The sequence below is a fragment of the Rhinopithecus roxellana genome, chromosome 15 (genome assembly GCF_007565055.1).
Source record: "Rhinopithecus roxellana isolate Shanxi Qingling chromosome 15, ASM756505v1, whole genome shotgun sequence".
Classification (NCBI taxonomy): Eukaryota; Metazoa; Chordata; class Mammalia; order Primates; family Cercopithecidae; genus Rhinopithecus; species Rhinopithecus roxellana.
The window spans coordinates 118,630,039-118,774,217 of NC_044563.1; the positions used below are offsets into that span (position 1 = coordinate 118,630,039).

At 41.0% G+C, this 144,179-nt stretch overlaps 2 protein-coding genes and 1 long non-coding RNA gene across 3 annotated transcripts in view; 1 reads left to right on the plus strand and 2 right to left on the minus strand.

Annotated features, from left to right (window-relative positions):
- Positions 1-4,733: 4,733 nt before the first annotated feature.
- On the minus strand, positions 4,734-63,229 carry TMEM123 (transmembrane protein 123). The gene is made up of 5 exons (XM_010379057.2): positions 62,738-63,229; positions 59,034-59,090; positions 11,106-11,396; positions 10,729-10,882; positions 4,734-7,318 (listed from the first exon to the last, which is right to left on the minus strand). Exons 1-5 carry the CDS (start codon positions 62,835-62,837, stop codon positions 7,294-7,296), a joined length of 627 nt encoding a protein of 208 aa, XP_010377359.1. The 5' UTR covers positions 62,838-63,229; the 3' UTR covers positions 4,734-7,293.
- Positions 63,230-78,193: 14,964 nt separating this feature from the next.
- Positions 78,194-111,264, plus strand: LOC115893527. The gene is made up of 3 exons (XR_004053556.1): positions 78,194-78,305; positions 106,419-106,503; positions 110,973-111,264. It is a non-coding gene; the product is annotated as an uncharacterized LOC115893527 (long non-coding RNA).
- A 27,167-nt stretch (positions 111,265-138,431) lies between these two features.
- Positions 138,432-144,179, minus strand: part of MMP7 (matrix metallopeptidase 7) — a 10,646-nt gene continuing 4,898 nt past the window's right edge. The window contains exons 4-6 of the mRNA XM_010379058.1: positions 143,170-143,298; positions 141,466-141,627; positions 138,432-138,723 (exon numbers count right to left, since the gene is read on the minus strand). Of these exons, the coding sequence (XP_010377360.1) occupies positions 138,695-138,723; positions 141,466-141,627; positions 143,170-143,298 (320 nt within the window). The 3' untranslated portion in view covers positions 138,432-138,694. The remainder of the gene's footprint in view (positions 138,724-141,465; positions 141,628-143,169; positions 143,299-144,179) is intronic.

The window sequence follows — 144,179 nt, forward strand, 5'->3', positions numbered from 1 at the left end:
TACTGCAATTTTGTTAATTGTTTTGTGGTTGTTTGGCAGATGCTTTGTTTCTTCCTCTCTTGCTGTCTTCCTTTGTGATTAGATGATTTTCTGTAGTGGCATGCTTTCATTCCTTACTGTTTACTTTTTGTGCATCTACTCTTGGCTTTTAGTTTGTGGTTACCGTAAGGCTTATATAAAACATCTTATAACCAGATATTTCAGACTAATAATTTTCATTGCATTAAGAAAACTATACTTTTACTCCGTGCTCCACATTTTGTTTTTGATGTCACAATTTATATTTTTTATATCACATATCCATTAACAAATTATTATCGCTATTATTATTTTTTCAAATTGTGTTTGTTCGTTTGTTTTCTTGAGATGGAGTCTCCCTCTTTCACCCAGGCTGGAGTTCAGTGGCACAATCTCAGCTCATTGCAACCTTCACCTCCTGGGTTCAAGCGATTCTCCCTGACTCAGCCTCCTGAGTAGCTGGGATTACAGGCACCCGCCACCACACCCAGCTAATTTTTGTATTTTTAGTAGAGATGGGGTTTCACCATGTTGGCCAGGCTGGTCTCGAACTCTTGACCTCAGGTGATCTGCCTGCCTTGGCCTCCCAAAGTGCTGGGATTACAGGTGTGAGCCACCACACCCAGCTTAAAGTTGTGTCTTTTAACATTCATACTAATGATATAAGTTGATTTATAAACCACCATTATGGTATTAGAGTATTCTAGGGTTGACTATGTCCTTACTTTTTAACCAGTGAGTTTTATATTCATGTTTTCCTGTTAATAATTAGCATCCTTTTCTTTCAGTTTGAAGAATTCCCTTAACATTTCTTACATGGCAGGTTTAACGGGGATGAACCCCCACAGCTTTTGTCTGAGAGTCTTTCTCTCTCCTTCATTTCTGAAGTAGGGCATTGCAAGGTAAGTGCATAGTCTGCTTCTCTTTGTTTTTAGGGGGCCAAAGCTGTGTATTAATAATAGCCTTAATGTAGTGGTTTTCTCAAATGCTGGTTGTTTTTAGGTTGTAGTAATGGTGTACTGTGTGTGTGAGGAGGCTCACTGTCTCCTACAGAGATGGGAAGGTAGAGGTGTTGGGAGGCTTATCTCATTCTCCAGAGCTGTGTACTTCTGTCAGCAGGAATTACATTGGGTTGTGCAGTGCACTCTATGGGCCAGTAGGTGGAGCTTGCGGGCAAAAGACGGCCAAGCACTGTCCAATGGTGTCAGTAGAAGTGATGGGCCCTGGAGGTTGACCTCCCGGCCAGTAGCTGGCGCTTGCAGGCGCCAGGTAGTTGCGATGGTGTAAAACTTTTACTTGGCCTTTGTTAATGAGGAGAGGTATCAGAGTTCCTGGGCAATGAGTGGGCCCATGGGGTTCCCAGTGGTCCCCATCCCAGCTCTGCTGCCAAGGTGGCTGGCAAGGATCTAGGGTCAGCTTCCAGGCCACTGGGGCAATCTTCCAGAGAGACTGGGAGGTGCCTCTCCTGTGCTACAGAGCCCATTCAGGGGAATTGGGACAGCCCCGGGTTTTCACTGTACCACGTTGCAGTGGGACCCACCCAGCTCCCACACCCCTGAGCTGGAAGGTCTCCAGTATCTAGCTGTCAGCAGCAGAACAGAATGGTTACGCTAGTCCCAAGCCAACTGCATTCAAATTGCCTAGCCACAGGCCATGTGACTCCTTAGGGACAGAAACCATGGTTATTAGGCCATACCCTTTCTGGTTTAGTCTTATGGAGGGCCACCATGCTTCTCTGCCACTGCATGAACCCACACCATGCACTCTGTGGTTCTGACAGTGGGAGCTCCTACCCTGCTTGAGATCAGATCATAAATCTCCATGCTCCTGGATGGTGTGCTTAAGTCCTGGGGAGCCCGTACCAAGTCAGCAGACTTGTCCACTGGCCCCTTGGGCTCGAGTACTGAAAGAGCACAAACACATTCCTCCATATATCTCAACTTCCTGGGCCCAGCACAAACACATTCCTCCATATATCTCAACTTCCTGAGCCCAGCACACACACACATTCCTCCATATATCTCAACTTCCTGAGCCCAGCACACACACATTCCTCCATATATCTCAACTTCCTGAGCCCAACACAAACACATTCACACATTCCTCAGCCCTGGGCCCAGCACAAACACATTCCTCCATATATCTCAACTTTGGAAAAACACCACCTGGAGAGTCCCCCGATAAGGTCACAACCGTTTGTGGTTTTACTGAAAGAGCAGGAACCAATAGAAAACTACTAAATGTATAACTTAAAATGACAACCAATTGTAATGCTGTAACCAAAAGAATACCCTTGTTCCTCTGTAACTTAGCATATCCTGTTTACATCGGGCTATAAAAAGCGAGCACATGTATTGTTCGGGGCCCTCTTGTACGTTGTGGAATGGAGGGACCAAGTTCGAACTTGCAGTAAAGATCCTTGCCGCTTGGCTTTGACTCTGGACTCTGGTGGTCTTCTTCGGGGATAAACGGTCTGGGCATAACAGTACCAGCTGTCATAGGGAGGAGCAAATTGTCCCCAGGCTGCCAACAAAACACTCAGATGGGGCAATGGTGGCTACACTATGGGGTCAGGTTCCCCCTGTCCCATCCCTCCCCAACAAGCCATGGGAATGGCCAGGCAGGCAGTCTTGGGAGGGATGAGCAGGCATGGGGCATGCTCAGATGTAGCCTTTGTGGCATATAAGAGTGAGAGTGCCTGGGCCCTGCTCATTCCCTGGTCTGGCAGACAGCAGCAGCTGCAACAGCTTATGACAGGACATAGAGTCTTGGAGGTTGGTGCCCAGAGTCACGCTTTGTTTAAATTGTCCAGTACATGGAAGCCTTTGAGGTTCTATGTGAGTTCAAGTGACCTCTGTGTGTGTGGTCACCAGGTAATTCCCTAGCTCCCTCTGCCAGTCTAAAGGTCTGTGGGGTCATGGAGCTCTTCTGTAGCTAAGATCTCAGAGGCCTATGGCAGGAATGTGGTGCCCCAGGGTTCCTTCACTCACCCTTTCCTGGTCTGGGGCCAGTCTTGGCACTTGGTGATATCAAGCATGCAGTCCTATTCCCTCTTCCACCAGTGTCTCCCATCTTCTCTTGAATTTCAGTGGTTTTTTTTTTTTTTTTTTTGAGATGGAGTTTCACTCTTGTTGCCCAGGCTGGAGTGCAATGGCGTGATCTCGGCTCACCACAACCTCCGCCTTGTGGGTTCAAATGAGTCTCCTCCCTCAGCCTCCCAAGTAGCTGGGATTACAGGCATGTGCCACCATGCCTGGCTAATTTTTGTGTTTTTAGTACAGACAGGGTTTCTCCATGTTGGTCAGGCTGGTCTCGAACTCCTGACCTCAGGTGATCCACCTGCCTCAGCCTCCCAGTGTTGGGATTACAGGTGTGAGCCACCGTACCCAACCTGTTCTCTCTCAAAAGATCTGTTCATGTGATTTACTCAGTATTTTGGTTCCTCTTTGTGGAAGAGGCACATCGTAGCTGCACTCTAGTCAGCCATGTTGAACCTGGTTATCTTTATTGCATTTTTCATTTGTTGTACTCTGCAGCTATGTAACTTTTTTTTTATTTCGATCTATTAAATTTCTCATTTTGTGTTCCTGATTTCATTGACTTGTTCCTCTGTATTTCCTTAGTGTGCTGAGCTTCCTTAAAACGATTACTTTGAATTCTTTGTTATGTAGTTTGTTGCTCTCCATTTCTCTGGCATTAGCTACTGGAAAATTATTGTGTTCTTTTGATCTTGATGTTTCCTTGGCTTTTCATGTTTCTTTTTACCTTATGTTGATGTTTGTGCATTTGGTGCAGCAGTCACCTCTTCCAGACTTTTCAGGCTGGTTAAGGAAAGACTTCCCTGTTGGGGGGGATGTGAGGGCACTGGCTGGGTGAGGTGCAGTGATTCTGGTAGCTGTGAGGGTGCAGCAGTGTGGTCTCCTTGTACCTGTTTTAGCTGAGAACACTGTTGAAAACTGCAGGGATCCTCAGCAACCACCACTGTCAGTGTTTGCAGCAGTGGTAAGGGCTGTTGGGGTGCTCAGTGATTGATGACTGTAGGGTCCTCTTGATCTCTCTTTCCCCGACCAGGGAAGTTGTGGCTAAAGGGATCCTTCTTGACACTGGGTCTGGCATGCAAGCCCACTTGAGGTGGCAATGGAACTGGTGCCTGATGAGTGATGCCCAGAGAGCAGCATGTGTAAAGGGACTGTAGCTCTGGGGTGGTAATGGCACTGGTGCCCAGGGCACAGACACCCTGCTGACAGTTGATAATGGTATGTGAAGTATGGGAGCTTATGAAACAGGCAGGGACAAAAGCACAAGTGTGCACACAGCTACAGTGGCTTTAGGGTTGGGGCAAGTCCTGGCCCTCTATGATGACTAAGCTGGTCTCCAGGGTGTAAATAGATAGAGAAACCTTGGCACTGGGGCCCAGGGTGCAAACTCTCTTACTATGGCAGTGGCTTTACTATTTGCAGTATAGGTGTGCACAGCCCAGCCTTGGAGTCAGGGCCTGGAGTGTGGGCTTTCAATGGCAGCTGAGTTGATGTTCAGAGTGTGGACATGCAGAGAGATCTTGGCTCTGGAGTGCAAACTAGCTTGCTATGGCCATGGCTGTTGGTTACCTTTGTGGCAAAAGAAGGTGGTATCCTCTGCAGAGCCCTTCTTCTGCGTTTGAGTGTTTTCTGTTTATCTTGAGTTTAATGAAATAAAGCAAAATCACACACCTAAAATTTTAGAAGGAGAACAATTTTATTCTAAAAATAGATCTTGGTAACAATGAAATACCAAAAGCTGGTCATTACAATAAAAAGAAAAGAAGAGTTTAACTTTTTTCCTGAAAATACAAAATTATCACTATAATATACTGCCAACTGTTTATCTGTATTTGAATTATTCCTTTCATGGATTATTCAAGAAAATTTTAAAATTGGCTTCTGCCTAGTACTTATACATCTGGATTGTTCTGATCTTCAAATAAATACATTCTTAAGGAATGCAAGCAAAAATTGAGCATTTTCCTAAGTAAACGTAATTAGGAAGGTAAATTTATGCTTAGGAAATGTGATCCAAAGCAAAATTTTTTTTTTGCATAACCATTTCCCTCAATTTTTATAGATAACAACAACAAAAAAAACCCTGCATTGAAAGTACTGGTATTTGCAAGTAACAAATTATACTACTTATATACAGAGAAAAGACATAACTAAACTACTTCAAATCCAATGCAGAGGAAACTTTCAAGGCAAATGACTTAGTACTTAAAAAGTGGTTTTTCTCTCTTCAAAGGGCTAAAGAAACAAGTATTCAAAAAGAAACTTCAGGTCGGTCCACAAAGTTCTGACTGACTTGAAGTAGTGAAATACCAAGAATGCAGAAGACAAATTTAAAAGGCCTTCATTAGAATAAAGTATATCTTAACTACATTTTGCAAAGAAATGAAGCAATGGTTGCATAACCAGTCAGGGCCAAGTTAGTAACATACAACTCAGCCATCAGCCCACATCTCTTTCAACTAATCTAAATGTATTTTTTAGACAATTTCCTCCATATTCTATGTTACATACATCCTATCATATCCATATTTTGGATGATTTTTTTCTATGTTCATCAGATTATTGGTTATAATGCACAGCAAGCAGAAATGATCCATTTCAAAATTCTTAATATCTAGCATTCTCTGCAAAACAAAAGCTGACCACAATAGTTTTATTGTATTCCTGTTAAATGTAGGCGCATGTTCATCAGGACATCTGAGCTATTTTTAGGACCTTCAGAAACTGGTGTGATTTACTTTGGCCCTCTGAGATAGAAATGCGATCTTAGTATTTACTGTGACTACATACCTCTTTTGTTAAAGCCTGACCCTGAGTTTTGAGTGCTGGAATATAAACTGTGAAACGGAAAACACTCCAAAATACATTGTGGCTAATACCGGTGTCTCTACAAATACTGTGCTTTTTCTGTCCATTAACATAATGCATCTGAAAGTACTTCTCCTTCAGCATGGAGTAAGAGGAATCTGAGGGAATATCCAAATCAGGAAGGAGGAAATGTCCTGCTAAAAATTCCTCTCAAAACTTTCTAAGAATTTATTCTAAAATATGTTGGTGTTTTAGTATAAAAAATGTCATTTCCCCAAATCTCTGAGTAATATCAACAGTGCATGAAAGAAAATACAGCATTTTCATCCTGCAGGTTTAGTAGCCTGGGGGAGGTCCCACAATCCCTGGGTTAATAAACACAGCATTAGGCTACAGTTTTGACTCTATAGAATTCTAAATGTTCTTTTGAAAATCATACAAGGGGTTCTTTTTCTTAAAGTTAGGTGTGTTTACACTCAATTAAAAATTTCTAGATATTGAAAGCAGCTCTACAGTTCTTAAAATATTCATGAAATATAAGATTAAAATTAAATGAACTAAAGTAATTTCCAGTGGTGACAATATTCTCACAGTAGCAAATAATCTAACTTCTAGGTGGTTTTTTTTCCTATATTGCCAGGATTATTTAATACTGACAACTAAGTCTTTAAAACATTATGTTAAACACTGCAGTTTACCTAAATTACACAGAGAACAAAAATTACATCAACATTGAAAGCTCAAAAGAAGTTAATAAAAATATATGCTCTTTAATGCTCCAATGGATCCCTAACAGGGTTAAGCACAGATATTATTTGGGGTTTTATCTGAAAATTTTCTTTTTCTTGGAGTATTTTGTTTCTAGACCAACGACTACAGTTTAAAGCACAAAAAATGTTGATGTTTTTCTTAAATTATGCTTCAGATCTGGTTTACTTGATTGTATAATTTCTGTGTGGCATCAGTAATCAGGATATATCCAGCTCTGAAAAGCACTGAAGTTCTTTGTGTGAGCTCCAAAAGATACCCAAAATCCTGAGTGCTGTGACAAACTCCTTATTTGTATGCCCAGATGGCACTTACAGATGACACCTTTCAATTACTGGTTATATGTGACCAATGCCTCCCACCCCTGGCCATTTAAAAAAAAAAAAAAAAAGAGAGATAGGACTTGTTTGTCTTACTATGAGCTTGCTAAAAGTGAATATAAACCATTGTATTCACTGTCTGTAAGCTCCAGTTTATTACAAAACCCAAACCCTTGTTACCTTGAGGAATCTTTACATATTTACGTAATACACTGTACATTATATGCATGGCCTGTTTATACTATTTTCAAAACATGAATATTGTTTTAAACTATTAATAAACCAAAATTAATTGATAGGGCGGCATCAATCTGTCTTCCTTCCTTGGTCCATGGATTTCCTTAAATGATGGCATCATGTTCATCTCTGTAATATATTAAAAGTTACAATTACTTTGTTTTGTATTTCTGTCAAAACTAGTTATGTTCCTATTTGTTAGTAAAGTAACATTAGAACAATTTCAAGCTGCACAATCAAAATTGTCATTGTTCTGTGTAAAGTTCCTTAAGTATCCAGTATACTGTAGTGGTTAAAGATATGGGGGTTATGGCATGGGGATCCACCCATCTTGTCTTGCTGCGATCACAGACACAGACATAGCTTCTGTTTGTAAGTCTCTATTAAATATTTCTTTCTACCTGGGCACAGTGGCTCATGCTTATAATCCCAGCACTCTAGGAGGTCAGAACAGAGGATCACTTGAGCCCAGGAGTTTGAGACCAGCTTGGGCAAAACAGTGAGACCACCATCTCTACAAAAAATTTAAAAATTAGCCTGGTGTGGCACTGCATGCCTGTAGTAGCCCAGGAGGCTGAGGTTGCAGTGACCCGTGATCGCACCACTGCCCTCAACCTGGGTGAAAGAGCCAGACCATGTCCCCCTCCCCAAAAAAAGTTTCTGAGAAACTGGGTATGTCAGCCTCTTTTCCTTTGGCCTCTTAGCTTCCTCAGACTTTTAAGGGTAGGTTTGCCCAAACCTGCCCACTGCAAAGCACTCTGTTTAGTCATAGTTTCCTTTATGTATTCTTTCATGTATTGACCTTAAAAAAGAACATTTCTGAATATGCCTTTAATCTGACAAAATATCACCTTGATATTCTTTTAAAATGAGTTTGAACCTACAGCCACACCACTGTGAATGTGTCTGATCTCATTTGATCCTGGAAGCTAAAGTGAGTTTGATAGGATAAATACATGCAATGCAACTTTATTTAAATATAACTTTTAAAAATATGTTCTTAAGGCCAGGCATGGTGGCTCACGCGTGTAATCCCAGCACTTTAGGAGACCAAGGTGGGAGGATCACCTAAGGTCAGGAGTTCAAGACCAGCCTGGCCAACATGGTGAAACCCCCATCTCTACAAAAAACACAAAAATTAGCTGGGCATGGTGGCAGGCACCTATAATCCCAGCTACTGGGGAGGCTGAGGCAGGAGAATAGCTCGAACCCAGGAGGTGGAGGCTGCAGTGAGATGAGATCATGCCATTGTACTCCACAGCCTGGGTGACAAGAGGGAAACTACATCTCAAAAAAAAAAAAAAAAATCTGTTCTTAAATTATCATTTTTGTTTAAGTATTAGTAATGTAACTGTTAGATCCAATTTTCATTTACGATGAGATTTTTTTTATTTTTTATTTTTTTTTTTTTGAGACGGAGTCTCACTCTGTCGCCCAGGCTGGAGTGCAGTGGCCGGATCTCAGCTCACTGCAAGCTCCGCCTCCCGGGTTCACGCCATTCTCCTGCCTCAGCCTCCAGGGTAGCTGGGACTACAGGCGCCCGCCAACTCGCCCGGCTAGTTTTTTGTATTTTTTAGTAGAGACGGGGTTTCGCCGTGTTAGCTAGGTTGGTCTCGATCTCCTGACCTCGCAATCCACCCGTCTCGGCCTCCCAAAGTGCTGGGATTACAGGCTTGAGCCACCACGCCCGGCCTATGATGAGATGTTTAAGAGCTTATAGCAATAAATAAAAATTTAGGAAACTTCCATGTTCTTATTTAGTACTTCTTACAAATGTATCAAGAAGTTTGATTTGCTTTTATGTGTACTGAATCATATGTAGTGTCAAAACTGGAAGATTCCCTCCAATGGCCTAGTCCAACATTTCCCAAAATATATTCCACACAATACTAGTTCCAAGAGATAGACAGTATTAGCTCCCCTTGGAAAGGGGCAGGGGGAGGGATTTAATCATTTAACAAGTATTTTGGTTAAAAACTTGGGAAGCAGTTCATACTGTATTCCATCCTGGAAAATCATAATGTATATCAACATTTTAAAGGCTTAGGGAAGTCTTTTTTTTTTTTTTTTTTTTTTTTTTTGAGACGGAGTCTCGCTCTGTCGCCCAGGCTGGAGTGCAGTGGCCGGATCTCAGCTCACTGCAAGCTCCGCCTCCCGGGTTTACGCCATTCTCCTGCCTCAGCCTCCCGAGTAGCTGGGACTACAAGCGCCCGCCACCTCGCCCGGCTAGTTTTTTATATTTTTTAGTAGAGACGGGGTTTCACCGTGTTAGCCAGGATGGTCTCGATCTCCTGACCTTGTGATCCGCCCATCTCGGCCTCCCAAAGTGCTGGGATTACAGGCTTGAGCCACCGCGCCCGGCCAGGGAAGTCTTATAGTAAACTGTTTTAGTTTACTTTAGTCAACTGAACATTTCCCAAACTTTTTGATATAGGAACTGTGTGTGTGGGACACATGTATGTCAAATGTTAACCCACAAGGCAAATTTTGGAAAACAGTCTGTTCTATGGTATTTATATACATTAACAATCAAAAGTGAATTAGCTCTTGCATATGTGCAATGGAATGAATATTTGTGTCACCCAGTATGAATATGTTGAAACCCTAATCCCAGTGTGATGATATTTTGAAGTGGGGCCTTGGGGAGGTAGTTAGGTCATGAGGGTGGAGCCCTCATGAACAGAATTAATACCCTTACAATTAGAGGTCAGAGAACTAGCTAGCCGCCTTTCTGCCATGTGAAGAAGGCCCTTACTAGAACTCAACCATGGTGGTACCCTAATCTTGGACTTCCAAGCATCCAGAAGTGTGAGACATAAACGTCTGTTGTTTAAGGCACCCAGCTGTATGATACTTTGTTGTATCAGCGTGAACTAAGACAACATGTAAGATTCAAAAAACAAACAAAAAGGACTATTGGAGCAACAAAATTTTAGGCTATGTCCTCAAACCATAAGACCTATAGAGCTACGTGTAGGGTAAACATGGTTTGTTGATTAGGTCTTGTTGATAATGCACATCTATAAAGAGAGTTTTGCTATAGATAAAATGATAAATTATATTATTTATACTAACTACTCATTTAAATTATCAGGGATAATGAGGGTGTCAGAGGAATTTCTTTTGTTTGTCTTTGTCATGGAAAGCAAAAGCCATGGTTTTACCAAGGATGCTATTTAGTACCACAACAGACACAAACATACTAAGTCAACCGCCTGCTGAGAACTGGTATTTCTTATGATTAGTGGTATGAGTAAGTGAAAATTTCAGGGTGGGTTAACTCTGGTCTCTTGTAAAGTATGTTTGACACTAGGAAAATACATTTTTGTAAGTACATACATCCATTTTCATTTGCAAATAGTTATAATCACAAGCTTGTACATAAATAATTTACTTTGGGCGAAGAGGGTTAATGGGAATGTAACTCATAAATCTATCAATTATTCATCCCTGAGATGAACACTGGCTTGATATTTTATCATAATTAAAGATGTGCAACAACAATTTTTTTTAAAAAGTCCTGGCCATTCAAAACTTACATGGTTCTATACCGAATGCCTCTTCTTGAGTAATACATTTTGCATCCAATGTAAAGAATAGATAAAACTCCCAGCGTTAATACAATACCACCAACAAAGCTCCCAGTATCAAATTTTGATCCTTTCTTTGCTTCAGAATGCATAGTTGTTGTGACTAGAAAAAAACAAAACAAAATAAAAAAGGGCTTTAGATGCTTTTTTTTTTTTTTAACATTATAATTAAAGCTCTCTGATTTTCTGTGTGAAGAACATTTAATTAGGAATTAAGGAAAATCTAGGCATATAAAGTTTCTATATTATTTTTGAAAGACAGAATAATGACTTAAATGTGGCATTTACTTGCAGCATAGGAAAAACAGGTCAGCTTTAATACATACTTGTTACTGATGAAGCAGCAGATGTCACTGAACTATTGTGGGTTACGGTCATTGTGGATGTTGTTATCTGAGATGTGTTCTGTGAAGCACTTGTTGTTTTGGGTGTAGACTTTAAGGTGGTAGAAGTCATATTTGTTGAGACCATCGCTGGTGTTGTTGTATTAGATGCTGCTGTGGGTTTCATGGTGGTGACTGTCACATTGCTGGAGTCTGAGGCAACTGAAGTTGGTGGTTTCACAGTACTGTTGGAAGTTTCGTTTGTATGGTTGGAAGGCACATGTTGAAGAATCTCTGCAATAATACCAAGAAACATTAAAACCAGAGCTATGCTTTAGGGAATAAGATCCCATTTCTCTGAGACTTTCATGGTCACAGACAAAGCAAGAGATCTTACAAATACAGCAGCATTTAACATACTTAGCCGACTTAATACTTTGTACTATACTGCAATAAAATGTTTCAGACTAGTTAAAGACTCAACAGAAACCAAGTCTAAATTTATATAAAGTTAGAAATTTGGGGGAAGATATGAAGGAAAAAAACCCCAGAAGACTGAGTTCCCTCAGTGCAGGGACATGTCTTAATCATCTCTGTCTGAACATCTCAACATACTTCATATCACATAGCAGGCTTTCAACAAATACCTGTTGAATGGATGGATAAACTAATGAATATAAAAATGGTTTTTAAATTTCCAGTTCTCTGCTATACCTTCTAAGGGGCTTTGAGGACAATAAATTCAGTAGCTGCATGTTTCTAACCCTCCTGGTAGAATGAGAAGTGCAAGTGAATTATTCTTTGTAAGAGTAAAGCCAACTTCCCACTATGCATTAGGAAGTGAAATACCATCACAGAATGTGGCTAGCTGTCATACTGGTAATAATGATTTCCCATAGCTGAAAGGACAGTTCTAAAACTATCTGTGAAAGTTTTAAAAATCCAAAAGGCAATTTGATATGAAAAGAAAAATTAGTGATTTAAAATACACAACTCAGTACCTTCGCTCATACCTGAAACTGAGTTTTTCTTTTTTGGGGGGTATGATGTAAACAAAAACAAATAGGTACTGATGTTGTTAATGCTTTTTTTTTTTTTGAGATAGAGTTTCACTGTCACTCAGGCTGAAGTGCAGTGGCAAGATCTCGGCTCACTGCAACCTCTGCTTCCCGGGTCCAAGTGATTCTCCTGCCTTGGCCTCCTGAGCAGCTAGGATTATGGGCGTCTGCCACCATGCCTGGCTAATTTTTGTCTTTTTAGTAGAGACGAGGTTTCACCATGTTGGCCAGGCTGGTCCTGAATGCCTGACCTCAAGTGATCTGCCTGCCTCGGCTTCCCCAAGTGCTGGGATCACAGGCGTGAGCCACGGCACCCGGCCAATACTCCTTAAAATAAACTTCGATTACTTTTGTTTCCATCCAGTAAAGGTTTCCTTCTTTTTGTATACAATGTGGCATATAACCAGAAGCAAACCTTTCTGTATTAATTTTATTTCATACTGCATCTTCTTTTTAATGCCACAATTTCACTAACGTTTACAACTGTAGGTACCTATTAGGATACAATGTCTAGGGAATGAAAGCTTTTCATATGTCTTTGTCCGTTTAATATGATGTAATATATCTCTGTATTCATTTCCTGTCTCATAGTTTATTTTCAGGTTTATTGGTTTCCTATGTTGCCTACTGCTATGGTTTGGATTTGGTTCATTTGTCCCTCTCAAAATTCATATTGAAATTTGATCTCCAATGTGGCAGTCTTGGCAGGTGGGGCCTAGTGGGAGGTGTCTGGATCATGGGGGCAGATCCCTCATAAATGGCTTGATGCCCTTCACATGGTAGTAAGTGAGTTCTCGTTCTGGCAAAATTGGATCAGTTCCTGTGGAAAGGATGAGCTCCCATGAAAGGGGGTTGTTACAAAGCCAGGATGCTCCTGGGGTTTTCTATCTTTGCAGTTATCCACTTCCCCTTTGACCTTCTCTGCTATGTTGTGGCACAGCTTTATAAAAGACCTCCCCAGAAACCAGGGCTTGCAGAACTTTCCCAGCCTGCAGAACCTCGAACTAAATGAACATTTTCTGTATCAATTACCTAGTCTCAGGTATTCCTTTATAGCAACACAAAATGTACTAAGACACCTATACACTCCCATTTTATTCTTTATGTCCAAATACTTAAGGTACAAAGAATTAATCACTGGGCCTGCCTTCTCCTTTCCCTCGGTGAGAGCAGTAACAATGTCTTAGGGTTCCTTGCCCCACCACTGCTGCCAAGTACCAAAAGTGGTACTTCATATATTATCCTATCTGCCACAACTATTTTGGCCTTATTCTTGAAAGACCATTTATTTATTTACTTAGAGATGAAGTCTCACTGTGTCACCCCGGCTGGGGTGCAGTGGCATGATCTCGGCTCACTGCAATCTCCGCCTCCCGGGTTCAAGCGATTCTTGTGCCTCAGCCTACTGAGTAGCTGGGATTACAGGCATGTGCCACCATGCCTGGCTAATTTTTGTATTTTTAGTAGAGGGCTTCACCATGTGATCCGCCCACCTGAGCCTCTCAAAGTGCTGGTACTACAGGCATGAGCCACTGCGCCTGGCCCCGTATGTATTATGATTATTACTATTTTTGAGACAGAGTCTTGCTCTGTTGCCTGGGCTGGAGTGTGGTGCCTGCGATCTCTGCTCACTGTAACCTCTGCCTCCCAGGTTCAAGCAATTCTCCTGCCTCAGCCTCCCTAGTAGCTGGGGTCACAGACATGCACCACCACGCCCAGCTAATTTCTGTATTTTTAGTAGAGACGGGGTTTTGCCATGTTGGTCAGGCTGGTCTTGAACTTCTGACCTCAGGTGATCTGCCTACCTTGGCCTCCCAAAGTGCTGGGATTACAGTTTAAGCCACTATGCCCGGCCCCCACTATTATTTATTTTTGACTTAACTGTCAAAACAAGTTGGTTTTAATAGTGCTGCTTACCTGTGTATCAGGTTTTACTACTGACATTTCTACTACTTTCTTCAACTTTGGGTCTCTGTGATCTCTTCTACTGAGTATGATTTATTTTCTTAATAAGGCCAAAGGAATTAATGCTTTTTATACTGCATAGGCAAATAAATAAAAATTATCTAAGTAGGTAATACAAATGCACTAAGTTCAAATGAACTTGAACTAATCTTTTCTTATTCAAGTCTGAATGTTCTATAAAGATACAAGTAATAGAATTTAACATTAAAATAATCGCCTTTTATTTTAAAATGCTGAATGGATTCTATTGCAATGAAATTAAATACAGCAAAGAACCAACGTTTATATCATACCTTTAGAACAGAATGATCCCGTGGAATAAAACAATGAACATGATACTGCTTTTGGATTCAACACATACACACATACACAATCCCTTCCCCCGGCCTCTGGTATAATAAAACATTCTTCAGAGATACTGCACAAAGTTACATGGGCAAAAACGGGAAGCTATAATAGGTTAGTTCTCCGCTAAGTCAATCCAAATGTGCTAAAGACACAAAAATTTTGTCAATTTCTATGAATTGACAAAACAGGCAAAGGAAATTTTGCATTAAACTGTGTTTCCTGATGCTTAAAAGTGTAAATGAAATGCAAGGATGCTCTCGGAATTCACATCAGATGACCCAGTCGTCTGTAGTAAGTAAACAGTCACTTGTTTTCCTCTGCAAATGATACCATCCCAACTCTGGTCTTCTTCCCTCTCCCTTAACTGTTGAAATGCTGACTGGCACCTCTAGGAGTGGCACAGTTAACACTTGCACAGAGATGTAGAACGGACCATCCATGCGGGACTTGCAAGGGGTGAAGCTTTATCTAACTCTGCCCATCTTAGCCACTCAGTCTCCTCCAGCCTCTGATAAGCTAAGGTTGAAGAACCTGAGGCGCATATGTTGCTGGAGGGTGTCGCTGTGCAGGGTGTCCACTCCCTCCTGTGTCTATGGTGGGGGAAAAGAGGACAATGCCATCCTCCACCTCACACCAGCCTGGGAAGGCTTCCAGGGCACTATCTGAAGAGCTGGACAAGCATCTACTGGACTCAGATAGACAGTAGGATTTGATTCAAGCCTGAACAAAGGTAAGACACTATGATTGAGCTCCATCTACCCATCAGCTAAGTTTAAAAGGCTGCACTAGGAGTAGACTACACCTCCACTAATAGCAAAGGTTCTTGTTTCCCAAATCAAACTCCATGGAAGATAAATGACATGGGATTGCCTGAAAAAAGACAGCTTCCTGGGGCTGGGCGCGGTGGCTCACGCCTGTAATCCCAGCACTTTGGGAGGCCGAGGCGGGTGGATCACAAGGTCAGGAGATCGAGACCATCCTGGCTAACACTGTGAAACCCCGTCTCTACTAAAAATACAAAAAATTAGCCGGAGGTGGTGGTGGGCGCCTGTAGTCCCAGCTACTCGGGAGGCTGAGGCAGGAGAATGGCATGAACCTGGGAGGCGGAGCTTGCAGTGAGCTGAGATTGTGCCACTGCATTCCAGCCTGGGCCACAGAATGAGACTCCGTCTCAAAAAAAAAAAATAAATAAAAAATAAAGATAGCTTCCCAAGAGAGTACAGCCTAGAGAGGGGGAGGTCACCAGTAGTGGGTGGAGCACCAAAAGCATGGGCCAACTGGAGGAGAGGCCCACTGCATCAAGAGAGCTGAAGGGGGAGGCTTAGCAGGAGGATCTCCCAGGAACCTACCAATGAGAACCACACATCTGCCATCCAGAGGGCACCTGTGCCAAATGAAAACAGCCCAGCCATCAACCAAATAGCTTTTGTCCCTTAAGCCTCTCTAGGCCTGATTCCGTAAGGGTGGCAAACAGCAGAAGTGAGGAGAAGAGGAGGAACAAGGAAGGAAGCCAACAACATTAACCTTCCCACTGTAGGCTTCTAAGCCTGAAGCAGGCCTGGGCTGGCAGAAGGGACAAGTTTCAATTTTGAATCACTGTAGAGTTTTATTATTTTGGTATTATTCTGGACAGGAGCTGCACCCTACTAAATAGAACTTATTCAGTGAATTGGACGTTCTATCTATAACACCTCAGCTAGTGCAGTTGGGAGGGGAGAGCCACCAGGGAAAGGGTGTGTGTGACATACAGTTGCCCATGCCCAGTGTTAAGGGTTGAACTGTTCCCCTCTCCACCCTGCCCAAATTCATAGGTTGAAGTCCTAACCCCCTAGTACTTCAGAATGTGACCTTACTTAGAGAGAGAATCTTTACAAAGGTCATTAAGTCGTCAGGTTAGGCTTACTTACCCATTATGCTTAGTGTCCTTATTAAAAGGGAAAATTTGGAGACAGACACACAAACACACAGAAAGAACACCCTGTGAAGACGAAGACAGAGATCATGGTGATGTTTCCATAAGCCAGGGAATGCCATGGATTGCCACAAACCAACAGAAGCCAGAGGAGAGGCATGGAACAGATTCAAAGCCCCCAGAGGGAAGCAACTCTGCAAACACCTTCACCTCGGACTCCAGCCTCCCGACCTGTGAGACGATCCATTTCTGTTGTTTAAGCCACCCAGTTTCCGGTCCTTTGTTTCTGCAGCCCATGCAAATTAATACACTCAGCCTCAAAGTTTTTTTCATTTATAAAAAATATGTTTCCGTGCAATGGTACAACTGGCACTAGTGATTATATTGAGCCGATTCCTTTTGCAGATCTTTGAAACTAGTCACCATGATATGAAGTCAGTCCGTAAATACTCGTCAAACCACCCACAAAACTTGTTTTAATGAAAGCTGAGATCATGTATGGATGTCAATCAGAGATATAAGAATTTCTCTATTTAACTCCTGGTTTCAACTAACATAATTACAGGAAAAATTAAGTGAAGACTGTAATAACAGCATCCATGCACCTTCCTTCCCAGCAGCTGCAGTGTTCAGCCCACAGTGAAAGACGACAAAGAATGCACACATGGCTATGAGCGACGTCTGGCACTGCTGTAAAAAATATATTCCAACAGCCCAATCAGTTCTCCATTCCTGTTTGGTGGTAAAACTATTACTCCTAATTTTTCTGTGATTGGAATTAGAGCTTCCATTTGCTGAGCTCTTCTTTTCACCAAGCCCGGTAATGTTACCTAGGCATGGTGAGTACAAGCTCAAGCTCTGGATGAGCTCAGCAATTTACTTGCTTGGGTGCCTTAGATTCACTATCCTTTCTTGTCTACAAATCAGGGCTATCACAAGAGTTTGGGAGAATTCACTGATATAATCTGTGTTGAGCACTTCGCACAGTGCCTGAGAAGTGCTCAACTAATTGTTTTTAACCATTAGTTTCATTAAATGTAACTCCCCTACAGAGCTGCACTGTACAATTCCCGATGGGAGGCTGAGGAATAGGCACTGTGAGATCTCCGAGCTCCCATGGTTACCATAACTACCATCTGAATAACATCTTACGGAAGAAGACACTATTGGGGTATTTTTGATTTATCAATGCAAACACCCAAAAAGAAAAAAGTGAGGCCCAGACCTTTTTCTGTTAATAGCAGACAGCCACTATATTGCAACAAGGCCAAGGACACTATGAAGCAGTCCATTTTTCTAGTTTCAAGTAAAAGTACTTATCAAAGTTTGGATTCATTCCGACTATCTCTGCTGTGTTGAAATAACTTAATCTTATTCCTACAACCTTGAGTCCAAAAATATCTAAGTGCCATTGTTCTTCTTTAACCTAAATATCTCAAAGTTAAGGATAACAATTTGTTTTCATCAGGGCATCAGATATACACTTAAACCGGAGTTGAAAATACACATCCAATTTTTTAAAATCTCATAGTTATTTTTAAATGGGACAGTAGCAGCTTTTCATTTCCTATTATAGTTGTCAAAAATACTGAGCTATTCAAGACATAAACCATAAATTCCTGGTGCCATAGTTATTTTGGGGGGTCTGTGATTCTAGGAATGGTCTGCAGCTTGAGTAAATTTAAGAAAAACTACTCTTATGTGGGGTTCTGGGAATTTTTTAAAACATGAAAACCTTGAGAATCTCTTTCCTATAGAATTTACAACCTTACCCCATCAACTAAATATCAGTGTAATTCCAGAACATTCATTGTTTAGAAAGCAAAGAGGCCTTTCCTCATTGCAGAGTCAACAGATTCATTCTAAACATTCTTCTGAATTCAAATTACCTGGGGATCAAAAATCCATACAACTGAAAATCTAGATTAAAAAAAAAAAAAAGATCTTTAAAAAAACCTAGACAGGCCGGGTATGGTGCCTCATACCTGTAATCCAAGCACTTTGGGAGGCCCAGGCAGGCAGATCACCTGAGGTCAGGAATTCGAGACCAGTCTGGCCAACATGGTGAGACCTTGTCTCTACTAAAAATATAAAAATTAGCTGGGCGTGGTGGCAGGCACCTGTAATCCCAGCTACTGGGGAGGCTGAGGCAGGAGAATTGCTTGAACCTGGGAGGCAGAGGTTGCAGTGAGCCGAGATCGCAGGCACCATACTCCAGCCTGGGTGACAAAGCAAGACTCCATCACAAAAAAACAAACAAACAAATGAAAACATACTAGATCAATCTAGATTCAAAAAAAAAAAAAAAAAAAAAAATCTAAAACAGCTTTAAAATAAATCATGATAAATAACTATATTTTCTGAAAATGTTTTATAATTCCTAAATTTTTATTTATTTATTTATTTATTTATTTTTTTTTTTGAGACGGAGTCTTGCTCTGTCGCCCGGGCTGGAGTGCAGTGGCCGGATCTCAGCTCACTGCAAGCTCCGCCTCCCGGGTTTACGCCATTCTCCTGCCTCAGCCTCCTGAGTAGCTGGGACTACAGGCGCCGCCACCTCGCCCGGCTAGTTTTTTGTATTTTTTAGTAGAGACGGGGTTTCACTGGGTTAGCCAGGATGGTCTCGATCTCCTGACCTCGTGATCCGCCCATCTCAGCCTCCCAAAGTGCTAGGATTACAGGCTTGAGCCACCGAGCCCGGCCTAATTCCTAAATTTTTAAACTCAAAAACTAAAAAAGTTTCAACAGGGAAAAACAATGGTATATATATAATCACAGAAAAATAACAACTAGGGATTCCAATAAGTTACAGTATATCTGCAGTAAATTTACTACCACATTTTAGTCAAACTATCATTCATTCCACTAAAATCTATGAACATAAATAGGATGTTTGTTTCCTGTGGCAATAAATGAAAGAGGCACTTCCAGTTAAAGTGATAATGACCTGTATTAAGGACAATGAGAGCTAACAACGGAGACATAGTTCAGGTCTGTGTAAGGAAACATGCTTGAAAGGTGATCCTGTTCATTCCCAGAACTGGAATTGAACTGCAAAGAAGCTGAGCAGAGAGGGTGAGAAAAGCAGCCTGGCTTCCTAGGGCATGAGACTAACAGATGGGCAAAGTTGACAGGGCACTGTAGACAGTGTCCAGGCTTCCTTATGCTTTTCCCACAGGTCTTGCCCATTCCATTCCATTTCCACATACTCAATCCACAATTAATAACCCCTGTTAGTTACAAAAAAAGAGGCATGAATCACAGCCACAAGGGCATCAGGCTAGACTGATATTTTCCCCCTGTTGCTGCTCAAAACTCCCCAAGCCTCATCCTGGCATCCTCACTCTCCAGGGAGCAGAATTCACTCTGCTATTCCTCCCTATCATGTTCCTGTTAGGCTGGCAGCTGGCTCCTCCCTCATGCCTTTCCATACGCTTGTTTAGTACCTTCTATGTACCAAGAACTATACTAGGAGGCTCTGCAGACACAGAAGAGACGTGATCCTTACCAGCATGGAGGGTGGTCTAGTAAGGACGAGAAGAAAACAACACAGTTACAATATGTATGCCAGGGGCCAGTTCGATTTTCACCTCCTCCTCAGGCATCTTCCTTTTTATTGAACACCTATTGTTCATTTTTCTGAACTTTTATTATTACTTTAAAAATTAATGTATCTTGTGTGTTATAATACAAAATATATTTGGTCTTTGTCCCTGGTTCCTGGCACAGAGTTCCTAAAACCCCTTGGGATTTCCTGAATGATGGGAGCATCTTTGGTTACTCATGAGGACCCCTCTTTTGCTCAAACCTGAGTTTTTGGCCAATGAAGTGCCATAGGGTAGGGCCCAATAGATAGCCTCAGGATGGGCTCCTCACCAGAAATACCAGGTGATTAGAGGGTGGGAACTTTCAGCCCCATCCATCAACCTTTGGGAAAGCTAGAAATTAAGCTCTATAAAAACTCCTGGACTGAGATTTGAGAGGCTTCTGAGCTGGTGAACACATGGAGGTACTGAGAAGGCGGTGTTCCCAGAGAGCGTATCAAAGCTCTGTGCACCATTCCTCCACGCCCATACCTTACCCTAACTATCTCTTCCATTTGGCTGCTCCTGAGTTACATCCTCTATAATAAACCAATAAATGCAAATAAAGTGTTTCCTTGAGTTCTGGGAGCCATTCTAGCAAATTATCTAAGGAGGGGGTTATGGGAAACCCTGATTTATAGTTAATTAGGAGTACAAGAGCTGAACTTGCAATTAGCATCTGAACTGAGGGCAGTCTTATGGGCTGAGACCTTAACTGGTGGGATCTGACACTAAATCCAGATAGGTAGTAGATAGAGTCAGAATTGAATTGGATTGTAGGACACTCAGCTGAAGTCTGAGAACTGGCTGATGTGGGAAAAAAACACACATCTGGTGTCGGAAGTGCTGTACGATTATAGAGAAACGGTATTTTCCCAGGTCTTGTTTATCTTTTCAATTGAATTAATTGTAAGAACTATGTCTTATATTTTCATTTCATTCTATCAAAGTGTCAGACACAGTTCTGGGAAAACATGATAATTTCTAGTGTATGCTCCAACCTGTGCAAGTGCCTAGCACAGTCTGTAGCATATACAGTTGGGGGCCACCCAAGATGCGTCTGAACTCTTCACCGTTACAGACAAGGCCCCAGTTGCCCTCTGCTGCTTATACCCTTCTGCCCCAGGGGGAAGATCTATCTACCTACCTATCCCCTAGCATGCAGTTCATTTTTATTTCTGTTGCTTTGTTATGTTACTTCAGGTGCCTGGGCTGCTTCCCACCCATTCTCAGCTCTGTGAAATTTTACTCATGTTCAAGAACCAGTCTACACATCGTATTAAAGATATATTAAAAGCAAACAGAGGCCGGGCACGGTGGCTCATGCCTGTAATCCCAGCACTTTGGGAGGCCAAGGCGGGCGAATCATCTGAGGTCAGGAGTTTAAGACCAGCCTGACCAACATGGTGAAACCTCGTCTCCACTAAAAATACAAAATTAGCCGGGTGTGGTGGTGCATGCCTGTAATCCCACCTACTCAGGAAGCTGAGGCAGGAGAATCGCTTGAACCCAGGAGGCGGGGGTTACAGTGAGCCGAGATCGCACCAGTGCACTCCAGCCTGGGCAGCAGTGCAAAACTCCGTTTCAAAAAAAAAAAACACCAAATAGCATCAATAGGCCATTTAAAAGACAGAGATTATGAGGCTGGATTTAACTGTTTATAAGTAATATAACTTAAATATAAGATATAGAAATGCTGAAAAGTATTGAAAGTAAAAGTAAAGAAATTTTACAATATAACTACTGGCCAGAAAAAAAAAGACAACAAAACTCTATTAATATCATATGCAAGTCTTTAAGGTGAAAAGCATCCCTAGAAATTTTTTTAAAAGACATCTCATAAATGAATTAATCTAACAGGAAAATATATTTCATATACAAAATGAGAAATACATAAAACAAAATATGATAGACCTGATGGAGAAAAGTAGACACTTTTTATAGAGTTGGACTTTTGTCAACATCTCTAAGCAGAAGAACAGACCCCAAGAAATTCATAAGGAAATTACAGGTTCTCAACAATGTTAACAAATCTGACTTCTTCACATATAGAACAGTGTACCTAAAAACTACAGAATTCTTCACACACTAACTCCCAAAGGATGAGAAAATAAATATTTCCCAATTATTGATAAAGTAAAAAAAAAAAATTTAAAAATATTTTGATAAGGAACCTACAACCTAAAAACTTGTGGGATGCAACTCAAACTATGCTTAGAGAGAGAAACTTACAGCAAAAATGCATGTATTGGAAAGAAAGGTAAAATGAACTTTTGATGTGAGAATAAGCTTAAAAAATGCACACCATCTTCCAGCAACTCATACAAATGTTTCCATTTCAGAGAAATTTAAAAACTTTTGAAGGCTGCATTCCTCTTAAACGTGAGACTTACACTTCAGAAGTTTCTGTTAAGGTACGTGTTAGTCCATACCACGAGAAACAACTTGGAAAAACTTGCTCTTTCAAAACTTTGTTGGAAACCATCTCGAGATGGTTCCTCTAGCTAGATAAGTTTAATTAAAAGTGCATGCACCACTGGTGTACATGTGGACAGACCCCACCACCCCATCACTACTGGCACATGCACGTGGACCCTGCTGCCACCGTCCTGACGAAGCGCTTTTGCTGGCACCTCCACATTGGAATGTTATTGCCAGTGGACCAGGAACACCTAAGTTCCTCCAGCATGGAAGGTGCTTAATTTCGAGGGGCCAGAAAACAAAGCTGTAGGCCTGGTCCCAGACCTCCAGGGTTAGAGCACACGGCCCCAGAGTGCTGAGCTAAGCCTTGGCCCCCTGAAAGCATTCTGAAATGAAGCCAGTCAAATGAACCCAACTTATGCCACAGTCAAATCAAGAGCATCAAAGAATATAAAAGCAAAAGCCTCAAAGGACAGCAACTTCAAAGCCTACACAGCTGAGAAGGAACCAGCGCAAAAACTCTGGCAACTCAAAAAGCTGCAGTGTCTTCTTACCTCCAAACAACCATACTGGCTCTCCAGCAATGGTTCTTAATGAGACTGAAATGGCTAAAACATCAGACACAGAATTAAGAATCTGGAGGGCAAGAAAGATCAAGATTCAGGACAAAGTTGACACCCAATCCATGGAACCTAAGGAATCCAGTAAAATGATACAAGGGCTGAAACACAAAATAGCAGTTTTAAGAAAGAACCAAACTGATCTAATAGAGTTGAAAAATTCACGACAAGAATTTCATAATATAATCGCAAGTATTAACAACAGAAGAGACCAATCTGAGGAAAGCCTCTCAGAGCTCGGAGACGAGTTCTTTCAATCAACTCAGTCAGACAAAAGAAACAAAAAAGAAGGAAAAGAAATGGAGATAACTTCCTGGAAATATGGGATTCCTGGGATTATGTAAAGAGATCAAAACCTACAACTCACTGGCATCCCAGAGAGGGAGAGAAAACAAGCAACCTGGAAAACATACTTGAGGATACTGTCCTTGAAAATTTCCCAAAACTCACTAGATAGGTCAACTTTCAAATTCAGGAAACTCAGAAAACTCGTGCAAGATACCATACAAGATAACCATCCCCAAGACATACAGCCATCAGATTCTCCAAGGTCAACACAAAAGAAAAAATACTAAAGACAGAGAGAAGGGGCAGGTAACTTACAGAGGGAACTCCATCAAGCTAACAGCAGACCTTTCTGCAGAAACCCTACAAGCCAGAAGAGATTGGGCGCCTATATTCAGCATCCTTAAAGAAGAGAAATTTCAACCAAGAATGTCATATCTAGCCAAGCTAAGCTTCATAAGCAAAGGAGAAATAAAATTCATTTCAGACACACAAGTGCTAAGGGAATCCACTACCACCAGACTTGCCTTACAAGAGGTCCTTAACAGAGGGCTAAACATGGAAATAAAGGGCTATTACCAGCCACCACAAAAACACACTTAAGTACACAGACCAATGACACTAAAAGCAACTACACAACCAAGTTTACACAGTAACCAGTTAACAACACAGTAACAGGGTCAAATCCACACATATCAATGTTAACCTTGAATGTAAACAAACTACATGCCCCACTTAAAAGGTACAGAATGGCAAATTGGATAAAGAAGCAAAACCCAATTGTATGCTGTCTTCAAGAGACCAGTCTCACCTGCAATGACACCCATAGGCTCAAAATAAAGGGATAAAGAAATATCAGGCAAATGGAAATCACAAAAGAACAGAGGTTGCTATTCTTATTTCTGACAAAACAAACTTTAAACCAACAACAATCAAAAAGGACCAAGAAGGGCATTACATAAGATATAGGGTTACCTCAACAAGACAACTTAACTATCCTAAATAAATATACACCCAACACTGGAGAACCCAGATTCATACAACAAGTTCTTAGAGACCTATGGACTCTTATGATGACCACACAATAATAGTGGCAGACTTCAAAACCCCACTGACAGTATTAGATCACTGAAGCAGAAAACTAACAAAGATATTTGGGACCTGAACTTAACACTTGACCAAATGGACCTAACAGATATCTACAGAGCACTCCACCTAACAACAGAATATACATTCTCCTCATCTGCACAAGGCACATACTCTAAAATTGCACATGGCACATACCACATGCTCAGCCATAAAGCAATTCTCAACAAATTATGATTCTCAAAATCATACCAACTGCACTCTCAGACCACAGCATAAAAATGGAAATCAATACCAGGCAGATCTCTTAAAACTCATACAATGAAAAGGAAATTAAACAATCTGCTCATTACTAACGTCAGGGTAAACAATGAAATTAAGACAGAAATAAAAAATTCTTTGAAGCTACAACATATCAGAATCTGCGAGACATGGCTAAACCAGTGGTCAGAGGAAAGTTTACAGCTCTAAATGCCCACATGAAAATGTTAGAAAGACCTCAAATTAACAACCTAACATTACACCTAGGGGAACTAGAAAAACAAAAGCAAACCAACCCCAGTGCTAGCAGAAGAAAATAAATAATCAAAATCAGAGCTGAATTCAATGAAATTGAGATGTGAAAAACCATACAAAAGATCAATGAAACCAAAAGTTGGTGGTGGTGGTTGTTGTTGTTGTTGTTGTTGTTATTATTATTATTGAGATAGAGTCTCGCTCTGTTGCCCAGGCTGGAGTGCAATGGTGCAATCTCAGCTCACTGCAACCTCCACCGTCTGGGTTCCAGTGATTCTCCTGCCTCAGCCTCCCAAGTACCTGGGACTACAGGTATGCACCACCACACACAGCTAAGTTTCGTATTTTTAGTAGAGACAGTTTTACCATGTTGGCCAGGCTGGTGTTGAACTCCTGACCTCAGGTGATCCACTCACCTTGGCCTCCCAAAGTGTTGGGATTACAGGTATGAGGTACCACACCCACCCCAAAAGTTGGTTACTTGAAAGAATAAGTAAGATTGACAGACTCTGGCTAAACTAAGAAAAAAAGAGAGAAGAGCCAAATAAACACAATCAGAAATGATAAAGGAAACATTACCCCCAACCCTACAGAAATACCTCAGCGTATTTCTATAAAAAATACCCTCAGAGACTATTATGAACACCACTATGTACATAAACTGGAAAACCTGGAAGAAGAAATGGATAAATTCCTCTGAGAAATACTTCAGAGTATTTCTGTAAAAAAACAAAACAAAACCCTCAGAGACTATTATGAACACAACTATGTACACAAACTGGAAAGCCTGGAAGAAATGGATAAATTCCCAGAAACATACAACCTCCAAGACTGAACCAAGAAGTGAAACCCTGAACAGATCAATAATGAGTTCTGACATTGAATCAGTAATAAAAGACCTACCAATCAGGAAAAGCCTTGCACCAGACAGATTCACAGTTAAGTTCTACCAGACATATATTAATAAAATATAAAATTATTCCAAAAAATTAAGAAGAGATTCTACCCTAGCTCATTCTATAAGGCTAGCATCATTCTGATACCAAAACCTGGCAGAGACACAACAAAAAAAGAAAACTTCAGGCCAATATCCTTGATGAACACAGACACAAAAATCCTCAAGAAAATACTGGCAAACTAATCCAGCAGCACATCAAAAAGCTAATCTACCATGATCAAGCAGGTTTTATTCTTGGGATGCAAGGTTGGTTCAACATACGCAAATCAATAAATGTGATTTATTACATAATCTGAACTTAAAAAACCACATGATCATCTCGGTAAACAAAGAGAAGGCTTTCGATAAAATTCAAAATCCCTTTATGTTAAAAACCCTCAACAATCTAGGTATTAAAGAAACATACCTCAAAATAATAAGATCCATCTATGACAAATCTACACCTAACATCATATTGAGTGGGCAAAAGCTAGAAGCACTCCCTTTGAGAACCAGAACAACACAAAAATGCCCACTCTCACCACTCCTATTCAAGATAGTAGTGGAAATCCTAGCCAGGGCAGTCAGGCGAGAGAAAGAAATAACAGGTAACCAAGAGAAAGTCAAACTGTCTCTTTGCACATGATATGATTCTCCAACTAGAAAACCCCACAGTCTCTGCCCAAGGGCTCCTAGATCTGATTAACAACTTCAGCAAAGTTTTGGGATGCAAAATCAATGTACAAAAATCAGTACCATTTCTATACACCAACAATGCCCAACCTGAGAGCCCAAAAATCCACTCACAGCACATCCTTCCCCCACCACCACATACAATACTAGGATCAGCTAGAGAGATAAAGGTCTCTACCAGATATAAACCCCTCCAAGAAATCAGAATGACACAAATAGAAAACATCCTGCCGGCGCGGTGGTCAAGCATCCCAGCATGGGACCGAGACGGCGAATCACGAGGTCAGAGATCGAGACCATCCTGAAACGGTGACCCGTCTCTACAAAAATACAAAACTATGGCGAGGTGGCGGCCCTGGTCAGATATCGGGGCTGGGCAGGAATAAAACCGGAGCGCTGCAAGATTGGCCACCGCATCCAGTCGGCGCAGAGCGAACTGCCTCAAAAAAAAAAAAAAAAAAAAAAAAAAAAAAACAAAAGAAAACCATTCCTTGCTCATGGAGAGAATCAATATTATTAAGATGGCCATACTGCCCAAAGCAATTTACAGATTTAGTGCTATTGACATCAAACCGCCAATGACATTCTTCACATACATAAGTGGAAAAAGCTCTTCTAAAATTCGTATGGAACTATAAAAGAGCCCAACTAGCAAAAGCAACCCTAAGCAAAAAGAACAAAGCTAGAGTAATCATGCTACCTGACTTCAAACTATACTACAAGACTACAGTAACCAAAACAGCATGGTATCAGTACAAAATCTGATACACGGAACAATTGGAAGACGTTAGATAACCCAGAAATAAAACCTCACAACTACAGCCATTTGATCTTTGACAAAAGTTAACAAAAATGTACAATGGGGAAGGGACTCCCTATTCAATAAATGGTACTAGGATAACTGGCTAGCCATAAGCAGAAGATTAAAACTGGACCCCTTCCTTTCACCATATATGAAAATCAACTCAAGATGGATTAAAGGCTTAAATGTAAAACCTAAAACTATAAAAACCCTCGAAGAGAGGAAGGGAGGGAGGCAGAAAAAAAAAAATAAAACGCTAGAAGAAAACCTAGGAAACACCATTCTGGCCATTGGCCCTGTCAAAGCTTTCATGAAAGAGACACCAAAGGCAATTGCAACAAAAACAAAAGTTGAGAAGTGCGACCTAATTAAAGAGCTTCTGTACTGCAAAAGAAATGATCAATGAAGTAAACAGAAAACCTACAGAATGGGAGAAAATATTTGCAAACTATGCATCTGACAAAGGTCTAATATCTAGAATCTATAAGAAACTTTAATGAACACGCAAAAAACAACCCTTATTAAAAGGATATGAGCACACTTCCCAAAAGACATACACATGCAGCCAACAAACATATATAAAAAAAGCTCAACATCACTATTAGAGAAATGCAAATCAAACCACAGTAAGATAGCATCTCACACCAGTCAGAATGGTAAAAAAGTAAAAAAATAACAGATACTGGCAAGTCCGTGGAGAAAAAGGAATGCTTATACACCAATGGTGGGAATGTAAATTAGATCAGCCACTGTGGAAAGCAGTTTGAAGATTTCACAAAGAGCTTACAATAGAACTACCATTTGACCTATCAATCCCATTACTGGGTATATACCCAAAATATAAATCATTCTATTATAAAGACACATGCACATATATGTTAATTGCAGCACTATTCACAATAGCAAAGACACGGAATCAACTTAGAAGTCCAACAGTGGTGGACTGGATAAAGAAAATGTGGTATTAATAATATACACCATGGAATACTACCCAGCCATAAAAAGGAATGAAATCACATTCTTTGCAGCAACATGGATGCAGCTGGAAGCCATTATCCTAAGCAAATTAACACAGAAACAGAAAATCAAATAGTGCATGTTCTCAATTATAAGTGGGAGCTAAACAATGAGTACACAATGGACACTTAGAAGGGAAGAATAAGACACCAAGACCTGCCTGAGGGTAGGAGTAGGGAGGAGGGTGAGGATCGAAAAACTACCTATTGAATACTAGGCTCATTACCTGCGTGATGAAATAATCTGTACATCAAACCCCCATCACACATGATTTACCCATGTAACAAATCTGCACATGTACCCCTGAACCTAAAAGAAAAGTTAGAAAAACAAAAAGTACATGCATTCAAGTGTATGGCTTTTCAGCTTTCATGTTCACTATTCTAAAAATTAAAGTACATGTTGTACAAAAAAGTTCATTCATTCATCCATCCATATTTAATTTCAATCCTTGTTCATGTTTCCTCATATCCTGAATAAGTACTTTTAGCTACCAACATCAATTGTCAAACTAGGGTTAATCATGTACCTTGTACACCTACCTGTACATGAAATTAATCTAATGGTGTGAAGCAAGAAAGGCTCCTTCACAAACCTCCAGAAGGAGCTTTAAATGGTGCTCTAGCAAGAAATCACCAAGAGAATTAGACAGTCTCCTCCTCCATCAGCTCTCAGCTACCTAAACTCCCCAGGGCAACTGTGTGTCCAGTCTGTTAGACAATGCCTTTTTTTTTTTTTTTTTTTTTGAGACAGAGTCTCGCTCTGTCGCCCAGGCTGGAGTGCAGTGGCGCGATCTCGGCTCACTGCAAGCTCCGCCTCCTGGGTTTATGCCATTCTCCGGCCTCAGCCTCCCGAGTAGCTGGGACTACAGGCGCCCGCCACCTCGCCCGGCTAGTTTTTTGTATTTTTTTAGTAGAGATGGGGTTTCACCGTGTTAGCCAGGATGGTCTCGATCTCCTGACCTCGTGATCCGCCCGTCTCGGCCTCCCAAAGTGCTGGGATTACAGGCTTGAGCCACCACGTCCCGGCTGACAATGGCTTTTTAAAAGCATTTTTTAAACTACTTTTAAAATTCAGTATATTCCACACTAGCATTATACCCTTGAAGATGTAAATAGTAAAGTGAGCTCAATAGGTCTCTATTAGAAGAATGAGATGGCTGAATAAGGAATAGATTTATTAATCTAAAAGAATTCAATTTTTCTATTTATGAACACAAGTTATTAGTGTGGATTAGAAGTATTAAGATGCGGTGGGTAGTTTCGGCTGCATTTCTAGCTGGGAGGCAGCATTATCAATTCTATCCATCAGCTCTTCAACACTTCCCCCATGCTTGGAATGGCTTTTATGGATTAGGTAGAAAATGAACTGTTTCTTCCTTGTTTTAAGCCTTGAAATATCAATCCAGGATATACACTGTAAGCCACTCAGAATTTTTATATTCCCTTCCGTTACATGCTGAGGCCAAATTTCTTTCTGTAGAAACTTATAAGGTATATTGGAAGGCAATGGGGAAGAATGGTTTTTATATAAAAATATGCACAAACATATGAATTATATAGGAATTAAGACACTCTGTCTTAGAAACTATTTGTATCTCCAGATCCCCTCCCCACCCTCATCCAGCCTGCTCTCTGCCCTGAGAGGTGACACTTACAGACTGCACCAACAGGCTCCCTTGCCCCCCAAGGCTTCTGGTTAGATCTGGCCAAAGGGAAAGCATCACTGTTAATGTTTTATATTCCTCACTATTCTTACCAGTTTGTATTACTTACGTGACTCAGAGAACAGTAAATGTCTTTTACTGTCTAGGCATAGATCTGACCTGGAATGAGCTCACAAAAGCTGAGCCCTGTGTGCTCTATAAGTATCTGTCTGTCCCAGCAGTATTCAATGAATACCTCAACAGTGCTCATTCTGCATCGAATGCTGTTCTAAATATTTTATAAACATTTGTAATTTTCATAACCCTAGGAGGCAGATGTTATTGTCATCCCCATTTTACAGATGAAACTAAGGCACAAAGAGGTTGAGCAACTTGCCTAGGGTCACAAACTAGTAACGGGAGGAGCCAAGATTTAGACTTCCTCAGGTTGGCTAAGGAGTCCCTGCACTTGATCACTATTAGGCTGCCAGTCACAAGGAGCAGTATCACAAACTCAAGAAGCTTTGGTTAGGACAGGTGAGTGAATGTGTCAATGTTCCAATGTTAACCTTTAACATACTGCTGGCTAAGAATGATAAAACCAGGGGGCCGGGCCTGGTGGCTCACTTTGGGAGGCCAAGGCGGGTGGGTCACTTGAGGTCGGGAGTTCAAAACCAGCCTGGCCAACATGGTGAAACCCTGTCTCTGCAAAAATACAAAAAAAATTACCCAGGCAGGGTGGCGCGTGCCTGTAATCCCAGCTACTCTGGAGGTTGAGGCACAAGAATTGCTTGAACCCGGGAGACGGAGGCTGCAGTGAGTCAAGATGGATGGCGTCACTGCACTCTGGCCTGGGTGACAGAGTGAGACTCCATCTTGAAAGAAAACAACAACAACAAAAACTAGGGGATAAATAGATTTTAGGTAGAAAAATAACAACATAAACAAGCTCAGAATTACTCCAAGTATTTTATAAACCTCCACTGGGTATGTGCCAAATACTCCTGATATCCCATGTTCTATAAACCTGCATACAAGACATACTATCAGTCTGTCTCAATTATAAAATCCACATGAAATAACAACAACAACAACTTCTCATACTCTAAAATATCATTTTATTGTCACAGCGGGACTAAAATGTGTGAAAAAACATGTCTGAAATATTTTGAAATAACATTATTAGAGCTGTATTTGCAACCCTGAAAGGCCGTGCAGGTGGTGCTGTCACTCAGTTACAGAAGATTTATGGTCTAAACACGGGGAATAAGCATGTGTAATGTGCAGCTGCCACATAAGAATTTGGTCATTAACAAGCTCAACGCACCACAACAAAGAGATATTCAGTCAGCAAAGAAAAACCGTCTGCTCAAATGTCAGCACAAAAGAAATCCCTAGAGATGACAACTGTACAGTTTAGTATCTACTAGTAAATAATTTTAATTCATTGTGTAAAGGCACTAGAAAATTTAATATTTAATACTAAATATGTTTTCTTGCAAGACAAAGGAAAAATGGAAACTTCGCCAGTTACTAAAAACACATGCTTGTTTAATGTTAGCAATGGTACCAAACTGAAGATGGCAGTAATCTGGGGAAGCAGGAAGAAAATATTGAACATTTGCTGTGTGCAGTCACCATGCTAGGTGCTTTTTCATATTTTTAATTTTTAAAAAATTTCACACGATCTGTAGAACGGTAATGGGAGATGGGTTTGCTCCTCCCAATTTGCAGATGAGAAAACTGACCCAGAAGGTTCAATAAATGCTGCTTTTGGAGGTGGTAGTGAAGACACTTTAACTTAGGTCTTTGAACTGCTCTGAGCCTGGTGCTCCTGTCATTAGTTTATTGTTTCTCTACAAAAATCCACCTGTATTCTAGAGTCTGGCATATTTGATATTAACTGCACATATTGATTAGGCATTCATTTTACCACTATATTCACTGCAATGGAATCATCATCAATCAATACAACATACATACTTCATCACTAATGTTAATGGTAAAGGTGAAAAGAATGGCCGAGTGTGGTGGCTCTCGCCTGTAATCCCAACACTGTGGGAGGCCGAGGTGGGTGGATCACTTGAGGTCAGGAGTTTGAGACCAGCCTGGCCAACATGGCAAAACGTTGTCTCTACTAAAAAATATAAAAATAGCCAACTGTGGTGGCACACACCTGTAATCCCAGTTACCTGGGAGGCTGAGACAGGAGAATCGCTTGAACCTGACAGGGGGAGATTGCAGTGAGCCAAGATTGTGCCGCTGCACTCCAGCCTGGGTGACAGAACAACACTCCAACTCCAAATAAAAGAAAAAAAAAAGTGAAGAGAATAATATAAACATCTGTGTTCTCATCATTCTGCCAATTAAGAAATCCCCCAAAAGTGTGCCCCTCCTCAACTGCATCCCTTTCAGGATAACCACTATCCTGAATTCTGGGTTTATCATTCTCACACATTTCTCTTTATTTTTACTTCACACCAATCTATTTCTAAGCAACATAATACCGTGCTTTTCATATATTTAAATTTTATACAAAAAGCATCATGCAAAATGTATTTTATTTGCTTTTTGCACTCAATATTATGTTTATGAATTTCATTCATGTTGACATCTTTAGATCTATTTCATTCATTTCTCACAGTATTTAAATTTTTTATCCTAAGAGCTATGTTTTAAGATGTTTTATGTTTCCACGAGTCTGGCCTCATGCAATGATTAACTCCAAAAGCTTTCTGAACAATCTACCCAGAACAGAGCTGAAAGATAAAACATGTTAGTACACAGTCAGGTTTTTTAGTTACAGGAGAGCTACCCCTCTGGCCCTTAGAACCCAACACCTACTGACTCAACAATCCCACTTCTAAGAATCTCGCTAAATCCTAGCTCAAGCTGCTGAAGGTGTGTATGTATGTTCACTGCAGCACTGTTTAGAAGAGTAAAAAAAATATCCATAAATGGGGGCATGGCTAAGGAAAAATTATGGTATATCCCTACTATGCAACAGTGCAAATATGCAAATGAATGAGATACAGCTATACATACTGTGGTGGTTTTAAAATATGTCCATAAATTCTTTGATAAGCCTCCCTTCAAAAAGTGAAGCCTCATTCCAATTCTCTTGTGGGTGGACCTAACCAGACTCTCTTCTGAGCACAGGGCAGAATGAAATGATGCTATATGACTTCTGAGGCTAGGTCCTAATAAGGATGGCTCCCTCCCAGCTCCCTTTCAAGTCCACTCCCTTTTGCGGAAGCCTGGCATGATGCTGTGAAGACACTCAGGCAGCCCTATGGGGAACCTCATATGGAGAACTGACTGTCTGCCAATAGCCATCCATGTGAGCAAGTCACACTGGAAGAAAATTCTCTATCCCCAATTAAGCCTTCATGACTGCAACCTCAGATCTGACCCCAGCTAAGCTACCTCTAAACTCCTGACACATAGGAACCATGAGATAATAAGCACAGTTTTAAACCACTTAGTTCTGGGGTTCTGCTATGTATCGATAGATAACCAATAATGTACTAACACAAAAAAATCAATAATTCATAGCTCAGTCAAAAAAGCAAGTTGCACAATATTATGTGTATGCCTCTTTTGTACAGTCACACCAGCTACCAGTGATTATTTCTAGGGAGGTATTGGGAAGACGGAGGGAGGAAGAGGATACTTATTGCATTACTTAAAACATTAAGTGCATGCATTATTAACTCCTACAATTTTTAGAAGGCTATCAAGATTTTTTAAAAAATAGAAGTTTCAAACGAATTCAGATTTTTTGTTTTAAATCACCTCCTGTAAAAGAACAAAACGACTTTTTCATTTTAGACACATTGCTAACAAGTTCTATTATGTGGTTTCCTAGATGACTGCTGATTAAAAGCAGCAAATTGAGAGAGGAGGGGGCTATTAGAGGGAGGCATAATGCCAATACAAAGACACAACAGTTGAGTCTGTCACCAAAAAGGAGACAAAAGCTAATATAAGCCATCTGAAGCCACTCAAGTGTAGGAACAAAGACCTCTACGTATTTATAAAGAAACCTCTAAGGATGCAACTGTCTCACAAGACTATGATTACAAAAACAGTATTTATAATAAAGCAGTGAATACTTTATCATGTATTTATAAAGCAGTGAATACTTTATCAACTATTCCATATACTTTATAGAAGTAGACTTACTGCCATTTTACAGATTTGAAAATAAACTCAGGGCCAGGCACAGTGCCACATGCCTGTAACCCCAACACTTGGGGAGGCTGAGGCAGGTGGATCACTTGAGGCCAGGAGGTTCAAGACCAGCCTGGCCAACATGGCAAAACCTCATCTCTACTAGAAAAAATAAAAATTAGCCAGGTGTGGTGACGCACACCTGTAGCCCCAGCTAACTGGGATGCTCAGGCAGGAGAATTGCTTGAACCCAAGAGGCAGAGGCTGCAATGAGCAAAGATCGCACCACTGCACTCCAGCCTGGGCAACAGAGTAAGACCCTGTCTCAAAAAAAAAAAAAAAAAAAAAAAAGAAGCTCGGGAAGTGAGGGAGTCAGGGAATAGAAGACCCTGAGTTCCGTTCCAAGAGTTCAAATTTGATTTATATAGATAAGCCTATTTATCTGACACTGAAAAGGGAGATAGTCAAAGCTTGTAGATAAGGGTCCTCAAGCCACTACAGTCAGAATGAATGTTCCCTCCAGACCACCCAATGCTGTACTGATTGCATGCTCACCGAGCAAGTTTTTCAGAAGCACATTCTTGGTCAAAGACAAAAATGTGTTTTTATTTGGTGTTTCCAGGAAACACTAGAGGCAGAAAATCTGCTTATTGAAAATACAGAAGTGAGAATGAAGAATATCCTAATTTGTATCCATTGCTATTCTCAAAATGATAGCATATGTGTCTACTATCTGTCAGTCAAATACTTGTGATCTCCAAGCAGCACCCAGGCATATCAGACAGAAACAGAGGCTTTTGCATCAACCAGTCTGAGATTAAATTGTGGCATAGTCATCTTCTGTGTAGCTCTTTCTTCATCTCTAAAATACCTAAAATAACACTTAACTCACATGGTTATTGTATGGAATGTAATAACAAGGATGAAACACCCTGAACAACAATGCTTGGCAACAGCATTATGCTCAACAGATGGTTACCACTGTTAAGACCACCAGCAATATCACTGTACAACCGGTTGTGTGCAAATAATAAAGGTGGTTGGCTTGCACTTTCTCTTGAGCAAGACCCATTTCCTTCCCCCTCACCACTGTTCATGTTGTGTCCTCCAATGATATTGATAAAAAGCACTGTCTGTTTTTCATTTGTCCATCTGTCAATGCCACATCCACTCAGACCTAGTTCAAGCACTATTTCCTCCAAGATTTTTTTTTTTTTTTTTTTTTTTGAGGCAAGGTCTCACTCTCTTGCCCAGGCTAGAAGTGCAGTGGCATGGCTGCAGCTCACTGTAGACTCAACCTCCCAGGCTCAGGTGATCCTCCCACTTCACCCAACTAAGAAACTGAGGCTACAGTCATGTGCCCCCACACCTAGCTAATTTTTGTATTTTTTGAGGAGACGGGGGTTCCCCATGTTGCGCAGGCTAGTCTTAACTCCTGGGGTCAAGCAATCTGCTTCCCACAGTGCTGGAATCACAGGCACAAGCCATTGTGCCTGGCCCTCAAGATTTTCCTAATTGAAAGTAAGCTCTCCCTCTTCTGAGTGCTCACTTATGTTATCTGCACCTTTATTACGGTAGTTAGCATACTGGTCTTTTATTATAGCTATTTTTGTTCTTATTAACTTTCCAATTAAATTATAAGCACCTAATGGTGATATTTATGTCATGTCTCTGTAGCTCCCTCAGTACCTTGCACACTGCCCAACACATAGAAGGTACCAAATGAACATTTGTTGAGTGGCTAAAATGAAATATCAGAGGCTTAGGTAACAGGATTTTCTCTAAATATCACAAGGAAGGTCAGCTGGAGTTTTGCAGCTCTGCTTTTGAGTCTAAATAACCATAGTATCCTATCAGAACTCTTGACTTTGCCTTTCCTGACCATTGTGTTTAAATCATTCTTAACAATAATAACAGTTAACACATCCATAGCACTCATGTGCCAGGCACTGTTCTGAATGCTTTACCTACATTAACTCATTTAATCCTCACAACAACTTTAGGAAGCAGTAATAGAAGGGAGCTGCTTCCATATCACAATTCATTTCCCTCTCTATTATCTTTTTTTTTTTTTTTTTTTTTTAAGAGATGGGATCTCGCTCTGTCTCCCAGCCTGGAGTAGATGCGGGGCCTCAAGGAAAACTGCTTTGAGCTAACTAGTAGACTTACAAAGTGTTCATCATAAAAGATTTTTAAAACAAAACAAAAAGCTTAAAACCGTTGAGTGGAAAGTAATCTAAGAGCAATTTCTTTACAATAATGTTCCCTGCTTAAAGAGGCTGTTATGTAAGTTTTAGCTATTGCAAAGAAGTCAGAAAAATTACCTTTGACTTCAAAAAGTTTACAACCAAATAAGGTATGCAAACATCTTTGGTGTCCCTTTGTTGCTGCTGTTTAACAATGAAAGCAAATTTACTGATTAGAATACAAAGATACAGATTGAATAAACTGATGGCTTAAAGTTTTAAAAATTGTCCCCCCCCCCCCCCCATTTATTGATCAAAATCCACAACTGTCTATTCAGTTGATAAAAAGTTTTGTGTCTGGGTATATATATTAGTTATTTGATGTTCTATAGTTGGGATGTTGCCAAACCAAATTGAACTTTTCTAACTATAAATGTATTACTGTCTATTGCAGGAGCGAACTCTGAGATTAAGTTAGAGGGTTTTTTGTTTTACGGGTTTTTTTTTTTTTTTGCTGGGTCTCTTTTTCACAATCTAGTCTGTGGCTGGAACGCACTATACATATCTTTATCCTCCCTATCTAGCTAGTTCACTGACAAACACTGTTGTTCAAATACAGTTGGCTTTTGTTTAGTTTCTTAAACAATACATGCCTTTTAATATCAAATGGCACCATGCAATCCTACCACACTTAAATGAACTCAATCAGTCTTAGTCTTGACTTGTTCCTTGAGCTTTTTGTTGACTGAATTTCACAAAAGAGGACCCAGGTCTCTGCTGAAGTAGTACATGCCCAAGAACTATGAGGAACCGGGGGAGAAGGCAGAAGTGGAAGAGAAGGCAGAAGTGGGAGAGAAGAACAGGGAGGGTATAAATCGTTTTTTTGTTTTGTTTTGTTTTTTGGAGACGGAGTCTTGCTGTCGCCCAGGCTGTAGTGCAATGGCACAATCTCGGCTCACTGCAACAGTGAGGGTATAAATTCTACGGAAATAGCTGGGTGCGGTGGCTCACGTCTGTAATCCCAGCACTTTGGGAGGCTGAGGCGGGTGGATCACGAGGTCAGGAGTTCGAGACCAGCCTGGCCAATATGGTGAAATCCCGTCTCTACGAAAAAGTACAAAAATTAGCCAGGCGTGGTGATGTGTACCTGTCGTCCCAGCTACTTGGGAGACTGAGGCAGGAGAATCGCTAGAACCCGAGAGGCAGAGGTTGCAGTGAGCCGAGATTGTGCCACTGCACTCCAGCCTCGGGAACACAGTGAGACTCTGTTTCAATAAAAAAATTAAAAAATATTCTACAGAAATAGAATTCAAATGTAAACATTCTGCCAGTTCATTTAGGAAGACAAAAAATATTTACTCTGAGATTCAGAAAAGAATACACATATCTTATAAAAATTATCACAATACTTTTCTGGCAAGACACACTTTCTCAACAAGGATATAAACCTGGTGGGAGAAAAAAATGAGATGCTGATAAAAAAAAAAAATGTGATTTAACCAGGCCATGCATGGAGTCTAGAGAGGTCTGAATTGTCCCTTCCTCACCCTTTCTGGGAGTGTGAGTCTATCATTACTTACTATTAGCTAAGAAAAAAAAAAAAAAAGTACATTAATGTAAAAGGTTTTTCGTAGTTTAGGATGTTGATATTTCAGATCTAACTTCAATTTTTTATCCTGAATACATTATTACATGTTACTACTGTAATATAATCTTAACCTATATTCTTCACAATTCAAAAAAAGTCATTTTATTTTATTTTTTTGAGATTGAGTCTCACTGTCACCCAGGCTGGAGTGCAGTGGCGCAATCTCAGCTCACTGCAACCTCCACCTCCCTGGTTCAAGAAATTCTCCCTGCCTCAGCCTCCCAAGCAGCTGGGATTACAGTTGCCTACTACCACACCCAGCTAAGTTTTTTGTATTTTTTTAGTAAAGACAGGGTTTTGCCATGTTGGCCAGGCTGGTCTCGAACTTCTGACCCCAGGTGATCCACCCAGCTTGGCCTCCCAAAGTGCTGGGATTACAGATGTAAGCCAGTGTGCCCAGCCAAAAAAAAAAAAAAGTCATTTTAAAGAAGTGTTTTTTCCCCTAGATTACTTTATCCCATATCAGAAATTAAATGGCCATCTGGACAATTACTTTATAAAGCTAACTGAAAAAGATATTCTGAGATCCTTGGGAAATGAGCCATCTCCAATTTAATAGTGGTACAACATTTTTGCTGCAGCTCATCAAGAATAGGCTACAACTCTGACAAGAGCAGATGTTTCTGAAGAGAAAGGAGACTAGTAACTACTGGCCACTGTCTCTGGCCAGGCAAAAATCATTACCACTGACAGTGGCTATGTGGCCAGTAGAATGAACATCTGCTCTTTTTTCCCTGCTTAGCTCCTGTTCCACTCGTCCTTCAGGCAACCACCCTTCTCTCATCCCCTGGGGTCTGGAGGGTCTAGGAGTGGGTAGGCATGAGATTCAAACCAGGTCAATCAGCCTCTTGTAGGAGTCTGAAATGTGAGTAGCATACACCAGGATGGACAACAGTTAACAGAGTCTTTTGATGGCAACCTCCTTAGGAGATTTGTTAATTCCTGTCCCTGAAGTCCCTAGCCACGCTAGATCTAGTTCAGTTTTCTTCTTTAGGTTTTGTGAATGTTGGACAGCAGGTGTCCAACAAGTCCTTGCTTATCTAAGTTAGCTTTAGATAATTCCTACTGCTCACAACCAAATGATTTTAACAATATGAAATTTAAATCTGGGATGATGTCTACTTTCTTCCTGTTCTTTTCTCTTCTTCTAATCATGCTTATGGTTTCTCTTCGGTTTTTTTTTTTTCTCCTTTACAACAGAATGCATTTTTTAACTCATGTCAGCAGAAACATTACACGAAACTAATGAAAGGCAAGTTTTGGCATACAAAATGAAGTTGCTAAAATTAGACTTTCCTCTTTGAGAAGGTCTTTGGCACTCTGTGAACCTTTGACTCTTGCCTTGAGAAAACATTTCCTTACAATTAGCGAACATAAAAGCATGAATGCCTGTGTGTGTACTGCAATGTGACTCTACTTACACCAAACCAAGACTATTTTCAGTGCAAAAGTAAACTCCTGACAATCATAACATTCTACCAAGCAAATGTTTGACATCTTATACACAGCATCTTTCACTGCAAACTATTATAGGCTTCAGATGCAGCCAGACTCACTGCAATCAAATCCAGACTCCCTGAGGGACTTCAGCAACACTGCTCCACCATCACTAAAGCCTCACAACACCCCTTTCCTGTGTTACTTTTATTACCCTCTTTTATGTGAGGAGGAGCACAGATGCTCCCACCTTGCCAAAAAGCCACAGGGCCTGAACAACCTGAGCATCTCCAGAAGCAGCCTGTGAGATGGCAGTATCACACAGCAGGACAAGCATGGCCCTGAGCAGGGGCAGAGGCCTCTCTGATCTGAATTGCTCTGTCCATCCCCTTCCCCATGCCACCTCCCCCAGCCAGCATGAGTGCCTTTTCTAGATGGGCTTTATCTTTATGGAAACAAAGAGGCAAAGAACAGAGTTGCCCAGGACCACAGAAGACAATTGTGGCAACTCTCCCCTGTTTTCTTAAGTAAGAAGACCAGAGTGCAGGTGGTGATCTGTTTTGACCAAGGGGCTCCATCTCACAACTAAGGCTGGGATAGCAAGCAAAAAACTCAAAAACTGGTTTACTCCTCCCATAGCATTCACATATCCTTCATTGTTTCAACAAAAACAGCACTGGGTGCTAGGGAGGTAGTGGTGAGTAAAATCAGTCTTCCCCTTGAAGAGGCTGACTTTCTAGTTGGAGAGGCAGAATGAGATGAAGCATCACGTTATATTACTGTAAACCAGTAAACCACAAAGTCCTCTGAAGGCAGGTACCCCAGTTATAAGCCTAGAGGTTTAGGACTGTACCTGAGGAAACAAGCTTAAGCAATCTAAAGGCTGAAAGGGTAACTGGTAGCCAGAAAAAAGGAAAGATGAAAGGAAGAGCTCTTCAGGTAGTGCGAACAGAACATGCAAAGGTCTCGTGGCACAGAGGTCAGAGAAAGGAGGAACCAAAAAGGTAAGTGTGGCCACAAAGCGAGGAAAAATACATTTATTTAGGTCCTGTTTTTGTGCCAGGTGCTTTACATGTTACCTCATTTAACCCATGAGATGGCTATACTCTCTTAGCCCCATGAGACAGCCATCTTTCTATAATCAGCTCTATTTCATAGCAGGAAGTGAGAAGCAGAGATTAAGTAGCTTGCCCCAATTCAATTAACAGCAAAGCAGTTTTTCTTTTTGTATCTTCCCCAAAATACAACATAATACACACACCGGGTGGGGATGACTTGGGGGAGGGGCCACTAAACTAGTGAACCAAATTTAGTGTGAGGTGAAAAAAGTAGTCAAACCAATTCTTACTGAACACTCAGGTAATAGACTTAAAAAAAAAAAATCATCACTTTTCAACCAGTTGTTTTCATGTCATAAAGATAAAACCATAATGAAATGTTTTGTAGGAGAGGGTCAGTTCCCATTTTAGGAAACTGTGCTTATGTCGTTGGGTTAAAAGAAAACTAAAAATAGTTGGTAGAATACTTTTAAAAAAAAACTGTTATGTATTTATGATGTTCAACATGATGTTTTATGTATACAATGTAGAATCGCTAAATTAATATATGCATTACCTCACATACTTATCTTTGTAAACTGACAAATTACAGCTCTATAAATTTACAGGTACAAAGTGATGTTATGATTTATGAATACATGTAGAATAATTAAATCATGCTAATTAACATATCCATCACCTCAAATACTTATCATTTTTGTGGTGAGAACACTGAAATTTTACTCAGCAATTTTGGAAGGTACCATACACTATTAACTATATTCACTATGCTGTGCAATAGAACAACAACAACAAACAAAGTATTCCTCTTCTCTGAGGCTCTGTACCCTTTAACCATCATCTCCCCTTTTTCCCCACCCTGCAGCCTCTGGGAACCACCATTCTACTCTCTGCCATTCCATCCATGTTGTCGCAAATGATGGAATTTGCACATTTACGTTTTTAAAGCTGAATAGTATTCCATTGTGTGTATATGTATCATGTGTACTTTATACATTCATCTGCTGATTAACAGTTAGGTTAATTCTATAACTTGGTGATATGGGCTGGCTATGTCCCCACCCAAATCTCATCTTGAATTGTTATCCCCATGTGTTCATGGCAGTGACCTGGTAGTAGGTAATTGTGTTGGCAGGAGGCCCCCCCAAAAATCTGGCCATAAACTGGCCCCAAAACTGGCCATAAACAAAATCTCTGCAGCACTGTGACATGTTCATGATGGCCATAACACCCATGCTGGAAGGTTGTGGTTTTACGGGAATAAGGGCAAGAACACCTGACCCACCCAGGGCAGAAAACCACTTAAAGGCACAACAATAGCCACAAACAATAGCATGAGCAATCTGTACCTTAAGGACATGCTCCTGCTGCAGTTACCCAGCCCAACCTATTCCCCTTTAATTCATCGCATCCCATCGTTTCCCATAAGGGATACTTTCAGTTAATTTAATATCTATAGAAACAATGCTAATGACTGGTTTGCTGTTAATAAACACATGGGCAAATCTCTGTTTGGAGCTCTCAGCTCTGAAGGCTGTGAGACCCGATTTCCCACTTCACACCTCTATATTTCTGTGTGTGTGTGTCTTTAAATTCCTCTAGCACCGCTGGGTTAGGGACTCCCCAACCGAGCTAGTCTCAGCAAATTCAATCATGGGGGCAGTTTCCCCCATGCTGTTCCCATGACAGTGAGTGAGTTCTCAGGAGATCTGATGGTTTTATAAGCATCTGGCATTTCCCTGCTGGCACTCATTCTCTCTCCTGCCACCCTGTGAAGAGGTGCCTTCTGCCATGATTGTGAGTTTCCTGAAGCCTTCCTAGCCATGTGGAACTGAGTCAATTAAACCTCTTTTCTTTATAAATTACCCAGTCTTGGGTCATTTCTTCATAGCAGTATAAGAACGGATTAATACAGTAAATTGGTACTGGGAGTGGGGTGCCACTATAAGGATACCTGAAAATGTGGAAGCGATTTTGGAACTGGGTAACAGGCAGAGGTTTAAACAGTTTGGAGAACTTAGAAGACAGGGAAATGTGGGAAAGTTTGGAACTTCCTAGAGACTTGGAGGGCTCAGAAGACAAAAAGATGTGGGAAAGTTTGGAACTTCCTAGAGACTTACTGAATGGCTTTGACCAAAATGCTGAGAGTGATATGGACAATGAAGTCCAGGCTGAGGTGGTCTCAGATGGAGATTTGAGGAACTTGTTGAGAACTGGAGTAAAGGCCACTCTTGCTATGCTTTAGCGAAGAGACTGGTGGCCTTTTGCCCCTGCCCTAAATATCTGTGGAATTGGAAGTTGAGAGACATGATTCAGGGTATCTGGCAGAAATTTCTAGCAGCAAAGCATTCAAGAGGTAGCAGAGCATAAAAGTTTGGAAAATTCACAGCCTGATGATGTGACAGAAAAGAAAAACCCATTCTCTGAGGAGAAATTCAAGCTGGCTGCAGGAATTTGCAAAGTAACAAGGAGCCAAATGTTAACCACCAAGACAATGGGGAAAATGTCTCCAGGGCATGTCAGATACCTTCACAGCAGCCCCTCCCATCACAGGCCTGGAGGCCTAGGGACAAATGGTTTCCGGGGCCAGGCCCAGAGGCCCCCTGCTCTATGCAGCCTGGAGACATGGTGCCCTGCGTTCCAGCTGCTTTAGCTCCAGCCATGGCTAAAACAGGCCAAGGTACAGCTCAGGCCATTGCTTCAGAGGGTGCAAGCCCCAAGCCTTGGTGGTTTCCATGCAGTGTTGACCCTGTGGGCGCACAGAAGTCAAGAACTGAGGTTTGGGAACCTCTGACTGGATTTCAGAGAATGTATGGAAATGCCTGGATGTCCAGGCAGAAGTTTGCTACAGGGGTGAAGTCTTCACGGAGAAACTCTGCTAGGGCAGTGCAGAAGGGAAATGTGGGGCTGGAGCCCTCATACAGGGTCCCCACTGGGGCACTACCTAGTGGAGCTGTGAGAAGAGGGCCACTGTCCTCCAACCCCCAGAATGGTAGATCCATCAACAGCTGCACTGCGTGTCTGGAGGAGCTACAGACACTCAACGCCAGCTAGTGACAGCACTGGGAAGGGGGCTGTACCCTGCAAAACCACAAGGGTGGAGCTGCCCAAAGCCATGGGAGCCCACCTCTTGCATCAGCATGATCTGGGTATGAGACACAGAGTTAAAGGAGATCATTTTGGAACTTTAAGGTTTAATGACTGTCCTACTGGATTTCAGACTTGCATGGGGCCTGCAGCTCCTTTGTTTTGGCCAATTTATCCCATTTGCAACAGGTGTATTTACCCAATGCCTGTACTCCCATTGTATCTAGGAAGTAACTAACTTGCTTTTGATTTTACAGGCTCATAGGTGGAAGGGACTTGCCTCATCTCAGTTGAGATTTTGGACTTTTGGGTTAATGCTGGAATGAGTTACGACTTTGGAAGACTGTTGGGAAGGCATGAAGTGTGAGGGCATGAGATTTGAGAGGGGCCAGTGGTGAAATGATATGGTTTGGCTGTGTCCCCACTCAGATTTCATCTTAAATTGTAATCCCCATAATCCCCAAGTGTCATGGCAGCAAGCTGGTGGGAGGTAACTGAATCATGGAGGTGGTTTCCCCCATGCTGTTCTCGTGATAGTTTTTCATGAGATCTGATGGTTTTATAAGTGTTTGGCATTTCCCCTGCTGGCACTCATTCTCTCTCCTGCCACCCTGTGAAGAGGTGCCTTCCGGCATGATTACAAGTTTCCTGAGGCCTCCCCAGCCATGTGGAACTATGAGTCAATTAAACCTCTTTTCTTTATAAATTATCCAGTCACCAGTATTTCTTTATAGCAGCAAGAACAGATGAATACACTTGGCTATTGTGAATAGTGCTGTAATGAATATGGGAGTGCAGGCATCTTTTTGACATACTGATTTCATCTTTTGTGTAAATACCCAGAAGTGGGATTGCTGGATCATATGGTAATTCTATTTTTAATTTTTTGAGGAACTTCCATATTGTTTTCCATAATGGCTGTACTAGTTTACATTCTCACCAACAGTGTACAAGAGTCCCCCTTTGTCCACATCATCAGCAACATTTGTTATCTTCTGTCTTTTTGAGAACAGCCATTCTCATAGGTGTGAGATGACACCTCATTGTGGTTTTAATTTGCATTTCCCTAATGATTCTTGACATTCAGCAATTTCTCATATAACTGTTGGCTATCTGTATGTCTTCTTTTGAAAAATGTCTGTCTATTCAGATTCCTTGCCCATTTTAAAATTGGATTACTTATTTTCTTTCTATAGAGTTGAATTCTTTATATATTTTAATGCTAACCCCTTAACAAACACATGGCTTGCAAATATTTTCTCCAAATCTGTATGATGTCTCTTCATTCTGTTGTTTCCTTTTTAAGAAGCTTTTCAGTTTGATGTAATCTTGTCTATTTTTGTTTTTGTTGCCTGTGCTTTTGGGGCCAAATCTAAAATATCATCACCCAGAGCAATGTTGTGTAGTTTTTCCTATTTTTTTCTAGTAGTTTTACAACCTCAGGATTCATGTTAAATCTTTAACTCATTTTGAGTTGATTTTTCCATATAGAAATCATGTGGTCTGAGATAAGGGTGCTATTTCATTCTTCTGCATGTGGATAACCAGTTTTCCCAACATAATTCATTAAATAGACTGTCCTTTTCCATTGTGTATTCTTGCACCTTTGTCTGAAATCAACTGGCCATCTATATGTGATGGGAACTCTTAAAATCTACTCTCTTAACAATTTTCAAGTACACAACATATTGTGAACTATAGTCACCACAATATACAATAGCTTTGTGGTGGGAGTACTTTGAATAATTTTTTAAAAATATATACTTTGCTGTATTTCCAGAATTTCTACAATGGGCTGGGCAGAGTGGCTCACACCTGTAATCCCAGCACATTGGAAGGCCAAGGCAGAAGGACTGCTTGAGCCCAGGAGTTTCAGACCAGCTTGGGCAACAAAGCGAGATTCCATCTTTATAAAAATAAATAAATAATAACTTTCCACAAGAACCTGTATTATCTTCATAATCAGAAAAAAATAAAAAGACACAGACAAGCTAACAAAAAGACAACCCAATTTTAAAAAATGGCAAAGGACTTGGATAAACGTTTCTTCACAGAAAATATACAAATGACCAATAATCACATGAAAAAATGTTCAACATCATTAGTTACCAAGGAATTGCAAATCAAAAACACATCATGCCCATTAGGACAGATACAACCAGAAAACCGTACCATAACAAGGACTGGTGAGGATATGAAGAAAATAAAACCCTTATACACTGCTGGTGTGTATGTAAAATGGTGTGGCTACTTTGGAAAACAGTTTGGCAGTTCATTAAACAAAGTTACCATATGACCTAGCAATTCTGCTCCTAGGTATATTCACAATAAAAATGAAAATATATGTCCACACAAAAGGGTTTACACAAACATTCATAGAAGCATTATTCATAATACCAAAAGGTGGAACCAACTCCAATGTCCATCAACAGATGAATGGATAAACCATATGTGACATACTCATTCTGTGAATTGTGTGGCCATAAAAGAGAACGAAGTATGGAAATAAGACAGTCACGAAAGACTACATACTACATGACTCCGTATTACAGGACTCCATTCATATGAAAGTCCAGAATAGGAAAATGAAAGTAGATTTGTGGTTGCTTAGGACTGGTGGGGGCAAAAGCAGGGAGGATAAGGGGGTGATAAATAAAAAGCACGGGGTTTCTTTTTGAGGTGATGAAAATGTTCTAAAATTGACTGTGGTGATGGTTAACCATACCTGTGAATATACTAAAAATCACTGGACTGTACACTTGAAATGGGATGTGTGATTATATAAATTTAATTATATTGTACGTGAATTACATCTCAGTGAAGATTTTTTTTAAAACATGCATGAAGTTTCCTTAACAAAAAGACAAAACAAAGAAACCAAAAGCCATTATGAAAATATTCTTGGTTTAACTCCTTATTTTTTATTTTATTTTGTTTTATATTTTTGAGATGGAGTTTCCCTCTACCGCCCAGGCTGGAGTGCAGTGGCATGCTCTCAGCTCACTGCAGCTTCCACCTCCCAGGTTCAAGTGATTCTCCTGCCTCAGCCGTCCGAGTAGCTGGGACTACAGGCATGCATCATCACACCTGGCTAATTTTTGCATTTTTAGTAGAGACAGGCTTTTGCCATGTTGGTCAGGCTGGTATCAAACTCCTGACCTCAAATGATCTGCCTGCCACGGCCTCCCAAAGTGCTGGGATTACAGGCATGAGCCACCGCGCCCAGCCTCAATTTAACTCCTTATAAAGACGTGTAATTCAAAGCCAGGAAGACGGGTGCATGCATTACTTTACTAACAGATTTTAAACAAAATTATGTATTTAAAAAATACAGACACGCAAAGAGATGAAGAGCCATGCAGTTAATGTTCAGTACCAATTATTGTTTAACTCTACTTACTGCTTAACTCAAAGTTTATTCCTAAGAACTTGATATATACATCTGGGAAAAATTATTCATGAGAAATCTTAGTGTTACTCAACATGATGGAGTAAGTCATCAATTTTAGTCTGAAAGAAGGAAGTCATGGGAATCCAAAGCAAGCCTGCCTGCTCTCTGCGAAAAAGGAGTATTTAATGCAAAAGAAAGACAATAAGAAAGAATGCCAAGTCTTCAATGCCAATTGAGTTCATTCTGCTATTCACACTAGAATTCAGACTGAACCCACTGTTAGCCAGACAACTTCATTATGGAAAGACAACAGGAACCCAGAGTTTGGTAGTTGATTTTTCTGATCTAGGTCTACTTTTTTTGGCCTATGTTTTATCTTCTACACCATCTTTTATTTTTCCAGCTTTTGAAAAGGAAAAAAAAAAAAAGTATTAAAAAATGCCTCCAAGTTTTGTTTTCCTGTTAGTTTTGTTGCTGTTGTGCACTTCGTTTTTGGGATTTTTGCGTGCTTTTTCAGTTTGTGTACTTTTCCCCACTGTTTATCTCTTCTAATCCCCATTCATGACTTCCTCCACCTACTCACACCATCCCACAGGCAAATTCAGTATTTCCTGGGTTTTCCCAGAATTTACATGATAGGCTGGTTACTCAACCCAGCCCCATCTCTGTAACCCTCAAAATACAAAAATTAGCTGGGTGTGGTGGCACACACCAGTAATCCCAGCTACTTGGGAGGCGGAGGCAGGAGAATTGCTTGAACCCAGGAGGCAGAGGTTGCAGTGAGTTGAGATCGAGCCACTGTACTCCAACCTGGGTGACAGAATGAGACTCTTATCTCAAAAAAAAAAAAAAAAAATTTTTTTTTACGTTTAAAATGTTAAATGTTCCCTTTTATAGTTCACATAGCAATAAAGTACAGCAGTAGTCCTTAATCTGAACTGCAAGCATTTAATGTGGGTCCTAATTACAACTTTAAGAATGGAGATATACTTCAGGAAAGAAAGCACTAGTGCAGTTCCAATTGATTACTGTATCTGCTATCTTTAGAGTACAGGGTGTATGAGAGTGCATAGTGGTTTAGAATCACTCTAGAATTGAAAAAGACCCAGAGACACTAACAAGAAATTAACAAGAATCTACATTCTAAGTTGTCAGAATCTACATTTCTGGCCTCACATGCTGGGCCTGCTGTTTTTGATGTCTCAAAATTTAATTCTTTTACTGAAATATATGTTCCTCAGTCCTGTTTCAGGGCTTCTACCTGGAATGTTCCTCCCCCTAGTATCTGTAGGGCTGGCTCCTTCCTGTCATGGAGGTCTCAGCTCAGATGATCCCACCTTAGAGAGGGCTTCCCTGACCAACCAATCTGCAGCCCTTCCTAGTCACTTTTTTCCACATTGCCCTCTTTATGCCTGGAGGTAGATAAGTGTTTTACCATGTTTATTTATTTATTTATTATTATTTTTTGAGACAAAGTCTTGCTCTGTCACCCAGGCTGGAGTACAGTGGCACAATCTCGGCTCACTGCAACCTCTGCCTCACAGGATCAAGCAATTCTCCTGCCTCAGCCTTCTGAGTAGCTGGGATTACAGGCACACACCACCACACCCAGCTAACTTTTGTTATCTTCGGTAGAGACGGGGTTTCACCATGTTGGCCAGGCTGGTCTCACATTCCTGACCTCAAGTGATCTGCCCACCTCAGCCTCCCAGAGTGCTGGGATTACAGCCATGAGCCACCATGCCCAGTCTATTTATTTTTAATCACAATCCAAAATCATCATCTTTAGTTGTTTACTTCCTTTTAGTCTATGTCTCTCCACCTGGATATTATCTTCATGAGAGCAGGAACTTATCCATCTTATTTACCACTGTATGCCTTGTGCCTAAAACAGTGACTAGCAGAGTGGGCAGTCCAAACTAATAGCTGTTCACCGAGTAAGTTAGCTTAATATTGCATGATTTTCCTACATTTCCTAACATCCTGAATGACGTTAAAAATTACCAGCAATGGGTTCCAACATGGCCAAATAGGAACAGCTCCAGTCTACAGCTCCCAGCATGAGCGATGAAGAAGATGGGTAGATTCCTGCATTTCCAACTGAGGTACCTGGTTCATCTCACTAGGGCTTGTCGGACAGTGGGTGCAGCCCACGGAGCGTGAGCCAAAGCAGGGCGGGGCATCACCTCACCAGGGAAGCACAAGGGGTTGGGGAATTCCCCCATCCTAGCAAAGGGAAGCTGTGACAGACAGTACCTGGAAAATCGGGACACTCCCACCCTAACATTGCGCTTTTTCAATGGTCTTAGCAAACGGCACACCAGGAGATTATATCCCATGCCTGGCTCGGAGGGTCCCATGCCCACAGAGCCTCGCTCACTGCTAGCACAGCAGTCTGAGATTGAACTACAAGGTGACAGGGAGGCTGGGTGAGGGGCATTCGCCAGTGCTGAGGCTTGAGTAGGTAAACAAAGTGGCCAGGAAGCTCGAACTGGGTGGAGCCCACCACAGCTAAAGGAGGCCTGCCTGCCTCTGTAGATTCCACCTCCCCGGGCAGGGCATAGCTGAACAAAAGGCAGCAGAAACTTCTGCAGACTTAAACGTCCCTGTCTGACAGCTTTAAAGAGAGTAGTGGTTCTCCCAGCATGCAGTTTGAGATGTGAGAACGGACAGACTGCTTCCTCAAGTGGGTCCCTGACCCCCAAGAAGCCTAACTGGGAGTCACCTACCAGCTGGGGCCGACTGACACTTCATACAGCCAGGTGCCCCTCTGAGACGAAGCTTCCAGAGGAAGGATCAGGCAGCAATATTTGCTGTTCTGCAATATTTGCTGTTCTGCAGCCTCCGCTGGTGACACCCAGGCAAACAGGGTCTGGAGTAGACCTCCAGCAAACTCCAATAGACCAATAGCTGAGGGTCCTGACTGTTAGAAGGAAAACTAAAAAACAGAAAGGACACCCACACCAAAACCCCATCTGTATGTCACCATCATCAAAGACAAAAGGTAGATAAAACCACAAAGATGGTGAGAAACCAGAGCAGAAAAGCTGAAAATTCTGAAAATTAGAGCGCCTCTTCTCCTCCAAAGGAACGCAGCTCCTCTCCAGCAACAGAACAAAGCTGGATGGAGAATGACTTTGACGAGTTGAGAGAAGGCGGCTTCAGATGATCAGCAATAATGAACTTCTCCAAGCTAAAGAAAGATGTTCGAATCCATCGCGAAGAAGCTAAAAACCGTGAAAAAAGATTAGACGAATGGCTAACTAGAATAAACAGCACAGAGAAGACCTTAAATGACCTGATGGAGCTGAAACCATGGCACAAGAACTACATGACGCATGCACAAGCTTCAGTAGCTGATTCATTAAGTGGGAGAAAGGGTATCAGTGACTGAAGATCCAATGAATGAAATGAAGCAAGATGAGAAGTTTAGAGAAAAAAGAGTAAAAAGAAAAATGAACAAAGCCTCCATGAAATACGACACTATGTGAAAAGACCAAATCTACGTCTTGTGTACCTGAAAGTGACGGTGAGCATGGAACCAAATTGGAAAACACTCTTCAGGATATTATCCAGGAGAACTTCCCCAACCTAGCAAGGCAGGCCAACATTCAAATTCAGGAAATACAGAGAACGCCACAAAGACACTCCTCGAGAAGAACAACTGCAAGGCACATAATTGTCAGATTCACCAAAGTTGAAATGAAAGAAAAAATATTAAAGGCAGCCAGAGAGAAAGGTTGGGTTACCCACAAAGCAAAGCCCATCAGACTAACACCAGATCTCTTAGCAGAAACTCTACAAGCCAGAAGAAAGTGGGGACAAATATTCAACATTCTTTTTTTTTTTTTTTTTGAGACGGAGTCTCGCTCTGTCACCCAGGCTGGAGTGCTGTGGCCGGATCTCAGCTCACTGCAAGCTCCGCCTCCCGGGTTTATGCCATTCTCCTGCCTCAGCCTCCCGAGTAGCTGGGACTACAGGCGCCGCCACGTTGCCCGGCTAGTTTTTTGTAGTTTTTAGTAGAGACGGGGTTTCACCGTGTTAGCCAGGATGGTCTCGATCTCCTGACCTCGTGATCCACCCGTCTCGGCCTCCCAAAGTGCTGGGATTACAGGCTTGAGCCACCGCACCCGGCATATTCAACATTCTTAAAGAAAAGACTTTTCCACCCAGAATTTCATATCCAGCCAAACTAAGCTTCATAAGCGAAGGAGAAATAAAATCCTGTACAGACAAGCAAATGCTGAGAGATGTTGTCACCACCAGGCCTGCCTTACAAGAGCTCCTGAAGGAAGCACTAAACACATAGAAAGGAACAACCAGTACTAGCGACTGCAAAAACATGCCAAATTGTAAAGATCACCATTGACAGGAAGAAACTGCATCAACTAATGGGCAAAATAACCAGCTAACATTATAATGACAGGATCAAATTCACATATAACAATACTACCCTTAAATGTAAAGGGGCTAAATGCTCCAATTAAAAGACACAGTCAGCAAATTGGATAGAGTCTAGACCCATCAGTGTGCTGTATTCAGGAGACCCATCTCATGGGCAGAGACACATATATGCTCAAAATAAACGGATGGAGGAAGATCTACCAAGCAAATGGAAAACAAAAAAAAAAAAGCAGGGGTTGCAATCCTAGTCTCTGATACAACAGACTTTAAACCAACAAAGATCAAAACAGACAAAGGCCATTACATAATAGTAAAGGGATCAATTCAACAAAAGCTAACTATCCTGAATATATATGCATCCAATACAGGAGCACCCAGATTCATAAAGCAAGTCCTTAGAGACCTACAAAGAGACTTAGACTCCCACACAATAATAATAGGAGACTTCAACACTCCACTGTCAACATTAGACAGATCAACGAGACAGAAAGTTAACAAGGATATCCAGGACTTGAACTCAGCTCTGTACAAAGCAGACCTAATAGACATCTACAGAACTCTTCACCCCAAATAAACAAAATATACGTTCTGCTCAGCACCACATCACACTTATTCCAAAATTGACCACATAGTTGGAAGTAAAGCACTCCTCAGCAAATGTAAAAGAACAGAAATTATAACAAACTGTCTCTCGGACCACAGTGCAATCAAACTAGAACTCAGGATTAAGAAACTCACTCAAAACTGCTCAACTACATGGAAACTGAACAACCTGCTCCTGAATGACTACTGGGTACATAACGAACTAAAGGCAGAAATAAAGATGTTCTTTGAAACCAATGAGAACAAAGACACAACATACCAGAATCTCTGGGACACATTTAAAGCAGTGTGTAGAGGGAAATTTATACCACTAAATACCCACAAGAGAAAGCAGAAAATATCTAAAATTGACACCCTAATATCACAATTAAAATAACTAGAGAAACAAGAGCACATTCAAAAGCTAGCAGAAGGCAAGAAGTAACAAAGATGAGAGCAGAAATGAAGGAGATAGAGACACAAAAAAACCCTTAAAAAAAAAAAATCAATGAATTCAGGAGCTGGTTTTTTGAAAAGATAACAAAACTGACAGACCACTAGCAAGACTAAGAAAGAGGAAAAGAGAAGAATCAAATAAACAGATGCAATAAAAAATGATAAAGGGGATATCACCACTGATCCCACAGAAATACAAACTACCATCAGTGAATACTATAAACACCTCTACACAAATAACTAACTAGAAAATCTAGAAGAAATGGGTAAATTTCTGGACACATACACCCTCCCAAGACTACACCACGAAGAAGCTGAATCCCCGAATAGACTAATATCAGCCTCTGAAACTGAGGCAATAATTAACAGCCTACCAACCAAAAAAAGTCCAGGACCAGATGGATTCACAGCCGAATTCTACCAGAGGTACAAGGAGGAGCTGGTACCATTCCATCCGAAACTATTCCAATCAATAGAAAAAGAGGGAATCCTCCCTAACTGATTTTATGAGGCCAGCATCATCCTGATACCAAAGCCTGGCAAAGACACAACAAAAAAAGAGAATTTTAGACCAATATCCCTGATGAACATCGATGCAAAAATCCTCAATAAAATACTGGCAAACCAAATCCAGCAGCCCATCAAAAAGCATATCCACCATGATCAAGTGGGCTTCATCCCTGGGATACAAGGCTGGTTAAACATATGCAAATCAATAAACATAATACATCATATAAACAGAACCAACAGCAAAAAACCACATGATTATCTGAACAGATGCAGAAAAGGCCTTTGACAAAATTCAACAGCGCTTCATGCTAAAAACTATTAATAAACTAGGTATTGATGGGACATATCTCAAAATAATAAGAGCTATTTATGACAAACCCACAGCCAATATCTTACTGAATGGGCAAAAACTGGAAGCATTCCCTTTGAAAACTGGCACAAGACAGGGATCCCCTCTCTCACCACTCCTATTCAACATGGTGTTGGAAGTTCTCGTCAGGGCAATCAGGCAGGAGAAAGAAATAAAAGGTATTCAATTAGGAATAAAGAGGAAGTCAAATTGTCCCTGTTTGCAGATGACATGATTGTAATATTTAGAAAACCCCATCGTCTCAGCCCAAAATCTCCTTAAGCTGATAAGCAACTTCAGCAAAGTCTCAGGATACAACATCAATGTTCAAAAATCACAAGCATTCCTATACACCAATGACAGACAGAGAGCCAAATCATGACTGAACTCCCATTCACAATTGCTTCAAAGAGAATAAGATACCTAGGAATCCAACTTACAAGGGATGTGAAGGACCTCTTCAAGGAGAACTACAAACCAGTGCTCAACGAAATAAAAAATGACACAAACAAATGGAAGAACATTCCATGCTCATGGACAGGAAGGATCAATATCATGAAAATGGCCATACTGCCCAAGGTAATTTATAGATTCAATGCCATCCCCATCAAGCTGCCAATGACTTTCTTCACAGAATTGGAAAAAACTACTTTCAAGTTCATATGGAAACTAAAAAGAACCCACATTGCCAAGTCAATCCTAAGCCAAAAGAACAAAGCTGGAGGCATCATGGTACCCGAATTCAAACTATACTACAAGGCTATAGTAACCAAAACAGCATGGTACTGGTACCAAAACAGAGATATAGACCAACAGAACAGAACAGAGCCCTCAGAAGTAATACCACACATCTACAACCATCTGATCTTTGACAAACCTGACAAAAACAAGAAATGGGGAAAGGAGTCCCTATTTAATAAATGGTGCTGGGAAAACTGGCTAGCCATATGTAGAAAGCTGAAACTGGATCCCTTCCTTACACCTTATACAAAAAGTAATTCAAGATGGATTAAAGACTTAAATGTTAGACCTAAAACCGTAAAAACCCTAGAAGAAAACCTAGGCAATACCATTCAGGACATAGGCATGGGCAAGGACTTCATGACTAAAACACCAAAAGCAATGGCAACAAAAGCCAAAATTGACAAATGGGATCTAATTAAACTAAAGAGCTTCTGCACAGCAAAAGAAACTACCATCAGAGTGAACAGTCAACCTACAGAATGGGAGAAAATTTTTACAATCTACCCATCTGACAAAGGGCTAATATCCAGAATCTACAAAGAACTTAAATTTACAAGAAAAAACTCAAACAACCCCATCAAAAAGTGGGCAAAGGATATGAACAGACACTTCTCAAAAGACATTTATGCAGCCAACAGACACATGAAAAAATGCTCATCATCACTGGCCATCAGAGAAATGCAAATCAAATCCACAATGAGATACCACCTCACACCAGTTAGAACGGCGATCATTAAAAAGTCAGGAAACAACAGGTGCTGGAGAGGATGTGGAGAAATAGGAACACTTTTACATTGTTGGTGGGACTATAAACTAGTTCAACCATTGTGGAAGACAGTGTGCGATTCCTCAAGGATCTACAACTAGAAATACCATTTGACCCAGCCATCCCATTACTAGGCATATACCCAAAAGATTATAAATCATGCTGCTACAAAGACACATGCACATGTATGTTTATTGCGGCAGTGTTCACAATAGCAAAGACTTGGAACCAACCCAAATGTCCATCAGTGATAGACTGGATTAAGAAAATGTGGCCCATATACACCATGGAATACTACATAGCTACAAAAAAGGATGAGTTCATATCTTTTGCAGGGACATGGCTGAAGCCGGAAACCTCATTCTAAACAAATTATCCCAAGGACAGAAAACCAAATACCACATGTTCTCACTCATAGGTGGAAATTGAAAAGTAAGAAACTTGGACACAGGGCGGGGAACATCACACACCGGGGCCTGTCATGGGGTGGGGGGAAGGGGGGAGGGATAGCATTAGGAGATATACCTAATGCAAATGATGCGTTAAAGGGTGCAGCACACCAACATGGCACATGTATGCGTATGTAACAAATCTGCATGTTGTGCACATGTACCCTAGAACTTAAAGCATAAAAAAAATTACCAGTAATTTTCAGATGCAATCTCAAAAACATAAGTTGAAAACAATTAACTTTCTGAGGAGTTGAAGCAGTTATTTTAAATGTACTATGAATTCTTTAGTTAGAAAAAGTATTTCCTACATCAAATCTCTAGAGAAAAACCAGTATTGATATCTCTATGTCTCTCTGTGTATCTATCACTATTTGTATCTATCACCATTTTTATCTATCAATCAATCAATCAATCAATCATCTGTATCACCATTTGTAACTAAAGCAACCTGTCAGGCCAACTGGTTCCTGTCTTTGATTGACTTACAAACTCACGAAGTTTCCATTTAATATTCTTTTCATACATAAAACATTTTATCTAAAATAAATAGAAGAAGGTAGTGTGACATATGGGATTATATACCTGATAAATTCTTTCCACTTCAGTGGGACTTTCATTGTTGCAATTGGGGGTAAAAATTGGAATACAGAATAAGCTGTTCCCAAATTTCTACTGCTTTCTTCTGTAGAAATCTAAATGCAAGACAGGTCCAAATGCTCAAAATTGTGGTTAAAAGTTCAGTAGTGCAGAATTAGATTCAACAAAGGATAAAAGGAAAAGGTACCTAATAGTGTAATAAAATATTTGTAAAATAAGACCCTCTCACAACTACCCATCCCTGCCATGTCTATGGAAAAAACTAACTCCACTGGAGTGGCCCAAATGACTATGCCAAGGATGAGTAACCAAACCAATAGCAATCATAATAGATGTAACATACATGATTAAGAGATAAACAGCTTTGGAAAGGAGTTGGTGCAAGTTATGTCCAAGAAAAGAGCTTCAGACTGGATGATGGTAACCCAATCCTCTGAGATCCCTCTTCGTTGGGAAGCATCAATGCTAGGTGATCAAGGAGACAGCTGTATCCTGAATGATACTGAGCTGCTGTTCTAGTTACTGATGATATCTGCACTCCCATCTAGACCATGTCACATTTCCTTACATCCTTGCCCAAACCCACTATGAAAAATAATCTGGGCATGTGTCTTCCTTGCACTATAAAGTGTAAATTCATCCATCCACAGAATCTAAAATATAAATACTCTGACTACAAATGAAATAAGCGGAAATTATTTTCTCTGTAAGATGAAAGTGTGTCAAACAAGTCCCTGCAGACAAGAATGTCAAAAGTATAGCTGTCTTCAAATAATGATTAGGGGACATAAAAAAGAACTGTTATATGTAACTCCGTGGTACACTGGAAAGCAACCTCCATTCCTGTTGTCTGACTTTAAGTACCTATGTTACTGTATAAGCAGTGAACAGCTGTAATAATGGATAGGATTGGAGCACAAACCAGTACATATCTGCAAAATGTATATAATAGTGTTTTGACAAGGCAAATCAGCAATTACAAAATATGTATTTCGTTCCACAATTGAGTTCAACCAACCAAAAATACACATATTCTGCATACCTACTATGCACCAGGCATAGAGTGAGATGTCAGAATGAATAAATCATAGATTTCACTCTCAAGGAACTTAGATGGAGACCAAAACAAGAGAAAAAAAGATTCTCTGAAACTCCAACATGGTGAGTCCTATAAATGTGATACACACCCAACATTCTAAGTAGTACTGCAGGCAGTCTCCGCTTTTTCCGATAGTACATTCCTGGAATACACATCATAATGGAATTTGCCAAACATGCTATTTTCCTAGTGAGAGGAAATATGGTGCCACAGAAAGTGCACTAAATAAATAGCACCAAATAAATTGGTAAACAGTATGTTCAAAGAAACAAAGCTTCAACAATGGTATGTGTAACTAAACACAGTTAAGCATCCATCCTGTAAAAATACACAAACTTAACATGTTTCAAAAGTGTTTTCAAGATACAAAGAGGAATGCAACAGTTAGGAGAAGTATAACACATTGTGCAAAAACATTTTTAATAGTTGTATTACCTGTTCTCCTTCTAGAAAAATTTGAGGCAATGCTTTTCTTCTCAAAAAATTTCCCTGTGCTAGAAGGGGCATTTGAAATCATCCCACTGACTCTGGAGCTGCCCTCAAAGTATTGAGTTGATTTTTAATAATCATTCACAGTGAAAAGCACTTTTTAAAAGTAAGGCCATAACCCATTTCGGACAGTGTGATAAAGAGACATAGGTTTTAGAATACAACTGGGTTTCAAATCCTGAATGTGACACTTAGTGTCATGTGATCTTGGGCATTTCCTAACCACTCTTGAGTTTCAATTTCCCCATGTGTAAACCAGAAATGACACCTACCTCACCACGGTTAGATTAGTAAATGTATGAGGAGTATCTTGTAAGTTGTAGGCATTCAATAAATGGTGTCTATTGCTAATATTACTGTCTTTATGTTTCTTCTGCCTCCTTTGTTTACCCGAGGTTAAAAGTTTAGTGCAGAATTAGATTCAATAAAGGACAAAAGGAAAAGGTACCTAATAGTATAATCAAATTTTTTTTAACTAAGATCCTCTCACAATTACCCAATGATAACCACTACTACATTTTGGAGTAATCCATCTAGACTTTTTTCCTCTCAATGAAAATGTTTCCTGTAGAATTACTAAAACTAGAATAAAAGTATGTCCTGAGTACGTACCACCAGACACCAGTCGAAAAGGTAGAGATAATGAAAGAAAGAACAGCAGTAAACCAAGAACATATACTAAGTGAAACACTGGGATGCCCCACAGAAATAAAAACTCCAGCAAGTTGCAAAGCAGCATGAATGTACTTAGCGCCACTGAGCTTTACACTGAAAAAAATGGTTAGTTATACATTTTATGTCATGTATATTTTGCCACAAAATAAAAACAAAAAGCAAAACCCCCTAGAAGTTAAGGCTTGGTCCATTTTGTATTCTTAGAACCTAGAATGTGCTAGCTCATTAGAGTCAATATTCTCTGAATAAAAGTAAACAAGTTAGTGACAGGATTGGTGTACCTTTTTCTAGTTTCCAACTCAGTCAACTGTGAAGATTAAGGGTAGTGAAAAGATAACTTAAAAATTGTTTACAAGAAATATACCTTGATGATTTACTACTGATATTGATGACATCAGCCTGGTTCTTGTATCTTTCCATGCTAGTGAACTCAGAGGCCCAAGGCTTTGTCCCAAACTAAGATCACAGGGTAAGGGCCTCACGAAGTGTTTGGGTTGAGTCTGCCTCATGGGTGAAATGTAAGTAGGGTCTCCTTAGAGTCAGCAGAGGTATATTAAGGCTGCCATGGCTGACTAGTTTAGAGTGATTTGTTTCATCAGCAAGACCTGCAGACTTCTGTACCAACATTTCATATCTACAGGCAAACTACAAAACCCCCACATATAAAAATGTGCTTCAAAAATTCGTAACATGAAATTCTGATACACTTTTTGTTTTAGAATTTATTCACATCTTTATAAGACTGAGAAAGACTAATCCAGCGAACTATCACTTACTGATGTCTACTATAGAGCACTAGGGCAGGTTACTGGGATTCATGGGTGAAGAACTCAGGGTTAAAACAGGTTAGTGAATCAGCTTACGCCTACTTCCCTGGCTGTATTACTTCATGTACCCTAGACAAATGAAAATTTGTTTTTTTAATCTTTTAAAACTCACCTGTTGAGTTAGCACTGGAGTTGTGTGGAGGCCCAGAATTCTCTATGTTTGCAGATGCTGTAAAAATAAAGAAATATCCTGTTATGAAAGAACATATAACTAAGAATACTGGCAATATGTGGTTTTCTGCCTAGGGGGAGTGGGGGGAGTGGTGTCGAGAGGGTAGATTATTCCACAGGAAGTTCTACTTTTGCCCCTGTTGTTATGAAACATATCTTGAAGCTGTCACTAAAGGGGACTGTATTATCAGGTTTTTCAAGATAAACATCTAGCTTATGTAACAAACACTTACATAGTACTATGTACCAGCTACTGAATGCAATAGCTTTGCCAAAATTCATTCACCCACACAACTGGGGACAGATGGACCAATTTCTGCCACGACAGCTCTGCTGAGTGGAGTGGACCATTTCAGGAGAGGCCCTTTCTACTCACAGGCATCTCTAGGTCTTGCACCACCCAACTAACACCCCTAATTTCATACAATGGAGGGATAAAATAGGATTTTCTTATTTAACTGCAAGCCTTCTCAGTACAGTTTTAATTTTTAAATTACTACCTTTAGATTTGGAAAACATGTCAGAGATTTCTATGTCCCAATTAAGCAACTTTTCGGAGTGCTTTATTCGTTTTGAGTCTTTGTCTAATGAAGATTAAATATGTATACCACATAGGAAGAGAGCAAGTGTATTATTGTGTCCTTTTCACAAAGATGAACTCTCCCCCACTTGAAAAAAAAATCCTCAAAGTACAAAGAAAAGCAGTAACTTTGAAGGATTTATCTTTACTTCTTGGGCAAATTTCTTCTTTGTGAGAATTTCTTCTTCTTGATGGGACTATCATCTATTTATCACAAAAGAATACAATGTAAGATTAACTTGAAAAAGATCAAGGTCAATAGACCATGTAGATGTATTTAGCAGCAGATAGCAAATAATTGCCAGCATTATTAGGTGCTTACCACAAGCCAGGGTTATGTGCATTAGCTCATCTAACCCTCTCAACAATTCTTAGACAGGAGTATTGTTTTGCAGACAAGAACTGAGGCCCAGGGAAGGCCATCCAGATAGAAAGTGGCAGAGACTGGAATTGGACCAGATTGTTTGATTCCTAAGCCTGCGGATATGAGTGCCAAAATGGAACTACTGATTTTTTACTCGAAACCTGGCCCCCACCTTCCCAATTGTTGCATTACCAGCTGCTCAACCCCAAAAGCAAGAGGTCATCCTTTGATTCTTCTCTCTTCCTCATCCCACCCTCCAATCCATCGGCAAGTGATTAGTCCCAAACCCCAACAGATCTAGAATGCACCCTTTTATCTCCATTGCCACTCACCATCATCTTTTGGCTGGGCTACCACAAACGCCTGTTTTTACTTCCCTGCTATTGTCACTCTTATGCGATGATTTCTTAATTTCTTGAATTAAGAAATTGAATACAGCCATTTTCAAGCCACCTCAATCCTTGCACTTTTCAGTTACAAGTCAAAAGAGTCCCTTCTTTCCACAAGGATTGTTCAAGGTGGGTTTCTGTCACTTGCCACTAAGAGTAATGACTAATAGCCTCCCCTCCCATCCTGTTAATGTTAATGTCATTCTTCAGAATACAATAAATCCTGTTCACTGATTTGCAAACGTGCTCATAGTCTCCCTCCTCCAACTGATATTTATAAAGCTATGCAGCAGACTGTTAAGAATATTTTAAAAGCAGAATTTCAATAATGTTTTTATCTTCTCCCACAATATTCTAGGCAATGGTAGTACTGTGGAATACAAGCATTATCTACTTCAAAGAGCCATCATCAACTAACATGGCTTAGTGGTGAAATGGTTAATTGAAAATTTGGATTCTGATCTGAAACCAAACATGTATTGTTTCACTTGCCAAAAATTAGCTTACTTATCTATAAAATGGGGACAATACTGTGAGGATCCAATGGGATGATTTACGGACCTAAATTAGTATAGCGTGGGATGCAAAGAAAATGTATCCAGTAAAAATCAGCCATATGAGTTTTAGTATGATTGCTAAAAATCACTATACTCCATAATGACATTGTATACAGATTACACTATATATGAAGACTTGGATTAACAGTTACTAGCTTTTTTGAGAAATCTTCTATTGTTACCTTTTAGTCTAGTTGCAAGGTGACATCATAGTCTGTAGAAACAGATTCTACCTCTGGCTGGTTACACTAGTTTATGAATTCAGCGCTCTTCTACTACAGAGCATTTTAACTTTTCCAAATGGTACTAACCTCTAGTAAGACATTAAGTAATAAACAGAACAAACAGTGAGTGTTAAAATAGGGCAAAAAAAAAAAAAAAAAAAAAAATCTGTGTTATGAGGGCAAAAGAAAGAAAAGCATGGTCACTCACAATTTCTCTAACCGGTAATTCATTGGAGAAACAGTAAGGTTTATCTTCACAAACACAGCAACAAATTTTTAAAAATGGAGACCTCACCTCATGAAATAATTGGTATAAAATTAGGACCAAGATGTGATTTTACCACTTTTTTCTTAAATGATCTCAAAATTAGGTCTGCGAAGCCAGTTTGTCACATGCACAATTAAGCAAACAAAAAAACTTCAGCAAAACGAAGAAAAATTGTTAATTCACCCAGATCATTCCAGAAAAAGCAAGTGTTGTGCTTGAACCTTCCAGATTTACAAATTGCCTTCTTTTTCTCTTGCTGGATAAAACGAACCTAAGGCTAAATATACAGTGGATGGACAGAATTCAAAACCATGAAAACCTTGGTTCACTCAAAGTTAACTTATCCTAGTTTACTGACCATTACGTAGGGACCTGACTTCTGTAACAGTTGACCAAGTAGAACAGTATTTACACAGCAAATCCCAACTTCCTGGTTTCATTCAAAAAGGGCTGTTTAAAGTCTCCAAAGGGCCAAGGGCCTAAAAGGAAACAAATTCCGCCCTACACAGAAAAGCAAAGTCAACATGATCCTGTTACGACCTTACTAGCGACGACGCGGGCCACCGGCGACCGTGCAGCTGTGCCCTTAACGCTGCGCAGCTGCTGCGCGCCGCGGCCGGGTGTTTATGGCACACGGGGTGGAGAGCGCCCCGCCAAGGGGGCAGCCGCCTCAACTGCAGCGAGGGCGGGGCGCGCTCCCCAAAGGCTCCCAGCTAGCTCCAAGAGATCCGAAGTCTAACTTCGAGCGTCAGGGGGACCTTAAGACTGTAAGTCATCTGGAGAATGCTGCATAATATTAGACGATGAAATGCCGGGGAAACGCTTGAAAAGCTCCCCAACTAACTGGGAGACGTTTCCGCGGGCCTCGGTAGACATATTTTTCAACTCAGCTAATCTTGTTTACAAACGGAAGCCTTAGATAAACTCTAACCTCGACAAACATTAACTTCAGGGAAAGGCTGTAAAAACCAACTTGCGGTAAACTCAACAGGTTATGCGCACCCGTCCCGGCCTGAGACCGCCGCTTCCAAAAAGCGAGAGGGGAAGCACCAGGCAATTTCCTCAGCAGGCGGCCCCGGGGCCAGCCGGTGACTGGTCCAAGCCTCAGTTTCCCCCCACACTGCCCGGTCACCTCCGGGTCCGCCCCGAGCGTTCGACCAGAGACACGCGGAACTTTCTGTACCAGAGTCCAACTTGGGAACCCAAGCCTCGGCAGCGCGCTGCGTCCCACGAACGGGGCTGGCGATCCCCGCGGCCACTTACCCGCCGTGGGTGCGCTTTCATGGGCGGCCCCCAGCAGCGCTAGCACCTGCAGCGTTCCCAGGAGCAGCGCGGCCCAGGCACCTCGCGCGCCGAGTCCCATTGTTCCGAGGGCAGGATGCGGCGGCCTCGTGGGTTCCCAGCCGAGGTGGCGGCGGCGAGAGCGGCTCCCCTGCGCAGCCGGCGCCGGCTCCGCTTCCCCTTCGGCCGCTCACGTCTCCCCCTCCTGCCACTTGCCCCCCGAATGACCAAATAGGGCGCAGGAGCGGGACCTGGAGGGGGCGTCGCGTGCGCAGTGGGGGCGGCTGGGCCGGGCTGGGTGGCGCGGGGGCGGGCTCCGGGTTCTGGGCGTGGCGACTCGACTCCCGGCCTCCCTCGCAGGCCCGCGCCTGGGAACCCCAGAAGCCGCGAGCCGTTTCCTTTCTCTTCGGAAATGGCAGTGTTGTTGTCCTGGATGAAGGCAAGCGCCGCTGCCTCTCCGAATGCGGAGCACGCCGGCCTCGCGGTGCCCGGAAGGAAGTCTTTGAAGAGTAGTTTTGCGGGCAGGGAGGAGACAGGGGTGCGTGCGACTCAGAGTGAGAGGGAGGAGTTGCAGGGCAAGGGCGGGAGTAGGGGGAGGTTCTGGAGAGGAACTTGAGGGGATGGGATTTACTCTAAGGAGTCCTGGGCGGTTGGAGCTTTCCCCTCGCGTGACCGAGCCTTAGGGGGAAGTGCAGAAAAACAGCTCGACAGATTTGTTGCTTAAATTCAAACGTAAAACACCTACGATCTCCTTATCCCAGGTGTACCTCATCTTCTCCACCGGTTCCCTGTATCTCTGAATAAGACACGAGATTAGTGGAGTGGGCAGGTGGGGACGCGCGCAGGAGTTGGTAGCAACTCTCACTGAAATACAGTAGAGTCATGGAAAGTGGGGGTATGCATTCATCCAACCAGCTTCTTCTTGGGCCCTGCTGTCCCACTTCGGATGAAATGGCCAGTTTTCAACAGTTTTTGGCTGAGTTCCTCTTAAATCCTTGGTGCCAATGCTAATCACTTGTCGTGACTTGAAGTGCTTGTAAAGTCTGCGTTTTCATTGTGCTCAGAACTCTGAAGTGACAGGTAGCGAGCGACCTGTGGCTGATGCATGAGAATAACAAAGGCTGAGTCCTGGCTTGGGTGGGAACCCTCAGCTGAAGTAGAAGACTGAAGGATCCAGGGAACCTAAAATCACAGGGAATTCCCACCTGCAGAGGTCTTAATGTTGCAGATCTTTGGCACCTGAGCCAGATTTCATCTCATAAAGGCCACATTGCAGTTAGGTTCTCAAAACTTATGAGAAGTAGAACTTTCTCGTGTCAGGCAAATCCATCATTACCTAGGTCTGACTGGTCGTAGAGATTAACTGAGACAATCTGTCCTAAATTTACAGACTTCCATCTGTGAATTCAATCAGCAAACCTGCAAATGTTTCCCCAGCATCTATCATGGACAAAAAGCAAGCACTGCACATTTCGGTTTTGGTTACTGTATTTAACTGAGGAATCTGGTTTAGGAATAAACCGTTCTGGTGACTACCCCATTATCCAAGCATTTCACAATCTAGGCCCAACCTGTCTTTCCAGCCTTGGTTTTGTTGCCCATGGAGAAGGGTGCTTTCTGGTTCCTGGCATTTGCATACATTGTTCTTTCCTTCTGGAATGCTTTCCTCTATTCTCTTCACCAACCCACACCTAATACTTGCTTTAAGGCTCAGTGTACTTATAGCCTGGGAATCTGGGGTGGAATCAGAGGTCTGGATGATTATATCCCCACCACATTCAAGTGTTGAAACCTAATCCTCAAGGTGATGATAATAATATGTGGGACGTGGGCGGGCGTAGTGGCTTGCACCTGTAATCCCAGCACTTTGGGAAGCTGAGAAGGGTAGATCGTTTGAGGTGAGGAGTTGAAGACCAGCTTGACCAACATGGTGAAACCCCGCCCCTACTAAAAATACAAAAGATTAGCTGGGCCTGGTGGCCCATGCCTGTAATCCCAGCTACTTGGGAGGCTGAGGCACGAGAATCGCTTGAACCCAGGAGGTGGAGGTTGCAGTAAGCCGAGATCACGCCGCTGCGCTCCAGCCTGGGAGACAGAGTGAAACTTGTCTCAAGAAAAAAAAAAAAAAGAAGATATGAGGCTTTTGGGAGGTGATTTGGTTGCTAATGAATGGGATTAAGGCCCTTATAAAGGAGGCCAGAGGGAACTTGTTTCACCCTTCTGCCCTGTGAGGGCACAGCAGGAAGATGCCATCTATGAGGCAGAGGGCCCTCACCAGACACCAAATCTACTGATGCCTTGCTCTCTCAACTTCCCAGCCTCCAGAACTGGGGCAAATAGATTTCTATTGTTTATAAATTTGTTTATAAAGTATCCCATTTAAGGTATTTGTGTTATAGCAGCAGAAACGGACTAACACAGTGTGGAAAACAACATATTTACTTGGACAGTTTTTCCTGGAGACTGACCTGTTGGAGACACCTTCAGATCTCTGCTATCTGATTGCCACACCACAGTGAGTGGGTGTGCCCAGCTTTGCTTTGATACTGACAGCTCAGTACTGTGGGTTGCCCATGTTTTTTCTAGTCTGAGGAGAGGGGAAGAGCAAGGAACTGTGTGGCCTTCCTGCTCTCTTGGAAACTCTATTGGGAGGACTAGCCTCCCAAGCAAGTTGTAGCCCCAGTTGTGCCTCAGGTTCAGCCCCCATCACTGTACCAACATTTTACTTTGGTGATGTGAAAAGTTAAAAGAACAGCATGGGCAGCCCTTGGCCATTTAGGTCTCTCCTCCTTTCCATCCTCATGTCTGGATCCCTCTCTGTAACCTCACCAGACCACTCGAAGTTTTCCACATATACTGGGGCCTTCCATGCCGCTGTGTTCTTGCTCCTGTTCTTCCCTTTGCCCAAGATGCCCTCTAACCTTTTCTTTTGGGTAGTTTCTACTCATCTCTCAAGATTGCCTTCATATCCCATCTCCCCAACCATCTGGGCAGATTTTAGTGCTTGGATCCCTCTGCTTATACATTGATCAGCTGGGTCTCTACCCTTGTTCTCTGTAAAATATTCTCCACATAGCAGCCAGTGTGATTCTTTTAAAATATGTCAGATGATGCCATTCCCTTGCCACTTAACAGAGTCCAAAACCATGGCCTGCAAGGACTACATGACATAGTCTATGGCTGCCCTTTCCATCTCTTTTTCTACCCTCTCCTTCACTTCTCAGCTCCAGCCTCTTCGCAGCACTTTAGAAATGTCAAGTCAGTTTCCATCCCAGAGACTCTGGACTTGCTGCTTCCTCACATCCTTCAAGACTGCTCATCTGAGGAAAGTCCTTCTTGAATACCTTAGTTTACAACTCTGTTTCTCTTTGTGGCATCTAGTGCTGTCCGTCATTATGTTCGTTTGCGTGTTTATTGTTTGTCTTTCCTACAAAAGTACAAGTTCCATGAGAATAAAAAAGTGAATGTATATTTAGGCCTAGTGCCTATTGCATATTGCTACTGGATTCGTGTCATACGAATCACTTCCTTTTTTTTGTGAGACAGAATCTTGCTCTGTCGCCGAGGATGGAGTGTGGGGGCATGATGTCAGCTCACTGCAACCTCTGCCTCCCAAGTTCATGCGATTCTCATGCCTCAGCCTCCTGAGTAGCTAGGACTACAGGCATGTGCCACCATGCCTTGCTAACTTTTGTATTTTTAGTAGAGATGGGGTTTCCCCATGTTGGCCAGGCTGTCTTTGAACTCCTGACCAGAAGTGATCTGCCTGCCTTGGCCTCTCAAAGTGTTGGGATTACAAGCATGAGCGACTGCACCCAGCCTACTTTCTTTTATTTAGAGCTCAAATTCCCAGCCTCTATTACAACTGGGCTTAAGAATATAACCTAGGCTTTGCCAGTCAGGCTTATCCATATCAAACTTAAATTCAGGTATGAGCAACCGGAGGAAAGTGGCTCGTTACGGAGCTCCTTTCCTTGCTGGTATGAATAGCCATAATAGCCAGGCGGCTGGCTTTGTTGGCAGCACTAGCAGTGACATTAGTTTCTCAGTGGTTGCAACATTGAGTTTCTGATGTTAATAGTGGTATTCACAGAGAGCTGCAATGGTGATAGTTTTCTCGCTGGGCTAGTTCTGCAGTGCTTTTGTGCATTATTCCTAGAGGCATGGGCCCAGTCCTGAATCTCTGCACCTTCCAACACACCTGAGAGCTACCCAGTATCTTTAATGTAATCCTTTTCTGTTATATTGGCAAGAGTCAGCAGCTTTTCTTTCGTACAGCTAAGGATCCTGACTCCGTATGATTGTGCGTCTTTTTCCCCACAGTGGGCTACAGTCTCCGCTACATGATTTGCCAACTATTTATTGAGTGAGTGCTTACTACATGATGGACAATGTCCTGGCCAGAGCTAACAGTGTAGTGGCAGGGCAGATACATACACGATTACACTAGAGTGTAATCAATGCTATGAAGTGATCATGGAAAGGCACACATTGGAGGCACAGTCTATGTGTTCATCTTTGTATTTGAGGCTCTAGTGCACTTCCATCATATAGAAGCATTCGTTTTATATTTGTGGAATGAATTTTGGGTGGAGACAAATAGAGCAGCAAATTGCTGGCATCCTTCTCCATCAATAACATTCTCTTTGCATCCAACCTATATTTCCTGTATGTCTGAGTCTTTAACTTAGGGTCACCTGAGGGCAGACCAGGAGTTGGAACTATCATTCATTCACTTAGTCAGTGTACAAACATTTATTGAATACATGACATGTACAAGGCACTATGCTAGGTGCTTAGAAGCAATAGAGAATAACACAGGTCTGTCTGCCTCACAAAATGATAGACACCAGTGAGTCCTTTACAAGTTAGTTGGTTTCTACCCATAGATACAGAAAATATTATAGAATGGTGGTTACCAAAGGCTGGGGAGAGAAGAATGGGGAGTTTTGTTTAATGGGTACAGAGTTTTAATTTAATTTTGCAAGACAAAAAGAGTTATGAAGGTGGATGGGGGGTGATGGTTACACACAGTTTGAATGTACATAATACTACTGAGCTGTACACGTAAAAATGGCTAAGATGATACATTTTATGTATCTATAACCCCAATTGAGAAGAATTACACCCCCACCCCCAAAAATAGAACAATACATTTAAAAATGTTGTTAAGGAAAAAAATGTGAGTTGGTTTCTAAAAATGAATGGTAACGGCTGCTTCTGTTATGATTGTAAAAAGATATAGAGATTTCATGTTTTCTCAGTGAGATTTACTTATATCCGACAGTAAATTTTAATTCATTTTTAAAAAGAAGCAGGTGATAGAGGATGGCTCATCTGGCTTAATGTGCACAGATAATTATCTTCTAGCTATGTATGAATTAGTCTGTTAATAAATCAATATTTGCATAAGGAAAGAACCAGAATCTGCCTGGCTTTGAAACTGAAGTAGTTGCAAATAAGGCAAGGCACTGGTGAGATTTAACAAAAGAGAGTAAATTGGCCTGTGTCCATTTCCCTGTTTCTGCCAATTTCCTGTCAACTTCCATTTTAGCAGATTGACAACATATTATAAACTGTGATTAAGTCTTCACAATGAAAGCTCATTTACTGGGTATCTTCCCCATTCCTGTACCTCTGCTTCCTTTCCCTTGTATTCTAGAGCCCCTATTTTTCTTGCACTTTCTTCTTCCCTTACCTTTAGGTTTTGCCTTCTTGTTTCCTCCTTTACAGTAGAAACTGCAAACCGAGTGTGAATCTGTGTAATTAATCAAAAAGAATTTATTGAGTATTTTGTGTTCAACACTTAATAGGATTCTTAGATTCAGATGAGCAAAAGTAAAAATAAAACAAGTAAAAGCAAAGATAAAACAAACAGGGCAGGCATGGTAGCTGACGCCTATAATCCCAGCACTTTGGGATTCTGAGTCAAGAGGATTGCTTGAGCCCAGGAGTTTAAGAGCAGCCTGGGCAACATAGTGAGATCTCATCTCTACAAAAAATAAAAAATTAGCCGGACATGGTGGCATGTGCCTGTGGTCCCAGCTACTCAGGAGGCTGAGGTGGGAGGATCACTTGAGCCTGGGAGGTCAAGGCTGTAGTGAGCAGTATCGCGCCACTGTACTCCAGCCTGAGTGTTGATGATATTCTGTCTCAAAAAGCAAGCAAACAAACAAAACAAAAAATAAGCAGAGAACAATGAACTGTGATGCAATTGGATTTTCCTCTTGAAACGAGATCAGAAAAAGAAAGAGTTCTGTGGGGAAGTTCTGTGTGAAGTTTGTAAGGATGACTTCTCAGAAAGGGAGTGGGTGAGCTGTGTCTGAATCTGAAGGATTTGGCCAGATGAGAGGTGGTGATGTGAGTTTTCAGTGTCAATTCTAAGCAGGATTATGTTGTGTCTGAGGACAGTAGGAAGAGGAGAGATGTGAGTTCGGAGGTTTTGTAGGGGGCATGTAGGGAAACCTCATGGCCTTTTCCAGTGTTAATTAAATCCCACGTTATTTATTAGCTCCTACTTTGACTTTTTCTTGTTTCTTCTCTGTAGGAGGCTATAGGAACTCAGCGTGTTTTGTTTCTCTGTTTAAAGCCACTACTCTCCACCCCAATCCTTTGGTGTTCTTATTTCTTCAAGTCTACATATGGAGTGAGTTGCAAGTCTCCAGGCCATTCCTCTTTGCTGCCTCTGAACATAACCACTTTCCATAGCAAAAGTTTCATTGCTAATCATGACAGAGAAATTGACAGAAGATCAAATTGCTGTTGTGGAGAAGGTTAAAAAAAGATGAAAGTTGTTAAGAGTCTTAACCCATGCTCAATATTTTCTATTGTTCATCTAAAAAATTGAAGGAGTAGGGCTTACAAGTCCATTCATTCAACAAAAATTGAGCAGTTGAACACACAAATACACACACATATACACCCACAGGAAACAACTAGAAATAAGTGTGGTGCAGAGAAAACACACCGATTGGTGCAGAGAAAACACACCGATATGATGAACAACTGGATGGCAACTTCAGAATAAGCAGTCGGAAGTCCTCTGCAGTAGGTAAACAGTTAAACTGAGTCTTTACAAGGAGCCATGTGAAAACCAGGGGGAAGTACATTTCAACCAGCATGGTGTGTTGGGGGAATAGAAAGAAAGCCAGTGTTCCTGAAGCTCAGTGAATAAGAACCGAGAGGTACAAGGGGAGATCTGAGCCTTTTCAGATGAGGAATTTAGATTTTATTTGAAATCTGATGTATGGAAGGAACAGGAACAACAAACAAAATGTGATGAGAAGCCATCTGAGAGTTGGCAAGTCACCTTATGCTTTATATATTTTTAAAAACATCACACCAGCTTCTATGGAGGAACAAGAGTAGAAACAGACTAGTTACGAGGCTATTGTTGGGGGCTTGAACTAGGGGAGAAGTGGTGAAAATGGAATAAGTGAATGGATTTAGGATGTGGATTGAGAGTAGAGTCAATTGGATATGATGGCTGAGGGAAAGAGAAATTAAGCCTCTTAGGTTTGTGGCTTAAGCAACTGGGTGAGTGGTAGTTTCACATCCCATATCCTGGAATACCAACACACACTTTTTGATTTCTGTCCTACTGTCCTCCTGTCATTTCTGAATCTCTTATAGCAGCCTTCATCAGGAATGCGTACAGAGTTAGCCAAATTGAATACAATATTTCAGGGATCATCTGTTGGTATCTACATGGGTCAAGAGGGAAGTAAGCACTATTGGATGCTCCCTAAGTTCACTCTCACCCAGGAATACTGCATTTTACGTATTACTTGTGTTAGCAGTGGTGAATCAATATGGGTCTGCAGCAGCCTCAACTCTTGCCTCCTCAGAAGAAAGAATTTGACCAAGGGACATAAGACAGAGTAAGAGAATGAGGCAAGTTTTGGAGCAGGAGTGTAAGTTTATTCAAAAGCTTTAGAGCAGGGATGAAAGAGAATAAAGTACACTTGGAAGAGGGCCAACCGGGCACCTTGAGAGATCAAGTGTACTGTTTGACCATTGATTTGGAGTTTTATATGTTGGCATTCTTTTGGGGTCTGCATTACTTCTCCCTTTATTCTTCCCTTGTGGGGGTTGTCTGTCTGTGCGGTGGCCTACTGGCATTTGGGAGGGGCCACATGTGCACTGTGTTTACTGGAGTTATATGCACGCTCACTTGTGGTGTTTTTCCCTTACCAGTCTAGCGGTCACATACCAGGTATACTTTGCCATTTTGCCTTTTTTTTTTTTTTTTTTTTTAAGGCGGAATCTCGCTCTGTTGCCCAGGCTGGAGTGCAGTGGCTCAATCTCGGCTCACTGCAAACTCCACCTCCCAGGTTCAAGCAGTTCTCCTGCCTCAGTCTCCGGAGTAGCTGGGACTATAGGCCCGCCACCATGCCCGCTTAATTAATTTTATTTTAATTAAATAAAAAACAAATTTTTGTATTTTTAGTAGAGACCGGGTTTCACCATGTTGGCCAGGCTAGTCTTGATCTCTTGACCTTATGATCTGCCCACCTCAGCCTCCCAAAGTGCTGGGATTACAGGTGTGAGCCACCGCACCTGGCCTAAAACCTCCTATTTCTATGAGAGGCAAAAGGATGTACTGTGTGATGTCTCATTACACCCATCATTATACCTATGAGAGACCTCAGCAAAATCCCAGAGGTAAGTGTTGACAATTTCAAAGGTCAGAAGGCCCATGTCCTTGCATGTAAAATCAAAAGGTCAGAACTATTATGTTGTCAGGGTGACACTCTAAAGAGGGGAGATGGGTAGGCAGTGTTCTCCCTCCTCAAAGAAAATTTTATCATTTTACCCTTGTAATTGCCACATATTTCTTCCAGAGACCTTTCATGTAGCCCACCCCCAATAAGTAAATATATTAGAATTTCACTGCGTAATGAGAATAAAAGAAAGGACATTAGATGATAAGCATTTGTGATCTTCTCCTCTCTTCTCCCTTCAGCCCTGACTCCCATGTCTCCTGCTGAGAGGCTGAGCTTGCCAACTCCACTTCTGACTGCTCATGGAGCAGAATCGTGACGGAGGAGAGCAGGGCTGAGTGAAGAAATAAGCGTGAGTGCCAAGATGATGCCAAGGGCTGTGATTTCCTGGCAGGAAGGAAGAAGGAATAGAAGCCAAGGAAGGGGAAGAAAAAGCAAAATCAAGAATCATAAGGGATCAAGTTCAGAGAAAATTTTGGTAGGGATTTTGAGACTGGGGCTTTAAGTCAGCCAAGAACATACTGAAGTAAGAGGAATGAAGGGAAAAAAGAAAAGGGGAAAGAAAAGAAGAATGGGGCCAAGGAGGATTTAAGACTACCATTATGGGTTACAAGTTGAATTCTGTTTAATATTCTTCAAGCAATGAAAGTAAAGATTCAAATAACTAAATAACTTTTAAATTACCTTTGATTTCTTTTTTCTTTTTTTTTTTTGAGGCAGAGTTTCACTCTTGTTGCCCAGGCTAGAGTGCAATGGCGTGATCTCGGGTCACCGCAACCTCCGCCTCCCAGGTTCAAGCGATTCTCCTGCCTCAGCCTCCCGAGTAGCTGGGACTACAGGCATGCGCCACCACGCCCAGCTAATTTTGTATTTTTAGTAGAGACGGAATTTCTCCATGTTGGTCAGGCTGGTCTTGAACTCCCAACCTCAGGTGTTCCGCCCGCCTCAGCCTCCCAAAGTGCTGGGATTATAGGCATGAACCACCGCACCCAGCCACCTTTGATTTCTAAACCAAGTTTCTTGGAATGTGAAAGTCGCCAAGACTGGGCCCTGCAGGGCCTGGATTGGGCTACTACTGCCTATGGAGATTCTGAGGGGTGTTAACCTTAATGATGGCATGAAATCAGTAAAAATCATCCAGAAGCTTTTTTCTGAGCTTCTGTTGTATGTGCAGCGTTGTATGAGGCATGGAAGAAAAAACAAAATAGTATAATGTGTGGCCATGCCCCTGCAGGTGTTATATTTAGGTAAATGACAGTTCCACGTGGACAGGTAAGTAATAGCACTCTCCCAAAAACTGTCACCAGACTGTGGGGCTGTAAGTTGGTAGGAAGAAGTACTAACTAAATGTAGTACTAGCTAAATATAGAACTTAATATGTATTTTTCCTTATTTGATTTTTAAACTTCACCCCAAAGTGTAATAATTGCCTTAAGCTTTAAGATTTTATAATTCTGATAATATATACCCAACAAAAATACCATTCCTAGAAAAAAATAAGTCTGGAAAAAAAGGTAAAGATTAATATATTTCTGGTTGACCGTTCTCTGAGTGATCTTTTTTTTTCTACTTTTCTGAGTTTTTCAGTTTTTCTGAAATAACTATGTATTGCCTTTCAAGGAATTTTTTGAAGCTGTTATTTTAGAATTATAGTTCTAATAATGATAAAAGACATTTTATGACTATCCTACAATTAGGTACCAGGCTAAAAACAAATATGATCTAATCTACTTTTAGAACCTAGGCCTGAGGAAGAAAAGGGTAAAAGAAAACCACATTCCGTGGTGGAGAAAAGAGTCTAGAACTTACTCAAATTCTTTCTTCTAAAGATATCAAGGGATCTATTTGTAACGACCCAGTCTTTGCGTAGACATTCCAGCCATTTGCCTGATCATCTGGTTTAAATCTTAATCGATTTAACCTTGGAAAGAGGGCTGTGTCTACACTGAGAGTCAAGATATCTGGTTTCTGACATCAGCTGTGCATTGCAGCTGACTTCCTGTGTCTGTGGTTGAGCTGTCGCACTGGCATTGCCCATGGGTTCTTCATCTTAAAAATGAGCATTTTACATTCATTAATGATGGGAATGTAAAATGTACAGTCACTATGAAAACAGTTTGGTGGTTCTTCAAAAAGTTAAATATAGAATTACCCAGTATACATTACCCAGTAATACTCAGTGTACCTAGTATACGCTACCCAGTAATTCTACTCGTAGGTACAGAATCAAAAGCAGGGATTCAAACACATACTTGTACACAAATGTTTTAAGCGTGACCCACAATCTCCAAAAGGTGAAAACAACTCAATTGTCCATCAGAAGATGAATGGATAAAGAAAATGGGGGTCAGGCGCGGTGGCTCACGCCTGTAATCCCAGCACTTTGGGAGGCTGAAGCGGGTGGATCATGAGGTCAGGAGATCGAGACTATCCTAACACAGTGAAACGCCATCTCAACTAAAAATATTAGTTGGGCGTGGTGGTGGGCGCCTGTAGTCCCAGCTACTTGGGAAGCTGAGGCAGGAGAATAGTGTGAACCCAGGATGTGGAGCTTGCAGTGAGCCAAGATCCTGCCACTGCACTCCAGCCTGGGCAACAGAGCAAGACTCTGTCTCAAAAACAAAAACAAACAAAAAAAAGAAAACGTGGTATTGTGGTATTCACGTATAATGGAATGTTAATGAGCCATGAAAAAATGGTGTTCTGATACATGCTACAACATGGATGAACCTCGAAAACATTATGCTAAGTGAAATAAGCCAGGCACAAAAGGAAATACATTGAATCATTCTATTTATGTTAGGTGCCTAGAATAAGCAAAGTCATAGAAACAAAGTAGATTAGAAGTTGTCTGGGACTGGGGGAGGCAATAATTAAAGTTACTGTTTAATGGGTACAGAGCTTCTGTTGAGGGTGACGAAAAATTTTTGGAAATAGCTAGTGGTGGTTGCACAACATTGCATATGTAATTAATACCACTAAATCGTGTACTTAAAATTGGTTAATATGGCAAATTTTATGTTATATATTTCACTACAATAAAAAATGAGATACTTAACAAGATATTTCTGAAATATCTTTGAACTCATATATATATATATATATATACATAAAATTATTGGTAGACACGGGGTTTTGCCATGTTACCCAGTCTGATCTTGAACTCCTGAGCTCAGGCAATCCACCTGCCTTTGAATTCTAATATTCTGTAATACCACAGGCAAAGGGCTAGTGTTAGAAGAGGGAATTGATCTGAGTCTTGAAGGATATGTTAAAATAGGGGTTTGCAATCCCTGGGCCGCAGACCATTACCTGTTCATGGCCGGTCAGGAACCGGGCGGCACAGCAGGAGGTGGCAGTGGGTGAGCCAGTACCGCCTGAGCTCCACCTCCTGTCATATCAGCTGCAGCATTAGATTCTCATAGGAGCACGAACCCTATTGTGAACTGCACAAATGAGGGATCTAGGTTGTGCACTCCTTATGAGCATCTAATGCCTGCTTCGAGGTGGAACATTTCATCCTGAAACTATCCCCCACCTCTTCATGGAAAAATTGTCTTCCACAAAACTGGTCCCTGGTGCCAAAAAGATTGGGGACTGTTGCGTTAGAATTTGTCCACTAGAATGCTTCAAAGATAGGAAAGCCCAAAAATGGCAAACAGGAGGCTGCAGGCCAAATCCAGCCAGGAGATAAGTTTTGTTTGGCTTTCACAGTGTTTATCAACACAGTATTTAGGATTTAAAAAAATCGTTTGCTAAAATTTAAAACACGAGAGTATCAATATAAAAATTCTGATTCCTGGTTTCTCTGGAAACACTGAATGATCTGGTAATACCAGACCCATCTTCTCAATAGGAGTTATGAAATGGCTGCTCCCTTTAGGCAGTGTTTGAACTCTCTGTACTGTCTGTATTGTTTTATTTCCAGCTGGCTTCTTAATTTCTGATACTTGCATTTGAATTTCTGATCCCTAACATGAAACAATAATCAGGTAAATTGTTTCTGAGGGCCCTGTCCCTGGGTTGTCAATTTATATATAGTATTAAATATTTTGTTTTCTTGGCCGGGCGCAGTGGCTCAAGCCTGTAATCCCAGCACTTTGGGAGGCCGAGATGGGCGGATCACGAGGTCAGGAGATCGAGACCATCCTGGCTAACATGGTGAAACCCCGTCTCTACTAAAAAATACAAAAAACTAGCCGAGCGAAGTGGCGGGCACCTGTAGTCCCAGCTACTCGGGAGGCTGAGGCAGGAGAATGGCATAAACCTGGGAGGCGGAGCTTGCAGTGAGCTGAGATCCGGCCACTGCACTCCAGCCTGGGCGACAGAGCAAGACTGTCTCAAAAAAAAAAAAAAAAAAAAAAAAAAAAAAAAAAAAAAAAAAAATTTGTTTTCTTTTAGTTTCTTTCTTGCCTCATCTACAATATGGAAACAACTCTTCTAGGCTACCACATAGGGCTTCAGATTTCTGTAACTGACACAAATATGTGTATATAATTTTGCAAGCATAGAGTTATAAAGAAGACTTAGACTATTCATGCATGCAGTTCTTGAAGTTAGGTCACTGTTTTCTAGAGTAGTTAAAACATTTTGTAACTACTTTTATGACCACACATTTTATTGGTTTTATTTTTCATTTCAAAGAAAGTCAAAAGTATTACTTTAGTGTTGAACAAAACTTAATGCACAGAAGTACCCAAAATAAAAAGAAAAAATCCTTCCTGTTTTACTTCCCTAGGGGTAACCACAGTTAGCACTTGAGTGTTTTTCTTTCCATACCTTTGTTTCCGTTTGTGTCTTTGTTTTAGTTTTAGGTTTTGCACCTACAATTACATAGATATTTGAATATGTATTTATATGAACATAGAAACATAGAACATACGGGTTTTTCCCAAAAATAGGTGCTTGGCAACTTGCTTTTAAAAAATTTGACAATATATCATTATCATTTTTCCATATGTATACACAAATGTATATGCTTCCTTGTGATGGCTACATAGTATTCAGAGCATGGATGTAATTTATTTTAGCACCTCACTTTTGACAGATATTTCAGTTATTTCTGATTTTTACTAATATAAATGTAATGACACTGTTTTTGGCAATGTGATGGGCAAATGATGGTGTCTCATTTTGTTTAATTTGAATTTCCCTTCTTAATCACTGAGATGGAACATCTTTGCCTATGTTTATTAGCCATTTTTATTTCCTCTCCTGGGAATTGTTTATATCCTGAGTTGCTTACTGAGCTGTGGACATGAAAATAATGTAACCAGAACATACATGTATGTAGTTATATACTAAGGGATGTTTCAAAACCTCACTCCTGTCTTGGAGTGTGCGTTCTTGTTCCTTCCTAGCATGTCAGCTTCCTCTTTTTATGGCTTGTGGATCACCAGATTAGCAACATTTGTTCTTTGTTCAGAACAATTAGCTAGGGGCAACATGTAATATACAAAGAAATGTAGAGGTTACAATCTACTGATGGCAAAGAGAAGTGATAGATATAAAACATACATGAAGCAAATCTAACAAAAGATAATGAAAATTCCTTTCTTTTAAGCAGTGCTTTGCAGTGTTAAAGAAGATGTGTATATAAATAACTAAAATATTAAGCAAAAAGTTAAGTGCTATAGCATCGTAATAGGGATTCGAGGGGAAACAGATATAAGTCGAGAGTGTGGGGACTGGTATTGTGGAACCAGAAAGAACTCCAAGAAGGATGGTAGAGAGAGATAAAAGAAGGGATGGGAAGCCTTCTTCGAAGTGGAAGATAAAAATGCGACGAGAAAGAACAAAAGGACCAGCTCCCATTAGATTGAGCACAGCATTTAGAATGCCTGGGAAGTGACGCAGGAGTGAAGACTCCACTATTAACCTTTCTTCTCAGCACCATACTCCTGTTAAGTCAGTCTTAAGGCTGTGCCATTTTTATCAGCCATATCTCACTAGTGGTTTATCTGGGGTTTGAGTTGAACTGAAATCTTCTAATGTTTCCACACAGACATTGTCTGTGACCACAGAAGGAATACATTACATGTGAACCATTCTATCCCTGATTTTTAGTCACCGTGACACCCATTAACTCATTGTGTCCTTTATTATCTAATGTGACAGCATTCTGAAGATAGGTACTGTCCTCCCAGTATGCATTAGGGCTGTGGTAGATGGTAGGGAGACAAAGGTGAACATGGCAGGTTTCCTTCCTTGTGTAACCTCACGTTTATTGCAGGTGGGATAAGTGGAGTGCTTAGGTACTTAGCTAGAACATGTGAGTACCCCAGTCTCAGAGGTAGTGTGTCTGGATTTGAATCTGTTTCAAGGCCTGATCTTGATTCTTGTTAATAAGGGTTAGCCTGCAAAGGTTCTTTACCACTTGTACGAGTCTAGTGAGACAGAGCACTCATACATACCAAGTTAGGCAAACAGATGTAATACTCACAGATAAGCAGCAAGGATAAACCAAAGCCTAGGACCCATGACAAGCTGGTCCTCCAGACCTCAGGAAAGCCGCCCAGGGTGGGTGGAGTCTCATCTGCACAAACCCCATGTCACACTACAGCTAAGGACACCGAAAGCACACCACCCTGGGCTTTTATGTCCTGGGAGACATGGGACTTGCTGAGCGCAAGCATCACAGAATATGGCCCGGTGGTTCTGGGCCTTTTTCCTTATCTCAGGATGTCATATTCTCAGTGCAAGAAATCTGGGTGGATCAAGATTATCCAGAGACCGGTCCTCCTGCATAGCCTTGTTGGGAAGGACCGACAGGTGGCTTGCTGGTGCCTGAGACACAAGAGACTGGTGAGATGAGCTGAGAATGGGAGGTGATAGTTCACATTCTCATTCAGGGAAGCCTTGGCTTTTATTTATATTATATTTTATTGTACCTGTTTACAGAAGATCAGTATGCCTTAGCAGATGGAGGAAGTTTTACTTACACCTAAAACATTTTTTTTTCTTGCTGAACCAGTTAATTCACATGGCCCTTTGGCATACTAGAAAGGTGGAGTGGCTCTAATAATGGTGGCATTACAATAGAATCTAACTGGACATCTGTTACTTCTTTCAGGGTTCATATTCAGATTACTTTGTTTTATGTTATCTTGTTTTATTGCTTGCTGTATATTGTAAATGTTATAATAACAAACTGACCTAGGGTGAGAACAATTTTCAACTTGCTGGATTTCTATATAAATAATACACTCTGTGTATCTCCCACATCGGTTTGCTCAGATAGTTTATGAAACACCAATGAAATGTCTGACTTAAGGATTAAGGAAGCTGTGTAGTACGGCGGATAGACACTTGATAAGTGTTGGAAGGTAAGGCTTCTGATCTCATTTCTGCCACTTCTAATTGTGGAGCACAAATCACAAATTTATTTCCTCTTAGGTAAAATAGGGAGGGTTCAGTTGACAAGGCCTCCTTAGTGTCCCATCCAGCTGCCAAAAACAACAGCCACCCTGGACCCAAACTCACGACTTCAAGAGACACAAGTGTGTGCTGACCTCAGAGATGCATGGCTGCCTATCTTCCTGGTTATGCATTTGCTGTGCCACCTGACAGCCTGACCTTCAATCTGTCCTCTCCTCTATCTACAAGCCTGAGTCCCTTAGCTTCTTGGAACTTCCATTTCTTCAACTGTAATATAAGGAAAATAATAGTACTGTTACCGGAAAGGGGTCCCGATCAAGACTCCAGAGAGCGTTCTTGGATCTCACACAAGAAAGAATTCGAGGCAAAATCATACAGTAAAGTGAAAGTAAGTTTATTAAGAAAGTCAAGGAATAGCAAGCAGGCTCTATAGTGTAATGAATAGCGCATTGGACTTCTAGCCTAAATTGAAAGAGATTTAAAGATAGTAAAGGAATAGAGCATGGCTAGTTCATAGACAGAGCAGCCCTGAGGGCTGCTGGTTGCCCATTTTTGTGGTTATTTCTTGATTATATGTTAAACAAGGGGTGGATTATTCATGCCTCCTCGTTTTTAGACCATATAGGGTAACTTCCTGACATGCCCATGGCATTTGTAAAGTGTCATGGTGCTGGTGGGAGTGTAGCAGTGAGAAGACCAGAGGTCACTCTCATCACCATCTTGGTTTTGGTGGGATTTAGCAGGCTTCTTCGCTGCAACTGTTTTATCAGCAAGGTCTGTATGACCTGTATCTTATGCTGACCTCCTGTCTCATCCTGTGACTAAGAATGCCTTAACTTACTGGGAATGTAGGCTAGCAGGTCTTAGCGTTATTTTATCAAGTCCCTATTTAAGATACAAGTGCTCTGGTTCAAACACCTCTGACTGTACCTCTGTCATAGAGGTGCCTCGCGGTCAGAACAAATTTATAGATAAAAATATAATGTGATGTACAGAAATTGGAAGTGAGGTACAGAGACAGCTGGATTGGTTACAGCTCAGCATTTGCCTTATTTGAACACAGTTTGAACACTCAGCAATAAATGACTGGTTGAAACATGGCTGCTGGGATTGGCCAAGACTCAGAGACTGTTACAGGCACGTACTCCTAAGTTAGGTTTTCAATCTTGCCTACTTATTAAGTTAGGTAGCAGTTCATGCACAAGGACTAAAATATAGAGGTATGGAGTCTTTCTCAGGCCATGTTTAGTTTGCTTTAACACACTAAATAAGACATTTTTGAAATGAAAACAGCGAAATTCCAAATGAACAGTAAATAAAACTACCAGTCAGTGAGTCATTTTTCTTGGCTCACAGTGAAAATGCATAAAAACAGTGGAGAAAGTATAATATAAAATGACATTTAATGAAGAAGACTTCAATAAATCGATGAGAAGTTGGGATTTTTCAGAGGCTAAAAAGCAAGTGAAAGCAGAAACACAAAAAGGTCAAAGAGGTAGGCTTTTACCATGGAGACACTTACCAAAGCAAACTCTGGTTTTCTTCCTTGAGAAGCCCAAATGCCCTGGAGCCAAGGCTTGTTACAGTAGGTAGCCAGGCAGACATGAACAGGGCAGGAGAGGCCCCCCTTCATCAGGAATGTCTGGCAACCATCAGGTGATGGTCAGGCAGTTGTTAAACTGCCTCTGTAAAATAACAATTTGTTGCAGCCAGCGCCAGGGAAAGGCAGTCTCCCAATAGATAGAAACTCCTCAAACTGGTGATCAGCAGCTTCCAGATGGAGTTGGGCGGGTGGGTTCACGTATGTTCACCAAGCAGCAAAATGGCAGAGTTTAACTGGTATAAGACCTTCTAGGAACACTCAACTAATAAGGGAAGAACGCCTCAAGTGAGCATGCATACAACTCCAGTAAACGCAATGCCTAAGCGGCCCCTCTCAAGTGCTGGCAGGTTACTGTGCACGTGGAATGCCAATGTATAAGACCCCAAGTCGAAGGTCAAACCACGCACCTGATCTCTCAAGTCATCTGCTTGGCCTCTTCCAAGTATACTTTACTTCCTTCTGTTCCTGCTCTAAAACTTTTTAATGAACTTTCACTCCCGCTTTAAAAGTTGCCTCGATCTGTCCTTATGCCTCATGCCCCTCAGTCAAATTCTTTTTTTTTTTTTTTTATGAGACAGAGTCTCGCTCTGTCGCCCGGACTGGAGCGCAGTGGCCAGATCTCAGCTCACTGCAAGCTCCGCCTCCCGGGTTTACGCCATTCTCCTGCCTCAGCCTCCCGAGTAGCTGGGACTACAGGCGCCCGCCACCTCGCCCGGCTAGTTTTTGTATTTTTAGTAGAGACGGGGTTTTACCGTGTTAGCCAGGATGGTCTCGATCTCCTGACCTCGTGATCCGCCCATCTCGGCCTCCCAAAGTGCTGGGATTACAGGCTTGAGCCACCGCACCCGGCCAGTCAAATTCTTTATTCTGGGGAGGCAAGAATTGAAGTTGCTGCAGACCCAAACAAATTCAGATTCACTGCTGCTAATAGACTTGGCCTGAATTGAGGGTGGAATAGCAGACCCCTATCAAACCTAGAAGACATAAAAGGTGAAAGTGCTGATGTCTTCTTGGATTTCTTCTTCTCCCTTTTCTTTTGGAAGCGAATTGTTCAGGAGGTCTTCTTCATTCTGTAATGAGTCATTGCTCCTGACCTTCAACCCTTCAGGCACTGACATCCTCTACCAGCGAAAATCTCACTTACATGTGGAATCTTAAAAAAAAAAAAAGTCAAATATACAGAGAGACAGAAATTGTGGGTGTGGTTACCAGGGGAAGGGCAGGGGTTGGGAGGAGAGAGGAAATGGAGACATGTAGGTTAGAGTTTACAAAGTAGCAGATGAGTGGGTTGAACACATCTAGATATCTAATGAACAGCATGAAGTCTATAGTTAATAAAATTGTACTTTATTTGGGAATTCTGCTAAATGAGTAGATTTTAGCTCCTCAGAACACACACACATGCAAGTGGGTAATTGCATGAGATGATGGATATGTTAATTTGCCTCACTATAGTAACCACATTACTATCTATATGTATCCCACAACATTATGTTGTATGCCTTAAATACACATACACAATTAAATTTATTTAACCACAATTTTAAAAAATAAAGTCATGGGTGTTGGAGTATGTTTAGATTTGCACAATTTATACCATGTGGTATGTACACAAAATATATTAGTTTTCTCCATCTTCAACTAGAAAACAGAGGAGATTGTAATGTTAAAGATGCTCGAGAATGTTACACATTAAAAGCAGAATTTTAAGAATCTTAATGTAATAGCAGTGTTGGAAAGAAAAGCATTAGAGAATAGGACAGTGTTAGGACACGGTTTAGGACAGTGCTTTTCAAACTGTTTCTGATAAGGAGCCAGTTTTCTTTTCTTTTCTTTTCTTTCTTTCTTTCTTTTTCTTCCTTCCTTCCTTTTTCTTTCTTTCTTTTCCTCCTTCCCTCCCTCCCTCCCTTCCTTTTCTTTTTTCCTTCCTTCCTTCCCCTTTCCCCTTCCCCTTTCCCCTTCCCCTTCCCCTTTTCTCTCTTTTCTTTTCTTTTCTTTCTTTTCTTTCTTTCGTGTTGCCCAGGCTGGAATGTAATAGCGCAATCTTGGCTCACCACAACCTATACCTCCCCAGGTTCAAGCGATTCTTCTGCCTCAGCCTCCCAAGTAGCTGTGATCACAGGCATGCGCTACCACACCTGGCTAATTTTGTATTTTTGGTAGAGACGAGGTTTCTCCATTTTGGCCAGGCTGGTCCCGAACTCCTGACCTCAGGTGATCCTCCTGCCTCAGCCTCCCAAAGTGCTGGGATTACAGGCATGAGCTACCACACCCAGCCTCTTTCTTTTTTAATCTATTGCAGGTCACCTGTAAGATACAATTAAAACTTACTAGCAAAATTAAATTTAAACTGACATACGGAAACACAAGCCCAGTGTTCTATTTTTGGATTCAACCAACAGACATAGAATTACTTTGTCAAATTGCTGTCAATTCTTCTGACAACTCCCAATTTCTGTACTTGCCTTGGTCTGGGAACCAGCTGTTCATGGAAGGGCACTGCTCTGCAGTAGCACTGGTCAGGAGCTGGTGCAATAATCCCTCTGTGAATGCCCTCCAGTCAAAGACCTACAGGAGCACACCTATTATTGATCAAATTGGGTTTGTGAAATCACTTTGCAATAATTTTAAGTGAGAAAATTATGACAGTGAAAGAGATCTGATCTAACCAACCTCCATCTTGCCTTTAACCTTCAGACTGCCCTTAATCAATCCTGGGCTTAGGCCAAGATAACTTTGGGAGACATTTAGTTTACAGTTTAAATGATAATAGCCTTTGACCAAAACTAAACCACCTTGGTAAAGCTAATGAAAGTCCACTAGGTTAGGAGGATGTGAGGAGCCTGAATTCAGCTAAGGGATAGACGCAAACATTACCAGCCATTATTCCAGAGGTCACAGATTTGCAACTTTTCCAATTACTCCTGCAGATAACATCACCATTGTAGAATTTAAGATTGGCCTTTTGAGACGTCTTTTCAGGTTTTTGCATTTCTGATGACTAATGGGTCCACTGGGACACACCAACCCTCACCAACAGGGCCTGCCAAACTATGCTTGAAAAGCCCTAGCCCCCAAATTTTCATGGCAATTGATTTGAGTAATAACTCTTGTCTCTGATGTGTGGTGGCCAGCATCATGTCAAACTCTTTCCTTATTGCAACGTCATGGTCACAGTGAATTGGTTTTGTCTGTGCAGTGGGTGGGAAGAACCTGTTAGCAGCGTAATGTATCCAAGTGAGGCAGCACCGAAGTATGTTAGCAGTGGCAAATCCATATAGGTTCCCAGCAACTTCAATTCTTGCCTCCTCAGAAGAAAGAATTCCATGGAGGGGCATTAGGCAGAGTGAGAGACCGAGGAAAGTTTTAGAGCAGGAATGAAAGTTTATTAAAAAGCTTAAGAGCAGGAAAGAAAGGAAATAAAGTACACTTGGAAGAGGGTCAAGCAGGTGACTTGAGAGATTGTCACCACCCAAGGGGTTCACCTTGCCCACTGCCTAGACAGAGCTGATTCATCAAGACAGGGTAATTGCAATAGAGAAAGACTAATTCACACAGAGCCGCCTGTGCAGGAGACCAGAGTTTTGTTTCTGTTTTTGTTTTTGAGACAGAGTTGTGCTCTTGTTGCCCAGCCTGGAGTGCACTGGTATGATCTTGGCTCACCGCAATGTCTGTCTCCCGGGTTCAAGCGATTCTCCTGCCTCAGTTTCCCGAGTAGCTGGAATTACAGGCACATGCCACTACACCCATCTAATTTTGTATTTTTAGTAGAGATGGGGTTTCTCCATGTTGGTCAGGCTGGTCTCGAACTCCTGACCTCAGATGATCTGCCTGCCTTGACCTCCCAAAGTGCTGGGATTGCAGGCGTGAGCCACTGCACCCGGCCAAGACCAGAATTTTATTATTACTCAAATCAATCTATCTTAGCATTTGGGGAGCAGAGTTTTTAAGGATAACTTGGTGGGTGGAGGGAAACCAGTGAGCCAGGAGTGCTGATTGGTTAGAGATGAAAAATAATATGAAGTCGAAGCTGTCTTGCACTGAGTCCATTCCTGGGTGGGGGCCATGAGATCAGATGAGCCAGTTTATAGAGCTGGGTGGTGCCAGCTGATCCATCAAGAGCGGGGTCTGCAAAATATCTCAAGCACTGATCTTAGGAGCAGTTTAGGGAGGGTCAGAATGCTGTAGCCTCCAGCTGCATGACTCCTAAACCATAATTTATAATCCTGTGGCTAATGTTAGTCCTACAAAGGCAGTCTAGTCCCCAGGCAAGAAGGAGGTCTGCTTTGGGAAAGGGCTGTTACTGTCTTTGTTTATAAACCATAAACTAGGCTTCTCTCAAAGTTAGTTCAGTCCATGCCCAGGAATGAACAAGGACAGTTTGGAGGTTAGAAGCAGGACGGAGTCTGTTAAGTTAGATCTCTTTCGCTGGCTCAGTCACAATTTTGCAAAGGTGGTTTCAAGATCAAGTGCAGGGTTTGACCTTTTGACTTGGGGTTTTATATGTTGGCGTACTTCCAGGTCCTTGCATTATTTCTGCCCTGATTCTTCCCTTGGGGTGTGCTGTCCACAGGCTCAGTGCCCTGCCAATGCTTGGGAGGGGCTGCATACACAGTGTGTTTACTGGAATTGTACGCATGCTCACTTAGGTCGTTCTTCCCTTACCAGTAGAGTGTTCCTAGAGTAAGGTCCTATAGCAGTTAAGCTCCACCATTTTGCCTCTTAGTGCACATGCTTGAACCCACTTGCTCAGATCCTAAGATCTTACTGGAAAGTTGCTGATCACCAGTTACAGATTTTTTCTACCTGTTGGAGAACTGCCTTTCCCCTGGCACTGGCCGTGACCAATTATTATTTTAGAGAGACAGTTAACAACCACCTGACCATCACCTGGTGGTTGCCTGACATTCCTGGTGGTGTTGGGGGTGGGGTCCTCTGCTGCTCTGCTCATGTCTGACTAGTTACCTACTATAACAAGCCCATTAGGTGGTTACGTTTATAGCAAGGCAGATTGCACATCCTGGGACATCTTAGTAGAATGAGAAAGGCTTATTTTAGGATTTGGGCTTGTATTAGGTGATACTGAGAAGTGGAGCTTTGCCTGGATTCGTTGCTGTCAAGAGAGCAGAGGCAATTTTATGACTGGGTATTTTAACAAATCTTGTTGAAAAGGGTAGGAATAAACTGAGTCTAAAGTTTTAATTGGCAGAGGCAAGATCCTCTCATATTAGCTAGGTTGGGGGATATTTTGGTTATTTTTGTGGTTTGGACTTGTTTGTTTTTCTGTTCAGACATGATGATGGAGTGCTCTTGTTTTTGTCATGATCACAGAGTACTGTGGTCTGATGTTGATGTTCAGTGAAACTGTTTATGTTCCACACCAAAGCCTAACTGTGAGTGCCAGGCCAACTTCCAGTTGTTGGGCTGCTTTTTCCTTTCTTACCTGTATGGGGTGATATAGTTCCTGGGTAAGGGTAAAAACATTGGAAGGATAAAGGAACAAAATGTGGTGGATTGCTATAGAGGACTAGCATTGATCCTCAAACTTTGACATGCATTGGAATATCCTGGAAGACCTCTGAAGATATGGGGGGCTGGGCCCCACGCCGAGTTTCTGATTCAGTAGCTCTAGGGTAAGACTTGAAAATGTGCATTTCTAACCAGTCCTCAGGTGTTGTCTATGCTACCAGACCACACTTTGAAAACCACTGACGTAGATGGAAGTATCAAAAGTGAGGATAAGTACAGTATAAGAAAACTGACCCAATAGAGGTAGCTGCAATTCCCAAGATAAAAATCTAGAGTGGGCCGGGTGCGGTGGCTCATGCCTGTAATCCCAACACACTGGGAGGCCGAAGCAGGTGGATCATCTGAGGTCAGGAGTTCGAGACTAGCCTGGCCAATGTGGTGAAACCCTGTTCCTACTAAAACTACAAAAATTAGCTGGCTGTGGTGGTGCATGCCTGTAATCCCAGCTACTCGGGAGGCTGAGGCAGGAGAATTGCTTGAACCCAGGAGGTGGAGGTTGCAGTGAGCCGAGATCACGCCACTGCACTCCAGCCTGGGCCACAAGAGTGAGACTCTGTCTCAAAAAAAAAAATCTAGAGTGGTCTCTATGTTACTCTCTGATGCAATTCTAACACTGTAGAATTGTGCATTTTCCTATTTTAAATTACCAGTCTTTCAGGGGGAAGGGCATATAGGAAGATTCTCCCCAAAATAATTTGTGCAAATTGTTGATAGTCGAAGTATGTAATACACATAAAAGTAAAATTTTATGTGTTTATTGTTCATTTTCCAGGAAGTTCTCAATTATAAATAGGCAGATTTATTTTAGGGAAATGGATTAGAAAAACCAGTTTTCCACTAGATTATTTACTTACTATACCTTATACATATTACATGCAAAGTAGGCCTTATCATCCTTTTTTAACTATTCTCTCATCAATATTAAGATAGAATTCTTTAAAAGGAATGTAACTGCTCACCCTTTTGACTAAAAATTTGACATTTTCTACTTGATTTGGTTTACTTTTTCCTGAAAAAAGGGAACACAGTGAAAGGAAGTGATAAATAGAGATGCGAATGGGTTATCCTTTCTTGTGCTGAAAAATTAGTTTTAAGTTTATTTTTCTCTCCATAGGAGATAAAAGAAGTGTGACGTGGACCACTTATGGTTTAAGCTGAATTGCCTCTGTCTTATAATTTTTACTGAGATTCAGTTTATATTTGACCTAAAAAATTTAAGTATCATGCAGTTTATATAAGAACTTAATGTAATTTTCTACAGCTCTTTTAACAAGTTGTAAACTATTTTATTTACCCTTTCTTTAAAAGGCTACCAAGAAGCTGATAATTCATGAGAAACAGATAAAATGACTATAAATTATTCCTCTGAAATAGGACACTTGGCCCTCTTTCGAAAATAATTTTGTCATCTCTTTAGAGAGACTAGTCTTTGGCAGGGAGCTAGAGCTTGCAAATCTAACAAGGGGTTTTCTGTGTTGCATCAGAATAAGAGTTCAGGCTGGGCACAGTGGCTCACACCTGTAATCCCAGCACTTTGGGAGGCCGAGGTGGGCAGATCACAAGGTCAGGAGTTCGAGACCAGCCTGGCCAACATAGTGAAACCCCGTCTCTACTAAAAATACAAAAATTCACCAGGCATGGTGGTGTGCACCTGTAGTCCCAGCCACTTGGGAGGCTGAGGCAGGAGAATCGCTTGAACCCGGGAGGTGGAGGCTGCAGAGAGCTAAGATCGCCCCACTGCATACCAGCCTGGGATGGCAGTAAGAGACTTAGTCTCAAAAAAAAAAAAAAAAAAAAAAAAAAGACAGAGAGAATAAGAATTCAAATAGAATAAGATAATTAACTTGAAATTCTAGGGTTGGGTCTACTCCTGACTATCTAGTGGACCAGGAGCTGGTCTTGTGTCTTGCTCTGATGACTAATTAACTTCAGTTTCTTCATTTATGAAATAAAGGGCCCAGACTAGATCATCTTTAGGGATTCCCTGAGCTCTGAAATGTTTAAACTGTTAGAGTAGGCCTAAGACTATCAGTTTCAATGATGTTGTACTCATTTGTTTCACAGCTCTTCTTGAATATTTTGTTCAATATCAGAAGGATGTTGAGAGCAGGGCATGTAAGGAGATGGTGAAAGGTCTAGGAACATATTAGGAAGAATTGGAGGAATGGAGCTTGGAAAAGTGGTTCAGGGTGGGAGAGGTATGAGTTATTTTTCTCTGAAAAATATGGAATCTCTCATGTGAAGAAGGCAAACATGTATTCCAAGAACAATGGGTGAAACTTACAAGGAGACAATTTCAGTTCCTATATACCCCTTTATCTCTAACTTCCAGTCCCTGATCCTCCAAAAGATCTTTTGATCTCTGGGCCGCTGGCTTAAACTCTCCTCCTCAAAATCCAGTCCCACCTCCTCAACAAATTTTTATGTAAGTTCTAAAACTCCAACTTCCCTAGAAAATCCTTTCAACATCAACTGCCTGCTTTATCTTTCCTTTCCTTGCAAAATTTTCAGAGAGCACTCCAGCCTGATCTCTAGGCTCAGTATACAGGTCACTTGTGTCAATGCTAACAGCCAGGAAACAAACCTGGCACAGGTCCTGGTACGTGCAGCTAGTCTTGCTTTGTTGTACCTTACAACTCCTCCTACTTCCTGGTGTTCTGTAATCAGACTCCTCGGCCACAGACCTTCCTATACAATGCCTCCTGCGAATATATCCTGGATCCCTACTGCAAAGAATTCGTGTCCCTTGGACAGAGACAGATCTTCTAAATTACAAAGCCCTTTTGCCTCCACTTTTGAAAAAGCCTGTCAAATTTAGAGAGGAGTTAGAAAGATTAGTGGCCATTTATAACCCCATTCATAGGAACCTCCACTGGCTACTAAGGGGTGTTCTTTCCACCCATGATTATACTGTGGTTATCAGACATTCCAGAAAGCCCCCAGATGAATGTCTTACCTCTAGAGGGAACAAGTGGCCAGAACTTCTCCCAGATCCTCCTACAACCAGGAAATGGCTGAGTTATGGGGCCTGATAGAGACAATATTAGAGGCCTTTTCCTTTAAGGTGAAGTGATCTAGGGTTGAATTATGTACTCAGAAGAAAGGGGAACATCTTAAGGCCTGTATGGAATGATTTATACAAACTTTTGGAAGGTTCACTGCATTAAATCCTGAAGTCTTAGGACATAAAAAATGTTAAAATTCTGCCTTGGTAGGCCGGGCGCGGTGGCTCAAGCCTGTAATCCCAGCACTTTGGGAGGCCGAGACGGGTGGATCACGAGGTCAGGAGATCGAGACCATCCTGGCCAATATGGTGAAACCCCGTCTCTACTAAAAAAATACAAAAAACTAGCCGGGCGAGGTGGTGGGCGCCTGTAGTCCCAGCTACTCGGGAGGCTGAGGCAGGAGAATGGTGTGAACCCAGGAGGCGGAGCTTGCAGTGAGCTGAGATCTGGCCACTGCACTCCAGCCTGGGCAGCAGAGCGAGACTCCGTCTCAAAAAAAAAAAAAAAAAAAAAAAAAAAAAAAAAATTCTGCCTTGGTTAGAAATCACCCTGATATAAAGAGGCAAATCCAAAATAGTGTCATTGTGTGGACAGATCATTCTCTGAATGTTATAGAAAGAGCTATGCAATTCTTTAAAAATAACTTGCAGGAAAATAAGAGGAAAAAGGGATTAAAGTCAATAGTATTTGCTTTGCAAATTGATTCTTTACAAAAACAAAATCATAACTCCAGGGGAAACTCAAAACCCACTCACCTTTCTCCCCAACCACAGAGCTTTGTGTTCAGATGTTTACAGATATTATTAAAAGACAAGGGCACTGGAAAAACAACTGTCCTAGACTTAGGAGAAAGGAAAGCTTAAATAACAATCTCCCTAGACCCCAGCACCTTCACAAGGTCAGCTTTCTCTCTTCTGCGGGACAATACCCCATTGATTGATGAAGTCAGCTAGTTTTCAGTCACACCCTATATCCCACTATTAAACTTACAGTAGAGGATTGGGAACTGAAATTCTCTTTCTTTTTTTTAATAACAGATAAACTTTAGCTATGTTGCTCAGACTGGACTCCTGGGCTCAAGTAATCCTCTTGCCTCAGCCTCAGACTACAGACATGGGCCACAGGGCCAGCTGGGAACTATAAAACTTAATTGCCACGGGTGCAACTGTCCCTACCATCTGCTCAGAGGATCTATCTCTCCCTGTCACCTCTGCTTCTATTCAAGCTATTGGAGTTTCTGGGCAATGTATTTCAGTGCCCATGTATCAGGCCACCGCAATACCCTTAGGCCTTCTTAACACCCATCATGTAACTCTAATAGATTCATTGCCCAATGTACACAGCAAATCAATATGCGAAGACACATATTGGGGGCAGCAGAGAAAGAGGTTTAATTGTAGGGCTACCAAACGAGGAGATGAGAGGAAACCTCAAATCCACCTCCCTGAGGAATTTGGGGTTAGGGTTTTTAAGGATTTTGGGGTAGGCCAAAGCGTGGAGATTGTTGATTGGTTGAAGAGTACAGGGTAAACTAATGACACAGGAGGTGAAGAAGTTGTGTTTTCATGCTGATCCCATTCCTTTATGCTGGTCTTTAAACTGGTTCCTGGAATTCAGGGAATGAAACAAAACGTATGATTCTTATATCAGAGATCCTGTTTGTAGGAATAATGGGGATGCAAATCAATTTTTAAAGAGTCTTACGACCCTAATGTCAACAGTACTATCCAGAGGAACAATGTGGTTACATCTGCAGATGCTCAGATTCTAGTGATATGTGCCTTTCAGCAACAAGGAAGTAGGCCAAAGTGCAGCCTGATTAATGCTGAATTATAATTGTATTTCTGTCTAGAAACCAATATGCAATGCTTGTCAACCCTGTGGGAGCGTTTTCAGTCAAGCTTTTCTAGTTTCTGAGTCCTCACCAACAAACTTTTTATGTGGAGATGTGTTATACAATGTAAAGAGAGAGGCATTTTTATTTCCCTGGCCTTAGACTTCCTACTTTCCCTAATGGAAATTCATCTTGCTTTTAAATTATCTGAAGAGGAAGCAACCTTAAAAGATGTCTCAACTCATCTCCCAGCCTCACATGCCAATGAGGTTGAATTGCTACTGCATGTAGAGCCTGTAGGTATTGCCTGGAAAAGAAGAAACCTTTCCTGTTAGTAGCTCAGTATGCCCTCTCACAAAATGCAGAGCAAGAAATTAAACCTGAGAAAGAAAGAAAGAAAAAAAACCTTTTTATCTAAGGAATGCAAACCTTTTTAAATTATCAGGCCCAGAGAGGTATTTATACTATATAAACACCAGTCAGGTTTCATTCGCCCTTGAGCTAAAGAATTACCTCTTGAAGCTACATGTGCTATATGAGCTATAGACTGAAATCATGTAGCCAGAAGATGTCATATACCCTATAGTTCAACAATGTATATAGCCAATCACTAACCAATGTATTTCTGTAAATCAGTGAGAATTCTTGATGAACAAATTTTGTAATCACTCCCTCTCCTGATCTGTCCTTTGTCTTTAAAAACGTGAACCTTTCCTTTGTTCTCCTGAAGGCTTGCCAAGGCAACCTGGAATCAGGTTACAATCCTCAGCCTTGGCGCAGATAAACTCTTTAATTTAGCCTCAGCTTCTTCCTTTTAGGTCAACAAACTTATAATAGACTGTCTTTTACAGAGGGTGTTCTTGTCTTTATTTCCTTCCTTACTCTGTAATACCTTAATCTTGCCAGTAAAGAAAGAAGGAACATTTCATTCAGACAGGAATAAAATCTATTGATTTGTACAAGATCTAAGAGCCCATAAACTCCTTTGTGATTTTTCAGCACCCCTTAGTCCCTAATCCAGCTGACATTTCTACTTCAATTTCTGCTGATACAGCCTGATTTACAGTGATTGACATCTGCTCAATTTTCTTTTCAATTCCATTGCGCCCTGACTCAAAATTTCTCTTTACATTTACATTTAGAGGGGGAAAATTAACATGAACTCATATACCTCAGGGATACTGTGAGTCCTTTTCAATGTTTTCCCGAGTCCTTAAAGCCAGCTTAGACTCTGTGTCCTTTACCCAAGGCTCCACTCTTGTTCATTATTCTGATATGATCCTTTAGTGTGTTACTGAACTAAGCAGCCTGCTCTTCTACACTCCCTCATTCTCCTAAAGGCATTAGCTCAACAGAGGCTATAAAGCCTTCTGATCTAAACTTCAGTGGGGGCAAATAACTGTTACTTACGTAGGATTGAATTGCTAGGTTGTCATATCTCAGAACACTCAAAAGCTCACCCCAAAATGCCTAGAGTCAATTTTGTGCATTCCCCTCCCAAAAAAAAACTACATAAATGTCTAGGGGCAGCTAGTTATTGCCGCCAATATATTCCTAATTTTGCTGCCCTTGCTAAGCTCCTATATGCCCTTCTCCCAGACACTACTTCTGAGCCCAATTTTCTTGGCCTGCAGAGCCATAAATCTCCCCTGGAGCCTTAAAACTAATGTCCACATCCCCTGCTCTCAGCTAATCTGGTTTTGACATACCTTTTTGCCCATCTTGCCATGAAATAACAGGAACAATTTTTTTGCCTCTCTGATACATCCTGTGGCATATTCCTCATGTCAATTGGACCCCCATGATGATGTGCAGTAGCCACAGCTACCACCCTAATAATTGGCAAAGCCAGTATATTCTGATATTACACTCCTTCATTCATCAATATGTTCCCCATGCTGTCTGTTCTCTTATAAGTTCATAAGATACAGCACCTTTCTCCAGGTGGCAGGCCACGAATGAACAGGCCCTGTCCACCAGCTCCTCCATCATGTTGCATTGTTGTAACACTTTAAACCCGGCTGCTCTACTGCCCCTCCCTGATGATGGAGATCCTCACTCCATTCCATATGATTGCCTTGCAATGATAGAAAAGGTCTCAAAACCACAAGAAGACCTCCTAGATACTCCTTTAGATAATCCAGACTTATTTCTGTTTCGTAATGGCTTCTGTGGATGACATTTCCAGGAAACATAACTGTGAAGCCATAGTTTTCCCTTGTGAAACATTTGAGGCATCCTCTTTGTCCACTGTAAAGTCAGCCCAAGCTGCTGAATGCATAGATCTTGCTAGAGCTGGCATAATGGCAAAAGGAAAAATTGCCACTATTTACCCTGACTCCAGATACGCCTTGGGCATCTGCCACACTATTGACAATCTGGAAATCCAGCAGATTCTTAATTTCTGCTGATAATCCTATTGCCAATGAGCATATAATTGCTGCTCTATTACACGCTATTCACCTCCCTATTCAAATTGCTATTGCTCATTGTTCAGCTCATCCTAAGGAGACTGATACCATATCTCTAGGGAACTGAGAGGGTGGAGAAGGCTACTAAGAATGCAGCCCCAAAGAACCTTCCTATTCTTTTCTACCCTTTATTAACCTGCCTTTATTGCTCACTGGTGTTATTGATTACCAGAGAATGCCCCACAATGCAAAAACAACAACAAAAACCCACAAATGAATACAAAAGAATGTCAGATAAAATTATCGGTGTATTATGCCTGTGGCCAGTGGAATTCCTGTGGCCCCCTTCTTTTTGACTTTTTGGCTCGAAGCACTCACCTTCCTTCAGATGGGACATACGTACAGACAGAGGATAGTGAAGGAATGAAAAGATAATTGGTTTTGCCTTGGTATTTACAAAATTTCTAACTGAATTGTTCTCAGTGCACTCCTACTAAATCCCATCAAATTTTTGGAGAAGACCAACCGGCCTCAGCAAGTCCTCTAAGACATTAGGCTTTAAGCTCTTGTTATGGTTTGGTTGTTGTCTGTATGTTTAGTGGATGGATTGAATGCTCTCTGACTAGATGTGCTGATACCATGACAGTGGTAAAGAAATTAATAACAGGTCAGCGCAGTGGCTCATGCCTGTAATCCCAGCACTTTGGGAGACTGAGGCAGGTGGATCATCTGGGATCAGGAGTTCGATACCAGCCTGGCCAACATGGCAGAACCCCATCTCTACAAAAAATACAAAAATTAGCCTGGTGTGATGGTGCACGCCTGTAGTCCCAGCTACTACGGAGGGTGAGGCAGGAGACTTGAACCTGGGAGATGGAGGTTGCAGTGAGCTGAGATCGTGCCATTGCATTCCAGCCTGGGAGACAGAGCAAGACTCTGTCTTGAAAATAAATTAATCAATTAATAAATAATAAATAACAGATCATTCTTCATTTGGACATTCCATTATAGATTGAATCAGACCACTGGAACTTATTTTACAGCAGAAATAAAACAGTTGTTTGTAAAAATTCTAGGGTATTCATTGTAATTTAATACCCTATATCATTCCCAATCCTCAAAGCAAGTGGAATGTAAACACTGAGACACAAAAGTAACTTTAGGACAAGTCCGTCAAGAAATTGGACTTAATTGGCTGAAAGCATTAAAAAAAATGGGCGGGGTGCGATGGCTCAACTCCGTAATCCCACCACTTTGGGAGGCCAAGATGGGCAGATCACTTGAGGTCAGGAGTTTGAGAGCAGCGTGGCCAGCATGGTGAAACCCCGTCTCTACTAAAAATACAAAACTAGCCAGGCGAGGTGATGGGTGCCTGAAATCCCAGCTTCTTGGGAGGCTGAGGCAGGAGAATTGCTTGAACCTGGCAGGTGGAGGTTGCATTGAGCTGAGATCGCGTCACAGCATTCCAGACAGGGCGAGAATCCATAAAACAAACAAACAAACAAACAAAAAGCATTACCCCTTATAAAAATCTAGAATACTCCAAATAGAAGACATGGATTAACCTCTTTTGGAATAGTGTTTGGTTGCCCCATGCCTACTGGCAGCTCTAAACCTTCCATTTCTGGATTGAATGAACATTACAGGGACTTCAGTGAACAATTTGATGCTGTGACTAGCTATACACAGACCCTATTATATTTAGAGCATATCATCAGCAGGTAAAAGGGGGATGGCTTCGGCTGACTAACAAGCCTTACTATAAACCTTTTGATTGGGAAATCAGAGTGCATCAAAATTTTTAGAAGAAAACATGTGCTGTCACCTAACTGGAAATGCCCTTGCAAAGTACCACTAACCATCTACTCTGCTATCAAAATGAAAGAAGAATCCTCCAGGATTCATGCAAGTCATGCCAAACCAGACCCAGAAGACCAGTCCCAGGGCAACTGGAAGACCATCCCTACAGGTGACCTTTAAGTAAGGATTTCCAGAGTTGAGAACCAGGCCCAGGAAGTAAACAATATCATGAAGTAGATAGTTTTTCCCAAGATCACAGATCAAGAAACTTTGCTTGCACCTATTAATATTTTCTTCCTCTCTTCAGCCTCTCAAATTCAATAAATATAAAAACAACAAGAGATCAGAAAACAACAAACAAACCCGCTTCCTTCATCACAGACTACCTATGAACAGACCTGTTCACCAATCCCTCCGTCGTGTTGACTTATTGGCCTTTTATTTAAGGGCTGACTGTGGAGATCATTGTTCCAGTCTCTTCGACTGGCCTTCTGATCCTCCTCTATGACCTTTTCTTTGAAACTGTGTCTCTCTTTTATTAACCCTGACAGTTTTCTCAACAGGTTAATTGTGGACCTAACCCCCCTGAAACCAGTTTTCCAAACTTGGCCACATTAATTAATCTGATTGCTGGTTATGTCAGTGCCATCCAGATTATGCAAAAGAACCTAAACTAATTTTCATTTCTGCCAATGCAAGTACCTGGTGGACCAACTTGGAAAATGGATGTGTGACAGGGTATGGTATCCATGACCAACAAAATAATATCACTGGGCACAGTGGCTCACACCTGTAATCCCAGCACTTTGGGAGGTTTAAGCGAGTAGAGTTCAAGACCAGCCTGGGCAACATGGTGAGACCCCATCTCTACAAAAAAATGCAAAAAGTTAGCAGGGTGTGGTGTTGTGTGCCTGTAGTCCCAGCTACTTGGGAGGCTGAGGTGGGGGAATTGCTTGAGCCCAGGAAGCTGAGGCTGTCATGAGCCGTGATTATGCCACTGCACTCCAGCCTAGGTGACAGAGTGAGACTTTGTCTCAAAGAAAAAAAGAAAAAAGAAAATAATACCTTTCTACTTCTTTTGGTGAGTTAATTTGATATAGAAAAATCTCTATGAAAGCTCAAAGGCTCTCCTTTGTTCAAGTAAAGTCATTAAAGGGAAATTTTTTCCTTTGTATGGAAAATAATCATGGTGCCAGGCCCTTCCTGGGTGATATACCAAGGATATGTTGGAACCAAATCCTGTGGTTTGTTCTATAGGCGGCATCTTCAACCTCTCATGAAGGTCATAGTTGGTCCTGGCACTGACTCTTGTGATACAAGCACTTGCCAAATCACCAGATGTCATAGCTGGCCTACAAGCCAGCCCTGTGCAACCCGGGGTAGTTCAGCTATTCCGCTAACTGGGCTTCCAAAAACCAAAGATTACATATGGATAGATCAAAAATGTAGATTAACTTGGTCAGATGACAAAACCATACCTTATCGCTGCCAAAGCCAAACTCTAGGACTCTTATATCAGATATTTTGCAGCAGTTCTGCTCCTACAGACTGACAGGGACATAGGAAGATGGGGATGTGCAGATGCCAACGTGACATGTGTCAAAACATAACAAACCCCAGACTGGTGGGTCACAATTCCACTCTGACCTCATCCATGAACAACACTGGTCATTTTATCTTATGTGGCAACAAAATATATACGGTATTCCCATCTATATGGTTAGGATGATGCAGACTTGAATACCTGATACCTCCCATCACCAGATACTCCCCTTTAAATGCCAGTCAGATTACAAGTGTGGGCTCAATTGTTCACAAAGTAGTGCCACACAAATGTACCAGAAGTGACATTATGGAAAACCCATTTGTATGTCACAGTTATAAGTTCTCTTCACTATTGAGATCTTGTTCCTGGGCTTTGGAACTTACTTTTTGGAAAAGGCAGTTCCAAGTCTTTCCATAGTAATGGACAAGAGTTCAGTATTACTATGTAAACATTGGAAGCACTCCAATCAGAAGTTAAATTTATGCTAGAGCCCAGGAGTTCAAGGCTACAGTGAGCTGTCATCATGCTATTTCACTCCAAAATTGTCATGGACTAGATTCACTAACAGTCAAACTAGGAGGAGCTTGCTTGATCATTGGTGAAGAAAGCTGCTTCTATGTAAAGAGCTTAGGACAAATAGTGTCTAATTGGTGCCATGTAAAGGACGAGATAAATGTTAATCCTCTCCATCAGATAAATGAGGCTCACGATTTTAATGGACTGACCTATTTCTAGGGATGGGAGACTGGCTTAATAGGATGTGATGAAATGTGCTTAGATTTGTTCTTTTCTGATGATTCATATTTGTAATCTATGTTCTCTCCCTTTACACATCTCTTGCCACTCAGCTACTAACCCAATTTTTCTCTCCACCGCCACCTGCTCAGCTTTTAATGCATGAAACTTCTAGGGAAGTTTCAGATGGGAGAAATAAAGGAGTTAAAAACATGCTGCCTCAAAATATGCTTCTCTGGCATATTGACTATTTTGAAATAAGGTACTTGGAAAATAGCAGGTGCAAGATCACTCTTTCTTTCTATCTCTTGAAAGCAGGAGATGAAATTCCCATGTGAAAGGTGTCTTCCCTATACCAGCAGGAAACATTATTCTTATCATTGGGGAAGGGAAGTTCAAGCAAAATATAGGGAGGGAAATCTGTAAATCAAACCTTGTTAAACTAACTCTTATCTTCCTAGTTTCTTCTCTACCCCATCAACTACCCTAGATCAAGCCTTTTAACTTTGTCACATTTTCATAAGTTTTTAAATTTTTTTGTTAAATTCAGAATGTAAGTGTTCAACTCTAACTGTGACTTTGGGTGCTCATTTCCTTATGAAGACTCCTGTGCTACATAACACTTGTATTAAACATGTTTGTATGCTTTTCTTCTGTTCACCTGTCTTATGTCAACTTAATTCTCAGACCCAGCTGAAAAACCCCAGGGAGTAGAAGTAAAGTTTTGCTCCCTTACAGTTCTATGATTCTAGTTTGATTCTAATTTAGTATGGATAAAAATTTGACCCCATGGTCACTTGGGGTATATAAGTATTTATGTACTTTAAGAACGGATCCCAGGATGTGGTAAGGTTTACTGATCATACATATTCATTTATTCATACATTTTTTCAACAGTCATTGAGGATATATTATGTGTATACTCAATTATGCAACTAACTGACTAGGTTACAAAGACAAATTAGGCCAAGTCTTTGTCTTCAATGACAGTCTGGCCTAATGGAGGAAAACAGACGCAATGAATTAGGTATAATAGTGTCATAGGTGCTATGATAGACATTTTCATAGGGTCATTGAGGCTACTAAGACTAAACGAGGATAAAAGATGGGACATTATGAGAGGAGTGTAACCGAGAAACCCCATTTTTCTAAGACATAGTTTAATTTTTTTCTCTCTCTCTTATTTTCTCTTTCTTTCTTTCCCTTGCTTCCTACTTAGCTCTTTAGAAATGCAACTATAACCTCTCACCCACCAGGAAGTTGTCTTGAGAGATAACAGTTGAATTACAACCCAAAGTCCTACCAGGAAATGCTTTCCCACCTGGAGAATTTTCAGCCACCTTTACAACCTATTTCTGCCTATAAAGATGCCAACTCAACTGCCTGGTAGATAAGGTACCAAGCTATCACATGGACCCTCCCTGCCTGCTTACTTCCTCTCCTGGCTTTTAAAGTGCCCACTTTTTACTCCAAAAGCAAAGAAATAACATTAAGACAGGAAGCCTATACTTCTTCCCCTAAGCTAGCTTTGGAATAAAAGGTACTTTTTTTTTTTTTTTTTTTTTTTTTTTGAGACGGAGTCTCGCTCTGTCGCCCAGGCTGGAGTGCAGTGGCTGGATCTCAGCTCACTGCAAGCTCCGTCTCCCGGGTTTATGCCATTCTCCTGACTCAGCCTCCCGAGTAGCTGGGACTACAGGCGCCTGCCACCTCGCCCGGCTAGTTTTTTGTGTTTTTTAGTAGAGACGGGGTTTCACCGTGTTAGCCAGGATGGTCTCGATCTCCTGACCTCGTGATCCGCCCATCTCGGCCTTCCCAAGTGCTGGGATTACAGGCTTGAGCCACCGCCCCCGGCCAAAAGGTACTTTTTTAATACCAGACCTTGCTCTTGTTCATTGGACTCTGCAAGCAGTGAGCAACTGAACCTGCGTTTCGGTTACAAGAGAGTAGGAAAGGCTTCATGGAGGAGTTGACTCTTGAGTTGAGTCTTGAAGATGAGAAGATTCCACTAGGAGAATGGGCAATGAAAGGAAGGCCAGTACATGGGAGCTGATAAAACAGCATGGTGTGTGATGAGTCAGCCTGGTTCACACTTGTCTTGAGTGCAGTGTCCACAAGTACTATAACATGAAGAGCTTAGTTACCATGCAAGGGAATTTTAAAGTATTGCATCCTAAGCAGGCTTGTCCTAACACTTGTGGAGTTCAGGGCAAGAGGAGAAGTACAGGCTTCTTCCTATTTCCTCTCCTACAACTTAAAGATCCTCACACACATCTGTGAATAGGCCAGCCTGCATGTCTAACCTATGTCCTATCCTCATGAAAACATCTGCTTTTTGGTCTCCTCTAAGGCTTAAGAATGAGCCTTGGCAGCCTGGTGGCTTCATTGATCCGGAAGCCAACTCAGATCTTTTGGGCTGGGTGTCCCAAGAGTGTTGTCTGTAAGTGGGGAGGACACAGGCTCTGGGAAGAACAGCCCTTTGGACCCATAAAGACTCCTGATCCTGAGTGAGGAGGGAAGTGTGGTTAGAGGAGGGCCAGAGTGGGGCTATCTAAATTTTAGTGTGGTAGCAAACTTTTTCTGTGAAAGACTAGCTAGTAAATAATTCAGGCTTTGAAGGCCAGATATGGCCACCACTGGATGTTTCTGTTTTGTTTTGGTTGCAGGCATTAAAAAAATACAAAATCCATTCTTAGCTTGAGGGCCATACAATATTAGGCTGCAGGTTGGATTTGGCCAGGGGTCATAATTGGTATGACATGCAACAAGAATAGTAGCACATCTCTGAAGAGTGTGAAAAGGGGACTGACCGTCACTTTGTGTTTTAGAATGATCAGTTTGGCTTTGTGGAGCATATATAGAAACTGGACAAACTGGAGGCTGTTGTAATAATTCAAACAGGAGATGACGAGGCCCTGAACTAACTCAGCAGCAATGGGACTGGAGAAGATAGTGAATTAAGAACGTGTTAAAGGAATTAGTGACTCTGGGTTTTTGATTAAAGTGACTGGGTCGTGGTTCTAATGACTGAGATGGTGACATCAAAGGGCAGGGTAGCATGAGCTAATAGGTTCTGTTTTTAGTATCTGGTTCTTGATTTTTATGTAGGAGACTCAAGGGGATGTCCAGTAGGTTCTCATACATACGAGTTGCTATTCTGTAGTGAGGGCAGGGCTGAAGATACAGATTTGAGAGTCACAAGGGGACACATAGCCATCCCAGAGCATTTGAAAGGTGAAACTGAAGAGGAGAAATTCCTTGCATCCTACAAGTGTCTTGTTCTTGAGATGAACCAGATCAAGACAGAGCAAGAGAGGAGATACTGAAGCCCAACCCTGAAAACCTGGCCCAGCTTCTGGGACTGACAATCAAGGCTGAGGCTGGTGAGCAGTGTGGTGTGAGAGGCTTAAGTGTGGTTGGAGTGTGGCCAAAATAAATCCGGAAGGGTGACCAAGGAATGGTCAGCAGAGAAATCTTTCCTCCAGGGGGTAGTCTCTCAACTACTAGATCTACACCCTGAATTAGGAATCTCCTGTATTATTATGTTTGACTCTAAGTCTGAAAGCTCAAGTGTGAGAGAAGCATAATGTTTATGACCTATGAATCCACCTAATTTTGACTCCAAGATGCCATGCATTAGGCTGGTAGGAAGGTGAACGTAAATCACTCCAGTAGGTTTGGGTCCACCTCAGTCACACTCCCTTACTCTGCCAAGGCTCCGGAGGCCTTCCTTAGTCATTGGTCATCTCCCACATCAGTCAATGCTGACATGCCCATTGTCTGTGTCTGCACAGTACTGGCAGGTCTGGCAGCATCTGGCAGTTTCCATAACATATTTAGGACACTGGGCTATTTGGCAAAGCTCTGCAACCATTGCCTGGGGCTTTGTTTTCCTAGATGAACTGAGTACCTCCTGCCTGGAGTCTTGCTTCCCACAGTAATGACCTAAGCAGAGAATGGGTTCTTCTTGCTTCTAGACCTACAGATCTCTTCTCTTCAGGACCTCTAAAGTAATCTCTAATTTGGGTAGATATTTCTCTCTCTTGTTCTTTCACCATATGCTTTTATAGTTCATCAAATTCATAACTTGAAAAACATGTTCCTCTTTGCTCCAGGAAAGGAAGAGATTACTAACTCAAAGTGAGGGAAAATATTTGCATTTCACTTTCTAGTCCATCAAAAAAAGGGAAGAAAAACAAGAACAGTTAAGATTTTGTATTGAAATAGTGAGCATCTGCACCCTGCCACATATTTGTGGAGAGGAGGATCAGCAAGTGGAAGGAAATACCCAGGCCTCAGCAGGACTCGATGAATGAGACAATTGGCAGGACCTATATGACAGGTCCGAGGAGTGGTTGAAGGTGATGTCTTTAAACTTGGGCTTCCCTGATTTTCAGAATGGAGCACTGCAGTGAACCTGCACTCAGGGTCCATAGATCAAACGTGAATATCCCCAGTTACCTAGTAGATAGGACTGCAGGTGGCGGGGGTGGGGGCTGGGCATTGGTGGTCTGACCTCATAGGAACTGTCCTGCTTCTAGTCAAGAACGCTTTGGAATTCTGTTGGGGGTTGCGGATGCCCACGGCTGAAATTAACTAACTTTAAAAAATAATTGGTCAGTTAACTTGCTTTATTTCATTTGTTCTTCAAACTACCCAGGAAGGTAAATGTCACAGTTTCCATTCTGCTGATGGGAAACCTGAAGCTAAGAGAGGCCAGGGGAATTTATCACAGTAATACAGCTAGTATGTGACATCAAATCCATGTCAGTTATTGTAGGTTTACTCTAGTGGATAATTTATTGCTCAGTAGTGATATTTTGAGAATGAAAGGGGCTGCTATTCATAGTTATCTGAGGACTATAAGTATAAACTGGAGTTTTCCTGTGTGGTCAGTCAACTTGGCTATTTCTTTATTCTTATTAACTTTTTAAAGAACAAATTGTAATCTTTGTACTTTTAAAAATTCACTTCAACTTTTAAAAATTCCCCAGCCTGGCCGACATGGCAAAATCCTGTCTCTATTAAAAATACAAAAATTAGCCGGGCGTTGTGGTGCACGCCAGTAGTCTCAGCTATTCAGAAAGCAGAGGCAGGAGGATTGCCTGAACCCAGGAGGTGGAGGTTTCATTGAGCTGAGATCGTGCCACTGCACTCCAGTCTGGGCAACAGAGTGAGACTCTGCCAAAAAAAAAAAGAAAAAAAAAAGACTTCTAATTCCTTTTATGAAGCCAATATAACCCTAGTATCAAAACTTGATAAGAGCACTGCAATAAAGTAGATTACAGATCAGTCTCACTTCTGAACATAAATGCAAGAATACTAATATGCATTAGGTAACTGAATTTGGTAATTACTAAAATAATATACCATGATTTAAAAATATAGCATACCATGACCAGTTATAGTTAATTCTTAGGACTGCAAGGAGCTAATTCTACATTTGAAAAATTTATTAATGTGATTTCCCATACTAAGAAACTAAAGAAAGAAATACTTAGAACATTTCAACAGAGCATAAAAAGCATTCCATAAAGTTCTATATTTATTTACAGTTTAAATTAGCAGAAAACTAGGAACTAGAAAGAAATTTCCTTAATGTAATAAAAAGATATTTACTGTTTACCTGGAAAATCTTGAAAAATGTTTGCTTTAAAATTAGGGATAATTCAAGAATACTGGCTATCATAATGTTCTGCCTCACACTGGAGGCTCAGGCCAATGTAATAACATAGAATAGAACACTAAGAAACATAATGATTGTATTGGAGGAAAATAAAATTGTCATTTGCAAGTGTTATGACTGCTATGGCCATTTACATAGAAAATTAAAGTAAATCAACAAACTCTTAGAAGTAATAAGAAACTTGTTGGATTGCAAGATCCATATACAAAAGTCAGCAACATTTTTCAGTACTAGAAAAAATAAAATTACCGAGATAATAGAAAAGAAGATACTGTTTAAAACAACCACAAATCCTTGTAAAATATCAAGGACTTAATAGAGAAAAACTCACAAGACCACCCCAGAAGAACATTTTGAAACTCTACCCAAGGGCAAAAAGAAACCTGAATTAATAATCGGAAGAATCATCTTCATGAATGAGGCAGCAGTATTTAAGGATAACCATTTTCCCTCAATTTAGGGCAATTCCAAGCAAAATTATAGCCACCTTTAGGGAGAATCTGCCTTCTCATATTTTGAATGAACCCTTCATTGAGTAAGTCTTGATAGAGGGCAGAGCCCTGCCTCTCTCTGTGGAAGCGGGAGAAGAATCAGAACCTTCTTTCTCTCTGGAGACTAGGATATGAGTATGTGATCCTAACTTGGACATAACATTCTCCTTTCCGGAACTTTGAAGCTTGTGTGAGTGGTAGGTGATGCAGGGATGGTTTGGAAGAACATTCTCTGTGGCAGCACCCTGGTGGTGTCCTAACCAGGCTCTCTGCAGCAGTGTGGGCTTCTCTGTTGCCAGGCCTCCCATGGTTCCTGCCCATTTTCTGAGACTGTTTCTCTAAACTTCTTTCTGATTCTGTGAGCTCTCTGGTATCTTTCCCAATAAAATTCATTTCTGTATTAATTTAGAATCAGTTTCTGTTCCTTACAATCAATAACTTGGAACTGGGAATGTTTACAAAATGATTCTGAAATTCATGTAAAAGTATACATGTCCATGAGTAAATTAAGACCAGGGATTGGTCAACTTTTTCTATAAAAGACCAGATATTAAACATTTCAATCTTTGGTGGCTGGATGCAACTACCCAATTTGGCTGTTGCAGTGTTCAAAAGAAGCAAATGAGAGTAGTTGTGTTTTAATAAAACTTATTAAAATAGTTAGTGAATAGGGTTGGGCCCATGAACTATAATTCTCTGACCCCTGCCTAAGACAATCAAAAAAAAAAAAAAGAAAAGAAAAGAAAAGAGGGGACAGCCCCTTTCCATCAGATATTCAAACATATTACTCAGCCATAGTAGGTAAGCCAATGTGGTACTGGTACAGCAATATACGAATAGACCAGGGAACAGAACAGAACCCAGAAACAGGCACATGAGAATTTGGTCTATTTTGGAGAAAAAATTAGTTTTTATGGAAAAATAATAATTAGATCCCTAAGGGAGAAATATAAAAATAAGTAAGGACTTAAATATGAAAGATTGTAACTGCTAGAAAAAAATATGTAGGTCAGGCATGGTGGCCCATGCCTGTAATCCTAGCACTTTGGGAGGCTAGGTGAGAGGATTGCTTGAACCCAGGAGTTCAAGACCAGCCTGGGCAACATAATAAGACCCTGTCTCTACAGAAAATACAAAAATTCATTGGGTGTGGTGGCATGTGGCTGTGGTCCCAGCTACTCAGGAGGCTGAGGTGGGAAGATAACTTGAGCCTGGGAAGTTGAGGCAACCGTGAGCCTGCACTGCACTCCAGACTGGGTGAGAGAACAATGTTTTGTTTTTCTAAGACCACCAGAGCGGGTACAAAAGAACCAGCGACTAGGCAAGGGTAGGAGCAAAACTGCAAGTTTATTTTGGTCACCTAGCTTCAAGGGAAGAAGGTGGGTAGGGAGAGGTCTGTTGGCCCCCCGACAAAAGGGGCCCCCAGAGTCACCCGTACAGCTCTCAGAGGGAGTTCCCACAGTCCTGACATCCGGACAGGAGTGGAGGACTGAGGAAGGCCGCGCGTGGCGTGCCTCCGGAGCGGCTTTTCTAGGAGTGGGAGGGCAATAGGCGGGGCACGGGCGTGTCAGGGGGCGTTCCACAGGTGCGACCAGGTAAATCTTGGTCTCTTCAGATTGACATCACCTGGCGCATGCCTAGTTGGTCTGCACCTTCCCGGGTCGCCGGCTGGATTTTCGCGCGCATGGGAAAAGTTGGGGGGGGGGGATGAAGAACCCGGAAGTGCGCCATCTTGCCTCCGTTCATCCAAACAAACAAGACCCTGTCTCAACAACTAAAAATAAAACATCGAATATCTTTAGGATTTTGGAGTAGGGAGAAGAATTATGATCATCAGGCCAGTATTCAAATATTTTGCATTCTCTGAGGACACATCAGAGAATGTGATTGGGTTATAAGGATAAATTTGCCTAAAGCTCAATTCTGTGTTATTTCAGGTAAGCATAGTCTTTCTTCAAAGAACCAAGGACTAGCCAAGTGTGGTTTCGTCTCTACTTAAAAAAAAAAAAAAAAAAAAAAAGAACCGAGGACTGGTTATTTATTGGTGGCTGAATGATTGGTTTGTGAAAAGACAGGAAACCCAGGCTGAATAAGGGAATGGTGGTCTGGTGGTCTTTGTGTTGACAACAATTAATAGGAAAACCCCAAGAGGCAGAATTTGGAGCCAATTCTGTATGGGTATTGTATGGGGCCCTGATGGATGATTCTATATGAAAATAGATTGTCCCTGAACATGGCTATCAGGGACAATCACGAGGGAAATGAGTAAGTCCAGATACAACGTCAGATATCCAATAATTGTTGTTTGTTTTTGTTTTCTATATGTATATGTCCTTAAGATTATCTTATTGGAGAGGCAATTATTATTGTTATTACTTTATATTTTTTTGGGATGGAGTCTGGCTCTATTGCCCAGGGTGAAGTGCAGTGGCACGGGCTTGGCTCACCATAACCTCCGCCTCCCGGGTTCAAGTGATTCCCCTGCCTCAGCCTCCTGAATAGCTGGGATTACAGGCACCTGCCATCACCTAATTTTTTAGGCTAATTTATTTTTGTAGTTTTTTCTTTTTTAGTAAAGATGGCATTTCACCATGTTGGTCAGGCTGGTCTTAAACTCCTGACCTCAGGTGATCCACCCACCTTGGCTTCCCAAAGTGTTGGGATTATAGTCATGAGCCACCGCTCCTGGAGAGGCAATTAAAAAGACTTTGGGAACATACAAATATAGCTTCAAATCCAAGTGCTATTACATCCCAACTGTGGGAATTTCTTAATTTATGAAATGAATAAAATAATACCTACTTTTCAGGGTTGCTGTAATGATCAGAATGTGGGTATGCAGGGTGGATTGGGGATGACTGCACATTCTTCGTCATGTACTCACACTGAGAAATGGAGTTTAATAATTAATTGCCTTATTCAACAGATATTTAATGGGTGCTTACTCTGTGTCACGTGACCTTCTTGCTGCTGAACAAAGTAGATAAATTCCTTGCCTGAAAGTAATTAAGGTAATACCTTTTAATCATTGTTGGTGATGTAATGGTTATTAAGAGAACCAGAATATCAGGGTTTCGCTAAAAAGACCTAATTGTCTGATATGGACACGTAAGAAGTGAAGTTCAAAGGAAATCTGTCCTAAGTAAATTATAATTAACATCTAAGTATTAATCGTTAACAAGCCGAATAGAAACCATATAGCTATTTCAAATTTAAATTAGCCTCTATCTTACCTATTATTTTTAATTTATACCACTACCTTCTGGAAGATGCGTAAATGAAAATCCTAATTGAGTAAGTTAACACAAATAAATACCACTCATCCATTCATTCATTCAACCAATCATTCAACAAATATTTTATTTTATTTCATTTATTTATTTTTTGAGGCAGAGTCTCACTCTGTCACCCAGGCTGGAGTGCACTGTCATGATCCTGGCTCACTGCAACCTCTACCTTTTGGGTTCAAGCAATTTTCCTGCCTCAGCCTCCCAAGTACATGGGACCACAGGTGGGCATCACCACGCCTGGCTAATCTTTTTGTATTTTTAGTAGAGACGAGGTTTCGCTATGTTGGCCAGGCTGATCTTGAACTCCTGGTCTTAACTGATCCACCCACCCTGACCAAAGTGCTGGAATTGCAGGCGTGAGCCACAGTGCCTGGCTTCAACAAGTATTTGTTGGACAACTTTTATGTGCTGAACTGTGCTAACCATTGTTTCTAACTCTGAGTGATTCAGACATAGACTCTGCTTTTTCTGCCAAGAACTCCACTTTCATATCAAAATTATGGTAGACGAGGAAAACTTGAAAAAAAGTGCTAGGTTAATCGTATTTCATTTTTTTTAAATAACTGAAAGATTTCTTAGATTAAGAGATTTTAATCTATTTACTTTGAGGTAGATTGATCCCTGAATGACATGGTCTAGTTACTGATAACTAAAAAATTACAATTAGATGTTAAGTTTGAATAGAATTTCAATCCATTATTTAGGGTTCCTGAATTTTTCTATATACTGTAGTTGCTTGGTTTTATTCAGGGCTAGGTAAATTTGCGAATTTGAGAGGCAAGACAAAAAAACCTGTCAAATGCATTTATATTATGCCAACATAGTTCTCAAGGTATCTTTCAAGTGAATGTTTAGCACATACACATGCTCACAAAACAAACTCGACATGCACCATTATCAGTGACTAGGATGGTGAATCCAGTCTTGCTTTCTAACCAAGGAAAGTCACTGCTGCATGGTCCTAACGTGCTTAATCTGTGTGAAGATGCCTCAGCAAAAGATGACAGGGATATAAGACTGTGTTATTCCTTTGAAGTTTAACTCATTATCCTTTGGTAATCATAATTCCATGTTTTTTACCTCCCCAATTAAAGTTCCAAAAGGCAACAGTAGGTCACAGCAGCCACTTAGTCGGAGGTTAGGCTCAGGTGCAATTTACTCTCCTCTGCATGCTTGCTAGTAACCAAAGGAGTAACAGTTCCACACACCAAGAATGATCAGCGACTCAGTGGCCAGGGTTCACGTTGCATGACAACCTCTATACTTGTAAGAAATACAGATTTTACCGTCAAAGAAACTACTGTGGTCACCAGGGTCATGGTCTTTAGATTCACGTCATTTGGAGTATAAAGCACTAGATCTGAATTCCCTTTTTGTTGATGGTGGCATTGACAGGTGAGCTGTAATGATAAAAGAAGGTATAAACTAGAACTTATCTTTGCTGATCCATACAGCACTGTTTTGTTGTAGCAAGTATACTTTTGGTTAGAATTAATACATCTCTTCTGGTTTGAATGATAGTCTCGTGAAGTTGATGCAACTTAGTGGTTTCATAAGAGAAAGGGTGCCCTCATGTGGTGATTCCGAAACATAATAGCAAATTCTTTGGCATTCTCGGCTTCAAGGAGGAGGTGTATATATTGCCTCATTTTAACTCCGGTTGTGTTTGTGATTACTTTTATCAGTGGAGTATGGCAGAAGTAAGGCTATATGACTTGTATGGCTAGATCTTAAAAGTCACACAGCCTCCATGGTGGAGGAGATGCCATGAGCAGGCAACATGGTTGACAGTCCCAGCTGAGCCCAGATTTCCAATTATCTACAGTAACGCAGCAGACGTGTGACTGAAGCCATCCTAGCCCCTCCCAACCAGCCCATCGGCCCCATAGAACAAAAGGATCACCTAAGGCAGCCTTGCCTGAATTCCTGGCCTACAAAGTCTTGAGATAAAATAAAATGATTGCTGTTTTGAGCTACGGTTTAGGGTCCTTTTTATGCAATGTTAGATAACTGGACACTCCTTGTGTTAATTCAAGTTCTCCAAAAGCTGATACCAAAGAGGGGATTCGATGTACAAGAGGTTTTTGGGGAAACACCTGTGGAGGATAAAGGGGGAAGGAGTGGACTAGGTAGGGAGAGCTTTCAGACTCTGATGCAGGTCTGGAATCTGAAGGAAGAAAGATTAGGCAAGAAGAGTCTTAGGCTCTCTCACAAGAAAATAAAGTTTTTTCAGGCTGTGGTGGTGGTGGGGAGGTCCTCAAGCCTGTTAGAAAGATTCTGCTCATCCCAAACACTTTATGATCAAACTGGAGTTTTGGACCCATGTGCAGCATGCTAGAATTGATAGAATGTAGCTTAGAAACTGATTAAAACAACTTAGGGAATCCCAATGTTAGGACTTTCTCCCTCTCACATTGTATATCATCTGTTATAACTCTGAAAATGTATTATGGTTTATTTACTTATTTATTTATTTTGAGATGGAGTCTTGTTCTGTCGCCCAGGCTGGAGTGCAGTGGTGGTGCAATCTTGGCTCACTGCAACTTCTGCCTCTAGGGTTCAAGCAATTCTCCTGCCTCAGCCTCCCAAGTATCTGCGATTATAGGTGTGCCCCACCACACCTGGCTAATTTTTGTATTTTTAGTAGAGTTGGGGTTTTGCCACATTGGCCAGGCTGGTCACGAATTCCTGACCACAAATGATTCGCCCCCACTTGGCTCCCAAAGTGCAGCGATTATAGGTGTGAGCCACTGCACCCAGCCAAAACGTGTTATAAAAGTTATTCTTTACATAGCCATGTTATTTTTCAGACTTTGAGATTCTTGAAGGCAGGGTCTGTGTGTTTTTCATCTTTGTATCCTTCTTCATTCCCCAAGTTCCTGGCTTAATGAATGCTTGTTGAATGACTAAGAATAATAGTGAAATCACATTCCCTGTGTGGTTCTCAGAACAAATTGTAATTCTCTGGATTTATCTGTAAGGACTTCATTGTTGATGAAATATCTGAATATTAATTACATCTTCTAAAAATATGTTGTAAACAGACTTGTAAATAATAGTGAAGAAAATCACATGAAAGGAGGAATTTCTCTTTAATGGTACTCTGCTATCTTAGTAAATAGTTTTTATAGTCTTGTCTGCTAGCACTGCTCTCCTACCATTTTCTGAGGATTATGGATAGAAGAATTCATAACTCACTAGACTGACGTTTTAGTTGACTTCCTAGAGAATACATTCGATCTTGTAAGTTCTGTACCTAAAGCCTTCCTTGTCACTGTATCCTATTGTGATGGTTTCCAGATTTTTGGATTTCATGGATTAATATCATTTTTTAAAAACTGGGATGCTGACACTTACTTTGTAAAGCAAGAGCATCAAAAATAATCTATGGCCTGTTATTATCATCATTTTACAAAAGAAAGGCTATGTTCATAACAGAAAGAGGAAAAAATTATCTCAGAATTTTAAAATGGAAAGAGACAGATTACAGAGTTAGTACATTATCCTTATTGTTTCTCATTCCTTTATAGTTTGGTACCAGACTGTGTACCTGAACTATTGGCTGTAAATTAAAATTTCAACTTATGTAAGGCTTTCCTACTTGGTGCTGCTCAGCCTATGTCTTCAGCTTCTTTTTAATCCCCATATCCAGCAGCTGTCATTTTCCAGGGGCTGGGAAGGAGGAATGAGAATGTCCTGGGGATGATGTTTTTTTTTTTTTTTTTTTTGAGATGGAGTTTCATTCTTGTTGCCTAGGCTGGTGGGCTGTAGTGCAATAGCGTAATCTTGGCTCACTGCAACCTCCGCCTCCTGGGTTCAAGCCATTCTCCTGCCTCAGCCTTCCAAGTAGCTGGGATTACAGGAGCCTGCCCCCACACCTGGCTAATTTTTGTATTTTTAGTAGAGATGGGGTTTTGTCATGTTGGTCAGTCTGGTCTCAAACTCCTGACCTCAGGTGATCCATCTGCCTCGGCCTCCCAAAGTGCTGGGATTATAGGCATGAGCCACTGCACCCAGCCAATGCTTTACTTTTACAGAGGCAACACAAGAGTTGCACACCTCACGTCTGCTTACATTCTGTTGGCCTGGACTTGGTTGGAGGAACAGACTAGTGAGGCTGGGGAATTCTGGTCTGTCTGTAGCTCTTGGCCATGTATTTAGCTAAAACTTGGTGATTCTATTTTCGAAAGGAAGGGGAGAATGGATACTGGAGAAAATAGTGATCCATCACAGCCCACTCCTTTGGCCCTCCATATAGCCAGGTTCACCTTTTTTCTCAGCAATGGAGTATAATCACCACATACCAACAACCCAAAGTCCTGTCTGGGGGCCACATCCGTCCCCAAGTCCAGGATCTCTGGGTGATGTGCTGTCCTCTCTGTCAAGTGACAGGGTGGCTTTTGCCTCGCACACTTGCATCCAATACTTAATGATGTTGTAGAATGGTGTATCTGCAATAAAATCTCTTTCACAAATGGAAAATTGGGAAATGGGAAACATGCAGGACTCAATGGTTTGTAACAATGGCGAAATTCTAATGGGCAGAAAAACAGACTCTTGCCCTGGCAATGGAATACATTCTTGGTTAGAACTTGTTCCGTTTTCTGTGAGCAATTCTTTGTCTATTGTCCTTTACTCATTATTCTCTACTTTTTGCCAGTGTTAGAAATACGTTCTTGTAGAAGGCTGTTTAGATTTCATAACCTTCTTCCTGCTGGTGCAAGATAGGTGTGCCTGATCTATTTGCTATATGCATTTTTTAGAATAGGCTACAGACCCCAGAGCATAATGATTTAAAGAAAAGATAGTTCATTTCGTTTTTACAGAAGAGCTCTGTGCTGGAGTTTCATACCAGCAGTGGCCCTGCTCCATGCAGTCCTTTGAGGACTAATATCAGTAGAGAATGAGCTAAGCTTCTTGACAAGGGGATATAGACATGCAGTGGCTTAAAAAATAGAATTTCATTTCTCTCTATATTTCTGACTGCTGGCTGGAAATCAGAGATGAGCAGAGCAAACTTGGGAGCCTCATACTGAGGAAAGCTCCCGCACCTGCCCAGGTCTGTGCACTGTTAGACTGTTAGATAAAAGAGAAATAAAATGCAGTCTTGTTTGAGCTCCTCTCCAGCTAGCTTTTCAGGCTGCAAAATGTAAGAAAAGCAGAAAAGCATAAGACCAACAGAGTCCCTTTAAGCTTCTCTAGATATCCCACATCACATTTCTGTATACTTGTTGTTAAGAAAGTTTGAGAAATGGTTTTTGATTTACAATGGAAATGTTCTTAGCTAAAAAAAAGAAAATAAAAAGTGGAGAATGAATGTTTGAGTAGGCATCTAGTAGCCTATGCCATCCTATGTAAACACCAGGAGAAAATTAGTTGGCCTTTTCAGTGGCTGTCTTAGTCTGTTTTGTGCTGCTATAACAAAATACCACAGACTGGGTAATATATAAAGAACAAAAATTTACATCTGCAGAGTCTGGAGGATGGGAAGTTCAAAATCAAGGGGCTGGCATCTGGTAAGGGCTTTCTTGCTGTATCATTCTATGGTGGAAAGATAGAGGGAGAGAGAAAGAGGAGAGAGAGAGAGAGAGAATGGGGGCTAAATTTGTCTTTTTATAAGGAACCAATTCCCATGATAACAAACTCACTCCTGCAATAATGGCATTAATCCACTCAGGAGGGCAGAGCCCCCACAGCTGTGTCACTTCTTAAAGGTTCCACCTCTTAATACTGTTTGAATGACACTTAAGTTTCAACATGAGTTTGGGAAGGGACAAACATTCAAGCCCTAGCAATGGCTTAGTTTGTTCATCTATAGTCACATAATGTGCGTTGCCATGTGTGGTTAAATATAGTTTAATTATTGTCAAGAACATTCCAGAAGACATGAAGCTGAAAAAAGGAGTTCTACAACTGCGATGTGTTATTAAAAATGATTTCTTTCAGCCTAATAAAAGTAAAACTGGAATAGCTATAATTTCTTCACGAAATTACTAACTCTGCAATGATAAATAGCTGATTCCTTTTTAATACAAACAAAAATTTTAAAGAGACACTTTTATTCCATGGTAACTTGTGTTATTGTTTCTTCCTAATAGTCACACTTCATTTTTCAGATGAAATATCCTGTTTCTAACTTTCTCTTCCTTATTAAAGAAACTTTTTGCCTGAAGAACCTTTGTGGTGATTATTTTTTATGTGCCTTTGAAAAATATTTTATGGTGTTATTATTACAAAATAAATTCATATCCATTATAAAAATACATATAAGGAAAACCTGGATATGATCATGAATACTATTTTGTTCTTTATCATTCCACACCTAAACATATGTTTATATGTTTAAAATATGTTTAAAATATACTGAAAATATAACTGGTAATTCAATTCACAGTATTTTACAAATTGAATTTTAACTTATGATCTTTTTTCATTGTAAATTTTTTCTCTTTTTGTGGGGAAAATTACACATAACATAAAATTTACTGTCTTAATCATTTTTAAGTGTACAGTTCAGTGGTATTAAGTACATTCGTATGGTTGTACAACCACCACCACCATCAATCTCCAGAACACTTTCCTTCTTGCAAAACTGAAGCTCTATGCCCATTAAACAATAATTCCCTATCGACCTTTCCCCCAAAGGCCCTGGAAACTATCATTCTACTTTCCATCTCTATGAATGTTATTACTCTAAGTACCTCATGTAAGTGGAGTCATGCAGTGTTTGTCTTTTTGTAACTGGCTTATTTCACTGAGCATAATGTCCTCAGGTTTTATCCAGAATTTTCTTCCTTTTTTATGGCTAACATATACCACCTTTTGTTTATCTGTTCATCTGTCAGTGGACACTTGGGTGCCTCCACATTTTAGCTCCTGGGAATAATGCTGCTATGAATGTGAGTGTACAACTGTGTCTTTGAAATCCTGCTTTCAGTTCTTTTGCGTAGACTCCCAGAAGTGGAATCGCTGGATCATATGATAATTCTGCTTTTATTTCTTGGAGAACCACCGTACTGTTTTCCATAGCTGCTATACAGTTTTCCCTCGAAGAGTGCATAGAGCTTCCAATCTCTTCATATATTTGCCAACACTTGTTCTCAGCTTTTAAAAGTAGAAGCCATCTTAGGGGATGTGAGGCAGTATTTTGTTGTAGTTTTGATTTGCGTTTCTCTAATGATTGGTGATGTTGAGCATGTTTTAATGTATTTATCGATCATTAGTATATATTCTTTGTAGAAACTTCTATTTAAGTTCTTTGCCCATTTTTAACTCAATTTTCTTTTGTTGTTGAATTTTAGGAGGTCTCTATATATTTTCTATATTAATTCCTTATCATATATATAATTTGCAAATATTTTCTCCCATTCTTTGGGTTGCTTTTTTATTCTGTTGAGAGTGTTTTTTGATGCACAAAATTCTTACATTTTCATGAAGTCCAGTATGTGCATTTTGTTGTCTGTGCTTTCCATGTCATATCCAATAAATCATTGTCAAATCCAATGTCGTGAAGCACTTGCCCTATGCTTTCTTCTCAGAATTTTTTTTTTCTTTTAGACAGACTCTCACTCTGTCACCCAGGCTGGAGAGCGGTTGCCTGATCTTGGCTTATTGCAACCTCGGCCTCCCAGGTTCAAGCGATTCTCATGCCTCAGCTTCTTGAGTAGCTGGGATTACAGGTGTGTGCCATCACACCTGGCTAATTTTTGTATTTTTAGTAGAGATGGGGTTTCTCCATGTTGCCCAGGGTGATCTCGAACTTCTGACTTCAAGTGATCCACCTGTTTTGGCCTCTCAAAGTGTTGGGATTACACATGTGAGCCACTGCACCTGGCCTCTTCTCAGATTTTTAATTTTAGGTTTTATATCTATGTTGTAGACACTTTTTTTTTTTCCCCCCGAGACAAAGTCTCACTCTGTCACTTAGGTTGAAAGGCAGTGACTTGATCTTGGCTCACTGCAACCTCTGCCTCCTGAGTTCAAGCAATTCTCATGCCTCAGCCTCCCGAGTAGCTGGGATTATAGGCATGTGCCACTGTGCCCATGTAATTTTTGTATTTTTACTGGAGACAGGTTTCACAATGGTGGCCAGGCTGGTCTTGAACTTCTGACCTCAAGTGATCTGCCTGCCTTGATCTCCCAAAGTGCTGGGATTACAGGCCTGAGTCACTGCCTGGCCCCATAGACCCATTTTGAGTTAATTTTCTTTTTTATTGTGCTTTCTGGAACACATGTGCAGAACGTGCAGATTTGTTACATAGGTATACTTGTGCTGTGGTGGTTTGCTGCACCTATCAACCCATCATCTAGGTTTTAAGCCCTGCATGTATTAGGTATTTCTCCTAATTCAATCCCTCCCCTTGTCCCTCACCCCCTGACAAGCCCTGGTGTGTGATGTTCCCCTCCCTGTGTCCATGTGTTCTCATTGTTCAACTCCCACTTATGAGTGAGAACATGTGGTGTTTGGTTTTCTGCTCCTGTGTTAGTTTGCTAAGAATGATAGTTTCTAGCTTCATCCATGTCCCTGCAAAGACATGAACTCATTCTTTTTTATGGCTGTGTAGTATTCCATGGTGTTTATGTGCCATATTTTCTTAATCCAGTCTATCATTGATGGACATTTGGGTTGGCTCCAAGTCTTTGCTGTTGTAAATAGTGCTGCAATAAACATACGTGTGCATGTGTCTTTATACTAGAGTGATTTTTTTGTTTGTTTTTTCTGTTTTGAGATGGAGTCTTCCTCTGTTGCCCAAGCTGGAGTGCAGTGGTGTGATCTTGGCTCACTGCAGCTTCCACCTCCTGGGTTAAAGTGATTCTCCTGCCTCAGCCTCCCAAGTAGCTGGGATTACAGGTGCCTGCCACCACACCCAGCTAATTTTTGTATTTTTGGTAGAGATGGGGTTTCACCATGTTGGACAGGCTGGTTTTGAACTGCTGACCTGAGGTGATCCACCTGCCTTGGCCTCCCAAAGTGCTGGGATTACAGGTGTGAACACCACACCTGGCAGTAGAATGATTTATAATCTTTTGGGTATATACCAGTAATGGGATTGCTGGGTCAAATGGTGTTTCTGGTTCTGGATCCTTGAGGAATCACCACACTGTCTTCCACAATGGTTGAACTAATTTACACTCCACCAACAGTGTAAAGCGTTCCTATTTCTCCACATGCTCTCCAGCATCTGTTGTTTCCTGACATTTTAATGATCACCATTCTAACTGGCATGAGATAGTATCTCACTGTGGTTTTGAGCTGCATTTCTCTAATGACCAGTGATGACGAGATTTTTTTTAATATGTTTATTGGCCACATAAATGTCTTCTTTTGAGTAGTGTCTGTTCATATCCTTTGCCCACTTTTTGAGGGGGTTGTTTTTTTCCTATAAATTTGTTTAAGTTCCTTATAGATTCTGGATACTAGACCTTTGTCAGATGGATAGATTGCAAAAATTTTCTCCCATTCTGTAGGTTGCCTGTTCACTCTGATGATAGTTTATTTTGCTGTGCAGAAGCTCTTTAGTGTAATTAGATTCCATTTGTCAGTTTTGGCTTTTGTTGTATGCAATTGCTTTTGGTGTTTTAGTCATGAAGTCTTTGCCCATGCCTATGTCCTGAATGGTATTGCCTAGGTTTTCTTCTAGGGTTTTTATGGTTTTAGATCTTAAATTTAAGACTTTCACCCATCTGGAGTTAATTTTTGTATAAGGTGTAAGGAAGGGGTCCAGTTTCAGTTTTCTGCATATAGTCAGCCAGTTTTCTGAACAGTTTATTAAATAGGGAATCCTTTCCCCATTGCTTGTTTTTGTGAGGTTTGTCAAAGATCAGATGGTTATAGATGTGTGGTGTTATTTCTGAGGCTTCTGTTCTGTTTTGTTGGTCTATATCTCTGTTTTGGTACCACTACCATGCTGTTTTGGTTACCATAGACTTGTAGTATAGTTTGAAGTCAAGTAGTGTGATGCCTCCAGCTTTGTTCTTTTTCTTAGGATTGTCTTGGCTATGTGAACTTTTTTTGGTTCCATATGAAATTTAAAGTTGTTTTTCTAATTCTGTGGAGAAAGTCAACGGTAGCTTGATGGGAATAGCATTGAATCTATAAATTGCTTTGGGCAGTATGGCCATTTTCATGACATTTATTCTTCCTACCCATGAGCATGGAATGTTTTACCATTTGTTTGTGTCCTCTCTTATTTCCTTGAGCAGTGGTTTGTAGTTCTCCTTGAAGCAGACCTTCACATCCCTTGTAAGTTGTATTCCTAGTTATTTTATTCCCTTTGTAGCAATTGTGAATGGGAGTTCACTCATGATTTGGCTCTCTGTTTTTCTGTTATTGGTGCATTGGTGTGTGGGAATGCTTGTTTTTTTTTTTTTTTTTTTGAGACAGAGTCTTGCTCTGTCACCCAGGCTGGAGTGCCGTGGCGTGATCTCGACTCAATGCGAACTCTGCCTCCCAGGTTCATGCCATTCTCCTGCCTCAGCCTCCAGAGTGGCTGGGACTACAGGCACCTGCCACCATGCCCAGCTATTTTTTTTTTTAGTAGACATGGAGTTTCACTGTGTTAGCCAGGATGCTCTCGATCTCCTGACCTCATGATCCACCCACCTCGGCCTCCCAGAGTGCTGGGATTACAGGTGTGAGCCACCGCGTCTGGCCAGGAATGCTTGTGATTTTTGCACATTGATTTTGTATCCTGACACTGCTGAATTTGCTTATCAGCTTAAGGAGTTCTGGGGCTTAGACAATGGGGTTTTCTAAATATACAATCATGTCATCTGCAAACAAAGACAATTTGACTTTCTGCCTTCCTATTGGAATACCTTTATTTCTTTCTCTTGCTTGATTGGCCTGACCAGAACTTCCAATACTATATTGAATAGGAGTGGTGAGAGAGGGCATCTTTGTCTTGTGCTGGTTTTTAAAGGGAATGCTTCCAGCTTTTGCCCATTCAGTATGATATTGGCTATGAGTTTGTCATAAATAGCTCTTATTATTTTGAGATATGTTCCATTGTTACCTAGTTAATTGAGTGTTTTTAGCATGAAAAGTTGTTGAATTTAATTGGAGGCCTTTTCTGCACCTATTGAGATAATCATGTGGTTTTTGTCATTAGTTCTGTTTATGTAATGGATTACATTTATTGATTTGCATATGTTGAACCAGCCTTGCATCCCAGGGTGAAGCTGACTTGATTGTGGTGGATAAGCTTTTTGATGTGCTGCTGAATTCAATTTGCCAGTATTTTATTGAGGATTTTCATGTTGATGTTCATCAGAGATATTGGCCTGAAATTTCCCTTTTTTGTTGTGTCTCTGCCAGGTTTTGGTATCAGTATGATGCTAGCCTCATAAAATGAGTTATGGAGAGTTCCTCTTTTTCTATTGTTTGGATAGTTTCAGAAGGAATGGTACCAGCTCCTCTTTGTACCTCTGGTAGAATTTGGCTGTAAATCTGTCTGGTCCTGGACTTTTTTTGGTTGGTAGGCAATTAATTACTGCCTCAGTTTCAGAATTTGTTATTGGTTTATCAGGGATTCAACTTCTTCCTGGTTTAGTCTTGGTAGGGTGTATGCGTCCAAGGATTTACCCATTTCTTCCAGATATTCTAGTTTATTTGCATAGAGGTGTTTATTATATTCTCTGATGGTAGTTTGTATTTCTGTGGGGTCGGTGGTGGTATCCCCTTTATCATTTTTTTCTTTTGTCTATTTGATTCTTCTCTTTTTCTTTTTTATTAGTCTGACTAGTGGTCTATTTTGTTAATCTTTTCAAAAAACCAGCTCCTGGATTCATTGATTTTTTGAAGGGTTTCTTGTGTCTCTGTCTCCTTTAGTTCTTCTCTGATCTTAGTTATTTCTTGCCTTCTGTTAGCTTTTGAATTTGTTTGCTCTTGCTTCTCTAGTTCTTTTCATTGCGATGTTAAGAGTGTTGATTTCAGATCTTTCCTGCTTTCTGATGTGGGCATTTAGTGCCATAAATTTCTCTCTAAACACTACTTTAGCTGTGTCGCTGAGATTCTGGTATATTTTGTCTTTGTTCTCATTGGTTTCAAATAACTTATTTATTTCTGCCTTAATTTCCTTATTTACCCAGTAGTCATTCAGGAGCAGGTTGTTCAGTTTTCATGTAGCTTTGCTGTTTTGAGTGAGTTTCTTAATCCTGAGTTCTAATTTGATTGCACTGTGTTCTGAGAAGCTTTCTGTTAATGATTTGTGTTCTTTTGCATTTGCCAAGGACTGTTTTACTTCCAATTAAGTGGTCCATTTTCGAATAAGTGCTGTGTGGTGCTGAGAAGAATGTATATTCTGTTGATTTGGGGTGGAGAGTCCTGTAGATGTCTATTAAGTCTGTTAGGTCCACTTGGTCCAGCACTGAGTTCAAGTCCTGCATATCTTGTTAATCTTCTGTCTCGTTGATCTGTCTAACATTGACAGTGCGGTGTTAAAGTCTCCCACTATTACTGTGTGGGAGTCCTAGTCTCTTTGTAGGTCTCTAAAAACTTGCTTTATGAATCTGGGTGCTCCTGTATTGGATGCATATATACTTAGAATAGTTAGCTCTTCTTGTTGCATCGATCCCTTTACCATTATGTAATGCCCTTCTTTGTTTTTTTTGGTATTTGTTGGTTTAAAGTCTGTTTTATCAGAGACTAGACTAGGATTGCAACCCCTGCTTTTTTTTTTTTTTTTTTTGCTTTCCATTTGCTTGGTAAATCTTCCTCCATCTCTTTATTTTGAGCCTTTGTGTGTCTTTGCACGTGAGATGTGTCTCCTGAATACAGCACACCGATGGGTCTTGACTCTTTATGCAATTCGCCAGTCTGTGTCTTTTAATTGGGGCATTTAGCGCATTTACATTTAAGGTTAATATTGCTATGTGTGAATTTGATCTTGTCATCATGATGCCAACTAGTTATTTTGCACATTAGTTGATGCAGTTTCTTCAAAGTCGTTATATTTTGGTATGTTTTTGCAGTGCCTGGTACCAGTTTTTCCTTTTCATATTTAGTGCTTCCTTCAGGAGCTCTTGTAAGGCAGGCCTGGTGGTGACAAAATCTCTCAGCATTTGCTTGTCTGTAAAGGATTTTATTTCTCCTTCGCTTATGAAGCTTTGTTTGGCTGGATATGAAATTCTGGGTTGAAAATTCCTTTCTTAAAGAATGTTGAATATTGGGTCCCACTCTCTTCTGGCTTTAGGATTTCTGCTGAGAGATCTGCTGTTAGTCTGATGGACTTCCCTTTGTGGGTAACCCGACCTTTCTCTCTGGCTGCCCTTAACATTTTTCCTTCATTTCAACCTTGGTGAATCTGACGATTATGTGTCTTGGGGTTGCTCTTCTCAAGGAATATCTGAGTGATGGTCTCTGTATTTCCTGAATTTGAGTGTTGGCCTGTCTTGCTAGGTTGGGGAAGTTCTCCTGGAAAATATCCTGAAGTGTGTTTTCCAACTTGGTTTCATGATCCCTGTCACTTTCAGGTACACCAATCAATCATAGGTTTGGTTTTTTCACATAGTCCCATATTTCCTGGAGGCTTTGTTCATTCCTTTTCATTCTTTTTACTTTAATCTTGTCTTCACATTTTATTTCATTAAGTTGATCTTCAATCTCTGATATCCTTTCTTCCACTTGATTGATTCGGCTATTGATACTTGTGTATGCTTCATGAAGTTCTGGTGCTGTGTTTTTCAGGTCATTTATGTTCTTCTCTAAACTGGTTATTCTAGTTAGCAGTTTCTATAACCATTTGTCAAAGTTCTTAGCCTCCTTGCATTGGGTTAGAACACTCTCCTTTAGCTTAGAAGAGTTTGTTATTATTCACCTTCTGAAGTCTACTTATGTCAATTTGTCAAACTCGGTCTCCATCCAGTTTTTTGCCCTTGCTGGTAAGGAGTTGTGATCCTTTGGAGGAGAAGAGGCATTCTGGTTTTTGGAATTTTTAGCATTTTTGTGCTGGTTTTTCTTCATCTTTGTGGATTCATCATGATGCTGATGACCTTTGGATGAAGTTTTTGCATGGGCATCCTTTTTGTTGATGTCGATGTTGATGTTATTGCTTTCTGTTTGTTAACTTTCCCTCTAACATTCAGGCCCCTCTTCTGCAGGTTTGCTGGAGTTTTCTGGAGGTCCACTCCAGACCCTGTTTGCCTGGGTATCACCAGCAGAGGCTGCAGAACAGCAAAGATTGCTGCGAGCTTCTTCCTCTGGAAGCTTCCTCAAGCCATCTGCCTGCCTCAGCCTCCCAAAGTGCTGGGATTATAGACATGAGGCACTGTGCCTGGCCTCTTTCAGTACTTTTTATTTTTGTAAAATTGGTGGTAATGTTTTCAATTTCAGTTCTGATTTTAGAAATTTGAGACCCTTTTCCTTTTTCTTAGTCTGTATAGATAAAGGTTTGTTAATTTTGTTAATCTTTTCAAAGAACCAACTTTTGGCTTCATTGACTTTCTCTGTTATTTTTCTATTTTTTATTTCATTTATCTCTGTTCTAACTTTTATTATTTTCTTTATTCTGCTAGCTTTGGGTTTAGTTTGTTTTTCAATTTCTAGTTACTTGAGATGTAAAGTTAGGTTGTCTATTTGCGATCTTTCTTACTTAAATGTTTATAGCTATGAATTTCTACTTCAGCACTGCTTTTCCTGTGTCCCATAAGTTTTGGTATATTGTGATTTCATTTTCATTCATTTTTAAGTATTCTCCAGTTTTCCTTGTTATTTCTTCTATGATCTGTTGGTTAAGACTGTGTTGTTTACACTCCACAAATTTGTGAATTTTCCAGTTTTCCTTCTGTTTTTGATTTCTAACTTTATCCCAGTGTGCGCAGAGAAGATACTTTTTGTCATATCAGTCTTTTCAAATGTAATGAGGCTTATAATGTCTGTATGGTCTATCCTGAAAAATGTTCCATGTGCACTTGAGAATAATGTGTATTCTGTTGTTGTTGGGCAAAGTATTCTGTAAATGTCTGTTAAATCTAGTTGGTTTATTGTGTTGTTCAAATTTTCTGTTTCCTTACTTGTCCTCTGCCTTATTGTTCATCCATTATTGACAGTGGAGTATTGAAGTCTTCAATTATAGAACTGTCCATCTCTCTTCTGAATTCTGTCCATGTTTGCTTCACATATTTTCATAGTCTGTTATTAGATGTGTAAATGTTTGCAATTATTGTATGTTCTCTCAGTGTTTAATGTTTTATTATATAATGTCCTTATTTGTCTCTTGTAAGTTTTTAAATTTAATGTCTATTTTGTCTGATATTAATACAGCCACCCCTGCTTTCTTTGGTTACTATTTCCATGGAATATTCTTTTCCATCCTTTCACTTTTAACCTATTTGTGTCTTTGGATCTAACATGAGTCTCTCGTAAATAGCATATAGTTGAATCCTGTTTTTAAAATCTATTCTGCCAATCTTTGTCTTCAATTGGATAACTTAATCCATTTACATTTAACATAATTACTGATAAGGAGTGACTCTCTAATGTTATTTTACAATTTGTTTTCTATATGTTTTATAGCTTTTTTGTTTAGATTTCCTGCATTATTTTCTTCTTTTGTGTTTAATTGATTTGTTGTAATAAAATGTTTCAATTCTTCTCTCATTTTCTTTTGTGTATATTATTTTATCTTTTTTTGAATACTGTTGGAATTACATTTAACATTATAAAGTTAGAACATTCTCATTTGAATTTATACCAGTTTACTTTTAATAACATACACAAACTCTGCCCCTTTAACACCCTCTGCTCCTTTAACACCGCCACCATTTTCAGTTGTTGATGTCACAAAATTACATCTTTATACATTGTATGCCCAAACACAGAAATAATTTTTAATACATTACTTTCTTAAATCACGTAGAAAACAAAATGTGCAGTTACAAACAAAAGTTAAAATAATACTAGCTTTTAGATTAGGAAATTTTTTTTAAAAAGGTGTGTCTCTTAAAACATGTAGAAACAAAAGTAGAGTTACATACCATCATTACAATAATATTATCTTTTATAATTGCTCCTCTATTTACGTTTATTAAGAGCTTTATTTCACCATAGAACTTCAAGTTACTGTCTGTGGTTCTTTCATTTCAACCCTGCAGGATTCCCTTTAGCATTTTTTTTTTTTTTTTGAGACGGAGTCTTGCTCTGTTGCCCAGGCTGGAGTGCAGTGGCCAGATCTCAGCTCACTGCAAGCTCCGCCTCCCAGGTTCACGCCATTCTCCTGCCTCAGCCTCCCGAGTAGCTGGGACTACAGGCGCCTGCCACCACGCCCAGCTAATTTTTTGTATTTTTTAGTAGAGATGGGGTTTCACCGTGTTAGCCAGGATGGTCTTGATCTCCTGACCTCGTGATCTGCCCGTCTCGGCCTCCCAAAGTGCTGGGATTACAGGCTTGAGCCACCGTGCCCGGCCCGCTTTAGCATTTCTTGTAGGGTCAGTCTAGTGGTAACAAACTCCCACTGTTTTTGTTTATCTGGTAATATCTTAATTTCTCCCTCACTTTTGAAGGACATTTTTGCCAGATATAGAATTCTTGGCTGACTTATTTTTTCCTTTAGCACTTTGAATATATCAGGCCATTACTTCTGGCCTCCAATGTTTCCAATGAGAGATCTGCTGATGATCTTACTGAGGATCTCATATGTGACACATCATTTATCTCTTGCTGTTTTTAAAATTCTCTCTTTGTCTTTGCCTTTCAACAGTTTGATTATAATGTGTCTTGGTGTGTGTCTCTTTTGGTTCATTTTATTTGGAGTTCGTTAAGCTTCTTGAATGTTTACAGTCATGTCTTTCAACAAATTTAGCAAGTCTTCAGTTATTAATTCTTCAAATATTCTCTGTCCTCCTTCTCTTTATCTTCTAGGATTCCCACAATGCATGTTGGTTTGTGTGATGGTATCTCACAGGTCTCTTAGACTCCATTCACTTTTCTTCAATTTTTTTTCTGTTTTTCAACTTTTATAAATTCGGTTGTTCTATCTCAAAGTTCACTGATTCTTCTTCCCACTCAGATCTGTCTTTGAATACTTTTAGTGACTTAATTATTTTAGTTATCGCACTTTTTAGCTCCGGCATTTCTTTTTGGTTTATTTTCAGGTATTCTAAATCTTTATTAATATTTTAATTTTGTTCATATGTTATATTCCTGACTTTTTCTTTTTCTTTTTTTTTTTTATTCCTGACTTTTTCTAAGTCTTCTTTTAGTTCTTTGAGCATCTTTAAAACAGTTGCTTTCAAGATTTTGTCTGATAGATCTACTATCATATCACTTTCAGGGACAGTTTCTGTTCGTTTATTTTATTTATCTTTAAATGTGCAATACTTTACTTTTTATTTATCTTTAAGTGGGCTATACTTCATATGCCTTGTGATTTTTTTATTGCTGTTGAACACTGAACATTTGAATCTAATAATATGGTAACTCTGGAAGTCAGATTCTCTCCAATCCCTAGGTTTTGCCTTGCCTTTTTTTTTTTTTTTGTATTCTTATAGGTGGTCTCTGTGCCAAGGATCAGCTTGAAGTGTACACTTAAGGTCTTCTTAGGTCTTTTCTGAGCCTGAGCCTACCCTCGAGCATGCATGGTGGCTTTCTAATTTCCCTTGTATATACAGTTGCCTTTTAAGGTTGTGTCTTCAATGTCTGGTCCCAAAAGGGGAAAAAGAGAAAAATGAAGGGGGAAAAGGTGCTGGCCATTTAAATTCCCTAGAAGTTATTTCAGTCAGACGGGGAGAGCTTGTAACAGTGAGGGAGATGAAAAAACAATGGCCACAACCTCTTTGTGTGTACTTCTGTGATCAGAAGCAGCAATCTGGAGATCAGAGCACAAATACCTAATAATTGCAGGACAGGGTCCTGTTCGTCCATCCTGGCTCTCAAAATTGTGTGAAAGTTGTATTATATAAAGCTGCTCCAGGAACAGGTGCACAATTGCCTGCCACTGGGCTTAGAGTGGGGGATGGGTAGCCGCTACTGTATTAAGAGCTGAAATTCACCAAAATTCACCACATACCGTCTAAGCTGTCCCCTGGAAGATGGAAGCCTCCCATAGACTCCAGAGTTCTAACATAGTTACATCAGACAGATTCTTCCAGTGCAATTGTCATCTAGGTGAGGAGCTAGATTTCTGGTAGTTCCAACTCTGCCATCTTCCTAGAACCCTCACCTGTGGTTCTTTTTAAAGTTCTCTTTTTTCTTAATTTCTTGGGCATTGATCTAATTATGTACTGTGGATAACTCAACTTTCTGTATTTTGGGAGTGACTTGAATGGTTTAATAATTTGAATATAACCTTAATGGAAGTTTCTGTTAGCGAAGCTTTCATTTCTTTTCTTTTCTTTTTTTTTTTTTTTTTTGAGGCGGAGTCTCGCTCTGTCGCCCAGGCTGGAGTGCAGTGGCTGGATCTCAGCTCACTGCAAGCTCCGCCTCCCGGGTTTACGCCATTCTCCTGCCTCAGCCTCCCGAGTAGCTGGGACTACAGGCACCCACCACCTCGCCCGGCTAGTTTTTGTATTTTTTTAGTAGAGACGGGGTTTCACCGTGTTAGCCAGGATGGTCTCAATCTCCTGACCTCGTGATCCGCCCGTCTCGGCCTCCCAAAGTGCTGGGATTACAGGCTTGAGCCACCGCGCCCGGCCGCTTTCATTTATTTTCTGAAATAATTGTTTTTACACATATATGTCCAATTTCATTAAGAAGCTGACAATCTAGAGTGGACTCCTTAATTAAGCAGAAGATTGTTAATTCGGTGAGGTAAGTTATGAATGTGAGGGGTAAAGTGTTAGTTACCGAGGCAGTTCTTAAGAGGAGCCTCTAAGCAGGTTTAGGTGAGTGTGAGATCAGTGAAGGTATTCTGGACGTCAAGACATATAGACTGAGAGGTGAAGAACTCCAGAAGTAGCCAGGTGAAGAGAAGCGGCTCTTTTTGTATCAGTTTTAAACTCTGTAAACTAGGTTGTTTCCCTTGTAGAGCCCCAATGAGTGATTCTGATAACACACATTTTCCTTCACGTCCTTGTTTTTCATAATAAAATTGACAGCATTCGTAGATTTACTCAAGAGTGAAACCAAATATTTTGACATGTAAAGGATTCTAAAATCATAAAAGATTATTAGTAAATATTATCTCAGTTGATCATTAAATTTTAGAACTAGAAGGATCATAAGCCTTGCTTTATGAAGTTAGGGAATTAAAATAAATGATGATCTGTAGCTGAGAGAAGAGAGCCCAAGGCCTCCCTACTGGTTAGAGCATAATTAGGATCAAAACAGAACTTTAGACACAGTTCAATACTTTTTCTGTTTCATATGATTATTTTTACATCAACAACAACAACAACAACAAACAACAACAACAACGTGAGAACAGCCCTGATTAGCTTCACACTAGGTTGGCACTGGGAGAAAAAAATCATTAACTTACTTGTTTATACCACTTCGTCACCTTTGCTCTGGTCTTCATTCTGCATTGTTGGACTCTGTTTTTTCTGGAAAGTTTCATGGCAAAAATGGTGAATAACACCAACAAGAAGAGGAAGACTACTACATTCTCTTTTTTCCCTTTATAGTTAGGTTTATTTGTTTTTGTGCTAGCATGGCGAAAAAATAATTTATTGGAAGAAGATTAGAATGCTTTATGAAATCCTAAAGAAGCCATTGAACAACCAGGGTGTGGGAAAGAAAAGTTTTACAGTATTTCTGGGATCTTCAGCAGCTTATTTGAAATATATGGATCTTTCCTGTGGGATCTCACCACAAACGAGACTCAGCTCAGAGCTCCCAGTCCCAAGGCCTCTCTATTCACTGTGGTTAGGTTGTGGGGTCTATGTGCATACAAGGGCTTGCTCTGTTCAGGATGGTGTCTTTCAGGTTATAACAAGGCCTGGAAAATGGTTGCTGTGGTTTGGATATGGTTGTTTGTCCCCACTAAATCTAACCCCTAGCATGGTGGTGTCAGGAGGTGGGGCCTGGTGGAAGATGTTTGGGTGATGGAGGCAGATCCCTTGTGAATGGCTTGGTGCTGTTCTTGCAGTAGTGAGTGAGTTGGTGTTCTTGGGAGACTGGATTGGTTCACAGGGGAATGGATTAGTTCCCTTGAGAGTAGGTTGTTATAAAGCCACAATGTCCCTCAGTTTTGGGCCCTGCTTCACACACGCCTGCTTCCTGTTTGACCTTCTCCCTCATGTTACGACTTAGCACAAAAACCCTCACCAGAAGCCTACCAGATGCTGGTGCCATGTTTTTTGTACAGCCTGCACAACTGTGGGGTAAATAAACCTCTTTTTTTTTTTTTGAGAGGGAGAATCACTCTGTCACCCAGGCTGGAGTGCAGTGGCACTATCTCGGCTCACTGCAACCCCTGCCTCCCAGGTTCAAGTGATTCTCCTACTTCAGCCTCCCAAGTAGCTGGGATTACAGGTGTGCATCACCACACCCGGCTAATTTTTATATTTTCAGTAGAGACAAGGTTTTGCCATGTTGGCCAGACTGATCTTGAACTCCAGACCTTAAGTGATTTGCCCACCTCGGCCTTCCAAAGTGCTGGGATTACAAGCATGAGCCACCATGCCTGGCTCGGCCAAACCCTCTTTTCTTTATAAATTGACCAACCTCAGGTATTTCTGTGTAGCAACACAAAACAGACTAAGACAATGGTAAACCATCAGTACATATTGAATGAGTAAGTGAATGGAATTCCACAGTTCCCTATGGAGAAAGTACCTGGTTGGTCCTGCCTGGGTCAGGTGTCTGCCCTTGCTCCCAACAGCTGTGGCAGGAGTTGGGATAGTATACAGTTGGCATGAAGGCCTGCTATAGGTCAGGATACTCATCAGAGAAGAAAGACTGTCAGAGAAGGGGGCTGATGACTTGAAAGTGAGTTATTTATGTTTGTTCTTAAGAGACTGACAGGCACCCAACAGTTCTGGAGAATTGGCATTTAAAATAAGAAAAGATTATTGTATAAACTTTGGTGTCTTTTCATGTATTGCATCTAAACTTGGTATTCCACTTAGCACATTTCTGAGAAATAAAATGTCATCTACTGTAGGATGAACCATTTCTTTGCGTACCATTAAAAAAGAAGAGATGTTAAAGAAGTAGAGTCTAACAGGAAACACTGAGCTGAAGCTCAGGCACCAATGACTGACCTTGTGGTACAAAGATAAATGAGAAATAAACCTGCCACACCAAAATACAGCAAGGCCCAGCCTGGCCAACATGGCAAAACCCCATCTCTACTAAATACAGCAAGGCCCAGCCTGGCCAACATGGCAAAGCCCCATCTCTACTAAATACAGCAAGGCCCAGCCTGGCCAACATGGCAAAACCCCATCTCTACTAAATACAGCAAGGCCCAGCCTGGCCAACATGGCAAAACCCCATCTCTACTAAATACAGCAAGGCCCAGCCTGGCCAACATGGCAAAATCCCATCTCTACTAAATACAGCAAGGCCCAGCCTGGCCAACATGGCAAAGCCCCATCTCTACTAAAAATACAAAATCAGCTGGGCGTGGTGGTGCACGCCTGTAATCCTAGCTACTCAGGAGGCTGAGGCAGGAGAATTGCTTGAGCCCGGGAGGCGGAGGTTGCCCTGGGTCGAGATCATGCCACTGCACTCCAGTTTGGGCAACAGAGCAAGACTGTGTTTAAAAACAACGACAACAACAACAAAAATAAACCCAGCAAGGACACATGACTGTTTCAATTGTAGTACTGGAGGAAAAAACACCATACTGCCTCAATGTATGAATGTTAAGCTGGCACTCCTACAGGTTTGCTGACTGAATTCATGCAAACAGTGTGGCCTAAACAATCTCAAGCAAATGATTTAATATCAAGTGATCTCACATTGATAGGGCCCCATATGTTTGGCATAAACAAACCCAAATCCTCTTCAGGAGAACTGCCAGCAGCTATTGTAAGATGCCATCTTATTTTAGCAGTGTAAACATGTACAAATGTATGTTTTACAATCTGTGAAATTGGCAATGTGCTGAATAATTGTGGAAATTCATCCGGTTCTCCAGCATCCTAGATTCACAGATTAACCACAGGATAAAAGTGGGTTTTGAGAGGGTGAGGACAGTTTAGCTAGGCAATGATAAAAGGAGAAATATATGGAGATCAGAAAAGATTTAATCTCCTGGCACATCAAAGTTGATTTAGTCTCCTGGAACAGCAATCCAGAAAGACTAGTTTATAATTTTAGCATCCCCAAAGTATCATTTTAAATTCAGCCTTGAGAAAATGCATAAATTAGATATTTGTCTTGGTCTTTTCCATGTGAGATCTTTCTGTCTTTTCTTCCTCATTCAGGGAATCATCATTTCATCTCATTCATGTGGCCTCAGGAGAGGATCAGTATCAGTTATTTTCTTCTTGGTATAAATTTGTGTTTATACATTACTTCTTTCCTTTTTATTTTTTTCAAAAATGTGTTTGCAACTGTGGAAGAAATTTTCAGGCATTTGCTTAGAAGTGGAGGAAGCATTGGATATCAAAGTCTCTCCTTAGCACACCTGTAATTATACCATATGAGCAACACTCTTGCCTTCCTCTTTCTTATTTCCTCACACTTTTTAAAAATAAAATATCTCAAAATGTCAACAGTAATTATTTCTGTTTGATTTTAAATTATTTTATTTTTCCTCTTTATTTGCATTTTTATTTTCAAAAATTTTCCCTATGGACATACATTGCATTTATTTAATTTTTAATAAAATCAATACTTTTACATAAATTAGAAAATAAAACCCAGAGGAAAAGTGTTCCCAGTAGGAAAAGCAACTTCTCTTTTTTCCTTACCCCGACCAGAAGTAATACATTTTCTTTTTTTTTCAGTTGCCTAAAAATAGTTAGCTCCATATTATTGAATGATATGCTTACATCACTATTTCTTTTCTTTCTTTTTCTTTTTTATTAGACAGGATCTCATCCTGTCACCCAGGCTAGAGTGCTGTGGTGGGATGACGGCTCACTGTGGCTTCCTTGACGACCTGGGCTCAGGTGATCCTCCCACCTCAGCCACCCAAGTAGCTGGGACTACAGTGCATGCCACCATGCCAGGCTTATTATCTATCTATCTATCTATCTATCTATCTATCTATCTATCTATCTATCTATCTATCGATCTATAGTCTATCTATCTAGTTAGCTAGCTAGTTTGTTTTTGAAGACAGGTTCTTGCTCTGTAGCCCAGGCTAGAGTGCAGTGGTGCAATCTTGGCTCACTGCAACCTCCATCTCCCAGGTTCAAGTGGTTGTCCTGCCTCTGCCTACTGAGTAGGTGGGATTACAGGCACCTGCCACCATGCCCAGCTAATTTTTGTATTTTTTTTTGAGACAGAGTCTTGCTCTGTTGCCTAGGCCAGAGTGTAGTGGCACAGTCTTGACTCACTGCAACCTCCGTTTCCTGGATTCAAGCAATTCTCCTTCCTCAGCCTCCCGAGTAGCTGGAATTACAGATGCCTGCCACCACATCTGACAATTTTTTTTTGTATTTTTAGTAGAGACAGGGTTTCATCATATTAGCCAGGCTGGTCTCAAACTCCTGACCTCATGATCTGCCTGCCTTGGCTTCCCAAAGTGCTGAGATTACAGGTGTGAGCCACAGCACCCGGCCCCAATTTTTGTATTTTTAGTAGAGAAGGGGTTTTGCCATGTGGGTCAGGCTGGTCTTCAACTCCTGACCTCAAGTGATCTGCCCGCCTTGGTCTCCCGAAGTGCTAGGATTACAAGTGTGAGCCACCACGCCTGGCCGTAATTTTTTAAATTTTATGTAGAGATGCAATTTCACCAGGTTGCCATGTTGGTCCTGCTTGGGTCAGGTGTCTGCCCCTGCTCCAGACAGCTGTGACAGCAGTTGGGATAGTACACAGTTGGCATGAAGGCCTGCTATAGGTCAGGGGTACTTATTAGAGAAGGAAGACTGTCAGAGAAGGGGACTGACAACTTGAAAGTGAGTCCCCAGCTCAAGTGATTCTCCCACTTTGGCCTCCCAAAGCTTTGGGATTGCAGTCGTCGGCCACCACACCCGCCCTATGTCACTATTTCTTTATCAGTTTTAGGTGTTCTCTATTCAGAGAATTTGCTCACTTGTACTACTCTCTGCTATCCTTCCTTTCTCTCCCAATTTTGAGAGTTGTATCATTGTTGGTTTCGCTTGTAACTTTACATGATCGATGTAAATCTTTGCTTCTTGTTCCATTAGTTTCAGGAGCACCTCTCAGTTCCCCATCCTGTAATAGGAGGCTCTCCAAGCCTCTGGCATTCTCCACATCTCTCCCTTCCTTTCACCTCCCAACTTCCCATATTGTTACATTGTCATGCTTGATATGACTTTTTCATTCTGTATCCATCATTAAATTGCCTGAGCTTTATCCGTGTGTTGATTTTGAACATTGAACAACCAATTAAGAGCATTTAAATAAATCACCATGTCAACATTATTCAGCTCAGAGCTAAGCGGTGAGCTACAACCACATTTCGTCTCTCTGGTTCCGACATGACCCCCTGACTCTCACAGAAGAATTTTCCCTTCATTTCAAATGCGCTCTCCTTTCTCCCACTTCTCTGATTCCTCTTGGAGTAATTACTCTGATTACTCTTTGAGAATTACTCCTGTCACATTTGAGTTTGTTGCCTTATATTTGGATCATGATTTTTATTATAATTCCCCATTTTCCCTTGAATATCTCATTTTTCTCCACTGGGAGATGAAGTTTATGTCCCTTCACCACATCCTATATATTTTACAGATTTTTAATCCTCATTTCATATGTTGTTTAGTAGCTATTTCATCTTTTCTTAAAAACCATCTTTTCTTTTTTTTTTTTTTAGGTCTCATTGACTTACTGTCGTAATTTGGACTGGTTACTTTCTAGCCCTGGAGCACAGCTATCATTCAGAGATTCCTTTTCCATCATTTCCATATCCACATCTTCTTTCTTGGATTTCATCCTTTGTGTTTGCAATATATTTTAAATTAGCTATCTCAGAAAATGGACACAAGAGATGGACTTTCTGAACTCCTGTCGTACAAGATTGAGTTTATGTTGGCTTCACACCTTGATCAGTTTTCTAGGGCTGACATAAAAAAGTACCATAAATTGTATGGCTTAAAATATGTCTCACAGTTCTGAAGGCGAGGAGGTCAAAAGTAAGGTGTCAGCCAAGTTGGTATCAGAGGGAGAATCTGTTCCAAGTCCGTCTCCTAGCTTTGGGTGGTTGCCAGCAGTCCTTGGCATTCTTTGGCTTGTAGTTGCATTGCTCTAGCTTCTGCCTCTGTTACTGCCTAGTGTTTTCCTTGTGTGTATCTGTGTTCTTCTGTCTTTACATGGCTTTCTTAGGGCAAGGGTCATTGGATTTAGGGCCCATTCCACTTCAGTATGGCCTCATTTTAACTTGATTACCTCTGCAAACACCCCATTTCTAAATAAGGTCCCATTTTCATAGGTACAAGAGATAAGGACTTCAACTTGTCTTTTTGGGGGACACAATTCCACCCACAACCACACTGGAGAGATAGTTTGCCTGAGTATAGAATTCTAGGATAGAAATAACTCATTCTCAGGGTTTTGAAGACCTTACTTCTCTCTAGATTAGAATCATTTTTGTTGATGAGAAGTCTGATGTCAGTTTAAGTTTATTTTATTGGAGTCCTTTAAAAAAAAAAAATCTTGGGGCATGGTTAAATCTCTTTATTTTTAATGTTCTAAAATTTTAACATGATGTTGGCTCTTTCATTTGAAGATTTGTTTTTCTCCAAACCATTCCCCCTTCTCAAGACTGGAAAATGTCTAATTATTTCTTTGATAATTTTCTTTTCTTTATTTTGTCTATTCTTACTGGCTGTTGTAGCAGACAAGGTTCAATGAGAGGAGCAGAATCACTAAGAATGATGTAAAATAAGGGACTTATTATAGGGATTTATCCTCATACCGTTGTGGGAGCTGGTAAAATGATCTTGATTTGGCTGTTTCTTCTGCATCTGGTGCTGAGCTTGAAGTTACAGGACAGGTGTTAGGGGTTAAAAGATAGAAGTAAAGTGGGGAGAGCAGGACACCTGGGACTTGTGAAGTGAGTAACAAGCTGGAACCTCTCTCCTTCTATCACAGGTACTTGTGATGGCTTCTCCCTGTTGCTAAGTCTCCAACCTTGCTTCCGTGGGTGCCCCGTGGTAGATACTAGTATTATTGTGTGGAATAACACTCAGACCTAGCTCAGGAGTTGGAGAAGTTGAAGGAAGAGATAATGTGGGAGCTGGAGCCCTGGGCCTGCAGTGTTTTGTGCTCACAATGTGAACGGGCAGAACCAAGAAAGTGTGCATGAGCTGCACAGCACCAGACTCGTATCAACCTTGGTAGAGCAAGTATTGCTTTACTTCCATGGTCCAAATTCCATGTAGATTTTTCTTTTGGCCAGCCCTAACAAGAAACAGAGAGTTAGAAATTCTGGGAAATAAAATTTAGCTTAGTCAAGTATTTCAGAGCCAACAGAGTTGGGTGTTGGACCTCCTGAATTGATCTTTTCTTCTTCTTTTTTCTGTGCTATTTTCTATTTTTTTGTCTGTCAGCTCTTCATTCTGAGTGGCTTTCCTTATCTTCCAACTTTTTAATATTATACTTCTTTCTCGACAATCATAAATTCAATTTTGAAGAGTTTCAGCTTATTCTCTGATACTTTTTAATGCAATCTTGGTATTACTGTTTTTTTTTTTGTTGTTGTTGTTTGTTTTGTTTTTGAGATGGAGTCTCACTCTGTCTCCCAGGCTGGAGTGCAGTGACACGATCTCAGCTCACTGCAACCTCTGCCTCCTGAGTCCAAACGATTCTCCTGCCTTAGCCTCCTGAGTAGCTGGGACTATAGGCGTCTGCCACCACGCCTGGCTAATTTTTGTATTTTTAGTAGAGATGGGGTTTCACCATGTTGGCCAGGCTGGTCTTGAACTCCTGACCTCAAGCAATCCGCCCACCTTGGCCTCCCAAAGTGCTGAGATTGTAGGCATGAGCCACCGCACCTGGCTAGTTACTGTTTTTCACGTATGTAATGTCCCAAATTTCTGTGAGAATGTCCTATTTTTTTTTTTTTCTCATACCTCTTCTATTCTGTAAATTATTTCTGTTTTTTCTGGGATGAATTTTTTTGGTATCACCTTTTCTTTTTACAAGCTATTATTTTGTTCCCCATTTCATTTTAATAAGAGGCGTGGAGACTAAAGCAATTCCATCTTGGATGTTAATCCACCATATTAATTTCTCATTAACTGGGCTTCTGGGAAGGCCTCCAAGATTTCCAGCTTATTTATTATTCCTTGTGTAAGAGTAGGTACTTAACCATAAATTTCTGGTCAAAACAACCTTAATGTTACTGTGCTACAGTTGTCCTACCTGTCCCTTCTGAAGTATGTATACCCTTTCCCTATGGCACGTGACTACTGGTTCTGCGGGTAATGGTGCAGGAAGCTACCCTCTCATCTTATGGCTGCCCAAGATAAGGCTTCTGTTTGTAAGTCACTGTTGAATGTTTCTTTCTGAGAAACTGGATTTGTCAGTCTCTTTCTTCAGTCCCACAGGTTCCTCAGCCTTTGTGGGTAGATTTGCCTACACCTGTCCACCACAGAACAATGCAATAAGAAAGCTGACTAGGGGCTTGGTGTCCGTGGATGTTCTTGTTCACTGGTACATTTAAGTTAGGATAAGCAGATGGATGGAGATTTCCCTATTCCCAACCTCAAAGCCAAAATATGGATATTTTGTTCACAGGCACAGAACCCAATTTAAATGTCCTGTTCTCTCTCAAATTTTTTAAAAATCTTATTTAGCAAAGAACCCTTTGCTATTTTGCCTGGAAGTGAACATCTGGCCCTCTGCCATTTTTGTTAAAGGGATGAAATGAAGTTAATTGTCTTATAGGCATGTACACATACACAGTTAATTCCCTGATATCATTTTTCACCCTGCCTTCATTAAACCTTCTAACTGAGATTTCAAAGCCTCTCAGGAGTTGGACAATTTAACTCCCATTTTCACTGTAGGCCTCTTTGTACATCCTAGGCTGAGGCTGATATGTTTTGTGTATCAGCTGTATTAGATCTTACAGAAATTGATTGAAATCCCTTGTCCATTGCAGATCTCCTCCTGTTCTGTTTTATTCCTTCACTACTGCTTAATGGAATCTTTGAAGGGAGGGAAGACAAATTCATCTAAGACCTTTTTCTTAAACTAGAGTTTATTGACTTTAAAACTAGAAAAATAACAAGCAATTTATAAAATGCACCCAAGTCTTATGGACTTCTATAAATACATAGTACCCTGGCTTTAGAATACAGATTTTTTTTTTTTTGAGACAGGGTATCACTCTATCACCTAGGCTGGAGTGCAGTGGCGTGATCTCAGCTCACTGCAACCTCTGCCTCCTGGGCTCAAGTGATCCTCATGCCTTAGTCTCCCAAGTAGCTGAGATTACAGGTGCCTGCCATCACACCTGGCTAATTTTTGTATTTTTAGTAGAGAGAGGTTTTGCTATGTTGGCCAGGCTGGTCTTGAACTCCTGACCTCAAATGATCTGCCTGCCTCGGCCTCCCAAAGTGTTGTGATTACAGGCATGAGCCACGTGCCCAACCAGAATTCAGGTAATTTATTTCTTAAAATATGGCAATCTTTTCCTCAAATAAGTGTTAAAAACAGGCAATGTCACCTTAATCTCTTACTGGTTTTTCTTTCTCATGGGATGGTACAGAATTAGAGTATGATAGTGTCCTGGGTGAAAATGGTAGAAGGGATGCTAAGTATAATACAATGAAATAGTTTATTCTCTTTAGCTCAGTGGTTCTCAACTGGGGACTATTTTTCCTCTTGGAGGATATTTGGTACAGTCTGAAGACTTTTTTGGTTGAGAGAACTGAGGATATTCTACTGGCATCAGTGCATAGAGGCCAGGGGTAACTGCAAGCATTCTTTTTTTTTTTTTCTCTTTTGAGACAGGGTCTTGCTCTGTTGCCCAGCCTGGAGTGCAGTGGTACAGTCATACCACACTGCAGCCTTGACCTCCTGGACTCAAGCAATTCTGCCACCTCAGCCTTCCAAGTAGCTGGGAGCACAGGTACATACAACCATGCCTGGCTGATTGTCAAATTTTTTGTAGAGATAAGGTTTTGCTATGTTGCCCAGGCTGGTCTTTAATATGTGGGCTCACACAATCTGCTCGCCTTAGCCTCCCACAATGCTGGGATTATAGGCATGAGCCACTGTGCCTGGCCTAATATTCTTAATACATAGGACACAACAAAGAATTATATAGTCAAAAATGTGAATAGTACTGAGGTTAAGGACTTTTTCTCTTGTGCAACAATGTGAATATACTTAACATTACTGAACTGTACATTTAATGGTTGAGATGGCAAATTTTGTGTTAAATGTATTTTACCACAATTAAAAAAAATGGGTCCTTATTTACTAGGAAAAATTTCTGTTTACCAGTTAGTTTTATGCTATTTGATCAGAAAAAAACGTTTTATTTACTTCTATGCTTTGTTAGAGCTTACTTCATTGTGAAGATTGAAGTATGTGGTGAAATACAGAACGGAGCCCGTATGTGCAGATACCCTAGGAAAGACAACTAAGCTACTGTGCCAGGGATTGCAAACCACAGACATGAATTAACTATGGATAACTTAAGCAATAGACAAAATGTATTGGAAGGCAGTGCAGTCAGTTGTAAATCTGGAAGAGAAGCCCTACACCTAAACTATGAGAAGGACAGGGCCCAGGGCAACTTCGGGGAATCTGTCTGGGTGCAGGATTCAATAGGCAGTGTCTCCAGAGCCCCATGGCCAGTTTGAATCCACCTATAATCCCTCCAGTGTTTTTGGGAGACAATGTCTGATAGGCCAAGCTTGGGTCCTGTACTCTTCTCTCAGCCCAGGCAGCTTGTGGCAACCTATGTGACATCTCATGAAGATTGTACACAAAGGGAAAAGGCAGTTTCTTGTCTCCAAAAGTAGGGTAATGGGCAGGTTAAAACAATAGATATCCACTTTAGCTGCAAGATAGATACTGCCTCCTGCTGTCCAAAATCAAAATACAAAGAGTTAAACAAACAACAAAATGCTTAAATCACCACTTTTGCTTACTGTGAACCTTAGGGAAATCATTTAATCTCTGTTTTGTCTTCTACAAAAGGAAGAACTTGAATTTAATGACATAACTTCCTTTTCATTCCAGCATCATATATATGTATATTTCCTTATGTTTTAAAAGGGTCTTTGAACTCTTGTTCACATACACTTTATATTTTGCCTGGATTGTGGATTCTCCTCTCATTTGATCTATTCTAGGAATGGCTTCCTAAGCCTGCAGGATAGTTCTGAATTTTGGGGTATTGATCTGCTTTTAGGGTATGTGTGGGAGAGATAATTTTTATTGGTAAGAAAGTAAATTTCAATTGTTCATCTCCCTATAGAGAAAGACATGCATGGGTATTGGGAGTGTGGAGGAGGAGGAAGAAAGAGAAGGCTGAAACGGCAAAGCCCTTGCCAGCTCCATTTTCTGCTAATTAAGGTTAAACCCTGCACAGAGAGTGCTTCACCCAGAGAAGCACTGTGGGTTTCTGTGTGTGGAAAGGGAGGACCTGAGCTGAAGGACATCAGGAAAATGAGTTCCTGGGGAAGTGAGAAGGAGTGGGGTTTAGAGACAAGAGGAGTTGGGAGACAGGTGGTAGGAGACTGTAGCTTGCAGAAGCAGGTGGCCCGTGAGAAATTCCTGATCTGGGATAAGTAAAGGATTTGGGCTGGGTGCGGTGGCTCATGCCTGCAATCCTAGCACTGGGAGACTCAGGCCAGTGGATCACTTGAGGTCAGGAGTTCAAGACCAGCCTGGCCAATATGGTGAAACCCCATCTCTACTAAAAATACAAAAATTAGCCAGGGATGGTGGCACGTGCCTATAATCCCAGCTACTTGGGAGGCTGAAGCAGGAGAATTGCTTGAACCCAGAAGGCGGAGGTTGCAGTGAGCCGAGATCGCATGTCACTGCAAGCCAGCCTGGGCAACAGAATGAGACTCTGTCTCCCCCCCACCCCCCCAAAAAAAAAAGATTTGAAGGATGGGGAAAACATCCAATTTTAGTTTTGTTCAATTTTATGAAAATTCCACTATTTATGCAAATCTCCAGCAACACCTACCTTTTCATTAAAGCCTTGTAGCACTGGTTTGTAGAAAGCAAAGAGAACAGGGTGAGACCAATATCTGGGTTGGCATGGGGAAAAGGGAAGGGAACCTGGAGAGTGGCTGCAGTAGGAGAGATTGCACGAAAATCAGGAGGTGAGGGGAAGGTAGGAACTTGGAGCTGGAAGTGATGGTGAGGTGGTAAGTCTTAAGTTGTTGGAAATTCTCAGACATTTGTGGGAAGAATTGGACTTTCCAGGGGACTCAGAGTGAGAGCACGGGCCACAAAGGTAAGGGGAAATTAGTGTAACTTTGGGTCACACTAGTGAACAATAAAGAGGTGGAGCTCCCACTTTCCCTCTTGGGTGGAAGGGTGAGGTGCAGCAGAAGACCCCAAAATAGTGTGGTGGGATTCTTTCTTTGTCCTAGTCTTTCTTCTCATTGTATAGTATGTCTTCACTTGCCATAGAAAGAGTGCTCCAAAATATAAATAAATTTACCACGGAATAAACATTTTATTTATTTGTGTACATAACATTTATTGACATCTACCCACTGCTAGTATAGATGAGTAAGACACAGTCATGCCATAAATGAGTTTATCCTTAAAAGGAGTGAAAGACATTCAAAAACCAACTGCAATAAAAAGGGTGACATAATTGCTAAACAGAGTGGAAGAACAGTGCTTATCAATTCTGATTGTGCAACAATGATATAAAATCCAATGAATGAATGGATGTTCTCCTTGAAGTTTCTATTTCTTTCTTGAATTACTTCTCTTTCCTATTGAGAGAAAAAAAAAGAACATTCTGATATGTAGAAAATGCATAAAAACCATCCTAAGATTATACAGACAAAGGAAATATCACAGAAAGTATAATCTATTATTCACTCAGCCCAGTTCTGTGTGCCTGGGACAAAGATTCTGAAGAACAACCTCCAGAGGCTAAGAAGGCAGGATTGACTGGAGTGTGGGCCCAGGGCTCAGGTACCTTTGTATCTTGTCTCTACCAGTTTATTAGCTGAGTGACCTTAGGTAGTTTACTACTTAACCTCTGTTAGCATCTGATTACAAATCTGTAAAATGTGGATAATAATGTCTCATTGAATTCTTGAATTAAATGAGTCAATCCATGTGAAGTCTTGAAATATTGCAAGTACTCAATGCATGTTAGCTATTATTTATTTATTTTTTGAGATGGAGTCTCACTCTGTTGCCCAGGCTGGAGTGCAGTGGTGTGATCTTGACTCACTGCAACCTCTGCCTCCTGGGTTCCAGCAATTCTCATGTCTCAGCCTTCCGAGTTGCTGGGATTACAGAAACACACCTTCATGCCTGGCTAATTTTTGTATTTTTAGTAGAGATGGGGTTTTGCCATGTTGCCCAGGTCTCAAACTCCTGGCCTCAAGCGATCCCCACCTGCGTCAGCCCCCCAAATTGCTGGGTAAAGGCGTGAGCCACCGTGCCCAGTCAGCTATTATTTTTATCATTCTGAGTATAGCATTAGGAATCTTGTATCTTAATCACTTTCTTTGGAATCTATGTTTTCTGCTCATGTTATGTTTTAGATTAACTCTCTACATTTACAGCCTACATAATTAAATTCTGTTTCCATTTGTCCAGAAGTTACTTCTTTCCACCTCTGACCAGGGGTGCCCTTTTGTCTAATACTTAGGGTTTTAATGCACTAGTCTCTTTTCTTCCTATTAAATTTAATCAGTATGCCTCGGATCTTCTTTAGTCTCTTTGTATTTTTCTTAGGGTTCTAAAATATTTACAGACTGCTGTAGAATATTCCATGAGTTTCACAGTTTTCTGTGAGGGGAGGGTAGTATTTTCAGTTTTCTTGGTGATAGCGTTACCAACAATAGTCAGCATTTTGTGAATCGTTTGGACAGCAGTGGTTCGTTAAGTCAGATCCTTTGGGAATAGTTATATAGCATTTTCCAAAGTGCGTTCTCTGAAGTACTATTTTATGGGACTCATTAAGACCCATAAAAAGGATTATAATTTAGGAAACACTGGGTTAAACGTTTGTTCAATAGTCTATACTCTCCAATATTCTATGTACCTGAAATATAGTAGAGTTTCTTGAACTTATTTCTCCATAGTCGCCTTATTTGTGAATCACCCTGTAGGACTAGTGTTCTGAGAATACATTTTGGGACATGCTAATTTATAGTAAATGCTAGGTTGAACTGATATCTTAAATCCAGTGTCTTACTGAAATATTTCTTCCTTGAGGACAGTCCTCTATTATGTGGAAGCACTTTCGTTGCTCATGTGATCATTCGAAGAGTCTTATATAATCTTTTTGCAGTGTATTCTCTTCATCCTGATCTTTTTTACTGGCTAGGTTTAGTTATATCTGCTGATTTAAAGATGTCATTCTGTATTCTTTTTTTTTGAGACGGAGTCTCACTCTGTCGCCCAGGCTGGAGTGCAGTGGCGCGATCTCGGCTCACTGCAAGGTCCGCCTCCCGGGTTCACACCATTCTCCTGCCTCAGCCTCCCAAGTAGATGGGACTACAGGCGCCCGCCACCTCGCCCGGCTGGTTTTTTGTATTTTTTTTAGTAGAGACGGGGTTTCACTGTGTTTGCCAGGATGGTCTCGATTTCCTGACCTTGTGATCTGCCCGTCTCGGTCTCCCAAAGTGCTGCTATTACAGGCTTGAGCCACCGCGCCCGGCCCATTCTGTGTTCTTTTATCCTTACTAGGATAAAAAGCTTACTGGGCAGTGATAGGCAGGGATATGTAGTAGAAAGAGTATGAAGTCACTTAGCCCTCTCTTGGAATCAAGGCTCATGCACTTGGCAGTCACATGACCTTGGACAGTCCACTTAGCCTCTGTGAACCTTACTTTCCTTACTTTTATCCAGAGACAGAGCTTTTTATTCTTGTCCTTTGATTTCTTTCTCAAATTCTACTTTTGGCTGACTCAATTCAGTAAATCCAAACCAGTTTTCTTAAAAAAACTGAATTTGGAACTTGATTAAACCAAAAAAGCATAGATTGGGACATGGGATATATATAAGTATCAAGACCAGGAATGATAAGCAGTTTCTGTCCGTGGTTAACCACTTTCTCTGCATGTGTATGCAAACAGGAATAGTAGGGTCACTTTTAATTATTTAGGGTTGAATCTTGAGGAGTGGGCAGCTATGAAGAAAGGTGTTTTGTCCCTTCAATCCACCCCTACAGGGGACACTCTCCTAAATAAACTATTTAAACTGAGAGAGGAAGAGCAGTGGGTGGCAGCTTGAAGAAAATCTTGACAATATCATTTGCGTAATTTTACCACATTATACTATGTTACTGAAACTCACAATCAACATCTTCATGGTATAACACAGCCTAGTTATATTTTAAGTATCTAAGGTCCCCAGTTCCTCCCCTTAATAGGCTTTTTGATATAAGTTCCAGTGTGGTTTTCCAGGTAAATACCCACTTCCTAGCCTTTCTTTTCCTACCCCACTCTAAAAGGAAAATGTGAAATCCTCTTATTTGAAATAATAAATATTACCATATAGTTTCTGAATGCCTTTAATATCATCCTGGGAAAGTTTAAAATTTTCGGGATCTCCATTTCCATAGGTCGGATACATCACTGCATTGGGATCAGAAGAATGTCCCATACCCAAAGAATGGCCAAGTTCATGCGTTGCAGCATACAGGAAGTTAATTCCTACAACCGAAGAAGTGAGAAACTAATGATAAAAATAGCTGCATATATTATTGTAATATTACATATAATATATGATATCATCATTTAAATAACTAAAGAAAAATACCCAATTTTTAGCCCTCGGTAGCTTACTTATTTGTTTCTAGGCTTTCAAAAGTGGAGAGCGGTTAGAAGGATAATCAGAAAAGGAGTACTTTAATATCATCACTACTTCTGCTTCTTAAAAATGTGTAATGTTTTTTATTTGCTTCTTTCATTCAGGCAGCAATACTCTGCAGTGGAAAGCAAAGGCTTTAAAAGCACTAAGACCTAGGTTTGAAATGGAGCTCTACTGCTTACTAGCTGGACAACTCTGGACAGATTAATTGATGTTGCTGAGTGTCAGTTTCTTACCTGTTAAACAGAGACAGTAAATCCTGCCCTATAGATTTGTCATGATAACTAGAGTTTCTCCATATTTGGGAAGTCACAGCCATTCAATAAATGTTAGTGACTTTGGATATCAGAAGAGAGAAAGTTCACTTTGAGAAAGCGAAGATTGAAAGGCAGGATCTCCAGGCAATGCTGGGTTTTGTCTTTCATTTTGATTCACTAACTTATATCACATATATCCTTTGCTCTCCTGCAAACTCATTGAAAGGCTTTCCAAGTATGCGGAAGGTGTGAGCCTGTGAGTTGGAGGAGTGGCCAGAGCTCTGGTGATGTAGCATTGAATTGAAGGAAGCTGCCTTTAACCTACCTTAAGTGGGAACAAAGAAGAATGAAAAGAATATGCCAGATGTGAATGGGAGGCAGCATCACAGTTTTACATAGATTTTCAAAGCAAGGCAGCAAGCTATGGTGATTCCCTTTGCCAAACACAAGGACACATTTCCCTTTTAGGGCCAGTTGGTAGCCTTTTTTTTTTTTTTTTTTAAATTGTCTCTAATTGGGATTTTTCTGCCAGAGTCTTCTGCATGACTTCTCTGATGTGCCTATAATATCCTACTATGTAAAATGATAAATATGATAGACTAAGTCATGGAGCTGGTTCTTTTTGGAAAATAGTGAATAATTCCAGAATTACATATGCTTCTTAAATATCATAGTTTCTACCTCTCTTTCTTTTCCATTTGGGGCATGTATTTTTTGGAAATATGAAGGAAGAGCTATAATTTATTGAATTATTAATATATTCCAGGCACTATATAGGCATTATCCCATTTAATTTAAAGAATCCTTGATGTGGGAACTATTTATATTCCCATTCCACAGAGGAGGAAACTGAGGCTCAGAGAGATTCAATAACTTGCCCAATGACACAGAGTAATTGGTAGATGTACAGCAAATTGCACCAGTGCTGCTTGACTCCTGAGTGTCCGTCTTCTGTATGTGTAGCATTATGAGTATATTACATGAAATAATGCATTTCAGGCATATAGTACAGTGTTTGGCACTTAGCAAGGGCTCAATACTTATTATAAATTAAAATAATTATTTAACTTAGTGTAAGTCCAGGATTTTAAAAAGGATGTGGAGTAGAAGAGACATGAGATGCTATACCTAGACTGCTACCATCCGTCCAGCGTTCATCCTCATCGAAGTGAGCATCTCCTCCAAGACCTGGTCCAGGTGCAAAGGCATGAGCCAGCGTGTTTCCTGGCCCATCAAACGGGTATGGGTCCCCATGAGCTGAAAGAAAATGGAGTGATTGTTCTTAGTGACTGATTTTTTTTCTCCAGTCATTTTATTTTTCAGTTTATATGATTATTGAGGCTAGAAGAAGCAGCCCAGTGCAGGCCAGGCACGGTGGCCCATGCCTGTAATCCCAGCACTTTGGGAGGCTGAGGTGGGCAGATCACCTGAGGTCAGGAGTTTGAGACCAGTCTGGCCAACATGCTGAAACCCTGTCTCTACTAAAGATGCAAAAATTAACTGGGCATGGTGGCACATGCCTGTAATCCCAGCTACTTGGAAGGCTGAGGCTGGAGAATCGCTTGAACTCGGGAGGTGGAAGTTGCAGTGAGCCGAGATCATGCCACTGCACTCCAGCCTGGGTGACAAGAGTGAAACTCTATCTCAAAAAATAAATTAAAAAAAAAAAAAAAAAAAAAAAAAAAGCAGCCCAGTCCAAGTAGCTGGCATTTTTATACGCTGTCGGTTGCATTCACAGGGTAGTTGGGGTGCTTTCTTGGCCCAAATACTTTTTCCTTTCACAGAACCATTGCTCATCACTGATTATCACCATATATTGAAAGCCTACTGGATATAGGACTTAAAATGCAGTTATATCTAACTTAGGGTTGCATTTAAGCTTTTGTTAAATTTGACCACTTTGCTCTGCCAAAGGGTGGTGGGAGGGAGGATGAATATGAGTACTGCATTTGGCAGGTAATTTGTGCACCATTTCATATGTTTTTTTCCTTAAAAACCTAGCTTATTCTTTGTGGGCATAGTAAATAGTCTCTTAGAGAGCCATGCTCAAGATCTCTTAAAATGGCTTTTGATAGTCCTTTAATTTGTGATGCGGAGCTGGTTATCTTCAAGGTGGTATGAGGCCAGTCCAGTTTAGC

Excerpts from the sequence above, each read along its gene's own strand:
- TMEM123 (XM_010379057.2), bottom strand. The coding sequence starts at position 62,837 with ATGGGACTCGGCGCGCGAGGTGCCTGGGCCGCGCTGCTCCTGGGAACG. Across the intron at positions 11,397-59,033 it reads CTCCAGTGCTAACTCAACAG|AGATTCTTCAACATGTGCCT; the intron begins GTGAGTTTTAAA and ends GTATTATTGCAG. Across the intron at positions 7,319-10,728 it reads GGCATTCGGTATAGAACCAT|AGATGAACATGATGCCATCA; the intron begins GTAAGTTTTGAA and ends AATATATTACAG.